Below are 144,179 nucleotides of genomic sequence, written 5' to 3'. Positions count from 1 at the left end.
AAATAGCACAGATAACTTCAACAAGGTTTTCCTATGGGTTTAGAAGGAAACAACAAGCATAAAAGCTAGACAAACCCAGGATGGCAATAAAATTAAAACTTTACAAGCAATTGGCACTGGTAAATTCAGCTCCCTCCCTAATTGTTTAAGTTAGCTTATAAAGGCAATCATTAAATCCCAACGTGATGAATACTAAGAGGGGGGAAGGAGTGAATTAGTATGCCAAAAATCTCTGCGCTTAAACACTTTACAAGACTGACAGTAAACTGGTAAAACAGTTTAGCAGACAAACCGGTTAGCACACATTCAAACCAAATAGCAAATAATGCATTCACCCATAGAAGCACAAACACCATAACACATGAGATTTTGACATGGAAACCCAAATGGGAAAAACCACGGTGAGATGGAACTCAGAAGTAACTATCTGTAGAATAGGAACTAGATCGGTTAAGGTCAGATTGATAAAGGTCTTACAATGTTCTTTACTAGAACAAATCCTGTTAGGAATCTCAATCTCTGTTAGGAGATAAGTCTGATTAGAGACTACCTTGCTAGAGGATTTTGGATCCACAGATGTGAACCACCTTGTTAGGGGATTTACAAAAAGGCTTTTGGGCCTACCCGGTTAAGAGCTACAGACATGTCAAAGATGTGAGTAATCAACAAGTGTTTGATCTAGCTAGTAGCATAGACTGCTTGGTTAGATCCTTGGTAGCTTGTTCCTAATGCACTCCAGCATTACTTCAGTCTTCTACACATTCATATTCTCTCCAACTCCTCAATCACCTTAAACCCTAGCAACAACATAAAATTTCGCTATATCCACATCAACCACCTAAAACCCTAGACATGATGTCCTTATAAAGGAATCTGATTTCATGTCGGTCCAATAGGATTACATAACAATTTCCTAGGTTCAATGAACCTGTACATACTTGGTACCATGACACAAAAAGGCATCGTTTAGGTGTCGGCACTGTAAACTCATCACAGAGTATTACCGGTTCATACAAAATGCCGGTTGCCGGTTTGACAAAAATGAAGACTGGTAAAAATATGTTATGTTACTTTAATCCCTCGTACCGCTTGGTATCCACGAACCACTTGGGGTCAACATGTTGCTTCAGACTGGGAAACACATTCTGCAAAACACCAATAGTCTAAAGACTATAATACAACATACCGGTTGGAACAAATATCTGTTGTGCTCAAACTCATACATATAAAGGGGATCTCAATGCAAGTGTGTGTCCATCAATGACAATCACAACATAAACATAAAAAATGCCAACAATTTCCCCCTTTGGCATTGATGGCAACACTTAGGAAAATAAAATTTTGACATCTAAGTATTTTACTACAAAATCATGCCATTAGCAAAATTGCTCCCCCTAAGCATATACACTATCCCTTTGGCAATACAATGTATAACAATTTTGCATAAAGAGCAGAAACATTGAGATATTCATAGCATATATCAAAATTTTGATAACCAGATACTTTTCTCAAATAGAATTCTTCTCCCCCTTTGCCAACAATGACAAAGTACAACTGATCAAATCCTATTTTCAAAATAATAAAAGTTTATGACAATAAGGAATAATACTTGTCAAAAATAGATTTAAAATCCTGCAAGAATTGTTTCATCGATAAAGACCAGGACTCAAGTAGGGAGGTGGCTACTTCCTTTTCTGTTTGCATCTGGGAGACCTGTTCTTCGATGGAATCAATTGTGCTCATCTCCTGTGTAACTATTAAGGCATCCAGGTTCAGATAACACTTCTGAAGAATTTGCAATTTTGGGAGTAGAACTAGTTGTAGCTCCTGCAAATCTCTAGACCGGGTGCTGATCTCTTGCTCCATTTTTGTTGACTGGATGTGAAACCGGTGAACGGTTTGTCCATAAGTTGTAAAGGAATCATAAGGTGGCTTGAATGTGCTCATGTAGGACTGCAAGTCCATTTGAAGCTTTTGCTTTTGAGCTAGCACATCATCATAAAAGAGATGGAGTTGGTAGATCTTGCTGAGTAGCAGATTCCCCTCATCCAGAGCGTCCCTTATATCCTTTTGTTCTTTCTTTAGTTCAGATCGGAGCTCATTCAACTTCTTCACCAGAGCTATATTAAGAGCTTTTTGATGCTCCTTTTTGACATTTGCCTCTGCTGCCTCTTCTAAGCTCTCCACCTGATCATCCACTACTGTGCATAGGAGCTTAAGTTTAGCTAGTGATGAATCGGTGTTGGGAAGATTTGTACCAAGTATCAAACCAGTAAGAGTGGCCACAACCGCTTCAATTACATCCTGCTCCTTCTTTCTTTGAATGATTTCAAGGCGCTCTTGAGAAACCTTGATGCTCTGCATTAGCTCCATTTCACTTGCAGACTAGAGATCGATAGGACTAGTGAGATCAGCCGGTTTGGCTTGACTCTCGGTTGCCTTCGGAGTTTCCATCTAGGTGCTCTTCTCCGCTTCTCCTGCCTTGTCCTCTTCCACTTTCTTCTTCTCCGCTTCTCTCCTCTTCTTCGCTTCCTTGTCCTCCTCAACCTTTTTCTTTTCTGCTTCCTTCTTCTTCTCCTGTTCCTTATCTTCCTCTTCTTTCTTCTTCCTCTTTGCTTCCTTCTTTTTCTCCCATTCCTTATCTTCCTCTTCCTTATTCTTCCTCTCTGCTTCCTTCTTCTTCTCCCGTTTCTTATCTTCCTCTTCCTTCTTCTTCTTTTCTTCTTCTTACTTCTTTTTCTCTTCTTCATCTTTCTTCTTCTTCTCCTCTTCATCCTTTTTCTTCTTCTCTTCTTCATCCTTTTTCTTCTTCTCTTCTTCTTTCTTTTTCTGCTTCTCTTCTTCATCCTTTTTCCTCTGCTCGGCCTCTTCCTTTGCCGCTTCCTGTCTGTCCTCGGGTTGCTTATCAACTTGTTTAGCCTGTTGCTCCTGTCCTGTTGTCTTAGATGGTGTTTCTTGAGTAACATCCTCTATGTCTAGAGCATCGACATCAATGGTGTGAATCGGTTCAACAACTGGATTTCCTTCATCATCAAATACGTCATCTAGTTTGGATATAACCGGTTCTTTTTCAACTTGTCGATTGGCTAGACGCGCTTTGTGAGACTAGACATCAGTTGTCATATAGTGATGAGTGTCTTTTTCGACATCATCAACTCTACCTTCTAACAGCCAGAGTCTTCTTCTTCTAGTGAAGAAGAGTCCTTTATTTTGGTCAACAACATCAAATAATTCAGAATTTGACAGGTCGGGAAAGTATTGTGCAAACAATTTCTCCCTACTTTCCTGTTCCTTTTCTATGGAAATGCGCCATCTATTATCTAATGACATATATAAAGAATCCAGTGTCTAAGATTTAATCTCTAAGGGCGACCGATCATTAACACACAAATATTGAATTATTTCCTTTTCAACCACTTCCTTTTCATCATCATTAAAGTCATCAAAACACTCAATTAAGTCATGTAGCACTTTTCTCCTAATATTCCTTATTGTTCTTTGACAATGTGTCAAAGGTTTATAGGAAGACATATCTATATTTACCGGTGCAGATGATGTCGGTTCATTCTTTATCTTTCTCTTTGCTTGATGTGTTTTATTTAGCTTTTCCTCAGACACAGTTTCTTTTGAGTCTGGAGAGGTATTCCTTGTTTTTCTCTTTCTCTTGAATGCTTTAGCTAGTGCTGCTTCTGGTTTCTTCTTGGTTCGTGACCGCTTGGTCACTTTTGGAGTTGTAGTAGTAACCGGTGTTGATGCTGCAGGCACTGCCTTTGCCTTCTTCACTGGAAGTTCTTTTCCTTTCTTTGCAGAGGGTTCCTCCACCGGTGTAACCTTTTCCAGATAGGTTCTGGTCCTCTTTGCCTTAGGATCAAGAGGTGAGGCAATAAGGGTAGAGGCATACCCTTCCAGCATATCGTACATCACCTCATAGCCCATTGTCTCCACTTCTTCCTGTCTAGGCTCAACAACCTCCATTATGCATTGATCCACCTTGATGGTGAAACAGATATCATCCTCATATTTCTTGACGATGTCACCAGATATTCTCATTCTTTGGCTCATTTTCTGTCTGAACTCATCAAAATACTTGTTCAGAACATCAAGGTAACGAGTTGCAATTGCTTCAATGCTTTCCTTGATTTTCTTGGTCATCGGTTGGTCACCAGACCACTGGACATCTCCTACTCCTGGAAAGTAGCCTTGGAAATAGAAGAACAACCCAATCAGTAGTTGCCCAAACTTGAACCTTAGTGCATTATCCTGTTTGATCGACTTCAAATTCAACAGGAGTTGTCTCTGCATACCGGTGCATAGATCAAATGATGCATCCTCCTTTATCATCCGGTAAGCAGCATTTACCGTTGCAGCAGATATAGAGTTAATTCTATTGGCTAAGAATGTCCGGTATCCAATCACCATACATTCATACTTCACCAAATCATCATTGATATAATTGATTGTCATGCCTCATGAGTTGCTCAATGCACCGGTGAGCTTGGACATTTCAGTTTTGCTTACCATCCTTAGGGCTCGCACTTCCCCTGTGTTGTAGAATCCAGTGAATGCATGAATTGCCAATGGCGTGATGTCATGTGTTCTCTCCAAGTACATCTTATCACTATGGACTCTGCTCAGAATGATCCTTATATGATCCTCTATGAAATCCTCCAGGAAGTAAACAACATTGTGGATCTTCTTCTTCTCCAAAATATTATACTTTGGCTTGATCTTCTTATCCTTTCCACTAAATAAACCTAATTGGGAGTGGATGGCTAGAGACCCTAGGTCTTCAATCTTGCAATCTATGTAGTCAGAAATTCCCTCTTCTACTATCACACCAACCAGGACTTGTGATAGGGCATTATACTTAGACTTTTGCTGAATAAAACTTGCAAACTCGACAGATGCACTAGAACTAGTATGAGATGATGAAGCCATGATAGAAATTTCAAGAACTCGAGAAATACCTTTTTGAAACACGTGATTTTAGGGCTTGCTGATTCTCCTTCACTTCACACTCCGTCGGTTGCTGAATCACCGCTTTGTGTTCTCCACTTGACCATTTGCAGTTTGAATTTGAATCTCCTTCACGGTTTCTCAATTTCTCAAAATCTTAGCTCAAATCGCCTTTTCGTCACTCTGCTCTTTGAAAAACTTTTCTTCACTCGAAAACTGATAGTGAGAAATGATTTGAAAAATCCTTTTAAGTATGTTTCTCACCTATCATCATTAATGCTCCTCCATTAGGGCGTAAACCCTAATTTGCCTTTTTACCATTTCCGGTCTTCTGCCAAATGACAGGTATCACATACCGGTTAAGGTCTTTTACCGGTGTAAACCGAGGGTTTGAAACATTTCGTTGTTTGCTCCCCCTGAGATTTTCTGAAGCTTAGTTTGCCTGTTCTGTGATTTCCACACTAGGTGCAAAAACTGGTTCCTCTTGTAACACCGTTGGTTTCTTCTTCCAGGTTTTGTTCATGTCCGCTTGAATAGTGTCAACATCAATGTTTCCTTTTGGAGTGACCGGTATATCATCAGATATGTCCTTTCTTGATCTACAGAATCTGACAATGTGACCCGGTTTGTTGCAATGATAGTAGACCAATCTAGGTGCTCTCCAGGGTCCATTGTTCATGTTTCCATTCTTCCTTCTGCATGTTGCAGCAGTGTGACCATGACCATGACATACCATACAGTTTTCTCTCCATCCGGTTGCTGCTTGATAGCCACCGCTTCTTTGCTGATGATTGAAGGCATTAAACCGGTTGTAAATTTGGTTCACAAAAGCTTCAGGACCAACTCCTTGGGTCCTCTGAGGACATCTTCCAGTGTTATTCATAATAGACCTACATTCAGATGCTCTATGCCCATACTTCTTGCATGCATAACAGTTACCATCAAATCTATAGGATCTAGGCTTATCATTTAGGAAATAAGGAAAATTATTGTAAGCCTTACTCCTACACACATTTGCAGTATGTCCTTCTTTTAGACAGTTAAAGCAAACATGTTTAAACTTTTGCTTACCTTTATCCTTTGATGGTGGTTGTTTCTTTGATGTTCCAGCATCTGTACCAGAGGTCTCACCTTCCTCATGACTAGAATAACCAAGTCCATTGGTATTCTTGACGGGTTTGGCAGATTCAAGCTTTTGCTCTAGCTTGACAGTGCTCTTGTTGAACTTAGCAAGTATTTCCTTTGGCTCAAAGAGTTCTTTGGAAATAGCAGCATTTGTTTCCAACAAGTTTTCATTCTCAAAGATGGCAATGTTCAGTTCTCCTTGCATGTCTTCCTTTTCCACTTTGCTTGCATGGAGTTGAGCAGTTAGGGCACTGATCTCTTGTTTCATCTTGGAGATCTCATGATCTCTTTCTCTCACCAGATCTTCAGCTTTCCTCTGGTTCTAAAGCTCTTGACACATTCAGATAGTCAATCCTTCCAATTCCTTTCTCAGGTTAGAGTTTGATTCATTCAACTTATTTACTTCTGCAATTAGGGCTTCCATGTCTGCTTCATCTGAAGAACTATTTTCAGATAGCTCCATCAGCTTTTCTCCATGTTCTCTCCTTTTTGCTTGAGATCCCATGTATTTGACCATAAGATCATCATAGGCTTCCTCATACTGAGTGAGCCGATGAGTAAGTTCCCTTATAGAGTATTCCCCCATATCTCTTTCCAGGTGGTTAAACTTATAGAAAGGTAGGCTTTGATACCAAATGATGAATACTAAGAGGGGAGTGAATTAGTATGCCAAAAATCTCTGCACTTAAACATGATAGTTCTGATACTTAATGTTAAGTACAGATGTCAAGCCAATAAGATGAGAGGGGGGGTGAATCATACAAACTTATTCTTCCATAAAAACCTTAGATTCAACCTCGATAACATATACTTCAGCAATATAACCAAAACTGTTAAACATGCAAACTCAAAAGCATATAAACATCATAACACTCATAACAACAGATTTAACGTGGAAATCCAAATAGGAAAAAACCACTATGGGATTTCAGACCCACTAAGAAATATACTCTTCTAGAGTATGCTCAGTTAAAAGAAAATCCTATTAAAGATTACAAACACATTGCTAAATGTGACCAGGTTAATGGATTTCCCTCAGATCTGTTAGGATCTTCACCTTGTTAGAAGTGACCTTGTTAAAGGATTTCAAACACTCAATCAGAATGTCACCTTGCTAGAGGGTTTTACAAATAAGACTGTTAAGTCCACTCGGTTAAGATATTTTCTGTCACTTTTCAAAATAACAATAATAAAAATCTATCTGCAACTTCACATCTAAAATGCTAAAGCAAATTCTTATTTGCTCAATACAATATAGACATAGAACTAATCTTGTCCATCTACTGGGCTCTGTACTCTATTATTCAAAATAGGTCTTCAAGCTTCTGTGCTCGGTAATCACTATGTAGCATCCCTGTGCATACACTTGCCTGCATGCATTGTTTATCAACAGTTCCTTATTTATAAACAATTCGCCAACCACTTAAACTCCTTGATCACATTTCCCATGATCAATCATAGCCATCAGATATTGAAACTTTGACCATGTTTAATGTATCCTTCGATCTGAAAATATTTTACCCCACCTTGGAACTTGCATACATTTCTTGGAACTTGTGCTAGGGTATTGCGGTTCAATCTGAGCTATAGATCTTCCTACTGATTTTCCTTTGCCATAGATTCTTTAACAAACTTCATTCACGGCATACCAATCATTTAGTCATAGCCAGCTCATCAACTTCCTTCATTAAATAATGCTTTTATTCATTCAATGCATTCTGTTATTACTCAATTGCAACTCGGTAAATACTAAACTTCACTCAGTAGACATTCTGCTTTCATTAACCGATAGCGATAACCTTAGGGTTTACTGACTAGGTTCTTTGCTCGGTAACATAGTATAGTATTAACCTTACAATCAATAACATATGTATGATGTCAAAACAATCTAAATATCATGATCTCATCATTGTCTAACTCGGTAATAGTTGCCCATTGAATAACTTATTTCTCCCCTTATTCATCATATTCTTTCTATCTCTTTTACCGACATCTTTATACTCATCAAATCATACTTCTCAAGATATGGCAACATCATACTGAATTAGAAAATCAATTTCTTGAGATCAATGACAAAATAATAATATTAAGACAGTAAACATCCTTGATCACTTATATCCATAATCATCAACAACCTTCTCAATATCCTTATTGAAATGCCAACAATGTCTCCTTGTCTGTTATAATGCCAACAATCTCCCCCTTTGGCATTGATGGCAAAAACAATTGATTTGATCTGATTGATTCAGATTGCTGTGAGATTCTGAAATGCTGTCCCCCTGTCATCAGAATTCTCCCCCATACATTAGTCTTCTCCTTTTCTCTTCAGTCTTCTCCTCTTTTCTTCAGTCTTCTCCCTTTTTCTTCAGTCTTCTCCCGCTTTGCCAACAATGCGAAAAAGTAAAGAACTAGAACATAATTTCTTCTTGTATGAAGTGATTTTCTGCTGTTGTGTGTCAATTTAGTCTCAGTCAGAGCATTTATGTCTTCAATTCCTATTCCCTGTAGTGTTTCCTGCACACCTTTAGAAAACATCCTAAAGTGTGTAAATCAGCATCAACTCCTAAAAGTTATTCTGTAGAGTCATCGAATTGATGCTTTCACCGAACTCGGTCAGTGAGCTGAAGATAGCGGTAGGACCCCTAACTTACTTCTAAGATACTCAAAATTGTCCCTTGGTAGTGGCTTGGTGAAGATATCTGCTATTTGTTCCTTTGTGCTAACATACTCCAACACCACTTTCTTCTCTTGAGCTTCTTCTCTAAGATAATGATATCTGATAAAGATGTGCTTTGTCTTAGAGTGCATAACATGATTCTTTGAAATGTTAATGGCACTAGTATTGTCACAGAATATAGTTACTCGCTTGATAACTTTCTCATTTATACCATCCAATAGTTGTTTGATCCATGCTATGTTGGTACAATTCAATGTTGTAGCAACGTATTCAGCTTCTGTTGTTGACAGTGAAACACATCCTTGTTTCTTGCTAAGCCAACTCACTAGTCTTTCTCCTAAAAAGAAATCTCCTCCACTTGTGCTTTTCCTGTCATCAAATGTTGCCTGCCCAATCAACATCAGTATAAAATTTTAAATCAAAGTCATTTCCTTTCTGATATACTAAGCCATAATCCTCAGTGCCTTTCAAGTATCTAAAAATTCTCTTGATTGCTGTCATGTGTGTTTCCTTAGGATCTGCAGAGAATCTTGCAACTATACCTACTACATGTGCTATGTCTGGCCTGTTGTGAACAACATATTACAACTTTTCAATCATGGATCGGTAAACTATCTCATCAACAGATGCAGATTCATCATTCTTTGATAGTTTACAGTTGGTAGTCATAGGAGTACTTACTTGTTTTGAATCCTCCATTCCAAATTTCTTCAATATTTCCTTTATGTACTTGGATTGAGTAATGAAAATCTCATTTTTCATTTGTAGTATCTGTAAACCTATTAAATACTTTATCTCACCGATTAATGACATCTCAAATTCTTTTCTCATTTCATTTCCAAAGTTCTTGCATAAATAGTCATTTCCACAAAAGATAGTATCATCAACAAATATGGCTGAGATCAGTATTCCATTTTCATCATTCTTCATGTACATGTTACTATTTTCACTTGTTCTTATAAAACCAATCTTCATTAGATAAGAGTGCAATCTTTCATACCATTCTCTAGGTGCTTATTTCAGACAATATAAGGCTTTGTTCAGTTTACATACCTGATCTTTATTCTTGTCTTCAACAAATCCTTCAGGTTGTTCAATAAAACCTTCTTCTTCTAATATACCATTCAGAAATGCAGATTTGACATCTATTTGATATACCTTGAAATTTTTGAAAGCAGCATATGCCAACAATGTTCTTACTCCTTCAAGTCTAGCCATAGGTGCAAAAGTTTCACCATAATCAATTCCTTTTTCTTGAGCATAACCTTTGCAAACTAATCTTGCTTTATTTCGAATGACCTCACCTTTTTCATTTAGCTTGTTTCTGAAAATCCACTTTGTACCGATTACATTTTTGTCCTTCAGTCTTGGGACCAGTGTCCATGTGTCATTCTTCTTGATTTGATCAATCTCTTCTGTCATAGCATTTATCCAATCTTCACTGTTAAATGCCTCTTTCACTATTCTCGGTTCAACTTCGGATATCAGACATGTGTTCTGTCTCAGTTTGTTCCTTGTCATTACTGGATCATCCTTGTCTCCTATAATCAAACTTGATGCATGATGTCTTCTGACGTACTTGGCTAATACAGGCTCGGTAGGCTCTGTATGATCTTCTTCATCACTTGGTAACTGAATATTTTCTTCATTTCCTTCTGCAGTTTTCTCGGTAGGACTTGTCGGTTGAACATAGACAAATTCATCACAATCTTCTGGTTCGTTGGAATTTCCTTCATCATTTCTTTCTTCAAATTCATCAATTTTCACATTTGCACTTTCTACTATTTTGTTAGATGATTTGATTAGACATTTAAATGCTTTGCTACTAGAAGAATAACCAAGAAATGTTCCTTCTTCACCTTTTTGATCAAACTTGCCATTTCTATCATCTTTGTGTACATAGCATCTACTTTCAAAGATTTTAAAATAACTTACATTAGGTTTCTTGTCATACCAGATTTCATATGGTGTCTTCAAAGTTCCTTTCTCCAGTTGTACTCGATTCAGGGTGTAGACTACTATGCTTATTGCTTCTCTCCAAAATGTTTGTGGCACTTTCTTTTCAATCATCAAGGTTCTGGCACAATCCACAATAGATTTGTTTCTTCTCTTAGTAATTCCATTTTGTTGTGGAGTTCTCAGTACAGAGACCTGTCTTTCTATACCATGATCATTGCAGAATAAGTTGAACTCATCAGATGTGAATTCTCCTCCTCTATCTGATCTAAGATATTTCAGTTGTCTTCCTGTTTCATTTTCAACTCTTTCCTTGTACCATTTAAACATTTGAAAAGCTTCTGATTTTTCTTTTAAAAACATATATGACATCATCCTTGAGTAATCATCCACAAATAATATGAAATATTTATCACCATAATAACTTTGAACTTTCATAGGACCACAAAGATCAGTGTGCACAAGATCTAAAATTCCCTTGGAAGTGTAAGACTTACTTGTAAAGCTTGATCTTGTCATTTTACCCATCTAGCATCCTCGGCCTATAGCATTCTCAGGTTTCTCAAGACTTGGTAGACCTCTGACTTGGTGCTTCTTACTTATTTTGATCAGATTATCAAAATTTACATGACAAAACCTTTTATGTCATAACCAGGTATCATCTATTTTTGCATACAGTCTTTTATTCCAAGTTGAGTCAAGGTGAAATGTGTTACCTTTTGTTTGTGTCCTGATAGCACCTAACTTTCCATGCTTGTCATGAACTTTGACAATTCTTTTTTGAAATTCTATTTGGTATCTTGTAATGTTTAGCTATGCTACAGTCAACAAATTATATTTCAAACCTTCAACCCAATAAACATCATTGCATCTTGCATTGTCAAGAAGTGTTATGGATCCTTTACCTTTTATCGGACATGGTGCATCATTACCAAATCTTACATAGCCTCCATCATAGTCTTCTTAGCATAACAAACTTGTCACCTGTCATGTGATGTGAGCATTAAATAGCTATGATCCAAGAATCATTAGTATTTATGTGAGATATTAGGGCTTTTTGTTCATACCTTTCTTCACCTGATCCATCTTTGATAGCCACATAAACTACTTCCTTTGTATCATTTTCAACTGATTTCTCATCATTGGATTCCTCATTATCTATTAAGCATGACTTTCTATCTCTTCTTCTGAAGTCTCGGTGTCCTCTGTAATGATTATCTTTCTATCTATCATCTCGGTAATCTCTCTTTTTAGTAGAATCTTTGTCAGGATAGTTAGAAGCCATATGTCCTATCTTATCAGAATTGAAACATTTCAAAGGTAGTTTTCCTTTATACTTACCTTTGCCTCTCGGTAACCTTCTAACTAATAGTGCTTCAAATTCTTCTTGCTTTCTGATTTCCTCATATAGTTTGTGTACTTCCTCCATGTTCTTGCAAAATCTTTCACTTGCTCCACTGTGATCCTCTTTAGTGTACTTACTCATTCTATCATTGTAATCATCAAATTCACCAATATGAAAAGTACTAAATATAGATTCAACTTTATGTACCGATGACCCATTGTTATCAAAGTTACTTAACTCAAATGCATGTAGCTTACCAATAGTAGCATCTAAAGAAACTGGCATATTGGGTACAAACCTCAATTCATTGATTGTAGAGACTCGGATTGCATAAGCCGGTAGAAGGGTTCTTAACAACTTACGTGTTATATCCTTTTCTTCAATAGTTCCACCTGCTCCTTTGATTTGATTGACAATCTCCTTTAGTCTTGTATTGTATTGGGTTATGTTCTCACCTTCATTCATTGTCATAGATTCAGGTTGTCCTCTTAGACTATCCACTTTTGCTCTTTGAACATGTTCATCTCCACCATACACAGATATGAGCTTGTCCCACATTGCCTTTGCATCATTGCAACCTTCTAGATCATTAAACTATGAATCGATCAATGCAAATGTTGTTTCAATCATTGCTTGAATATGTTCTTGCTTTGCCTTTATTTCTTCCATTGTCAATGGATAGGTGCTCGGTGTGATGAAATCATTCAGTAGATAATATACAGAATATTCTCCAACTCCTGATAGGTGCAGCTTCATCCTTTTCTGCCATGTAGAGAAACTTGACTTGTTCAGCTTCGGTAGATCCCTCTTATACATCTTTGGATCTTTGCCTCAAGTACCTTTAAACTTTTCTTCTGGAGTCCAAAGCTCTGATACTAATTGATAGTTTTGATACTTAATGTTAAGTATAGATGTCAAGCCAATAAGATGAGAGGGGGGGGGGGTGAATCATACAAACTTATTCTTCCATAAAAACATTAGATTCAACCTCGGTAACATATACTTCAACAATATAACCAAAACTATTAAACATGCAAACTCAAAAGCATATAAACATCATAACACTCATAACACCAGATTTAACGTGGAAACCCAAATAGGAAAAAACCACTATGGGATTTCAGACCCAGTAAGAAATATACTCTTCTAGAGTATGCTCAGTTAAAAGAAAATCCTATTAAAGATTACAAACACATTTCTAGATGTGACCCGGTTAAGGGATTTACCTCAGATCTGTTAGGATCTTCACCTTGTTAGAAGTGACCTTGTTAAAGGATTTCAAACACTCAATCAGAATGTCACCTTGCTAGAGGGTTTTACAAATAAGACTGTTAAGTCCACTCGGTTAAGAGATTTTCTGTCACTTTTTAAAATAACAGTAATAAAAATCTATCTGCAACTTCACATCTAAAATGCTAAAGAAAATTCTTATTTGCTAAATACAATATAGACATAGAACTAATCTTGTCCATTTGCTGGGCTCTGTACTCTGTTATTAAAAACGAGTCTTCAAGCTTCTGTGCTCAGTAATCACTATGTAGAATCCCTATGCATACACTTGCCCGCATGCATTGTTTATCAACAGTTCCTTATTTATAAACAATTCGCCAACCACTTAATCTCCTTGATCACATTTCCCATGATCAATCATAGCCATCAAATCTTCAAACTTTGACCAGGTTCAATGTATCCTTCGATCTGAAAATGTTTTACCCCACCTTGAAACTTGCATACATTTCTTGGAACTTGTGCTAGGGTATTGCGGTTCAATATGAGTTGTAGATCTTCCTGCCGATTTTCCTTTGCCATAGATTCTTTAACAAACTTCATTCACGACATACCAATCATTTAATCATAGCCAACTCATCAGCTTCCTTCATTAAATAATGCTTTTAATCATTCAATGAATTATGTTATTACTGGGTTGCAACTCGATAAATACTAAACTTCACTCAGTAGACATTCTGCCTTCATTAACTCATAACGATAACCTTAGGGTTTACCGACTAGGTTCCTTAGGGTTTACCGACTAGGTTCTTTGCTCGGTAACATAGTATAGTATTAACCTTACAATCAATAACATGTGTATGATGTCAAAACAATCTAAACATCATGATCTCATCATTGTCTAACTCGGTAATAGTTGCCTATTGAATAACCTATTTCTCCCCTTATTCATCATATTCTTTCTATGTCTTTTACCGACATCTTTATACTCATCAAATCATACTTCTCAAGATATGGCAACATCATACTGAATTAGAAAATCAATTTCTTGACATCAATGACAAAACAATAATATTAAGATAGTAAACATCCTTGATCAGTTATATCCATAATCATCAACAACCTTCTCAATATCCTTATTGAAATGCCAACAAAACACTTTACAAGACTGACAATAAACCAGTAAAACAGTTTAGTAGACAAACCGATTAGCACACATGCAAACCAAGTAGCAAATAATGCATTCACCCACAGAAGCACAAACACCATGACACATGAGATTTTGATGTGGAAACCCAAATGGGAAAAACCATGGTGAGATGGAACTCACAAGTAAGTATCTGCAGAATAGGAACCATACTGGTTAAGGTCAAACCGGTAAAGGTCTTACAATGTTCTTTACCAGAACAGATCTTGTTAGGAATCTCAATCTCTATTAGGAGATAAGTCTGATTAAAGACTACCTTGCTAGAGGATTTTGGATCCACAGATGTGAACCACCTTGTTAGAGGATTTACAAAAAGGCTTTTGGGCCTACCCGATTAAGGGCTACATACTTGTCAAAGATGTGAGTAATCAACAAGTGTTTGATCTAGCTAGTAGCACAGACTGCTTGGTTAGATCCTTGGTAGCTTGTTCCTAATGCACTCCAGCATTACTTCAATCTTCTACACATTCATATTCTCTCCAACTCCTCAATCACCCTAAACCCTAGCAACAACATAAACTTTTGTTATATCCACATCAACCACCTAAAACCCTAGACATGATGTCCTTATAAAGAAATCTGATTTCATGTTAGTCCAATAGGATTACATAACAATTTCCTAGGTTCAATGAACATGGACATACTTGTTACCATGACACAAAAAGGCACCGTTTAGGTGTCGGCACCGTCAAACAATCGGTGGATGGTAACTCATCACAAAATGCTAGTTGGTAACTCATCACAGAGTATTACCGGTTCATACAAAATGTCGGTTGCCGATTTGACAAAAATGAAGACTGGTAAAAATGTGTTATGCCACTTTAATCCCTTGTAACGCTTGTTATCCATGAACTTCTTGGGGTCAAGATGCCGCTTCAAACCAGGAAACACATTCTGCAAAACACCATTAGTCTAAAGACTATAATACAACATATAGGTTGGAACAAATACCGGTTGTGCTCAAACTCATACATATAAAGGAGATCTCAATGGAAGTGTGTGTCCATAATGCCAATCACAACATAAACATAAAAAATGCCAACACAACGTAATAGCTTCTAGATCTTGGAAAACAAAGCTGGTGCTACTAAAAAAAGGCTAGAAGGGGTTGAGAATACACTAAAAAATATTGGGGAGCAAGGTCATAAGATCTTAAAGGCCACCTCTATAAGCATTAAGGTTCTTATCAACAAGCTTGAAAGTGATCAAGGGGAAAAGGCTTTCAGGGATACCACTGAGGTAAAAGAAAGACACCCCTAAAGATAAGGAGACCGATCATGGAAGAAGAACTTGTGTAAGCACTAGAAAAAAACAAAGGCAAATTAGGGAGATTGAGGAAATTAAGCGGACTGCTAAGAACATGGAGCAATTGGAGGTGGAAGCTGTCGAGATCCTTAAGAACTTTACCTAGCCTTGGCCTTTTTTTTTTTTTTTTTTTGTAGGTCCTATCTGTTGGGTCTTTCTGTTGTTGGCTTTTTGTTTGTTGGTCAATTGTCTCTTCTATGTTTGTTGTCTCTTGCTTTTTCGTTATGCTTTAATGGCTATCTTTTTATCTAATGGTGTAAAGGGTTTTAGGGGCCCTTAAAACCCCGTTTTCCCTTAATCAAAAACTAATTATAATCTAAGTATACTAGAAATTAAAAATGATAGGACCACTCATAGATATTCACAATTAAATTTGACAAGAGTTCTTGATTGTTGTGGTCATCCACAATGGTATCAAATTTATGCTTAGGTCATCTCTATTAAACACAAATTTTTAACAATGAATCCATTTAATTAGAAATCTCTTTTGTTTAAAATGATATTCATAATCCTATGTAGATATTATAATGAATTCTCTTTCATTTAATTGTATTCAAGTTATACATACATAATAACTCACAATGTAATATGATAAAATAAACTTTTGCAATCTTGAATTAATATGTTTTCTTGTGCCATATTTTTGCTTGAAATCATTATTCCTTTGAAACCTAGAAATTTATAGGAAGACAAATCATATAGCTAGCTATAACACATACATATCTTACAAAAATAGATATAGACAAAAATATTTACAGTTATATCAATCCAATGCTATATAAATGATTTCATCAATAAAGACAATACAATTCTCAATAAATAATGGTGTAAATTAACAGTATCTTTAAAAATATACCATCTAGAACTATCTACCAACTAATTATAATCAAAATATCCTAGAAAATATAAATGATCAGACCACCCCTAGTTATTCACAATAGAATTAGTTAAGAGCACAATGGTATGAAACCTATCCTATAGGTCATCTCTATAATACAATAAAGTTTTAGAAATAATTCATTTAATTATGAATATATTTTATTCAAAATTGTATTCATAATCTAAGATAGATATTATAATGAAATATATTTTTTTTCATTTTTTTCAAATTATACATTCTTTATCATTCACCATGTCATATGAGAATATAAACTTTAGCGATCTTCAATTATTATGTTTCTTCTATCATATTTGCTTGATATTATTATTTCTTTTAAAGATAAAAACTTATGAAGACAAGTTAAATAGCTACCTATAACACATACATATTTTACTAAAATGGATATATTAGCTTCATATGAGTTGAGGACAAACCAAAATTGAAAAACAATAATGCTATAAGAAACCAAAAATAAAATGATATCTTTAAATTAAATTATACTTGGACCTTTTTAGTGAAATCCGTAATTAATTTTTTAAATATTTACATAATCATAAAAGGTGAAATTTTTTAATATAGTTCACTAGTGAATATCCAAATTAACTCATGATAGTGTCAGATTTAATTTTAACTCTATTGTCCTCTTAATTAATTTATTATGTGATTTCAATGTCCAAAATAGTTGATATTGTTATTGCATATCTTTCATTCTCAATATCATTGAATAATATTATACAAATGATGCATGAGTATCATGGATGGCCACATAGGAAGACAAAATTCTAGGTTCTTGAACAACAATTTGTAGTTTAAAAGACACAATTGACAAGGAAAAAATTAGAGTTGCATAGGAATTACAAAGGTTTTCTTTCAATTTTAAATAAGTGTGCAACCAGGAGAGGAAGAAGTAACACCATAGATTAAAATTAAAATAACGAAATTAGTGCATAGTAGAGGAAAGGAATAAAATTGGGACAAAGAGGATAAGTGTGTTGAAAGGAAGATGAGATAATAAGGCACACCATTGAGAAGAAGGAGAACATGAGAGTAGAAGGAGAGTGATGGGTATTAGGGAGAAAGTATAATAAAAATAAAAAATTAGAAATGAATAGAGGAAATGAAAAATTCTAAATAGAATTTTAAATTTAAGAGTTTCATTTGATTTAATCCCAATAAAATGTTGCTTGTTGTAGAAATGAGGTTTTTAGGAGGCTTTGGTTTCAAAATTATCTTAATGATGTTGGTTGAAAAAATATACTAAGAATGTATTTCCATAGTTGAATGTGGGAGCTTTCATTGAATAAGGTTATAGAAGAAAATACTTTCATTTGTAGGTTCAAATTATTTTCTAGAAAGTTGTCTGTCACATGTTTTTGTGCACATTTTTAGAAGTTTGTTGAAGTAAAATTAATATCCTTATGGGTTCTTTTATTTTTGAAAGTGTTCCTCTTACTTGAAAATGTTGAAAGATTTGTGTAGTGGCTACAAATATCATAACTCCATTTTAGAGGGATTTGTTCTTGATCTACACCATTTTGTATCAAAGCCAACTGATCATTGACACAGTGAAGATTGCAAAAGAGGAAGAGTTTTCATAAAACAAATAGAGGGAAAATTTAGATTTGTGGAATAAATTTGTAAAGTGAGCAAATTTTTATCCCACAGTAGAAGTTAAGGTTGGGTAGAAGGGGAGTGAAAAGAGAGTGTGTCTTCTAGGAACTAGTCTTCAAGATAGAGTAAAGGAAGTGTACGTTTCTTGCAAGGAGGACTTGTGATTGTAGAGAGACATGAGAGTCTCTAAGGAAGAAGATTAATTTCAAAGGAAGTATATGATGGGTCATGAGGAGATCCATGATCATCCCACTTTTTGAAGAAATGGAGAACATGAATTGGAAATTTTTAAAAATAAGAATGGAGGCCTTCAAAAATAATTATTTTTCTAATAGTGTTGTGATTGCCAAAAATGAAAAAGAAGTAGAAGATAATTAGTTTGCATAGAGACATGTATGTTGGATTGTATCAAAGAAATGAATAAAGGTGAGTAGATAAGTGCAAATCGAAAAATGAAGAAAGAAATTGCAGCCAATAATAATGAGATAGAAGTTGTACAGATAACATTTTCTCTTTCTAAATTTTGATGAAAATTCAAAATATAGTGGATACAAAGAGTTATTTAGCTGTATATTGGTATGGAGATATTGAATGTTTGTATGTCAAAGCAGTAGAGGATGTTGTAGGTGAAAGTTGGTGGAGGTGGTCAACTTGTGGTGGGTAAAAATGTACAAAAGAGGAGAGAATGGGAGAGAGTCTTTGGTGGATGAGGTTACACAATGGTGCAATTGATTCCACATAGATAAAGAGGATTAAAGAATATAATTGTTGGAGGAATATGACATATTCTTCAACAAGATGCTGGAAGAAGATGAAAAATTAATGGCTTCATGTGAAAATTATTTGCAATCTCAAAGGAGGATCCTATAACTCAACTCCACTTTTGTGAGCCTGTGCTTGTAAAAAAATTAGAATAGGCATGCTAGATATAAGAGTATCTTGGATGACCATATAAGAAGACATTGTGTGAAGTTTTTGAACAACCATTTGAATTTGAGAAGACACAGTTGGCAAGGATAAAATTAAAGCTGCACAGGAATTAAAAAGGGTTTCTTTTATCTTTAAATTAAGGTGCAATGGAGAGAGGAAAAAGTACTAAAAAAGATTAAAATAAAAATAATGAAGCAACTCAACAAGTATTAGAGGAAAGGAATAAAATAGAGATAAAGAGGATAATTATGCTGAAAAGATGAGATAATAGGGTGCACCAATGAGAAAAAGGCACATAGAAGAGTAGAAGGAGAGTAATGGATATTAGGGAGAAAGTATGCACAAAATTACAAATAAATAATGAACAAAGGAAATGAATAATTTTAAATAGATTTGCAGATTTAAGAATTTTATTTGATTTAATGTCATTAAAATATTGCTAGTATCTAGTAGAAATCCATATTTTCAAGAGGTTTTAGTTTAAAAACTAGCTTAGTGATGCTATAGGAAACATATCTTGAGCATGTATTCATATAGATGAATATGGGACCTTTCATTGTACAAGTGTATAGAAAAAAATGCTTTCATTTGCAAGTTAAAATTATTTTCGAAGAAGTGGTTTGTCATAAGTTTGTGCTCACACTTTTAGAAGTTTGATGAAGTAAAATTAATTTTGTTGTGGGTTCTTTTCATTTATTTGAAAGTGTTCATCTTATTTAAATATTTTAAGGATGTGTAGTGGCTATGAAAATCAACACTCCTTTATGGAGGTCTTTATTTTTAATATGCATCAACAAATAAAATGTTAGATGATAGCCCACAACTGGGGCAAAGAATAAGAAAGATTTAACACTTTATAATGAATTTCAGTTCGATCTATGCATGTCAATCTAGGGTCGTAGACTGATGAAAGGTGTCTGGGAAATACGCCAACAATCAACAATCAACAACAATCAACAATTTAAGAAGAAATAACAGTAACTTAAATAATTATAGAAATATTACATTCAACTCTAAAGTAACTAATCTAAAAATCACTAAATCAAAGAAAACAGGAACATCTAATTCAACGAATAGGCTAAGTACGAAATAGAAAATAACACTCTTAAATAATACATGAAATAAACACACCAAATAAAAACATCATCATGCTTTACCAAAGAGCGGGCCCTTACTCCCTGGCTTGCATGCTGGGTAGAAAGAAACCTTCCTTACACTGGTTTGATCATGAGAATTGCTCCTTTATTTCAAATAAGAAAATAATACTAAGTTCGTTTACATAACAATCTGCGTACACAATAATCTACATTGCTGAAATTATTATTGATTTGCTCAATGGCAATGTCTTTTATAATATGGTTCAGTTCAAACTGACTCCTATCTTTGGTCCATAACAACAAAATACTCGTCTTTACCATATGGAAGATGTGGAGCATGAGTCCAATTCACTCATTTATATGCCAAGACAAATTCTTTTTGAACAATACTTTAACACAATTACATTAACGTGGCTGGCGGCCACAAATGCAAAAGAATAATTTCAATGGTTACATAAGAAAGACAAAATTAGGAATAAACAGTTCTGTAACACACAATATATCCTTCAACAGCTGGTAGCAGGTCTGTTATATAATTAACTAGAAATACACTAATTTATGCCTAACCATGAAATTCATTTCATTTCAATACCCATGATGGCAATGAAGAGTCATAAGATAATAATCATATGGCTAGATAATATGCATCTGAATAAGGAATTGATGACACCCAATCCTTGTAATCCTTTCTGATGTGGTAATGAAAAAAATAGTTGATAGAAATGATATGCTAGTCAACCAATCACATACAATAGTTCTTGTCCAAAATGTGACAAAAGTTCTTGTAGAATAGGTGACAGGAAGATCTGCACCCTTAAATCTACATGCTATAAAGTATACCTTCCAAGGCATAGAACAACGCTTATTAGAAGAAAAAAAATCAATAATTAGTTTCCATACTTTACCTCAAAATGAAATTCAATATCGGTTATTAATATTTAACCATGTGCAACATAAATAATAAAATGGTGTGAAAATGCAACAAATGTGGTAGGTGAAAATGGGTATGAAGGTGCATGAAATAGGTTGACATATGACATAAAATTGGGCGTATTTGGCTCTCATCATTAGAGTTAAGTGCATAAAAATGGAGAACAAAACTAGTGGTCAACCTTGAAATTTATAGAAAAATATGTGAAAACTATCTAAAACAAATATATGTTCATTAAAATGTATATATAATAGATAAATATTACTATTTCATCAATTTATATTATGCATTATATTCCATAAAATTCTAAAATATAATGATTCACCATGTGTATGCATTTAAGATCTTTTAAATGATTTCACCACTTTATATTATTATTTCATCAATTTATATTTTGAATTATATGCATTTAAGATTCCTTAAATTTGAAGAATTTCTCCATAAAGAGAGAGATAGTTTTATATAAATTTAATTAAATTCATGATATATGATATTATTTTATATATTCATCTACTTTACAATTATTAAAATAGCATTAAGTTAGAAAATAAAATGTTGTACACAACTCATACAACTCAATCTTATTAATATTTAATATCCAATGTCAAAATAGAATTGTTGTTTTTATACTAACCTCTATGTTATATATTAGTGATAAAAATTATATATATATATATATATATATATATATACACACACACACACACATACATATAAATATATATACACATACATATACATATATATATATATACACATACATATACATATATATATATATATATATATATATATATATATATATATATATATATATACACACACACACATATGTATATAAATATACATATAGAGAGAGAGAGAGACATATATACTTATACATATACATATATATAGGGTTATGGACTTGTAAGGGGTTCTAGTTTTGAAGGTTAAATTATGGCCAGTAAGAATTAAAAATAGTTTATTTTAGAATTTTTATATATCTTGTCTTTTGCTTAAAAAAAATGATATATAGTGTGAAATACTTGATAAGAATCAAACTCATCCAAGAGATTCCAAAGTGATTGTAGAACATACTTTAATTGCCAATTTTGACATATTCTAATTTGCAAGCATTGATTAATTATGAGAGAGTCACCTTCAATGTGAATATTTGTAATATGAATCTCTTGAGCTAGCTAAATACCATTAAATTGATGGTATGATGAGTCAATAAGGATCCATACAACTACTAAGAGGGGGGGGTGTGAATCAGTAGATATAAAATTGACTATACTTACACCAAACTCAAAAACAACCTCCCAAGTCAAACTCTGAACTGACTAGCTCAAACACTAAACTATCAAATGCAATATCACTGTCAAGTATACCGGTTTGACTGGCATATCAAAATAATAGTAAAACAACTCTCAAACACTCAAAATCTTTAACCAAAACATCCAAATACTTTACTGACAAAAGTAAAAGCACATTTCAAATTACTGTCATTCATCTTATCATATCTAAGTGGATTTAGTAGATAAGAAAATTAACCATAGCAAACATAACCACAAAAACATTCACCACTTGACACAATGATTTTGACGTGGAAACTAAAATAAGAAAAACCACGGTGGGGGTGAATACCCACAAGTATTCAAAAGTCTTCTAAAGTTTGCCCTGTAAAGAGCCAAGCCTATTAAAGCTTTACAAAAAGTCATGTTCAGAACAAATCTTGTTAGGGACCACCCAGTTAAGGGATTGATTATAATGCCCTATTATAAGCAATATCCTATTAGGAGTAACCTCGATAGAGGATTTGAAATCCAAGCTAATGGATCACCTGGTTAGAGGATTTAGATAGCACCAAGATTGTTAAAGCTTATCCTGTTAAGGGATTTGACTGTTGTAATTATCAGAGAATAATAGGGGTTTGTTGATCTGGTAAATAGCACTAATTTGCTTGATTAGATCCTTTTTATGCTCCTATAATAAAATAACTCATTGACCTTATAAGAAAAACAATAGGTTAGTAAGACATCACAAACGTAAGATCTCATAGAGATTACAAACAAATCGGTTCAAGTATGAGCATTGGATTACATAGAAATCATTGTACATGATTCAAGACAACCTCGACTACTCCTTGATCAACACTTCATCAATCCCTATGACTCATCACGTGGTTTCCACTTCATAAAATGTACTCGCTCATTCCTAAGATAATTTACCGTTAGATTTACATGCCAAAAACCATTTGAAACTCTTCACATACAACAAGAATATGTCGAATAATCATTACCCGTCATCATTTGACCATAAACCAATACAACCAATTGACCAAGTTCCATCGGTTAGGGTTTCACACATCAACAAGTAGGGTTACCAGTTGATCTCACTGCTTCTCAAGTAATATCAGCCTCTTTCACTATCTCACCTACCATTTGCAAAACAATATCATTACAACAACATTAACGGTTATAATTGACATCAATGAAAACATAATAGTTCATCAATGCAATCTCAATGCAAATGCCAACAATCTCCCCCTTTGGCATTGATGGAAATACAAGTATCAATACCTTTGATTCTGATGATTATGTATAGGAATCCTGGTTTATATTTTACCATGTACTCTCCCTCAACTGAGTCACCATGCCTTTAGTTGGTACCTGGAAATAGATCTTCTCTCTATCAATCATACAATTCTTCTCCTCATAATGATATAGTTCTTCTCCCCTTTGACAATAATGCCAAAGTGAAAGCAAAACATGCAGTGTCATACTTCACTATTGTGCATCAACAATCTAGAACTTGATGCTCCCCCTGTGGAATAACTCCACTCTACACCAATCCTACTATAATATTCTTCAATTAGCTCCAGGACTGATGTATTCCACAACTGCTGAATTGACCTCATGTAGGGGCACAAACCCTAGCTGACCTATAAGATACTCAAAAGTAGTCTTAGGCAGAGGTTTAGTAAAGATATCTGCTAGTTGCTCCTTAGTAGATACATGCTCCAATAACACATCTTTACTCTGCACTTTCTCTCAAGAAATGATATTTCAACTCAGTATGCTTGGTTCTAGCATGAAACACCAGGTTCTTTGAAATATTTATTGTACTGGTGTTGTCACATAAAATATTTACTCGATCTGTAATCTTCATCTTGAATCCTTCCAAAATGTGGTTCATCTAGATTGCCTAGGTACAATTCATATACGTTGCAACATATTCAGCTTCAGTAGTGGACTGTGAAATACAACTCTTCTTCTTGCTGCTCCATGATACAAGTCTTTCTCCAAGAAAGAATGCACCACCAGTTGTGTTCTTCCTATCATCAACATTACCTGCCCAGTCTGCATCTGTATAAACCTTCAAATCATAGTTACCTGCATATGAATACCATAATCCATAGTCAATAGTACCTTTCAAATATCTGAATATCGTTTTAGATGCAGTCAACTGTGTTTCCTTCGGATTCTTCTGAAATATAGCAACTAAACCAACTAAATGAGCAATATCCAGTCTTTTGTGAACAACATAATGCAATTTCCATATCATTGATCTATACTCGTTTTCATCAACACATGTGGCATCCTCCTCCTTGGACAATTTACAAGCAGTAACCATTGGTGTCCCAACTGGTTTACATTCACTCATTTAGACTCTATGATAAAAATACCACTATTCATCTCCTGAATTGGCAAACCTATGAAGAATTTTATCTCTCCTACTAGAGACATTTCAAACTCACTTTTCATCTCATTTGTAAAGTCATCACTCATGCCATCATTGCCTCAAAATATGATATCACCTACAAACACTTCACTAACCAGTATCTTATCTCCTTCAGTCTTAAGATAAATATTGCTATCTTCACTACTCTTTGAAAACCTATCTTCATCAAGTGTGAATGTAGCCTTTCATACCATGCTCTTAGTCCTTTCTTCAAACCATATAGTTCCTTGTGCATTTTACACACCATATCCTTTGCATCAGTTAAAGTATAACCATCTGGTTGTTCAATGTATACTTCTTCTTCCAGTATTCCATTTAGAAATGTTGACTTCACATCCATCTGATATACTTTGAATTCCTTATATGCTACAAATGCAAGTAGAGTCCTAACACCTTCCAATCTAGTGACTGGTGCAAATGTCTCACCATAGTCTTCTCCTTCTTCCTATGCATAACCTTTGCATACTAATCTAGCCTTGTTTCTGACTATTACTCCATCTTCATTCAATTTATTCCTGAATACCCATTTAGTACCTATCACATTTTTGTTTACCAGTCTGGGTACTAGGGTCCGTGTATTGTTATTCTCAATCGGGTCAAGCTCCTCTTCCATAGCTTCAATCCAGTGACCATCTCCAAATGCTTCCTTAGCAGTTCTATGCTCAATAGTAGAGATAATACAAGAATTCTCTCTAATTCTTCTTTTGGTTAACACTCCACCACCTTTATCTCAAATAATCTGGTCAGGATTATGATTGAGTCTCACATACCTTGGAATGACATGACCATTATCTTCAGGATCTTCTTCCTCACTATCACCATCATCTTTTGAATCTACAAGTTCTGGTTGAACTAGTACTACAAAATTTACTTCATCCGCTTCTAGCTTCACCGGTTCTCGTTCCAAAACCAGAATGTAAGGTTCATCATCCTTCTTTTCCTTACAGGTTTCTCCTAAAACTTCAAGACACTCATCCACTCAAACATCAGCAATCTCAATGATTCTTTCTATCTGGTTGTTGTAATATTTGTAGGTCTTACTCTTGGTGTAGTAACCAAGATATATGCCTTCATCACTCTTAGCCTCAAACTTACTAACGTAGTCACCTCTTTTGATAAAATATTTACTACCAAAAATCTTAAAATAAGTAACATTAGGTGATCTACCATAACAGTATTCATAAGGAGTTTTATCCTTACCTCTCTTTACCAATATCGGGTTCATAGTGTAGATAGTTGTGCTGACAGCTTCTCTCCATATTTTTTTTACTACACCTCCTTGTATTATCATCATTCTAGTAGCTTCAACAACTGACTGGATGTTCCTCTCTACATTACAATTCTATTGTGGTGACCTTGGTGCATAAAGTTGCCTCTTAATTTCATTGTCTTCAAAATATCTAGTGAATTCCTCTGAAGTAAATTCACCTCCTTGATCAGTCCTCAAACACTTTATCTTCTTACCACTTTCCTTTTTAGCTAAGGCCCTGAATGCCTTGAAATTACTAAAGGCTTTTGTTTTGTCCTTTAAGAACATGACCCACATCATTCTTGAGAAATCATCAGTGAAGATCATAAAATATCTATCACCTTGAATACTTTTAGTCCTTATTGGTCCACAAATATTTGTATGAACCAAATCTAACAAATGTTCTACTGAGAAAGATTTTCTCTTAAAAGTTGAGGATGTCAACTTTCCTAACTGATATTCCTTGCACAAAGCATTCACTGATTTGTCCAACTGAGGCAAACCTCTTACTGACTAGGACTTACTAACTTTGACAATGTTATCAAAATTTATATGACAAAATCTTCAATGCCAAAGCCAACTATCATCTACTTTAGCAATTAAATAGTTGCTGACTTTAGGATTTAGGTGAAACAGATTACCTTTTGTTTTCTTGCAAGTTGCAATTAGTTTACCTTTGCTCCCATAGATTTTGAACATTCCATTCTTGAATTCCAATGGATAACCTTTGTCATTGAGTTAAGCTACAATCAAAAGATTGTGCTTTAATCCTTCAATCCAGTAGACATTATCTGCACTTCTCTTTCCATTAAGAGAAATGGTTCCCTTTCCTTTTACCATGTAGGGTGATTCATTCCCAAATCTCACACTCCTCCATCAAATTCCTTCAAAGTAAGAAATTTACTCCGATCACCGGTCATGTGGTGTGAACAACCACTATCTATGATCGAATCATCAGAACTCTCCATGAGAGAAACTAATTCCTTCTAGTTAGATGTCTCCTCTTTAATGGTAACAAAAACAATGTCTTCATTAGCATCTCCCTCAAATTCCTCATTAGAGATACCACCATCAACTACAATGAGACAATCCCTTTTGCCTTTTGCTTTGTACTTCTTGTACTTCTCACGCTTATGCTCATTGTCACCATTAGGACAGTTAGCTGCAATATGTCCAATCTTGTTACATGTAAAACACTTCAAAGGTAATTTACCTTTGTACTTACCGATACCTCTGGGTAACTGCTTTTCCAACAATGCTTCAAGCTCAATCAGATTGTCTTCATCATCAACTTCTCTGCTGGATCTAGCCTCATAACTATGACTAACATCTCTAATTTTCCTCATAGGAGGGTTGTAAACTGAATCTCTAAATGCAGATTCAGATTTCTGAGCACTACCATTATAACCATTTAATTTAAATGCAGTAAGCTTACCAATGATGGAACCAAGAGTTACCTTAGTTTTATCAATAGACTTTAGCTCCTGAATGACTGCAACTCAGATAGCGTAGACCGGTAGAAGGGTTCTCAACACCTTACTAACCACTTTGGTATCCTCCACTTTACCAATCTCACTCTCGATCTCACCACCTATCTCCTTGATCCTCTAACCATAATGTTGAATTTTTTCACCTTCTACCATCCGCATGTCATCAAATTTACCTCTCAGACTCTCTTCTTTGGTAATCTTTACATGCTCATCACCGCTATAGATTTCCCTAAGTTTCTTCCACACTTCATAAGCAGTCTCCAAACCATGGACATCAACATACTCTGAATCAGACAAAGAACTGCTAATGGCCTCCAATTTCTTGATTATTTTCTTGTTGCTCTTTCTTTTGATGATCAGACATAGTCCCAGTAGGTGCAACATATTGAGTAACAACATGTTCCCAGTATTGACTACCTAGACTCTTGATATAGATTTTCATTCTATCACTTCAAATTCTGTAGTTTTCCCTATTAAACTTCAAACCTTCTTTCCTCGCCATGTTCTTCTAGATCTTTACCTCAAGTTGTAAGGCTTAGACACTAGAGGACCTTAAATGCTCTGATACCAATTGATGGTATGACGAATCAATAAGGATCCAGACAAATACTAAGAGGGGGTGTGAATCTGTATATAGAAAACTGAGTATACTTTCACCAAACTCAAAAACAACCTCCCAAGTCAAACTTTGAATTGACTAGTTCAAACAGTTAACTATCAAATGCAATATCACTATCATGTATACTAGTTTGACTACCATATCAAAAATAACAGTAAAACAACTCTGAAACTCTCCAAATCTTTAACCAAAACATCCAAATACTTTACTGACAAAAGTAAAAGTACATTTCAGATTATTGCCGGTCATCTTATCATATCTAAGTGGATTTAGCAGTTAAGAAAATTAACCATAGCAAACATAACCACAAAAACATTCACCACTTGACACAATGATTTTGACGTGGAAACCCAAGTGGGAAAAACCACGGTGAGGATGAATACCCACAAGTATTCTTAACTCTTCTGAAATTCACCCTGTAAGGAGCCAAGCCTGTTAAAGCTTTACAAAAAGTCCTGTTAAGCACAAATCTTGCTAGGGATCACCCAGTCAAGGGATTGACTATAATGCCCTATTAGAAGAAATACCCTATTAGGAGTAACCTTGGTACATGATTTAAATCCATGCTAATGTATCACTTGGTTAGAGGATTTAGATAATACCCAACCTATTAAAGCCTACCCTATTAAGGGATTTGATTATTGTAATTGTTAGAGAACAACAGGGGCTTGTTGATCTGGTAAATAGCACTACTCTGCTTGCTCAAATCCTTTTCATGTTCCTATCTTCCTTCACCCATACTGCAGATACACCTTCTGGTTCGACAACCAATCACTGTTACAGTCAATCAAAATTGCCAACACTACAATAAAATAACTCATCGACCTTATAAAAAAAACATGTCGGTAACTCATCACAAACCTAATATCTCATAGAGATTACAAACAAATTGGTTCAAATATGACCATTGGTTTACATAGAAATCATTGCACATGATTCAAGACAACCTCAACCACTCCTTGATCATCGCTTTATTGATCTATGTAACTCATCACGTGATTTCCAGTTCATGCAATGTACTCGCTCATTCCCAAGATAAACGGTTATCTCTATGCGCCAAAAACCATTTGAAACTCTTTGCATACAACATGCATACATGGCATAATCATTACCATTCATCATTTGATCATAAACTAATACAACCGATTCACCAAGCTCCATCGGTTAGGGTTTGGCACAGCAACAAGTAGCGTTACCCATTGATCTCACTTCTTCTCAAGTAATATCGGTTTCCTTCACTAGCTCACCTACCGGTTGCAAAACAACATCATTACAACAACATTACCAGTTATAATTGACGTCAATGACAACATAATAGTTCATCAATGCAATCTCCATGCAAATGCCAACAAAAGTAGGGCCATTGATTTATAAAATTTGTTGGTTCCTATAGGAAGACTGGCTGATTTTATTGCCTCTACATAATCACAATGATTTATAATATAGACTCCTTCCCCTAAAACTACTAGATTGCACTTAGAGGCCCCATTAAAATTTAGTTTATGGAAGTCCTGAGCTGGAGGTTGCCATTTAATTTTACTTTTGTCCACTTTGGGCTTAAAACGAAGAAATAGACTATCATTAAAAGGCAAGAATATTCCCTTCTAATTGTTGAGAATATCATTATCCCAGGAAGAAAAGAGAACTAAAGTTTTAATGATTTTGAACACACACATTCACCTCCCCAACAATAGAGTAATCAATAATTGCATGCACTGATTGACATGATGAAGATACTTTTTTGAAAATTCATATGTTATTCTCCCACCAAATCGACCACACAACAACAGTAGTTATAATTTGCCAAATGCATGTAAAAAGGGAATATTTATATAACACGGACTAAGTAGAAAATAGATCCCAAATTGTGCAAGGCAATGGGGCATAGAACTTCAGCTTGTTCAAAGCAAAGGTCTAGCAACTGTGGGAAAATGGACAATGCAAAAAGAGGTGGTTAGGATATTCCAAATGATCACCACAAGGGACACAATTGATAGGATCTACAATCCCCAAATTTTCTAGTCTATCACTTGTGAGCACGCTTTTTTTTTTCAGCTGGAACCATTCAAAATTTCCATATTTTGGTAGGACTACATTGTTCCAACAAAGAGAGTAAGCACACTAAGAATGGAGGAAGGCATCTTTATTAAGGACAACTTTATAACCTTGTTTGATAGAATAGCAACCATTATTGGAAGGAGCCCAAATTAACCAATCACTCTTCCTTGTTATGAAGACAACTCTTTCATTCAACAAATGATGCAGTAACTCTTTTTGTGCTTGTGTAATTTAAGTATCTTTAAGGTCTTTCCAACAGGCCTACCCAAAATATCTCTTCATTGAGCTTACATAATCAATGATTCTGGTTATCCAAATCTAAGAGAGAATTGGAATAGCGGACTGAAGTTCCTAAATATTATTGAGTGGGGGTAAGAAGTTCCAATACTCAACCTAGAATTTGATATGTTCACCATTATTGACTTCCCAAGATAGATAGGAGGTGACTACTTCTCTACATGACAATATGAAGATCCACATGGCAGACCGGTCAAGATGTTTGGCAACTGTGAATATTCTTATTGGATTTGAATTGTCTAGATACTTAGCTTGCATAATTGCGCACCACTTTGAATGTAATTTAGCATACATTTGCCAAACTAGCTCCCCCAAAGGCTCTCTTATGTTTGGAAATGTCATGAAGGCCAACACCCCCTTTCAGCTTCTCTAATGCCATATTTTCCAATGAGATGAGAGGAATTTTATTAGCATTATTCATGTTATCCTTCCACACAAATCTTCTCATAAGTTTATTAATTTGATCAACTGCTACCTTTGGAGCCTTAAGAACTACACAGAAGTAATTGGGGATGGTGGCTAATACTATTTTAGCTAACAAAACTATGCCAGATAATGACAACCAGCGGGCCTTCCATGCCGTTATTTTTCTTTTATTGTCTCTAAAACCTTGGACCAAAATTACGTTTTGTTTACTCCCATGAAGAAACGAACGCCCAAATACATACAAGGTAAATCTCCCTCTTGGAAGCCTAAAGTCTGAACAATCTTTTATTTTATAGCTTCTTGGACATTGAATACATAGATCTTTGACTTATTAGCATTTATAATTTTCCCACAAGCCACTGAGTACTTTCCTAATACCCATTTTATTTTTTTTGGCTTCATTGACAGTGGAAGAGGCATACAATAATGTATCATTTGCAAAAAGATTATTGGTAATAGAATTGTCTGTTTGGAGAATATAAATTCCCTTTCATAGTTCTTGGATATACTTAGTATGAATTGCTCTGCTAAGAACCTCTGCCATAATGATGAAAAGGGAAGGAGAGAGTGGATCTCCTTGCATTACTCCTTTTGTAGCTCTAAAATAGCCTGAGGATGAATCATTAATGATGATAGAGAAATGAGAACCTAAGATACAAGGTGAAATCCACTTGCACCACAATTTATTGAAGCCAAATTTTGCCAAAATTGTCAATAAAAACCCTCAATTGACCCTATTGTAAGCCTTCATCATGTCAATTTTTACCACAAATAAAGGAATTTGATGCTCCTTAATGGAATGAAGAAACTCATGTGCAACTAGAGCACCTTCAGTAGTCTCACATCCATATACAAATCCCCCTTGCTCTTGTGATTTGATTTTGGGAAAAAAATGTTGTAACCTCAGGTATATTGCCTTAGTGAAAATTTTATAAATTGTGTTGAAAAGGGAGATGGGCCTAAAACTAGAAAAAGTCTTAGGATCCTTATTTTTTGGTAGAACAACATTATTATTAGTGTTAAATTCTTTGAGAATAGTCTCAAACTTTGTCAATTATTCTAAGGCTAAGAGGAGATCAAATCCCGAAACATCCCAACATCTTTGAAAGAAAAGAGCGGTGAACCCGTCTGGACCCGGGACTTTATCCGGGGAGAGAAAAGACAACATGTTTCACCTCATCAAGAGAAAAAATTTTCATCAAATTCTTGTTGTCTTGGGTGGAGACTATGCTTGGAATGGCTGAAAGAATTTAAATCTCATCCTGGTTTGGTTTAACAACAGAGTGATGCAAAAGAGCAAGCAAATTCTTAAAGAATTGAACACCTTCCTCACGAATATCTTTTACATTTGTTAATTGTGTCCCTCTTGTTGCTTCCTGAATTGAGAAAACTATGTTTGAAGCCCTTTTTTCTAGAGCAGAGGCATGGAAAATTTTTGTATTTCAATCACTTCCCTTCAACCAAAGCTCCCTCGATTTTTGGCGCCAATATATTTCCTTTGTTTTCTCCAATTCATGACATTGTAGCTGTAGGTTTTTTTGAGTTTCATAGATGGTGGGAGTCATCCATGCTGAATTATGTGCTCATGCACATCTTAAGGTTGTTTTACTACCTCTCCCTTTTGCACAAAAATATTTTTAAAAACCTCCAAATTCTACTATTTAATTTTGCACTTGACATACTGCATTTTTTTTATGGAATTGAAATATTTTAGTTCTATTATCAAAAGGGGTACACAACCACCATTTCTGGATCAAAGACATAAAATGTGTGTGTGTAAACCATATTTTCTCATTCTTAAAAGACAATCTCTACATATGAGGATTAGTGTCATCAACTACGAACAAGGAAATAGAAAAATGATCTAAGGTAGCAAAAGGAAGAATGTCTGAGGAAAATTCTAGAGAAAATTGAGACCAACTCAAGAAAATGATAAATCTAACTAAACATTCAATGATTTGTGAAAAATCTCTTCTCCTATTTGTCCATATGAAATTACCTTTCACTGCGACCACATCCCTTAGAGCACTATCTGAATAAAACTACTGAAATTATTTATCATCCTTTGAGTGGGGATTATTCCACCTTGCTTCTCATTTAGTGAAATAATTGCATTACAATCCCCAACAAGAGTAACTTTATCATTTCCTAGACCTTGAATGATATTTCTTAAGATATCCCATTATCTCTTCTTCTCCTACGTAGCCATTGGGCCATAAGCATTGAGCAACTTGAAGTGGAGATCAAAATAATCAATAGATAGCAATTGCTAGTTCGAGTCCAAGGATAATAAAGCTACTAACACTGTATTCGGGTTCCATAATGAGATTAGCCCACCTGAATCTCCTTGTGCTGGCTGAAAAGAAGACTTCCATTTGCCCAATTTCAACACCGATTTCTCATATGATTCCTTAGACAATTTGGCTTCCTAGAGCAAAGTCACATCAGCTTTGCAAGCATCTACTTGACCCTTGACCAGAGCTCTCTTGTCAAGGGCATTAAGATCCCTAACATTCCATGAAAGGATCTCATGATTAGTGATTTATTAGAATTTTTATTAGTTTAGATGCTAGATTCAAAATAATATATTTTTATTCTTATTGTATTTTTATATTTTAGGTGTAAATATTTAAAAATACTCCTCTAAGTTAAATTACAATTGATTTTAAGAGAAAAGTGCCCACTTTTGACCCAATCTTTAACCTACCATTCCATGCATAAATTATATGAGAGCATCACAAAAGAATTTTATAAATAGATAGTTGTGCATATTATAATGCCATAATGATTTTAATTTCCTAATGAAAGAAAATTTTGTAAATTTTTAAATGGGTTTAACAAGATGCTCATTACATATGTTCAATGCAGAGAAACATAATTTAACCATTAATTAAAATTTTATGAGAATGAGGAGAATAATAGTTACTAGTTTTTATTATGAATATATAAATATTTATACCTACACTTCAACAAAATATTTAGTAATTTAAAAATAAATTTACATTTAGTTTAATCTTGAGAACTAATTATATTATAATGATTTTTCTTATATAAAAAAATATTGCCATGACTTTAATTTATTTTTAATATTATTATTATTATCATTTTCTTGCATAAAAAATCTATTTGTATATATGGAACACACTATTATAGAACAATCTAATTCATATTTTGTAGATAATTATAATGATTCACCTCGAATAGTAGGTTTGGAGAAATAAATAAGGATTTGTCTTGTATATTCAACAAGCAATGCGCTACAAATAGGTGAAATCTTCTAATAAAGATCTAGCACATGTCCAATAAACTATCTCTTTCAAAAAAATTTTGAATAAGATATTATCTCTAAGATATGCTTGAAGTCACCTCTCATGTATTCTTGAGCATACAAACTTTGCATCCACCTAACAATAAATCTCTTTTATGTATAAGAAATTCCCCTTAAATCATCTCCCTATGGCTCTCATTATTTTTCAATTGGTATATATCTTTGTATTATTGTTGATAGTGAAACCCATAGCTCCTAAAAACCATGTGTAACCAAAAATAATATTACATCTAAAGAGAATGAGCTTGATAATTCTGGGTAACCTTGAGAGATTAGTTGATGTACAAAAATAATAAGGAATATGTCTATGTTTATTGATTAAATGAAACTATATTGAATTAGATAGATTACAATGAATGCTTATAAAAACATAAAGATAAAACTTTAGATGAACCTAAGCAATAAATTAAGTTTAAGCATTACAATTATCCTTATCCTATGCTACAAGACAACATGACCCATAATAATCTTAATTTAAATATAGAAAAAGAATTCCCAAGTTTATCTTAAGTGTAATAAATTAACAGGGGATCAAAGTAATTAAAAATTAATCAATAAATAAGGTTATTATCTAGATACTCCAAAAAAAACTCTTAACATCAACATAAGGAAAATCTAAAAACCTAATGATGAATGTATTGATAGATGCATGGAAGAATGAAATGAGTGGTATTAGATAAAATACCTGATGGGGTACCCATGTAAAAAAAAAATTAATCTCGCATAACTAAAGGAAAATAGAAATCCAAGTGTTAAAAAAATCTCTAAGGAGAGAAAAATGAAATAATTGTACGGGTGATAGAATGATAGATGAAGGAATCAATGTGAGCCCCAAGGATTGCTTCTATCACATAAGTGCAATATATTTGTCTTCTTGAGAAATAGAAAATAATAATATGAATCCCCTCACAAAGAATTAGCTCCTATTCCAATGACAAAATTCTAAATAAAGAGCACAATCCATTGACTACAAAAAAAAATTTCTCACGTTAGGAATAAATAGATACACTAGTGATTATAGAATCAATTTTTATAAATTGTAATAACTAGGAATCCAAATCCAAATGATGCATGTCTCTAAAAATTGCACAAATGTCAACATGCTAAAATAAGATGATGTCAATTTAGAAACCTTTGAATACTACTGTAGAACAAATTGTAAAGGCAATGAACATGGTGAGATAACAATGATGATGCAGATGTAGACAAAGGGGAAACTAATTTATTCCATACAATCTAACAAATCTTCAATTTGAAACTCCACAATTAGGAATTATATTTATGCAAATAATTAATGTCATGTAGTTTTTTTTTAAATAAAATGAATGTCATGTTACATTACATCAATAGGGGCCATGAGTTTGGTGATGCAAAGATAACTGAGGATAAAAGAAGATGAATATTGTGTCTTAATGTGAGGAGTAGGAATTTGGACATAAGTCTCTAATCCATCATAATGTGCAAGAGTTATGATAAAATCAATATTATTTAAAGTGCCATCATGAAAGGATAAACAATTTGCAACTATATATGAATGAAACAATTCAAAATAGGATCCTTTTGGAATCAAGGGATATGAAATTTCTAAATATTTTCATTGATGTTAAGTTTTTTTCATTGATATGCTACAAAATTTGTAACATTAACATTAATGTCAAAAGTTATTGTTTGATAGTTGTAGATATTGACATTATGGTCTTAGATGTTTAAGGTTGATGAGGATAATTGGAAATGATATTTTGTGTTCATGATGTGAGTTAGATTCTCTTTTTAGAGCACCTTGTTGTAGTTGTTAGGGTTCATTTTCTAGCCTATTTGTTAAACTATAAGCTCTGAGTGGACCTTAGTTCCTTTTATTTCAATACGACCTTGACTAGCTACTTTGGCTCATGGTTAGTAATTCACAATCTAAAATTGATTTTCTTTTCCTTTTTGAGTGGAAGAAAAGGGATTTGATAAATCCACAAAAATGTGTTTCATCTTTGAGCCCCTATATCCCATGGAAAGGGAGACAAACCCTTTTCTCAAGCCTAAAAGTGTACCTCCATAAGTGACCTTTGCATTAGAGACCTTATCAAGCTTATACACCTTCCAATGGTCTTCTATTAGTATATACAAAAGAAGCTCATTCTCATCATCTAGTATATCCCTAGAACTTTGTCCCCATCAATTGTTGAGAAACTAAAAGAAGATGGAGGAAAACGAAAATCTTCTTCCTCCTCCTAAAGAAAATCATCCTCCTCTTCACAATAGTTTTGCCTCTCACCCATCAAATATATTTTTAATTAAAGAAAAGCCTATAGTAAAATGGCTTATATTTATCCATCCTCCTTTGTGCTCCAAGAACAAGACCAAAGGTCCTAAGTCACTTCCTTATATTCTTCTGCTATGCCATCTAAAACAAAGACCGCTCCCAAGACAAATACCATGAGAATGATATCACCAACATTGGAGCTCTCTTCACTAAAAGCATAAAGAACATCTGGAACCACTATCTAGGAGAGAAAAAGAGACCTAGATAAGCCTTACGCCAAGAGTAAGCCCTCCAACTCATCTCCCTTTCCATCTTTATAATTTGATCCGCCCTCTCCACCATTTAATCCTTCCTCAAATCTACTACAATTTCTTATGATTCGTATTATTTCCATCATGATTGAAATTTTAGTTATTACATGGTTGACATATTCTTTATGTTAACATTTAATCATTTTCATTTACTTGACCTTTAAGAGGATAATTGTGATGTAATTTGTATAACAAGTTTATACAACTAAAATAAACAAACCATAATAACAAATTAAATATATTATTAGATGACACTTGTTTCTTGTTTATATTAAGCTAGACTTTCCTCTAAACCAAACTTGTAATGTATTTGTCTTACATTAATATTTTTATCTGAATCTACAATTAAATAGTATTTTCCATTTTTCATGTCAAAAAATTCTCTTTAAAATCTAATCCAAACATCAGATAAGGTAGTGAAAATAATATTATTTTTTAATAAATATGAGAACTATGAAATAAATTTACCCTATTTGAAGTAATCTTATCAGCAAAACAGTTCGTTATAGCAAATATCGATGAAACAACAAAAATAACAGTAAAGATTCATCTATCTTTTTGAGAACTCCAATGATTTGTTTTAATATTAAAAATATAGAAAATCAAACGATGTCTATTTACAAGGATAAGTTAAATACAATTTCGACTAATGAAAACTGCTACTTATTTCTTCTACTTTCATAAGCACCATCATGAGGAGCACCTTGAGCACAAATATTGGGGCTAGGATTTGTCTGAATAGGCACAGTATTTATAGTTAGAGAACACAGGCAACAAAAAGATGCCGTGGTCTGTCATTACTTCAGAAGCCTCTATAACATAAAACCCTAGAAACTCACAGAAGCTGATGTATTACTCGGAAACAGTTTCACACCGGCACCATACATTTCTATTCCTCCAAAGATATCACTTGATAGGGCTATTCGTGCTATGCCTACAGATGCACTAGATAAAAGTATGCATATAATAAGACTTAGGTAAAAACCAAATGATCCAGTGATACCCATAAGCCCTAGAACAGTCCTGAGGAAGGAATAGAGACAGCCTAACACGTTGGCAGCTACAAAAAATCTGCAATACATGAAATCCTTCAACGCGGAAACCCAATGTAGAATATAAAATCAAATGCAAATAAGTAAATAGATTGCTTGCCTGAAGGCTTGGCGATTGTCACTAGTTGATCGCACTGCATCTGTTGTCTTGTCTGTTAACATTACAATTAACGAAATCAGGAGAAGTACAAAAGCTATGATTCTTAAAATCAAAATCTGTACTCCGGAGCTCTTCATTTTTGTTCTCTAAAAAGCAATGAACCATATTCATTTCTTCTATAATTTAGCAAGACACCTCATATTCAGAAGAAACAACATGTATGATGTAAATCTCTTGGTGTCTAAACCAAAATGTTGAAGAAACAATTGAAAGATAGATATCTCTATAAAATAGTTATATTTCTCTTTCGCTATGATAAAATATACCTAAATCTTATGTTATACACATGAATAACTAAATGATGTGCAATCATGGAAACAAATAAGATTTAAGAAAGTTAATTAGAGGGTTTATATATGTGTCTTAATTCAATAGAAATAAGTTAATGATGTTTCTTGAATATTATCATAAGAGATGACAATAATATTATTCACAGCATCACAAATATCCCAAATATTAGATTCTTCAAGTAAATGTCTTATGTACATTTGGTAGGTATGCATCATATTAAGTTAAGTAATGTAAAAATATATCAACATTCAATAGAATGTCTTATAATGATTCATCTTCCTCCTTTCTCCAAGAACAAGACCAAGGGTCTTAAGTTTCTTCTTCAAAGTCTTCTCCAATACAATCCACATTAAAGACCCCACCCACAACAAACACCATCACAAGACTATCAATCACATTGGAGGCCTTTCCATTGAAATTGTTATCACCTAGAAATTCACCCTTGCTAAGTTGTAGAACCTAGCTTTCTGGTGAAACATGGAAACACTCCTAAGGCTATGGGTATCCTTTGAAAAATAGAGTGAATCTCTGGAAAAGGACGCCTCCTAGCTGGTTTACCACTAAAGCTACTAAACTCACAAGGAAAAATGAGAAGGATTAACTTAAAATGAAAGCTAGAAATAGAAAAAGTGAAGCGATTCACCAAACTAAAATAAGACAATGAAATTTAGAAAGTCAAACACTTGGTTTTAACTGTTAGAAATTAGATATACACACTTCAATCGTGTGTGCTTTTACAAAAATGCTTCACCAAAAGGCCTGAATACATAAGCCAGCTAAAGGAAGATTAACTTGACAATAAGAAAAAAAATTATACCACTTAAGCAAAATTAGTGACTTGTTCAAACACACTATTTGTAGAAAAGTAAAATCAAATGAGACAACAACTAAAAGGGAAGTAAAATAATTCCACTAAAAACTTCATCAAATCATCGAAAAAATACACTAAACTACAAAGAATAAAAAGACAAGTGACCAGTACCAGCAATAACCAAGGTGAAATCTGTATTCAATATCTCTTGAGTTGCAAAACATAACAAAATTGCACAAGGACTATCAAAAGTCACTAAAACATGAATTGTATAATCTCCAACTGAGTACAATGAAGTCCAAGAATGACTATATGAATCAATTTTACGACTTCTCTCCAAAACCCCATGAAAATAGGGCCTCCAACACCCTCAGGTCGGATATGCTCCAAAAGCCAAAAAACTAGGACCCTATTCATCTAAAAAAGAGCTCAAAATGGTTGAAAAAGTCAACCATGACTTCATCCAACTATAAAATCCACCAAAAAGTCTCTAAAAAGTTCTTTTAAAAGGTTAAAAGAACCATCTAAAACTTTGGCATATGTTTGTGATGCAGAGCCTTTTGGAGGTTTGAGTTCACAAGGCAACCTTTTGGGACACAACTCCCAAAATGATTGGTCAAACTGGGTAACAAACTCACAACAATCCCAGACCCTACATAAGACCCTAAGTATCAGTGAAATCATTCTACATATGATGGGCGACTCATCATACAATACCAAGCCTTAACCCTTCAAGGCTTCAACATATACTCTCAAGACAAACTTGCACATGACATGGTGGACATTAGGAAGTGATCAATATTTTTACACCCCAGAAGAGATTGGATTGATCACAACCTTCAATCTAGAGTTTGACACAATGAAGACCACACTTTGGCCTAGTAACCCGTTTGGACAACCCCAATATACACAATCAAAAGGATTATGGACATCACTTGCATACATGAAATGAAATGATTCAACAAGGTCTAAAATATGTCACAAATTCAAACTTTGATTTTTTGGATTGTCTGTGAGAACCAATGTTGTCCTACTAGCCCTAGAGCCCCCATTAGGCCACTTTTACAAAAGAACTACCCTACAAATTGGTCAAATGAGCAATCCACCAAATCCACCACTATTTGGGGTCAACCCTTCTTCAATTCGGCCCAGTCCTCAAAACTTCGTCAAAATGTTAACTTGTTACATGAGGATGCCAGGTTAAAAACTATTGGTTCTCTCTCCTTCCTTAACGACCATCTCTTAAACCTTGATAATATTATAATACACTATTAGCCTTGACATTCCCTAAAATATTTTAAGTTTTGGCTTTGGGAATGTCAAGTTATGGCTCCATTTGTTCAGAACCTTGGGTATAGAGGGTTTTCTAACCTGGTACGAGGAAATTATTTAGATCTCTCTCCCTAATACACTAAAACACTTCAAGACAATTGGAGATGGAATCCAAATCATTGTTCAAACATACCAAGTACATCTTAGGTTTGTACCATCCCTTACAAAAGTGAATCAAAAGACTATTACGCGTGTTTGCAGCAAAATCCAAGGAAAACAAAGATATTTTATATTGCCAATCCTTAAAAAATGTTTCAACAAACTTTGGCTCAATTTGGCAGAGGCTTATATATTCCTATATACAACCGACCAACCTTCTATAACCACCCTTTGAACCAAATAGCCATCGGTTTACAAATTTTGCAAAAGTTGCACATGCAACTTTGACAACATTGGACTCCAACCGATCAAACTCATCTAGACACATCAAAATTATAAAAAATACATAACATATGGCTCAAACATAGAAAATACATTGATTTCACCCATTTTTTCACACTTGGGTGTCCATTGACCACTAATTGACCAAGTAGGTCCTAATAGGTTACAGAGCACAAGATGCCAACAAGATGCCAACAAGATGATCAAAACATTATGAAATAGTCCACATAACCTTATTACATCATAGAAGCATAAAAAACTCAAAAGAAAAAGATAATGGTCTTCATGAGCCTTTTACGGGCTCCTGCACCATACTCCCGGGGGTAGAAAAGCTCAAAACCCTTGAGGAACCAAGTCTGCAATAGAAATGCCATGCTTCAAGATGTCTTCTTCACTCATCCAAGTGGCATCTTCAATAAGTAGGCCACTCCATTTGATAAGGTACTCCTTGTATGTCTTCTTTCTAGTCTTCTTGACCACCTTGGTGTCCAGTAATCTCTCCAACTTCAAGGGCTATCTAGGTGGTAGATCCTTAACCCACCCTTCAACTCCTTTGGTTGACAAACTTGCATTTGAAACTGCAACATTATCACTTTTATAAGGAAACAAATCTAAAACATTAAAGATTGGGGATATGGCCAAGCATTGAGGAAGTTCAATCTCATAAGAATTAGGACCAAATTTGTGTACAATCCGCAAGGACCAATATTTATCATGAGTAACTTTATTGACTACCCCTTTGTAAGCCCCTCTTTCTTCAATTGTGCCATCACCAAGTCCCCCACCTTATACTGTACATCTCTCTTTCTTTCATTTTCTTTCTCCTTGTACTTCTTTGTATTCATTTGGAGTGTTTCCCTTACTCTATCATGCATGTCCTTCATTGTCAATGGAAAGTCCTCTCCCTGAGCACTCCTTCTCTTTAAACCTTGTAGATCCCTTAGTTCTAGAATCCCTCTTGGGTGAAGCCCATATACCACCTCAAAAGGACTCCTCATTGTGATTCTATTAGTACAGTCATTGTAAGCAAACTTTGCTTGAGGGATGATCATATCCCATGCCTATCCATGCTTCTTTGTGAGACACCTAAGAAGATTCCCTAATGACCTATTCACCACCTCATTTTGGCCCACAAACAACTGAGTTTCCAATTTCTTCCACAAAGTACATGAAAAGTGACCCACAAACACGGAATCCTGGTCAATCACATTGTTGAGAGGAAAACCATGTATTCTAACAATCTCTTTGAAGAATAAGCTAGCGATATGTGGAGCATAATTAGTACATTTCCATGGCAAAAAGTGAGCCATCTTACTAAACCTATCCACCACAACAAAGATGCTATCAAAACCCCTTTGAGTCCTAGGAAGACCCAAAATAAAATCAATACTAATACTCTCCCATGGCCTATTAGGAATGGGGAGTGGTTGATATAGACCCACATTGGATGATGTTCCCTTTTCCCTTTGGCATATGATGCAACCTTCAATAAATTTTTTGACATCTAATTGTAACTCTGGCCAAAAGTAGAATCTCTTCACCTATTTTAGTGTTTTATCAAGCACAAAGTGGCCCCCCAAACTGCCACTATTCTTTTCTTTTGTGATGTTATCCCTCATGGAGAATTTAGGGACACACAATTGACTCCCCGTGAACAACAATATCTACTACAATAGAAACTCAAAGAAATCATAATGTTAAGAATCAGAAAACTAAGCACAAACCTCATATATCTCCATGAAATCTTTCTCATCCTTATACATTTTCTTGAGGGAATCAATCCCCACACTTTGGAATTCAATTTCTTGGACCATGCACACCCTCCTACTCAATGCATCTGCCACTTTATTGGCCTGGCCCTTCTTGTGATTGATGGTAAATGTGTAGGCTTGAAGATGTTCAACCCACTTCATATGCTTGTGATTAAGTTTTTCCTGTCCATTTAAAAAATTGAGAGCATGATTGTCAGTGTAAATAATAAATTCTTTAGGAAAAATATAATGTATCCATTTCTTCAAGGCTTGCACCATTGCATACAACTCTAAATAATATGTGGAGTATTTCCTTTTTGTATCATTGAGTTTTTCCCTAAATAAAGCCACATGTCTGCCCTCTTGACTCAAGGCAACCCTAATGACTAGATTACTAGCATCACGCTCCACTGTGAACAGCTTGTTAAAATCAAGAAAAACAAGGATGGGTTTTTGTGCTACCCTATTTTTCATATATTCAAAAGCTTCATTTTCTGCAATGAACCAAGAAAACTTACACTTTTGTCCTCCCTTGATGGTGTGTAATATAGGTGCACATATGTAATTGACAATTTTAATGAACTTCATATAAAATGTTTCCAAACCATGAGAGCTTCTTACATCACCTACTGTCCTTGGTGTTGGCCATGAAAAAATAGCCTCCACCTTTGTTGGATCCATCTTAAAATTACCTTGTGAGATCACAATGCCAAGGTAGGCAAGTGCCTCCTTCATGAAGACACTCTTCTCCATGTTGATCATCAATTTTTTATCATGCAAATTCTTCAAAACTAGGTTCAAGTGCTTCAAATTCTCCTCCTTTGTCTGCAAAACCAGGTTCAAGTGCTTCAAATGCTTCTCCTTTGTCCTGCTAAACACAAGTATATCATCAAGATAAACCACAACAAATTTACCAATGAAGTTTTTCAATACCTCATTCATGAGGCACATAAATTTTCTTGGGGCATTGGATAGCCCAAATGGCATCACCAACCACTCATAGAGATCTTCATTTTTCTTGAAGGCAGTCTTCCATTCATCTCGTTGCCTTATCCTGATTTGATGGTACCCACTCTTGAGATCAATCTTGGAGTAATAACAAGCCCCTCCCAAATAGTCCATTAGGTCTTCAATTCTAGGCATAGGGAACCTATATCTTATATTAATCCTATTTATTACACTAGAATTTGTACAAAGTTTCCACTTACCATCCTTTTTAGGTACTAGGATTGTTGGGACAACACATGGATTGAGACTCTTTTGTCACCAAATACTTATCCAATAACTATTGTACTTGCTTGGCAATCCCCTCATTCTGAGATGGGGTAATCTTGTACGCTAGTTTGTTTGGGAATGTAGACCCTGGTATGAAGTCATTCTGGTGTCTTGTGTCCCTAATAGGTGGCAATGTATTAGGAATCTCCTCCACCATGATACCCTTGTATTTTTCCAACAATTGTTGCACCTCCTTGGGAACTTCTTCCTCACCATGGCTATGCAAATCAGGACTGTCTTTGGGTTTTGAAATCAGAGCATACCTTTGGGTTCCTTCCTCCTTTAGGGTATCTAGAAACTCTTTCCCACTCACTATCATGACACTTGACCCAATGTATTTATCTACACTCTCATCCAGTAAACGATCTGTCTTGTATTTCTTTCCCTTTTTGGTTATGAGAAAGGAGTTTATCTTCCCATAATGTTTGGATTGTACATCATATTACCATGGTTTCCATAACGACAAATGGTAGGCATCCATGTCACATAATATTCTATCCTTATATTCCCCTATCCCAAACTCTACCCAAGAGTGTTCATCCACTAAGACTTGTTGCCCCTTATTCAACCATGACACCTTGTAGGGGATAGCATGAGGTAGTATTTTTAATTTCAATTTGTCTACCATCTCTATAGAAACCAAATTCTCAGTAGAACATGAATCAACAATTACCTTACATATCTTACCATAGGCCTTGCATGTGGTTCTGAACAATGTCTTTCTCTGAGTGAGTTCCTTTGTTTGAGGAACCTTCAACATGGTCCTCCTCCTCATCAAGATTTCTCCATCATGAACTGGGGCTGCACTTCCAATTGGGGAACTAAAAATTTGGCAATCATCTTCCTAGATCAACTAGTTCCTTCTCTCGCCTCCATGAGAGCTTGAGGCTTTCTCACGACACTTGTTCATGGTGTTCCCTACTTGGTTGTAATTGAAGCATCTCCCTGTGAAGACACTAGGACCTCTCCCTAGTCCTTGAAACCTATCCCTTCCATTGGGACTCCTTCCTCTAAAGCCTCCTCTTGAACCCGAGTCCACTCTAATCTTGTTGGCGAGGCTCACATTGGGATTTTTGAAACTGACCTCTTCCCCTTAAATTTCCATTTCCTCTAAAGTTCTTACCTCCTCTTCCCTTACCATATTGTTAACCTTTACTTCTCAACTTATCAACCACCCTAAAAGCCATTTGAAAGAATTCATCTACTATTTTAGGAGTCATCAAACTCATCTCATCTTGAATGTTGAATTTGAGTCCATTCAAGTACTTAGCAACCTTCTCCTTTTCATCTTCATGGAACCTTGATCTCAGAATCAATTTGTTGAACTCCTCTATGTAGGACGCCACATCCAAATCCTTTTGTTTCAATTTTTGCATTTTCCTATAAAGTTGCACCTCATAATCATCAGGCATGAATTGTGCCTCAATTTTCGACATCATCTTGTCCCAAGAGTGAATCATGCTCCTTCCCATCTTCACCCTTTCACCCTGAGTATAGTTCCACTAGGTCAAAGCAACACCCTTTAGTTTGGTCTTAGCAAACTTTCCTTTTCTTTCCTCAAGCACTTCCTTGTATTCAAAATAATTAGTCAAAGAGCCTATCCAATCCACAAGTTCTTTAGCATTCATCTTCCCACTATAGGTAGGGATCTCCATATTGGCCTTTGAAGAGTCTTTGTCTATTGTCTTTAGGGATTCAATGAATGGTTTCTGATCTACAAGTATCTCTACCTCTTGCCTTTGGGGTTCTTCTTCTTCCCCTTTCTTGTCTTCTCCATTAGAATCCTCATCAGCCTTTTCCCTTTCTTCATTGCCTTTAGTTCAGCCTTGTGTGCCTCCTTGACTATGATCTTTATCATTTCTTCCATCTCTTGGAACGTCTTATCCACTTTTGTGGTCATCCTCTTTGAAGGAATTATGTTATCCTCTCCTTCACTTTCTTCTACTGACATACACCACGGCTCACTTCCCTAGAATTAGATTGTAGAACCTTTTGTCTTTGATACCAATATGATACAGATCCTTGTGGAGGTTTGAGTTGACAATACAACCTTTTGGGATACAACTTAAAAATTGATAGGTCTAACTTGGGAACAAAATCACAATAGTGTTAGACCCTACACAAGACCCTAGTCAAGTTATGGCTCCATTTGTTCAAAACCCTAGGTTTAGAGGGTTTTCTAACCCAGTACGAGGAAATTATGTAGATCTATCTCCCTACTACACTAGAACACTTCAATCCAATTGGAGACAGAATCCAACTTATTTTTCTAATATACCAAGTACATCTTAGGTTTGTACCAATTTGCACAAAAGAGAATCAAAGGACTGTTACGCGTGTTTGCAGCAAAATCAAAGGAAAACATAGATTTTTTGTATTGCCAATCCTTCAAAAATGTTTCAAAAACCTTTTCCTTGGTTTCAAAGAGGCTATATATAGGCCCATATACAGTTGACCAACCAGCTATAACCACCCTTTGAACCAAATAGTCGTTGGTTTACAAATTTTGCAAAAGTTGCACATGCAACTTTTTGCAACTTTGACAAGATTGGACTCCAACTGATCAAACCCATCTAGACACATGAGAATTATAAAAAATAGGCCACATATGGATCAAACATAGAAAATACATTGATTTCACCCATTTTTGTAGACTTGGGTGTCCATTGACCACTAGTTGTCCAAGTAGGTCCTGATAGGTTACAAAGCACAAGATGACACCAAGGCCTTATATCATGATCAAAACATTAAGAAATAGTCCACATGACCTTATTACATAATAGAAACATAAAAAAAACAAAATAAAAAGATAATGGTCTTCATGAGCCTTCTAAGGGCTCCTACACCAATTCACCAACTGAGTCAATGACCCCTATATGCTCTCCCAATGAAAATTATCATTAAGATCATAAAGAGAATGTATACTATATATTTTGCATAAAAGATACATTATTGTAACTATTTACAGAATCATCATGAAAATCATGTATTTACATATTAGTATCAATGAAAAAATTACAAAAAAAAGTCAAGCTGACCATGCATGCTTGATGAAAATATAAGTCCCAAGGACTTAGTCCTAAACACCATGTATAGCACATTCTAAGAATTGGCATTGATGGCAACATATGAATGTGAAAAACAATCACTGCAAAGAGAGAAGATATCTCCAACAAAATCCCCCTAAGATCAAGAGTGTATGTGCAGGATCAGGAGGAGCCAGAAAGTGGCGATATCCTGACTAAAGACTTGATTGATAGGGTGATTGAAAAATATCTATAAATTTTAAACGGTATCACATTTTTTGAATCTGAAACATTTGTCACATCCTGTGTTGCGTATACTATAGGATTAAAAAATAAAAATAAAAATTTCATAAATTTTTTACCAAGTTATGGTGATCAAACATACGAGTAGAAAAAAAATATTACAAATGAGGAATGCACAGGCATTCAAGCACACTGCCTAGAGCTCAGTGCTCAAATGATATTTGCCCGGAAGGCTACAACCCTCAGGGAAGTCACACTGACTTACAAAATAATTACAATATATGAACTTAGACATAGAATCTACTATGCCTGGATGAGTTCTGGTTAAGCACAATTTAATTCGCTAGATCAACTTTTTTGATCTGCTCTATTTTGCCCTATATTTTGTCTCAGTCAGCTACCGAATCAAGAATGTGAACGTGAAACTGCACCAAAATGGATTCTCGATCACCTCTTGCTTGCAAACAATCACACCATTCACCCAAAATATTGTCCACACCAAACTTATATACTAGTAACTATAAAATAGGTTATACACCATGTCGACCTGAAGGTGTCACGTGTAGTTACATGTCAGCTTGACCAAATCCAAAAAGCTAAATGCAGATCACTAATATAATAATTAGATGATATGTATAAGTCGGCCCAATCACCCCAAACACGCTTCAATGCACCGCAATCACCGGAAATCATTTAGACCCGAAAATGCTCTTTTCTTCTTGAAATATAGGTTAACACGCTACCGGTTAACTCCTACTTCTAGATAAGATGAATCGTGACCACCGGATTGGATCTCCATGAAGAGTTGCCATCAATGCCACCCCTAAACCAAAAATGAGTCATCGGAAACAACCAGCAATCACCAAATGAGTGTAAATTGCCAACAATCTCCACCTTTGGCATTGATGCCAACACTCATGAAAAATGACTAAGTGTTGAGCACTGAACATTGGTTCAAAAGAATAAAAAGAATCTCTATGACTCCCCCTTAGAGAAATAATTCCACTAACCAATGTTGTACATTTTTCACTGTCTCTCTCCCCTTTTGTCAGCAATGCCAAAGATGGGGTGCTGCCAAAAAATTGTATACAAAGATACTTATAAATACTTAAAGATATCAACATAAGTAATCTTCAAAAGTCCTAGGTGATTATCCCACCCACTATTCAAGTTGTCTAAAACTATGATAAATGAATTAAATACAGTGACATTAATTTATAACTCTATAAAATCTGATGATACAGGTCATTCTATCTCCTTCATATAGTCCACCTTATTAGTTAATATGGTGTCCAACCGGGTGGCAATAAGGTTTTAGAGTTCACCTACTTTCCTCAAAATTTTCTCCTTGTTTGCTTGAAGGCTAGAGATCTTATCATGTAGGGCTATAATCTATCCTTGAAAACTTCTAGTTAATGTTGCATAAGGATCAAAGGACTAAGAAATGTTGGCAAGTTTACCCTTGAATTATCAAGATTAATAGAGATTTGAGGTAGGGTACCTACAACAGGAGGAGTGGTATTTTCCAAATTAGTTGTGCCTTTACCTTTATCAACCTCAGCAACCTTAGCCTATGTTGTTTCAATATCCTTCTTCTCTTCCTTTTCCCCTTTCTCTATTACACCAATGTCACCAGTTGGTGCAGTGACACCTTTTTGAATCACACGGGCTGCAGAGCTATCTACCATCAGAGGGGCATCTCCAGTCTCAGCATCAAGTGCAGTTTTGCCTTGGTCTTCTAATTGATCTTTTTTTTCAACCTTCTGACTTTTGAAAACACCTTTCTTATCTTCCGACTGAGATGGTTTAAATGCATCTTTGTATAGAGGGTCACTCTAAGTAATCTTTCTCCATATCTCCTCTATTTCTTTCCTCACCTCCTCTACATTCCCAATCATAAATCTATTAAGCCTATTTTTACTTCTAAATTCCTTTTTATTAGCTTCTTCAATTATCCTTCATAGCTTCACTTTATGAAACATAGGTGCAAAAAATTATTATTTCTCTCTTTAATCTCCCTATCAATCTTGCTTGTAGTCATCCTTCTAGCATCTATCAAACTGTACAAGTCTTTTGGAATGGTCTTCTCCAATTCAATCAATGCTTAACTAAAATTAAGTATAATGCAACCGCATCCTCAACTTTCCTCTTATCCCCTTCATAAAAATTTTCATGACAAAATGGAATATTTTTCAGATTGCCATCAACTATTATTTTGTCTATCAAGTAATCAGTTGTTAATGAGGGAACAGATTTAGATTTACCTTTTTTGTGCACCAGACTCAGGTTCAATCTTGACTTTCCTTTCTCTTAAGGGCCTTGTGATAGGAATGAGATATGATTTAGCCTTTTTTCTTTGTTTAGCTCCATACCGCTTCCTCACCACTCTAACAAATTCTCCATTTTTCTTTGCTTTTCGTGCTTCCTCCTCAAACCCAGTTTATGATGCTGCCAGAGATATAGAAACATAGGTTATTTTAGGCTTCTCCTTCTACTCCAACACACCTTTTTCAGATGGGCTAGTTTTTGTAGGTTGTGCCATTGAAGCAGGAGAAGACTTGGTCTCTTTAGGTGTTACCTTGGAGGGAACTAGATCACCCTTGGTTTTCTTGGTTTCCTCTTTGGTCTACTTTTGTGCATATTTCTCCCTTGATGTATTCACCTCCTCCTTGGTGATACCCTTCTAAGAAGCTACTTCCTCTACCATCTTAGTAACCTTTCTCTTCCAGGTAGGAGTAGTGAATTACATATGCAGACTGAGGTCCTTATCCTTGAAAGTCCCAAATCTCCCTTCCTTGGGATCCACTGGTTGACTTAGAAGGTGTTGGGAATATGCCTCAAGTGTAATAGAGCCAAATTCATACCCCATTGGCATGATCCATACTATATGGGGCTCCACTGCTTCCACTAGACATTGATCCTTGTCGACCATGAAGCAAATAGTTTGCTCATATTTCTCAGCAACCTCCTTAGGGATCCCTTCCCTAATCTTCATTTCTACTTGGAAGGTTTTAAAGTAACCCTAGAGGGTAGATATCCTCATGGTAGCATCATTGATACTCTATAATCCTTCTTTGATCTACATGGCTACTAGTCTATTGTAGGCCCATTGGACCTTTCCTTTGATATCGAGTATCTCATTCAGGAAGATAAAGGCCAAGAAAATGAGAAGTGTACCATATTTAAATGTATACTTCTTACCTTGCTTGATCTTCTTCAAATTACTAGCAATTCATTCAAGAGGGTAGTGCCCAAATCATAAATTTTATCATCCTTGAGAATCTGGTACGCAGAATAAATGGTAGTACCAGAGATAGATTTGTACCTGCTGGATTGGTAAACCTTGTAGTTGACTATCATTGATGAAAACTTCACATCATTCTCTAAAATATCATTGATAGTCATGGATCTGCTATCAAATTTTGATCCTGTGGTGGCTATGATTATGTCATTTGACACTCTTCAAACTGAGCACATCTCTAGTTTCGGTTAAGCCAGTTACAACACGGATCACGTGCTTGGTGATTTTGTATGGCCTATCAAGCCAAATGAGCTCATCATGCACTCGGATAAGAATATACCGGATCCATTCGACCTTATCAAATAATAGAAATTGCACGAACTATGAGAAACCCCTATCATGTAGCACCTTATACTCAGGTTTGAGATTTCCCAAACCATCAGCCAAATGCTTGTTGTATAAGTCTAACATATCTACATTTCCAAGCTCTTCAAGGTCACAATGAATGTAAGCCCTGATATCCTTGTTATGCAACACATCATAGGGTATCGATGAAAATGCACCTTCTGGATCATCCTCCACCAACTTGAAATGATGTTTCTTAAAAACTGGTTGGGCCCTATCCTTAATCTCAACTACCAATGGGGTCTCAACATCAGAAGCTAAAACCATTTTAAATGCTAGGGTTTGCGTAAATAAAAAATTTAAATAGATAAATACCTTGCTTCACAAACAGGCACTGAAATTCACTTAAGAGTTGCGAAAATCGCCAAATTGCTTTGCCCTCTCTTCTTTTCTCTATTCTCTTGTTCTTATTATAACAAATGTGACTTTAAAATGCACTTTTATCCTTCAAAAACCTAATTTTTCATTGTAATAAATGTAGCAACCGATTACCATGACTTTTATGAAATTGCATACTAGAGCACTAGCTCCTTCTGAAAGTTTTAGATATCATCTATATATGTGATTCAATCCTTCTGTAATCTTTCAAAAATAATTTTAGACCACCAAAGAGGGGGTTATTAGAATCTACATAAAAAAGTTCCCCCCTAAGGCATAAAGCCCTAGTTGTCGAATGAAGATCCCGCATCGAAATCGGGTGCAGACCCATTGTCGGATCTAGATTCATCCTTTCTTACCCATATCTTCTCATGCTTCTCCTTGATCTCTTCTAATTCCTATTTTCCCTTCTCATCTAAGTTACTCTTGTCTATCAGGGCACTGTTCTTTCTTCTGCATTACTTTGCAATGTGACCCTTTTTGTTACATGTTCAACTTGAACAACATTATTCTGCATAGGTCTTAAGTTCATCTGATTTGGTCTTGTCCTATACTGATTAGAGATATGTCCAAACATTCCACAAGCATAGCATCTTTTTTTTCTAAAAATTATTCATTACTTCTTTACACACATTTGACTTGTGACCAAAATTGTTGCATATGAAACACTGACTAGTAAACGTAAGAACATTATTAATGTTGTTCATTTCATTATTCATCCTACTTCTACATTGATTCAGCATATGACCAAACTTATTGCAAGTAAAGAATCTACCATTGAATTTATGAGCATTAGGTTATCTTACTGGAGGATTCTTGCTTTTCTTCTGATCAGGTTTTGCATTTCATTGTCTTAATCCGGAGGATTCACCTTTCTCAAATCCAAGTCCTTGCATGTCCTTTCCATGTCTCCGACTCGTCAACATCGCATCAAGCCTTGTTGAGCTATCTTTGAATTTGTCTTTGTACTCATTAGTAGTAGCAAGTTCATCCCTTAAATTAACAGCCTGTCTTTCAAGTTCTTGACCATTATTTCTATTGTGTCAGCTCAAGCTTCAATTGGTTATTTTCATATGTTATCCTGAAGCATTCATATGATCTTTTGTTCAATGATTGTGCGAAATTCTCTTCATTCTTCTTCCGGTCCTCAATCTCCTTAGTCAACTTCATCACAGTGGATTGCATCTCATTCTCCAAAGCAACATTCTCTCTCTCAAGCTTTTTAACTTTATCACCTTTATCTTAGTATTCCATGATCTAATATTCTTTCTCCTTCAACTTCTCCATCAATTCCTTCATCTTCTCTCTAAAGAAATTTTCTTGATCTTTCAGGTCATTAATGAGACCATCAACAGCATTCAGGTTCTTCTTCAAGGTACAAAAATCATTTCTAGTTATATCAAGATCCTCAAGTGCCACTGTGAGTTGTCTTTGAAAATCAAAATCTATTGAATCAATCTCCCAGATGTTCCTCAAGGGGTTAATCTTGAATTAGGGACCACTGAGAGGCGGGGTGAATCAGTGATCTGTTGGTTGACATATTTTCAAACTTAAAGTTTAACCACCAGAAATAAATGCTTAAAACTAAAATGCAGAAACAAATAGAAAACAACCATAAAATCATAAGACTAGTATTTTTATGTAGAGAGCCAATTGGGAAAAACCACGATGTGATTTGAACCCATAATATTATTCCACTATGCCCAGTAGAAAAACAATATTATAGATGGTGAATGCACAGGCATTCAGGAACACTACCTAGAGCTCACTCCTCAAATGATATTTTTCCAAAAGGCTACAACCCTCTGGGAAGTCTCATTGAATTACAAGATAATTACAATGATGAATTAAAATATATGAACTCAGATATAGAATCTACTATGCTTGGATGATTCCCGGTTAAGTATAACTTAACTGACTAGATCACCTTTTCTGTTCTGCTCTATTCTACCATATATTCTATCTTAGTCAGCTACCGGATCAAGAATGTGCATATGAAACTACACCAAAATGAACTCTTGATGACCTCTCACTCACATACAATCGCATCATTCACCAAAAAGATTGTCCACACCAAACTTATATATCGGTAACCGCAAAATAGGTTATACATCATGTCGACCTGAAGGTGTAACATGTAGTTACATGTCGGCTTGACTGGATCCAAAAAGATAAATGTGAATCACCAATATAATAATAAGATGATATGTCTAAGTTGGCCTAATCACCTCAAACACACTCCAATGCACCACAATCATTGAAAAGCATTTGGACCCAAAAATTCTTTGTTCTTCCTAAAGTACTAGTTAACACGCTACCGGTTAACTCTTAATTCTAGATAGGAAGAATCACGACTGCCAGATTGGATCTCTATGAAGATTTACCATCAATGAAAACCCTAAACCAAAAATCAGTCATCGAAAACCACTCAAAATCACTGGGTGAGTGTCAATTGCCAACATATATACCCCAATTTGTCTCTTAAATAGACAAATGTATCTACAGGCAAAGGCTTAATGAAATTATCAACAATTTGTTCCTTTGTAGATACATACTCTAGCTTCACTTTCTCTTCACTGACTTTCTCTCTGAAGTAATGATATTTGATTGACACATGCTTAGTCTTTGAATGCTGCACAAGATTCTTTGACACGTTAATAACACTAGAATTATCATAATATATAATAGTGGGCTCACCATAGACAATTCTGATACCCTTCAACACTTGTGTCATCCAAACTACCCAAGTGCAATTACCAGTAGCAGAAATGTACTTAGCTTCAATAGTAGATAAGGACACTAAATCTTATTTCTTACTAGCCCATGAAACCAACTTCTTAACAAAAAATAATTCTCCACTGATAGTGCTCTTCTGGTCGTGTACATCACTTGCCCAATCTGCATCAATGTAAGCACATAGCATAAAATTATCATTCCTTGGATTCCATAAACCATAGTCCACAATCCCCTTCAGATATCTAAATATCCTCTTCACAATAGTGACATGACTCTCTTTTAGATCAGCTTGATAGCTAGCAGCCATGCACACAACATGCATAATGTCGAGTCTAGTCTGAGTAAGATATAGCAGTCCACCAACCATAGATCTGTACATGCTCTGATTAGCTTTCAGAGACTCATCATTCTTAGATAATTTACATCCAATTACCATTGGAGTTCCAACCATTTTGGAGTCATCTAACTCAAACTTCTTGAGCAATGTATTCACATACTTAGTTTGAGATATAAAGATACCTTTCCCAGTTTGTGAAATCTGTGCAAACCTAAGAAAAAATCATCTCACCAGTCATAGACATCTCAAATTATTTCTACATATCATCAGCAAACTTCATACTCAAGTCATCATCACCTCTAAAGATAATATCATCAACAAATACTTCAATAATCAAGATATTATCATTCTCAATTTTAAAGTATATATTACTGTCAACAACACCTTTATTAAATCCCAACTTCAATAAATACTTATTTAGTCTAGCATACCATGCTCTATGGGCTTGATTCAATCCATAAAGAGATTTATTCAGTTTGCATACCATGTCCCCATCATCTAGCAATGAAAATCCATCAGGTTGCTCAATGTAGACTTCTTCCTCAAGATCACCATTTGATATACCTTGAAATATTTATAAGAAGTATATGCAAGCACCAGTCTAACAACTTCAAGTCTAGCCACCAGAGTAAAAGTCTCCTCATAATCAATTCCTTATTGCTGACAATATCCTTTGCAAACCAGTCTAGCTTTATTTCTGAGAACTTCATCAACTTCATTCAATTTGTTTTTGAATACCCATTTAGTACCAATAAAATTCTTATCCTTAGGTCTAGGCACAACTTCCCATGTATTGTTCTTTTCAATCTGATTTAATTCTTCTTCCATAGCTCTCATCCAATTTTCATGTTTACAAGCCTCAACAACATCTTTGGGTTCAACTTTAGAAATCAAACATACTTCTTCAGTAGCTAACCTTCTTCTACTCATCACACCTTCATTTTTATCATGAATAATCTATTTCTCATAATGATTCAATCTTACATACCTCAAAGTCTTCTGATTGTTCTGATTTTGAGGATCCCGTACCTCTTCACCGATAGCAACAACATCTTGATTAACTATCTAAATAGAGGATAAAAAAATATGTTGACCATCATCATATCCATATGCTCTGATATCTTTTCTAGGGTTCTCGTCCACCTTCACATTTGGACTTTCCACTATGTTTCTCAGTCTCTTGTTGTAGCACCGATAGGCTTTTCTCTTTGTAGAGTATCCCCAAAAAATTCCTTCATCACTTCTAGCATCCAAATTTCCTATATCCTCATCTCTCTTGATATAACATTTGCTTCTAAATACTCCGAAGTATCACATAATAGGAACATGACCAAACCACAACTCATAATGATTCTTACCAGTATCACCTTTAATATAAACTTTGTTAAATGTGTAAATAGTAGTGCTAATAGCTTATCTCTAATAGACCTTTGAAACATTTCTTTTAATTAGTATAGTCCTTGCAACATCCAAAATAGTTATGTTTTTTCCTTTCAACGACCCCATTCTATTGAGGGGTTCTAAGAGAATATAATTGTCTTCTAATTCGATGCTTCTAATAGAATAAATTAAATTCACGGGAACATAATTCTCCACCTCTATCAAATCTTAGACACTACACCTTCAATCTAGATCCAGTCTCCACCTTAGCTTTGAATATCTTGAATTTGTCCAATGCTTCTGATTTTTCCTTCAAAAAGACAACCCACATCATCCTGGAATAATCATAAATTAGCAACATAAAATATCTATCACCCTTCACACTTCTAACATTTGTAGGTCCACACAACTTAGTATGCACAAGATCTAGCAATCCATCAGATGTATACTGTTTACTCTTGAAATAAATTCTTGTTTGCTTACCCAAATGACATTCCTTACATAATGGATTAACATGCTTAACAATCTTAGGAAGAATTCTAACAGCTTGAGTAGAACTGATCTTAATCATTAAATCAAATTTTACATGAAACATTCTCCTATGCCACAACTAACTCTCATGAATCTATGCAATCAAACAACTTTTCTCACCAGCATTCAAATGAAAATGTTACCTTCAGTCTTAGTTCTAGATGCAATCTCTATACCAGAGGCATTTAGGATCTTGCATTTTCCATCCTTGAATTGTACAACATAACCTTTATCAACCATTTGTCCAACACTCAAAATATTATGCTTCAAACCTTCAACATACAAGAGATCATTAGTGTTATTCTTACCATCAAAAGAAAGAACCTCTTTGTTGGATCACATAGGATTTTTCATCTCTAAATATTACTATTCCACCATCATACCTTTCCATACTCACAAAGTTACTTTTATCACCGATCATATGATGTGAACAACCACTGTCAACCACCCATTCATCTTTCTCTTCAACTTTAGTATCTAAAGCTTTGTCCTCAATAGTATAGTTTGAGGAATCAACAGGTACTGGTTTATCTTCCTTAATAGCAATAAACACAACCTCATCTCCTTCTGATTTTTTATCTGTAACACCTTCATCAGCAACATAATAATAGTTCTTCTGATTCCTATTTTTTGGTTAGACTTGCAATCATACTTTTCCTGCTTCTTATTTCTATCATTTCTATTATGATTATCAAACTTCTCATGCTTTTCATACTTACCCAGTCTCTTCAGGTATCTTACTATCTAGAAGCAAAATGTCCTATTTTATTACAAGAGAAACAATTTAGGGGAAGTTTTCCATTATATTTACTGCCTCCTTAGGCAATCTTTGGGAAATCAATGCTTCAAGCTTATCCATCTTTTGATACTACTGCTCTCAATGTTGTCTCAGACTTTCCATGTGATTCTCCAAATTCTCTCATCTCAAAAGTAACAATCTTTCCAACCAACAGATCTCTCGTTACTATAGTCATACTCTAGATCCCATCAATAGTAAAAAACTTATGTTTATAAGCAGGAGGCAAAGAGCTCAGCACCTTAGAAACAATTTCATTTTCCTGAATGGTTCCACGAACACATCTGATACATAGCATAAGGTCATTCACCTTAGCCATGAAAGAGTGTATGTTCTCATCATCTCCCATCTTTAGCGTCTCATACTTTCCTTTCAAACTCTGTAACTTAGTAACTTTCACTTTTTAATCTCCTTCATATAGGATTTAAAGCTTTTTCCAGATCTCATGTACAGTCTAGAGTCCCATTACATTTGTCATCTTGGAATCAGTCAGGGAACTAAGCAATGTTTCCTTCACTCTAATATTATGTTTAGCTTCCTTGATCTCATCATGACTTGTCAGTCCATTTGGAGGAGCACAATAGGTATTCTTTGTGATCTTCTAGTAATCTTCACCAAGACATTTCAAGTGCACTTCCATCCGGTTCTTCAATATTGCATAGTTACTTTCATCAAACCTCAGACTATCCTTCTTAAATATAACACCTTGAGCTGCCATCCCGGATCTCCTCAAGCGGCTAAGCTTCTTCCGAAGGATCTAGCTCTGATACCAATTGTTGGTAGCAACAATGAGGGAAGACTGGGAGGGGGGGTGAATCAGTCTTCACCGGAATAAAAAAATCAACTACAAAATAGATATGATAAAACTGCAGCAATAATAAGAAGAAAATTTATAGCACAACACAACACCAATTTTTTTGATGTGGAAAACCCGGTTAAGGGAAAAACCACAATGGGAGCCTACCCACAGTAAGATGATACTCTGTAGTAGTATGTGAATATATTACAATGGGGAATGCACATGCATTCAAGCACACTACCTAGAGCTCACTGCTCAAAAGATAATGGACTGGAAGGAAACAACCCTCAGGGAATTGTCACTGACTTACAATAAGATTCAAACTACAATCCAAAAACAATGAACTACAATTATAGCATCCACAAATGAATGATGATAGTTCTAGTTAAGCACAAATGTCTTCCCCACAACACCAATCTCTCCTCAATCTCGACACCGAAGGATAAATCATTTGCTCACAAATAAACCTCTCGCTGACAATGTAGACACAACCTCAATACCAAAATTACATGACAATATCACCTATATATACAAATCATCAACCTTGAGAACAAGGTCGATAAAACCCTTAACTCACAATTACAAAATTACAACACATGATACAAAGATCGACCATCAGACCAACATAATGATTTATATGACATAACATGAACCTAAATCAAATTCCTAAATGCTCAACCCAACCGAAAATCACTCCAAGATCAACCGCAACACGCTACACCACCAAAGATACCACATAACATGAAGATCATCATCAGCTCATAGAAACCATCAAAAACTCACACAATGATCAATACAGAACACCAACAAAAATAGAACATGACTATGAAACACCAGAAAGCACGTTAGAATCATCAGAAATAATTGCACCAATACTACTTATCAAATATTCATCTGTCAATATCTGAAAGCTCAAGAAGACAACCAATCAACAACTGTCATGAAGAAAGATAACATGTGCAACACAAAATCACTATCCATCTAAAATGAAGATACACAAGACCATCTGAAAAAATATCTCAAAATCTCAACAAAAGATCTGATCACACCGGAATATACTGTAGGAAATATTGAACTCTACAAAAAAGTGATTAGCAAAACAAAACTCCAAAACCATATCATAAGATCTTCCCAAACATACCAGAGAAAATCATAGGAATATGTTGACATCAATGACAACAACATATCCTAGCAGCAACAATGCCCAACAATATCCAACAGTTTGCATAGCATTTTATCATAAAATGTCACAATAATTTGTCATAATCATGCTAATTTTGAGTGAATTGCTTCTTTCAATCTTTCATGCCAATTTAAAATCTTCATCAATTTTCTTCTAAATTGAGTCTTTTTTCTCATCATTTTCAACCACGCTTCTAGTATCCTTATGTTGCAAATTTCATCTTGCAACCACGTTGCTTTAACTTGCATTTGCACTTGTAGGTGAGATCCACACATCCAATTTGAAGGAGGAATAAGTACAATGGAGAATCACAGAGGATCCACTTTGTGATGGTTTGCATTTTGTTTTAGTGCTTTATCTTTATATCTCTATTGATTGAACTAGGAGTTGTTTTCATTTCATTTTAGTCTTTGTGGTTGGCTAATCTATTTCTTTGATGCTTATACATGATTTCCTATTTACATACAATCAAAATAGAACTACTACATAGAGAAACAAAAAAATAAACTCTACAACCAACAAACCACAAAATACACAAATGAGTGGCCTACTAACTGTGGGCATTATCATCTTGTGATTCAAAGCATAAAACTTTATCTTTATCACAAAAAGGCAATTTTTTGTTAGAATCTTTCCCAAAGCCCAGTACTATAGAATCCAGAGTAGTCTTGATAGCGGAGGTGAGTGGGTCCAATGCTATAGAAGGAGAATCCATATGCTCTTTCACTTAACCTTCCTTTGTTCTATCTCCATTGCATGTGGAGAGGCAAAATTCTTAATTGCGATTTCCTGGCTAAGACCTACCATGTCCTTAACTTTTTCTTTTCGGAGTCTCATGATTTTCCTTTAGTTTAACCATGTCTTTCCTCTCATCCCTCTGATTAATTTTTGTATTGAGTTCTTTAAGCTTCTCCCCCACAATCTCCCAATCACCACCAGTTTTTTTTTATTTCTCTATATTTCTCCACTACAATTCTTGTAAATAAAATTCATATTAGACATGAACATTAAATTTCTAATATTATTATAAATAAATCATAGAAAGAGAAATATAAATTTTACATATTTATAGTAAATTTTTAAATTGATAGAAAATAAAGATTTGTGAAAAACTATATATATATATGGTGGTCTCTTCTAAAATGATGATGTAAAGGAGATGACATAAGCGATATGGTGCTTTTTTCTAAAATGATGGACAGCGAGTAATTGATTTCTTTTCATGCTTCCAAAATTTGCCATTCATATTTGAAGGGTATTCTTAAAGGGGATCAAATTTTGGAAGCATGAAAAGAAATCAATTACTCGTTGTTGGCAATGGCTACGCAACGGACAAAATGGCCTGCCCATGCCATGCCTTCTCCATGGCCCTCATGCCACCAAGCCAATCATTCCCAGCCACTCCCTCTGTCTGCCAGATTACTTGCTTTGTGCAATATGTCCCGTCAACGTTTGGATCGAGAGACATTGGTAGTTGCAGGACATGTCACCGTAAATGTTGCATTTCGCTCTAAGAGTTTTTACTTTGGTATAACACTCGAAACCAGATGTAATTTTTTTATAATAATTTATATGTTTAAATTTTTAATTTATTTTAATAGAAACTATATTACAATATATAATTAATTGTAAGATATATATTATATATATATAAAATAATTAAATGATTTTAACATTAAGAAATAATTGGATACTTACTATTGATTTCGATGGTAATATATACCAAACTGCATTTTAAGGATATGGTCATATAGTTATTTCTTATGTTAAAATAATTTAACAATTTTTTATTTTAAATTTACTTATTTATTTTTTATATTAAAATCTATTAATTATTTTAAATGATTTTAACATAAGAAATAACTATATGATTTTAACGTATATGGTTAAAATGACTTAGTTATTTGTTACTTATGGTTAAAATCACTTAGTTATTTTAACGTATATGGTATAAGAAATAACTATATGGTTAAAATCACTTAGTTATTTGTTACTTACATATAAATTTTAATAATATTATTATAAATTTTTAATAATTTAAAAAGTAAATATATTTAGGAAAAATAAACTATTATTTACTTATATAAGTATTTAAATGTTTTTAAAATAATATTATTAAAATTTATATATAAATAATTTTTATTTTCTATGTTAAAATCACTTAGTTATTTGTTACTTATATATAATTAAATGATTTTAACATAAGAAAATAATTAACAAATAACTAATTGATTTTAACATATTTATTTTCTTATGTTAAAATCATTTAATTATATATAAGTAACAAATAACTAAGTGATTTTAACCATATAGTTTTTGATTAAGGAAAAAGCAGGTTTTGAAGGGGCCCCGAACCCTTTACAAATAGAACTTAAATAGCAAAGCTACCAGAAATAGAAAAGAACAGAAACCACAAAAAACCAGCAGAAACCGAAGAAAACCCAAAAAAGCACCAAAAAGCCAGTAGGCCTTCCAGCAATCAGATTTTTTCTAGGGCTTTAGCTAGGGTGTTGTTGATATCATACAGCTCTTTGATGTTGTCTTTGAAGTTGGGGGGATCCTTTGCTGATGCAGCCACAACTTTCTTGATATTGGCCCTGGTTCTCTTCGCAATACCGCTCACTGGATTAGCATCACCACTTCTAGTCTGGATGGTCTCTTCTTCTAGGTCAAGATCCACGACCAGTTTAGGAGTGCAGGTATGATCAACGACCTTGGTGATGTTCTCCAGGTTTTTAATGAGAGTAGAGAGGATACTTGGGATAACTCCCATCAGATTTTTCATTGCTTCATTTCCCTCTTCCAGTGATTTTACCTTATTCTCCATTTCTTGCTTCCAATTAATCTGCTCTCTATTTTCATCCTCCCTCTTTTCATCCGTTTTAATCCCTTTCTTATCCATGTTTTTCAGGGTCTCGTAGGTCCATTTATCAAAATCCATTCTGGCCTCAGAGAGCTTCTTGAGGTTATCCAAGATAAGCCCTTTACTAGTACTTTCCTTGTCCCTGCCATCCCTATCCTCACTCAAGTCCTTCTCAGAGTCTTTGTTCATTTCCTTCTCAGAATTCCCTCTGGTTTCCTCGTTATCCTTGGGTTTCGCTTCTTCCATCAGATGGTTGTTGTCTTTACCAGGGTGATCGCTAAGGGTAGGGCTTTCTTGACCAGGCTCATTATTGTCGCTTTCTTCCTCGTTACCCAGCTCCTCGTCTTTCCAACTATCTTTACCATTGGAGTCGTCCGTCTCCATTCCCCTGCTTTCCTTGACAATGTCCTCTGTTTGCAACCTAAGGACGCTTTTCCTTTTTTTGCTGGAGGATGCCTTCTCCTTGCTAGTTTCTCCCTCTTCCATCTTTCTCCTGCCCGAAGAGGCAAAAATCCTCTTATTCTCCAACAGGGCAAGGGTTTTGCAATGGTCATAGATGAGCAGTAGAAGCCCACAGTGGAGAATCAGGCTAGAAGGGTTAGTCTTGTGTTTGTTGAGGGACCTGGAGAGGGACCGAAAAAGGTAGTATGGCAAGGACACCTTTTTGTCATGTCTGAAATGGTTTAAGAGAATGAAGTGGTAGGTGTGGGCCCTAGAAAAATGGCCTTCAACAGTGATGTACTCCATAATTACGTTCAGAACCCAGCCCCACAACTTCTTGATGTTTGCAGCTTAGTAGTAGCCCCCAATAGCCTTGCCAACTTTAGCTCTCTCTTTCTCTTTTCGTGGGAACAGGTTAACCGCATTGTTGGAGACCTTAAGGTCTTGAAAGAAATTAAGCCCAGAGTGGGGCATTCCGATCATAGTGGAAATGAGCCCAGCGTCCAACTTAAACTTAACTCCATAAAGTTTAAAAGAGCCATTAGACCAGTTTTCGGAAATCTTGGAAACGGCTAAGTTAACCCTACCTTTGTCATAGTCCTCAAATTTCTCCATGAAGCTGGTAAGAGAGTCCTTCTCTAATTTCACCTAGACTTTAGGTATCACCTTTCCAGATCGATGTATTGTCTGGTTCTTCCTGCCTTAGGTCTCCTCCCATCTTCGGATATGGACTGTTTTCTCTGTTTCTCTGCAAGTTATCACCTTCTTTTTTGATGTTGCTCAACTTTTCGAACTAGGTAACCCACAAAGCGTGTGACACTTTATTAGAGATAATGGAGGATCTGTCGTAGCGCCAAGTAATGATGGCCTTTCCAGCAAGGTATAAATGATGCTTTTTACTTATCATGATTAAATTATCCTTCTCTCCCCGTATAACGGTCCTTTCTAATGAACTCTTTGATATTTAAATTGAGATCCTCCTCGTGCCAAATCATTTGGGAGTTAGAGTTAACTCTAGCATTCGCTAAGCAATCCACCATGCTATTTTGCTCTTTGAAGGCATGTTGAATAATGATTTCTTTGAAACTGGAAATGATCTCCCTAGCCTTCATGATGATTTTTTCAATAGACTAGGAAGGCTCTGATTCCCCCTTTAGGCACTTTATGATATTGAGTGAATCTCCCTCAAGCCATATTTGATCATAATTTAGACTTTTGGCAATAATTAAGGTATTCAAGGCTGTAGAGGCTTTAGCAAAATGGCTAGTTTGATTCCCCACGGGACCAGCCACCGCCTTAAGACAACTTCCAGCAAAATTCCTGACAATGCCCCCATATCCAGCTTTACCCAGGTTCCCTTTAGAGGCCCCATCAAAGTTGGCCTTGATCCATCCCTGTGGGGGAAACACCAGACTAGACCTTCTCTTCCAGTCTCCTTGCTAGTGGTAGTGGTAGAAAGGTTCCACCTATCTTTAAAATCATCCTTAGCAATAGGTCATTGATCAGTGCACTAGAGGCTTTCAAAGACACTCCTAAAGATTTTATCTGCAACCACTTCAGGAAAATCCCTTTTATCCCTAAAGATCTTGTTGTTGCGCTCTTTCTAGATATTCCAGATAACAATTGACAGAGTAAGTTTCTAGGTCTCCACAATTTTAGGATTAGAATTAGGGCAATGCCATTGAATCTAGGTGTCACCAAGATAGTTTGGGAAGACCCAACTCAGGTTTCATCTGGAAAGGATGATTTTTTAGATATCCTAGCTAAAAGTACATTGATTCAGAATATGGCAAGCTATCTCTTCTTCCATGCAACAAAGAGAACACCTGTTAGGAAAAATAATACCTCTTTTGTGAAGATTATCGAGGATTAATACCTTGTTTTGGATGAAAATCCAGAAGAAGATATTGACCTTAGGAACTAATTTCTTGTTCCAGACTTTAGCCCAGATGGGAATTTCTTCCACCGGGGCACTGTGAATAGCCACTGCAGAGGAAACAGAATATTTCCCATCCAGAGTTTCCCTCCATATCAATCTATCATCTTTGTTGTCTTTAGGGATTTTGGCAGAGAGAGCTATTTGAAGGAACTTGAGTCCCGAACATTGCTAGCTAAAGTCAATCCATTTCCCATTTCTCAGTAATCTCTTACCATTTATCCATACTTGCTTTTGAATCGGCCTTTCCAATCTTTAATGATTGGGATTTCCTCCAGAGGTTTATCCAGGATCCATTTATCTTCCCAAAATCTTATTCTCCTCCCATCTCCAAGGTTCCAAGTTCTGCCAGCAGCAGCCCAACTTTTAGGTGATTGCACATCATTCCATATGGCAGATCCTTCAACATTAAAAGAGTTGTCAAAGGATTCTTCCTCAGAAGGTTGCATATAGAGATATTTGTTTTTCCAGATAGAGTTCCATTGTCTTTCTTCCCCTTTGAATCTCCATATTTGTTTGGCTAGTAACATTAAAAGAGTTAACCATATAGTTATTTCTTATACCATATACATTAAAATGACTAAGTGATTTTAACCATAAGTAACAAATAACTAAGTCGTTTTAACCATATACATTAAAATCATGAAAGATATTGAAATCTTAGTGCACTGTAGAGGTTGGATAAATAAGAAATGTGTTGGGAGTAACTAGTAATGCCACTTGCAATTTACTTCTATTGTTTATTGGGAGAGAGCATCAAATTGCTTATGTCATTTCCTTTACGTCATACACCCTGCCATTTACTGATAAAAATGTATTTAAACACATGAAGTGCTTCAACAGTAAGTCAGGGTTACTAAATGACTTCCTATTACTTTTGTTTATAGTTTAAAAATACAAATGAAGTGGTAAAGCGGCAAAGCCTAGCTACTGCTTAATATCGAAAAGAAAATTAAAAGGTTGCTTGAATCATTTGAATGGAATTTTCCAATCACATTCTATGATCAATGAGAAAATTAGTCTCGAAAAGTTAGGTTCTATGTCTGGAAAACTTAAATTTTACATTTGTAGAATATTTTTGTAATATTGTTTATTCAATATTATTGGTGTATATTAGATTATTTATTAAAGAGAATTGAAAATATAATATGATTTTATATTTTAATATTCATAAATATGATTAAATATACATTCATATTGTTAGATGGATGTCATAAAATTTTAAACAATTGATATAAATCTTAAAAATTATATCAATTCAATATTATATAAATGATTTTATCAAAGAAAAATGTAGAACTCTCAACAAATAAAGGTATAAATTAATAGTCTCTTTAAAGATAAATATCCACCAATTAATTTTAATTCATGTATACACGCAAATATAGATGATGAGACCACTCTAAGATATTCACTCTTGATTATTATGGTCCTCCACAATTCTATCAAAATTATACTATAGTTCATCTCTATTTAACACTAAATTTTTAGAATGAATTCATTTAATTAAAAACCTTTTATTCAAAATAGCTTTCTTAATCCTATGTAGATATTTTAATAAATCTCATTTATTTAATTGTATTCAAATTATATTCTTAATAATTCACCATGTATAATGAGAAAATAAACTTTAGCAATATTAAATTATTATATTTTTGGTGCCAAATTTTCGTTTCAAATCATTATTCCTTTCAAACCTAAAAAAATTACATTAAGACAAAAAAAATAGGTCTTTTAGTAAAAGATAGATAGACACAAATATTTACAATTATATCAATTTGATGCTATATAAATGATTATATGAAAGAAAAATGTACAATTATAAACAAAGGGGTATAAATTAACAAGGTCTTAAAAAATATAACATCTACAAAAAACATTGATTCATCATAATCTAAATAAACTAGCAAATAAAGATGATGAGACAATAGATATTCACAATAGAATTAGGTAAGAGTTCTTGATTACTGTGATTCTCCCCCATGGTATCAAACTTATGCTATTGGTCATCTCTATAAAAATCTATTTTTTTAGAATGAATATATTTAATTACAACTCTTTTATTCAAAATGGTGCTATGTAGATACTATAATGAAATATATTATTTTAATTGTATTCAAATTACATATGCTTAATCATTCACCATGTAATATGAAAAAAAAAACATTAGCAATCTTCAATTATTATGTTTTCTTTTGCCATATTTTTTCTTTATATCATTATTCCTTTGAAAGCCAAAAAATTATATGAAGATTAAAGAAACTAAAAATATAATGTCCAAATCAAATTCTACTTGGACCGTGTTGGTGAAATCTATGACTCATTGTATAGATAGTTATAAAATCAGAAAAGATAACAATTTGAAGTATATTTGATCATTGGATATCCAAATTTAACTCATGGCAATGCTTGATTTACTTTTAGCTCTATTGTCTTCTTAATTTGTTTATTCTAAAATTTTATAGTCCCAAATAGTTTTTTCTCTTTTATTGAAAAGATGCATATATTAATTAAAGAAAAATAATAGACAAAATATAATGACAACTTGGTCTTTCCAAGGTAAAAAGGCTGAACGAGTCAACAAAGACTAAAAATTAAGAAATATAACAGTATCAAGATAGTTCAAAGCTATAGTTTTGATCATAAGAAGGACACAAGATGAGAAAATATTAATTTTCTCCAAGATTACAAAGCACCTAATCTTTTGTAATTTTTTGTGAAACTTCTTAAGTAGATGCCCATTATGATCCATAGCTACAACTGCCAGCTAGGACTATGTGTTGGATAATTGAATTTCAAGCTTTGAAATGATATTGTGCTTTTCTTTCAAGATTCTAGCAAGTATTGTTTGCTGCAAAATAATATCAAAAAGTAACCCATGAATAATCACTTACATTCAAAGAAAAGTGTTAGAAAAGATTGCTTTACATTGATTCCTCCAAATAAATTAAAGGATGCTTTGACAAAAAGATTCTAAGATTATATTTCATGAGTAGTTCAATCTTAGAAGGGTTGATCTCTAATTTAATTTTCTATTAAATAAGGATGAAATATGGGTCATCATTACTTGTCAATTTTTTTCAGTATGCTTGCAAGTCCAAAAGGTATATTAGATAGTCTCTAGAATATGATAGAAAGGGTATTTAGTGGAATGGTTGGGAAGAAAAGTGAGATATTCTCCCACAAAAATTTCATAATGAGTAATCTTCCATGCTAGTAATTTCTCTTTGGCCTTAGCTTTAGATTTCCACACCACAAAACTCAATTTAGACCATTTAGATTCATGCTAATTCAAGCTCCATTTTAAATTTAGCCTTGGTTGGATTTGAATATTAGGGAGGATTTTAAGGAAAACTATTTTGATGGAGAATTTGTCACTATTATATCTTAGACACCACCTCTAATCTTTAAAGAAGTTGCAAGAAATGGGACTATACAACTTTAGTTGCAAATCTTGAGAAATGAAATCTTGTACCTTGTGAGTATAATTGATAGGAGTTTTGTGAAATTTAAAGTCATTCTTAAGTTGCTGGTCAATTTTCTAAGTTAAGGATGTGAAGTCCCATGAATCCTTGAATTGCAGAATGCCTTTTTTGAATAGGAGCTTTCTATTCACATGAGGAAAACTGGCAAGAGTTTTCTTATAAGATTTTATTACACTATTCCACAAAATAGAAGAAGCAAAGAAACTCATGATGTGAATAATATCTTTCTCTTTGCATTCAATAAGGGAAGACACTCAATTCCAACCTTTCTATATGATTAAAAATTTACTAGAGGCTTGAGGTTTGAAGTATTTAGATAAAAGGATTTTCTTTCCATCCAACCTCTTTGGAAGAATTATTGGTTTTGGCTGTTAAAAAATTGGGTATGATAAGAGACTTCCAAGGATCTCCTCCATGAAGCAATCCACTTGAAAATGAAGTAGGTTCCTTGTTTGAGGGCATCAATCACTCTTAATCCTCCTTTTCTTTTTGGTTGAATGGAATATAACCATCAATAAATTAGTTACCCCTTCTTGTTATTCCATTCCCCCCTTAATGACCCTCTAAAAAATTTAGTTAGCTGATTATAGAAACTTCTTAAAGGTAGCCAACATGATGATACATAAACATGAGTTGCAATGAGAACATTGTTAGAAATTTGGATACATCCAACTATAGAGAATCTTTTTAGACCAGAATTGAAGCTTGCTTTTTAGTTTGTTAGTGAACCACTTACACATATCGTATAGGAAAATTCCCGTTCCAAAAGGAATTCCTAGGTAGATTGAAATTGCACCATTATTGTTGAATTTCCATCATGGGGGAAATAGGAGGTTGCTAATAAATTGAAGTCATCCATAATTTAATTTTATTATGAGTGAGTTTAGAATCAAAGGCGGAGCAATAAAGGTCCAAGACATTAATATGTTATTGAGTTCTTATTAAGACTTTTGAATGAATAATAAGCTATCATTAGCGAAGTGGAAATTGAGAGAAACTTTATTGTAAGGTACCAAAATGCAACACATGAGATTCTATTTCTTAGCATGATGTAAAATATATCTAAGTGCGTCAGCTATAGAACATAGAGGAATGGAGCTAAATGACAACCTTGTCATATAGAGAATTACAAATGAAAGGTTTGGGTGAGAGAACCATTAACATCTAGGCCAACCTTAGAATCAATAAAGAGAATTTTAACATGTGAAATAAGCTTTGGGCATAAACCTAGCAATTTAAGCATTTTGAATATGAATTTTTATCGAATATTATCATAAGATTTACCAAAGTTAAGTTTGACGAGGAGGAAATTTTTTCTTGTTTTTTGATTCCATTCAACTATTTCCGAAGCAAGAACTGGGTTGTCTTCCTCCTATAAATCCACTTTTCTTATGTCTTACAACTTCTCACATAATGTATTAATCATGTTAGCAATATCTTTGGCAATGATCTTATAAGATGTATTAAGGAGAGTAATTGGTCTCCAACCTAAAATGTTGCTTTCACTTTTCCCTTTAGGAATCAGTTTTATCAACTCTTGATTTATAGAAGAATCTAAGTAGCCCTTAGAAAAGGATTCTATATAGACCTTGTAAAATTCTTCCCTAATAAATGCCAATAAAAAGTTGGAAAACTATGCTAGAAGGCCATGAATACTAAGACTTTTTAAGTTAGCCATATCTTTAAGAACAACATCTAACTGTTCAAGAGTGACTAGCCAATCTAGGTAATGTTGTTGTTATAGATCAATCTTGGTAGGGATGCAAGTGCCAACTAAGTCCTCAATTATATCTTAAAGTTGATCTTGTTTATCTAGTTCAACCAACAATTGTTGATGATGCTGAAAGATAACAAATTTAATTTCATCAAAATTATAATGACCGTTCGCCTTTTGATCATGAATAAACCATATGCTTTCTTTAGAGTTCTCTCTTGAGATAGCTAAAAGAAATGGTTTCTTTGTCTCATTCTTTCATCCAATGTAGTCCAACCCTTAATTGAGATCCTTGACCTTGATAAAATTTGAATATTTTAACTTTGTATTCAATAGCTGCAACATGTTGTACATAAATCTTTGATGGTGTTGAAGTTATAAGAGTTTTGTTTCTTGAAAATTGACGTCTTAATATATTTTCCATTCTACATCTCTTCTTAGCCAATTCTTTTACTGAAGATTGAAGTTAATAAATACTACAAGTGATAGCATCATTCTACCATTGACTCCATCCCTTATTTTGGGTAGGTCTATGGGCATCATTCCAAATGGAAATTAAAGAGGCAACACAATAAGGTTGCTTAAAGTGTGAACTGTTAAAATTATAGGGTAGACTAGAGGGATGGGAGGAACAAAGAGAAAGGCTAATAGTTAATAAGATTGAGAGATGGTCTACGAGGGAGGAAACAACATCCACTTTAATATTAGACTTTGGGAAAAAGGGACATTAGAAAGAGAATCAATAATATAAAACTGATCCAAATGGATAATCTTTCTAAATTCACCATTTCTTGAGTTAGGCCATGTAAACCAATGGTGAAAATAACAACCCATTTTTCCAGCAATGGGGTTAGAAACTCCCATGGTATATCTAGTTAGGATCCCAGTATAAAATTCCTTTTGAGAGAGTTTTAGACAATTGGACCAACTTCTCCCTTGGTGATTTTCTACTATATTTAAATCAATTTGCCAAATTTACTCCACCATGGGAAGGTTATTGATGATCCAATCCCATAATTATATTTAAGATATGGAGTCATTAGGTGCATAAAGGGAGAAAAATACAATAGATCTTCCTTGGAAGAATAAGAGGAACCAAGCACAATTATTATGAGGATTAGGACTTGATGCAATAATAAATTTAGCTATCTAAGGAACAATTTGAATCACATCACCTCCATCTCCTTCACAATGGATATTAGTTTTAAACCTGCCATCTTTCCATAAATATTGAACGGAAACTTGGAGGCATGTATCACTAATTTTAACTTTTTGGAGAAAAATAACACCAGGCTTGTGAATTTGCAAAGGTTACCTAGCATGAAATTTGTTTGAGGGGATATATATAAACCCCTAACATTACATGATTTTATAGAAAAAAATAATTGCATATTAGGAAGGGAATCCATATCTTCATAAATAAAAAATTTAAACTTATTTTTCCATAAGGATTCTTGTTGCTACAATGGGATAATTTCTCTAGAGAGGTCCTCAATAGTGGATCTAAATATTTTCCTAAGAGGGCGTGGAGTAGGAGAATAGGCTCTAGAGATAGAAAGATGATTATAAATGTTTTATAGGTTTGATATTTCCTTTCCTTATTTTATCATCCTCCATCCTTCTTTATGGATAACATCCTTGTGCAAAGTTGGCTTGTCTATCGAAGAACTAGGTGTAGTGGATTGAGGAGGGGAATCGGGTGTATTTTCTATATGTGAGGAATGAAAGGCTGAGGAAATGGAAGAGGTTATAAGATGGGAAAGAGAAGGGGAAGGTGAGGGTTGAATGGGGGATGAAGAAGGGGGGTGACATTAAGAGAGGGGTAGTCAAGAGGGTGAGATATTGGTTTATTAGATGGAGTGTAAATTGAATAGGTGATGGTGTTATTTTTGGGTTTACGAATAAGACATTCTCTAATTTAGTCTCATCCTTTGCAGAAATTAAAAAAATCATTGCATTCTCTAAGATGGACACAAAGAGTAAGGTATTTTTCTGCATTGTTTTTGCATCATAGCACTCTACCTAGCTGGGCTACAAAATCTTTGAGAAAAGATACAAAAGCTAAATTTGAAAATGGAATCCTACTCAGATTGAGTAATGAGACTTGGAAACTCCCTGAAAATGGAAATCAAGGTCTTGTGCTTGTAAATAGCATATTTGGCCATGTATTGTCCAAGAGCCATAATGGAGGGTTTCTTGGGCATGTTTAGTTGAATGAATGTACATGAAATGCAGCCTTTTCCAAGGCCTCTAATGGATTCTATTAACAAACATTTTTTTCGTATGTTTTGGCCCATTTGCAAAAGTCTTCTTATGAAGGAACTCATCAAAAATAAAAATAATATCATTGTCTATGATCATCAATTACATCAAGAACTTTATCTTGAAGAAAACATTCTGAAACATTACCTCTATAAGATTCTTCTGACTGAGGAAGATTACTAGTCACATTTTTTTCTATTGAATCCAACTACTTAATCCCCTCTTCAACAGGTGATTTATGAAATTGTGTTATAGGGTGACCTTCTATTATGATATTTTACTTCTTCTTAGTAATCACTAAAATTGGTCCTGAGAAAAAGGTCAAAAAAATTCTTTTTGAATTGGAGATAGCAGGGGATTGAAAATAATATGGGTGTGAATAAGGTATTTCCTATGTTTTTTTTCTTCATTGACATGCTTCTCCATAGCCTCCTCCCACCCCTAGGGCAATCTCGGATTTTTATATCACTTATTGATGTAGGATTCAATCAATACCTACCCCCCACCCCCTACCCACCTTGGATCTCTATCATCTTGAAACATAAATCTATTTGTAGACTATTTGTGAGTTGGGCATTTCTTCAGCACTAGATGTGCCACCAGACTCCAACACACTACTCAAGCCATAAGAATTATTCATTACCTTCTCTTATTTGTATTTCAACTGTGTTTTATCATGTTTGGTGCAAATGGAATGAAAAATAATTGGAGGATTAGGGATTTGTTAAGTTTTTACTATAATCACTTGACCCTTACAGAATGATTCAGTACCTTTTTGTGTTTGTCCTATCATCGAAGAATGTGAATAGGGTTTCACATTTTTACTTGGAAATTGCATCTAGTTTGATATGGTGCAAAAATTTCATCCTAGGGATTCACAAAGCTCAAGTTATAGAAACTCATCTATAGTCCCCAATAGTAGATATTGCTATTACATATATCTTTCATTCTTAATTGTTGGACATTGGTATTTCTAGGATATTATGTTGTCATTGATGTCATAATATTCCTACTCTAGGGATTACACATTGGTTTATTGGGATTATGGTTTGGTGTATGGAGTATCTTTTTAATCACTAAATTCTTTTGTATTGGTTTTGGTGATCCAAGAATCTCAATTGATCATATCATATGATCTAGTTTTGTAGTTTGTTGTTCTAATCAGTGCTTTGCAGAGTTCAGTATTTCCTTGGTGTATTCTGGTGTGATCAGATCTTTTGCTGAGATTTTGGGATATTGTTTAGGATGGTCTTGTGTATCTTCAATTTAGATGGTTCATGATTTGGTCCTCCACAGGATATCTTTCTTCATGGTAGTTGTTGTTGTTTGAGTGTTTCTAAGTTTCAGACATTGACAGATGAAGATTTGGTAAGTGGTGTTGTTGCAATTGTATCCGATGATTCTAATGTTCTTGAAGGTGTTTCCTAATTATGTCCTATTTTATTTTATGACCACATTGATCGTTGTATGATTTATTGGTGATTTTGTTGAATTGTCGATGTTCTTCGTGTTATGCAATTTTCTAGGTAGTGTAGCGTGTTACGGTTGATCTTGGCGAGATTTTTGGTGGGGTTGCTTTTTTGGGAATTTTATTTATGACCATTTTATGTCTTGTTTATAATTATATTCATTAGGTTGTCAATCCTTGTATCGTCTGATGTAATTTTGTAATTGTCAGTTGAGGGTTTAGCCAACCTTGTTATCAAAGTTAATGAATTGTATAAATAGGTGATATTGTCATATAATTTAGGTATCAAGGTTGTGTTTGCATTAGCAGAGAGTGATGTATTTGTGAAAAAGTATTTATCTTTCAGTGTTATGATTGAGGAGAGATTGGTGTTGTAGAGAAGACAACTGTGTTTAACCAGAACTGTCATTAGGCATTTGGAGATGCTATTATTGCAGTTCATTTCTTCTAGATTGTAGTCTGAATCCTGTTGTAAGTTAGTTGAGACTTCCTTGAAGGTTTTAGCCTTCTAGGTCATTATATTTTGAGCAGTGAGCTCTAGGCAATGTGTCTGAATGCATGTGCATTCCCCATTGCAATATTTTCACATACTACTGTAGAGTATCATCTTATTGTGGGTAGGTTCCCACTGTGGTTTTTCTCTTAACTAGGTTTTCCATGTCAAAATATTGGTGTTGTGTATTGTGCTATCAATTTTATTATCTTTGTTATTGTTGTAGATTATCAGATCTATTTTTGTGGTTAACTTTATAGATCTGGTGAAGAAACTATAAAAGAAATCTAAGAGTGGAGATATGGAGAGGAACTTTGAATTCTTCTTTAGGTGGGAAACCCTATGTTGGCCCTGCAATCCAAGATGCTAGCAGTAAGGATGGATCACGTGAAGCTCCTGAGACTATAGATTCTCAGGAGGATGGCAAGTATCCAGTCATCAGGGACCCAGAAGGGGGTGACAAACCCTTGAATCCGAGTGGAGGGAGACATCATGTAAAGGAGATTTGTCAAGAGAGGGGACCAATCGGGTGTACATGTCTCACCCTTGGTCCTCTTTGTTTGGCATCAAACCATGCAGGAAGTCTTCTCTCCCCGAGGTATGCAATATTTCTGACCTGAGAAAGGGAAATTTTCTATTGAAGTCCTGGATGCAGTAATCCAGCACAATATTTCTTTGATGGCCCTTACTCTAGTCAGTAAATTTTTGGGTCCTAGACCTAATATTGATATTGTTAGGGAGTATGCTAGATAAAAATGGGTTCTTAAGGGACACGTGGAAATTATAGCTATGCCGAAATGGGCACTTTCCCTCAACTTTTCCTATGAAGAAGATCTAACTGATATTATTTATGGTGGTCCTTGCATGATTTGGAATACTACTTTGGCACTTTTGAAGTGCTCACCATTGTTGAATCTTAATGCTTCCTTCTTCTCTCAGGCACCTATTTGGGTTAGACTCCTGGGTCTGCTCCTGGAATTTTGTGTTGAATATGTCTTTAATGGTTTGGCATGTTCTTTTGGTGAACTCCTCTCTATTGATCCCACTACAGCTACCAAAAGACAACTTACCTATGTAAGAATTTGTGTGGGTGTCTCTTAAGGAACGAATATGCCTCTCTCCATTGAGATTAACTCTAGGCTTGGGAAATGGATCCAAGTACTAGAATATGAGAGTGTTCCATTTGTGTGCTTCTACTACAAAAAATTTGGACATATTACTAAGAAATGCCCCCTATAGGATGAAAAGGATAAAGCCAGAAAAGATAAGAGGTTGTAGTGGAAAGCTAAAAATACCAACAAGAAGGAAACAAAGATCCAGAATGTCATTGTTCCTGGTACCTTTTATCAAAAGGAAAATGATAATATGGCTTGTACTGAGGAATATAGAAGGATGATCTTGAAGGTGATCAGGCCAGATCGGACAAAGGAGAAAAGCCTAGCCCCAACTATGAGCAGCAGAAGGATGAAGATCTTGAGGAAGATGAAATCCATGTTGTTTTGCATGCTAAAAATGTGGAGGAGGACTCTAACCCTATTTTTAAGGACTCAAATAATGAGGAGCTTCATCCCAACTTTGAAGATGCCCAACAATGCAATATTCTTGGTGGAAACTCCTCTTCTGAATCCCAAAAGTCTGTTGAGTATGTTAAATCCATTTTTCCATTGACACCAACAACTTCTATTCTCAATATAAGCTCTAAATGGGCAGATAAATAAGGAAAACTTGAAGCTTTACAAAAAAACCTTCCCATAACCCTATGGATGATGAAATCTAGATCAATGATGTTACAGAGAAAAAGTTGGCAAGAAAAAAGGGTCCCAAATCTACACCCCAAACTACTCTTATGAAAACCAGGGGAGGACCAAAGATGATGTAGCCTCAAATCTAGCAATGCCAGGAAGGAGATCAAATACTCAAGTGAGTGAGCTAGAAGAAAATAAGAATATAGAAAATGGTACCCAATTGAACATTCATGAGGTATACTCTTTTGAATAAATATGAAGATGATTTCATGGAATATTTGTGGAGTCAATGGTCTACATAAACAGGAAATTCTTAGGAACTTAGTCAAGGATCGTAAACCTGCTATTGTTTTGATTCAAGAAACTAAAATGCCTAAGGATAAAGTGGAAAAAATCAGTATTTAAGAATTGTGGGGTTTTTGGGGATAGCTCGGATGGTGGCTCTGGAGGTATTGCTCTCTTTTGGAACCTTCAACACATCTAGGGGAATATTGTTTGGCTTGACAATAATATGATATTTTTTAGATTTTATCACATTAAAGAGGAGACTATTTGGCTTTTTTCTAATATCTATGCCCTGAATTCTAAACTTGGAAGAAGAAAATTTTAGAAAAAGTTAGATACTATCAGAACTCAATTCCACTCTAAAGGTTTATTGGTGATGGGAGACTTTAATACTCCCATAAAGGAGAATAAGAAATTTGGGGGGATTCCTTCTTATCTTAATAGGAGGATGGACTTGATGAACTTCATTGATAATCAGATACTTCATGATGTGGATATGCAGGGTGCTAATTATACTTGGACTAATAGAAGAATCGACTCTGATATTATATAGGTGAGACTTGAGAGGGCCCTTATCTCTAATGATTGGTTCAATCATTACACCTGTTCCTTAAATGGACTTTCTTGTATTGGCTCAGATAACTATCTAATTTATTTTGTAGCAGACCCCATCTCTGGGAGGATAAATTTACCCTTCAAATTGAAAAAATGTGGATGAGCCACCCCAATCTTGAGGAAGCTATCAAATATTGGTGAAACATTTAAGTGGAGCGATCTGGCAAGTTCTGGGTGGCCAAAAAGTTAAGGCATGTTAAGGAAAAGGTTAAGAGATGGAATGAGAAAGTTTTTGGTGACATTTTTGCCTCTAAATCTGCGATCCTGCTTGATCTTAAGCACATTCAAGCCAAAAGTCAAGCTAATGGGTATAGTGAGGTCTCCATCACTTCTGAGAAAGAGATATTATCTAAATATCATGTTATCATTAAAAAAGAAGAGATATTCTGGAGGCAGTGGTCTCGTTCTCTGTGGCTTAAGGAAGGTGATAAGAATACAAGATTCTTTCATATGACTGCCATGAAACACAAGGCGGCCAATAAAATATAAAAAAGTCCATAGTGGGGACTCTGTCCTTTGAGAAAGATGAAATAAAAAATGAAGATATTTCCTACTTCTCATCTCTATTGTTTGCGGATTGCAATCTGGATGAAAGCGCCCAAGACTTATTCCTTGTTTCTATCCCGAAGATGATTGGCAGATACAAGAATAAATTTCTCTCTGCTATCCCTTCTAATGTTGAGAATAAGCAAGTTGTCTTTTCCTTTGAAAGTAATAAAGCCCCTAGCCTAGATGGTTTCCCGATGTTCTTCTTTCTGTCATTTTGTCATATCATTAATCGGGATATTATGAAGGGTGTTAAATAATTCTCTGGATCTAAGCTACTTTTGAAAGAAATTAAAGCCAAATTTTTTGTCCTTATCCCTAAGACCCCGAGAGATGACTCTATGGATCTTTGCAGACCGATTAGTCTGTGCAATTCCTTTTACAAGATTATATCTAAGTTTCTCACCCTTAGATTTCTCTCCGTTCTTCCAGATATCATTTCTCTGTAATAGACCACATTCATTCCTAGTAGGTAGATTCTAGATTTCATCATATCGGTCCATGAGGATGTCCAATTCCTGGAAGTCTCCAAAAACCAAGGTTTCCTGATGAAACTTGACATGTCTAAGGCTTATGATCGGGTGGATTGGTGCTTTTTTCTCAAAATCCTCAAAGATTTTGGATTTGTTGAGAGAGTAATTCAGATGATCCCCCAGCTAATCTCTACTCCCTCATTGTCAATTATTATCAATGGTTCTCCTACCCCCTTCTTCAGGTCTACAAGGGGTCTCAAACAAGGGGATCCTATATCTCCTATTTTGTTTGTTATCTTGGCTGAAATTCAAGACAAATATCTCAGTAAACTTGTTTTTGAAGGTCAACTGAAAGGAGCCAGAACATCGTCGGCTAACAAGATCTTCTCCCATCAACAATTTGTTGATGACATGGTGTTGATGGGTGAATCTACTAGCAAGGAAGCCAAAACCCTAAAATCGGCTTTGGTTAACTGTTGCGAAGCCACATGTTAGTTGATGAATTGGATGAAAAGATCCCTCTTCTTCCTCAACACTCTTGAAGATAGGCAAGGAGGAATTGTTAGAATTTTGGATTGTGAGATCAGTTTGATCCCCTAAGACATTTTGGAGTAGCTTCGTAGATAGATTCCACAAAAAAATAGCTGACTAGAAAGGGGCCCTTCTGAGCCAAGCGGGGAAAATTCAATTATTAAAATCTTTCCTCCTGAGTTTTCTAGTGTATTATTTAAATCTATTTAAAATTCTGACCAAATTTGTTGATGCTATTTAAAAAATTCAAAATTCTTTCCTCTCGTCAGGGGTTGAGGAGAGGAAAAAGATATCTGTGATAGCCTAGAACAAAGTTTGTAGACCTAAAAAATTGTGTGGCCTTGGTCTGAGAAACATAAAAACCATTAATAAAGCTCTTCTTGCCAAACAAATCTGGAGATTGTTTAGAAAAACTAATGAATGGAATTCAATCTAGCAAGCCAGATATATGCAACCTTAGATATCTTTTACATATTTTTTAATTCCTATGATGCCCCTACTAGTTCTTCTATTTGGAACAATGTTCTCCAATCTAAAATGGTCACTAGATTAGGTAAAAGATGGACTAATGGTAATGGCAAAAAAGTCAATTTTTAGAAGGATTCTTGGTTGTTGGAGTCCCCCCTCTCCAATAGGGTTTGCTTTTCTCCCTTTATGTCTACGTGTAAGGCCAGATTTGGTACCAAGATGGCTGATTACTGGAGGGATAACCATTGGGTGAATCTGAGTTCCATGGACCCAACCCTCAACCCTATTATGGTTCTGCTTAATTTTGTTTTGATTTACCCTCTGCTTTAAGATAAAAACATTTGGGTGGGAACTTCCTTTGGTAGTTATTCAGTGGCCTCTTCTATTATTTTTATGTCCCAATCTCTTCAATATTCCCCTTGGTTGTATAAAGCCTGGATTAGTGGTCTCACTCACAAGATCAATATATTTTTTCCCATCCTTCTGCAAAATAAAATCCTCACCACTAATAAACTTTGCAAAAGAGGCGTCCATCTACCAATAGGTGCTACCTTTGACAAAATGAGGAAGAAAATGTTAACCATATAGCTATCCAATGTTCTTTCTCCTGTGCTATTTGGTTACAGATTTGGTAGCTTTGGAACCTAAATTGGGTCTTTCTTGCTTCTATTCAAGAATGTTTCACTACTTGGAGATGGCTTTCCTTGAAAAAATCTATCAAATTTCTATGGGACCTCACCCTACCTCATGTGGTTTGGGGAATCTAGAAAGAAAGGAACAACAAGATTTTCAGTGACAACTACTCCTCTCCTAAAGTGGTGTCTACCAAAATTAAGCGGGTCATTGTGGAAAATTTAAAAGATGATGGAAAGCCTCTTCTTTTCAGGAGCAATGATGACTCAGACCTCTTAAAAAAATGGAATGTTTCTTCTTCCATAGATAGAGATGACATGAAAAATAAAAGAGAAAGTAGTAATTGGTCCTTTCCTCCGACTGGTTGGATCAAAGCTAATTTTGATGGGATGACCAAGGGAAATGCGAGGACGGAAGGGTGTGGGGGATTGATAAGAAATGAGGTTGGCTATTGTATTGCGATGGTGGCACTCCCCATGGGATCACAAACTAACTACTTAGCCAAGGCCATGGCTTCTTACCATTCCCTTTCCCTTGTTAACTCAAAGGAATTTACTAAATTCTGGCTCAAGGGAGATTCTAACAACATTGTTTAATGCCTAAAGGGTCTATCCTCCCCTTCATGGACCATAAAAAATATCATATCTCAAGCTAAGGAGATAATTAAGTTCAAGCTCTATGTTGTATCTCACAATTATAGAGAAACCAACACTATTGCTGATTGGGCTACCAACATGGATGTATGTGCTGATCAGATGATGACCTAGAGAGGTAAGATGGATCTTCCTCATGAGGCCCATGCATTCCTCATTTATGATAGAGTGCATGGTTATGAGGGAGTGATAAGGAATATTGACAATGTACTTATCAATGAAAAAGGCCATAATAAGTCAGAAAGAGTGGCACTCGAATATTGAGCTGGATTTTAATGCAGACAAGAATTTACACACATTGTGGGTGCCTATTTCTGTTTTGAAGACCTCCCTACTCTACACTTTGGTCTCTATTTTTTCCATGTTCTGTATTGTCAAGGATAGGAATAATCTGGTTGTTGACACCATGGGAGGTAACAAGAATAGAATTGAATCACTCTCTTGTGATGAATTGAAAGATAAGCCGAAGGCATGGGCTATTCTAGAAACAACCAAGATGACAGGGTATATGGAGAGAATCTGTAGGGAAAAACTCTACCGATACCAGAATTTTCAAGAACAATTGGAAAGACGAAAAAATTACCATAGGAGGAAGAAAGGTTGAAATTGACAAAGGAATGATCATGGAAGTCATTGGCATGTCGATGGGGGGCAGTAAGAAGTTTACCAAAGTTGCTATCAAACAATTCCCGAAGGAGGAGTCCGAGAAAACCAAGTTGGTGAAATTTGGCAAGACTTACTACTCACCAAAAGTGACAAAGAAGGTATGGAGATGGATTTTGTTTGCTATCATGAAATATGTTACTCTTGATGGTAGATACTCTTGTGTCTGTGGTTATCACTTTGTGCTTCTGAATCATTTTTTTCAGAAATATTCAGTGTCTATACCCTTCTATTTGTTTATCTCCCTTAACACTAGCATTAACGATTTTAAGGATAATCCGGATAGTAACCTTCCCATGCATGAAGGGTTAATGTTTCTTTTATACAACCATGTCAAGTCCTCCTCTGTGCAGCATTGTATCACTGAGATTTCATATTCGAATGATGAGTCCGAGAACTTAGAAGATAGTGAAGATGAGGGGTTTGATACTGAGTGGGAAGATGATGGTGACATGATTACCTTTGCTAAAGGTTCTAGCAAGGGTAAGGACAAATATTTGGCTTTTGCGTCCGGAAAAAAGAAAGCTAGAAAAGGGGCTAAAGAAAAAAGTAAGGTTCAGGAGGAGGACAGTTGGCTTGAAGATGTTGAAGGGGTTGACGAGGGGTTTGAGACTGATAGTGATGATGTTACCCCACCACAAAAGAAGAAAAACAAGTGGAGCCCTATCATCACCGATATTATCCGAGATAAAAGGAATGATTTTCTAAATGTCCAACCCAATCCTTAGGTTCCAATAAAAGGACAGATGAGTTTGAAGAAGATGGGAAGATGACGAAGGAAGGTGATACTCTATCTCCCAATGATAAAACTACTGGTGTTAACGTAGAGACCCTAGATAATACTGCCCCTGAGATCAACATTGATAGTACAAACTCTCCTTTAACCATGTTGAATACCGTGAAGAGTGGGCTGATGGAATTCTGCAAGGTTATTGATTGGGTCTATTCGGAGATGGACAGTTTCAAGAAAAAGCAAGAGGATTCATCCAAGAAAGTGAATACCTTAGAAGTTTTTGGAACAACTAAGCTCAGTAACTAGCCCTACTACCTAAACGAATTGACAAAAGCCATCAGTGATGTGGAGGCTATGAATGGAGCATATGGCTCTCCATTTAAGGATGTGGATGCTAGATTCAATAATATGGAGAAGTGGGTTATCAATCATGAGAACACCCAAAAGAAAATTGGAGAACAAATCCAAAAAATTCTTAAAGCCTCTGGTGACAACTTTAGTGTGATGATCAACAAACTGGAACAGATCCATCAAGAAAAAAAACTATTCATACTACTGAGGATAAGGTTCTAACTCTTGAAGGGGGGACTACTAGTCATGGAAAAAGAACTCGAGCTAGTACTAAGAAGATGACCCAACATGCCAAGGAGTTGGAGGAACTAAGGAGCATTATTGCCTCTATGGTCCAGCTAGAGAAAGAAGCGATGGAGCTTATCATAAACGTTTCTTAGGGTTTGTTGCTCATGGCTGTCCCTTAGTTATTTATGTGTTGTCCCTTTGTCTCTTCTAGCCTCTTGATGACTTTCTATCTTTTCCAACTATCTCTTTTTAGTTTTTTTCTCTATCTAGTTGGTCTTTAATGTCTTATCTTTTGATTATCTTTCCGTAAAAGGGTTTCGAGGCCCCTTTAAAAAATGTTTTTCACTTAATTGAAAAATTTCTAGATCCGGTGAAAAATGATTCACCCCCCCCTCTTATTTTTCCTTCATTGTTGTTTCCAAAAATTGGTATCAGACCTAGATCCTCTGAAAGAAGCTTAACCACTTGAGGAGATCCAGGATGGCAATTGGAACTAAAGGTGTTATCTTCAAGGACAGTCCAAGATTTAATGGAAGTAACTATGATATTTGGAAGAACCAGATGGAAGTGCACTTGAGATGTCTTGGAGAAGATTATTGGAAGATCACAAAGAATTCCCATTCTGCTCCTCTAAATGGACCAGTTATTGTTGATGAGATCAAGGAAGTTGAACACAACATTAGAGCGAAAGAAGCATTTCTAAGTGCCCTGACTAATTCAGAGATCACAAATGTGATGAGAGTTCAAACCACACATGAGATCTGGGAGAAGCTTTAAACCCTATATTAAGGAGATAAACAAGTGAAATTTTCTAAGTTTCATACTTTTAAAGAGAAGTATGATGCTAAAGATGGGACAAGATGAGAACATAAATACCTTTATGTCTAAGGTGAATGATCTTGTCCTAGGTATCTGATGTGCCAGTGGAATCCTTGAGGAAGATGAAATTATTTCTAAGGTGTTGAGATCCTTGCCTCCTTATATACACAAGGTAACTTCTATTTATGAGATCTGAAGTGTGACTACAATAACAAGAGATATGTTGGTTGGAAAAATTGTTGCTTTTGACCTAAGCAAATTTGGTGAATCACATGGAAAGTCTAGGACAACATTTAGAGTATATGTAGATCTAGTAAGCAGAAGTATGATCCTGAAGAAAGTAAAATATCCAGATATGAAAGAGAAAGGAGAGACATGGAAGAGAATGAAAGAGTACTGGATGAGCTTGAAGCATTGATTTCCTGAAGATTGCCTAAAGGAGCTAGTAAGTATGATGGAAAATTACCCTTGAAATGTTTCTCTTGTAATAAGGTAGGACATTTTTCTTCTAGATGCCTGGAGAGAATGGATAAATATGATAGGCATGACAAATTTGATAAGAATGACATAAATGATAAATATGAGAAGCATGAGAAGTATCATAAGCCTTACAAGTCTAACCAAAAGTTGTATTTCTTGTCATTAAAGAGAGATGGACTGGTACTTGTTGATTCCACTAGTTGTACTATTGCGGAGAAAGCTTTAGCTACAAAAGTTGAGGAAAGAGATGAATGGATAATTGACAAAGGTTCTTCATATTATATGACTGATGATAGAATAAAATTTGTGATTATGGATAGGTATGATGGTGGAATAGTGAGATTTAGAGATGACAAATCCTATGTGATCTGTGGTAGAGGTTCTATTTATTTTTATAGAAAGAATAATACTAATGATGTCTTGTATGTTGAAGGTTTGAAGTGTTAGTCCCAACCATTGCTGAGAGGGGAGGGGTGAATCAACAAATTTAACTTTTAACTTAAATCCGCATTCATCTAAAATCCAATAATATACTTAATCATTGAAGTAAAATATGTGAGCATGAAAAGTTGACTGTGATACCAAGAAGTTATCTCATGGAAACCCAAAAGGGAGAAAACCATGGTGTGAGTAGGAACTCACAAAATTTCTACTCTTCTGATGTATGCCCTGTGAGGAGCCATCCATGTTAGGAGATTACAAAGACACTGTTAGGTGCCACCCAGTTAAGGGATTTTGATCAAGGTCAGTTACTGCCTTTACCCTATTAAAGGTAGCCTAGTTAGAACACTTAGAACATCAATTAAGATGTCACCCGGTTAAGGGATTTTACAATAAGGACCTATTAAAGGCCACCCAATTAAGGGATTTATGTTGCAGTTGTTAGAAAGCAATAAATGGATGATCTATTGAATTAGCTATTGATAGCTTGTTCAGATCTCAATATGCATCACACTAAATACACATCAGTTGTGTCTTTTCTTCACAACACCGGTTTCCTTCTTACACCTTTGGCTCTTCACTCAGTCGGTCACCTATCCCTTGGCACTGCACTCTACCAATCCTCAGACCTTTAGCTCTGCACTCTACTAGTCCCCTAGCCTTAGGCTCTACACTTTTCTAGTCCTCTGATATTTGGCTCTACACTCTATTGGTTCACTATCTCTCAAGTCTGCACTTAGTCAATCTACCTCAAACACACTCTACTATGATAACACCTTTTAGAACTTCCTTTCTCTCTGCTCTTCACTTTGGATCACCTTCAACAAAATCTCCTTGTTGCAAACTCCATGATCAAAAATTTCTAAATGTTCACTTCAAGAACACTTTATCACGATCAAAACTTTCTGAATCAATCAAACCGATCATGGATTTCAGAAAATTTCAAATTCAAAATCTCCCACTATCTTTGCACGCCTTACAATAATTTTGCCAAGTGTTCAACCAATTCTGCCACTACATCTCCCAAAGATAGAAACTTTTGACTCTTGTTTAGCCAAATAAGTGCAAACTAGAAAATGTGCATGTAATCATGCTTGACTGCATGATAACTCAAAGTTAACCTTACCAACATATGATTTGGCATAGACACAAGCTCGCCAACTTATCCTTTTCCACCACAACTAAATAACTGATCACCACTCTGATATTTATGGTGATCACATGTCTTCGTTCTGTCATACTAGTATACCAATATGCCACTGCACTTCTATATTACTGCATCATCCTTTGATTTCTAGTTTATTGCACTAGCACCAAGTATCTTCCCCTGTTTACCAATGAGTTACCGGTTTGTATAAACAAACATGTTCTATTGCCTGAGTCACCTTTTGTGACTTCACCATCATCAAAGTGATCGATCTTCCTGAATGATAGACCAGTTGGCTTAGTCTATCTTTCCTTTAGCTAATTAAACCTTTGATCATTCAATACCAAAGTTGTTTCCATGTATTGAAAGTCATCAATTTTTCTTACTGAAAAACAACACCACTCTACCTATACCACTTCACCGGTTAGTGTCTTCACTGGTAAGTGTTGGACATCAATGAAAAATCTTAGTACATATATCGGTCTTTGCATTGATCGGTTTTGTCAATTGCAACAATCCAAAATGAAGCATAATCTTTTGAGTGTTGAATAGATGGTTGACAAAGGTTATGATTTGCAATTTAAGAATGCTAAATGCAAGATCCTAAATGCCTCTAGTATAGAGATTTCATCTGGAACTAAGAATGAAGGTAATATTTTTCATTTCAATGTTGGTCAGAAAAGTTGCTTAATTGCTCAAATTGATGAAAGTTGGTTGTGGCATAGGAGAATGTGTCATGTTAATTTTGATTCAATGATTAATATCATTTCTATTCAAGCTATTAGATATTTACCTAAGATTATTAAGTCTGCTAATCCGGTATGTAAAGAATGTCAATTAGGTAAGCAAACAATAATTTATTTCAAGAGAAAGTAGCATACATCTAATATATTCCTAGATCTTGTGCATACTAACCTATGTGGACCTAAAAATGTTAGAGTTGTGTAGGGAGATAGATATTTTATGTTTCTAACTGATGATTATTCCAGGATGATATGGGTTGTCTTTTTAAAGGATAAATATGAAGCATTAGAAAAGTTCAAGATATTCAAAGAAAAGGTTGAGACTGAGTCAGGATTGAAGGTGAAATGTCTGAGATCTGATAGAGGTGGAGAATTTTGTTTCCGTGAGTTTGATTTTCTATGAGAAGCATGGGATTATAAGACAATTATTTGCTCATAGAACCCCTTAGTAGAATGGAGTTGTTGAAAGGAAGAACAAGACTATCTTGGATGTTGCAAGTGTTGGTATTTTGGTATGGTTTTGTCATTGATGTCAACACCTGCTGAAACACTAGCACTTTGGAGATCCAGCAACATTCACCGGCAAGCAAGTAACTATTGCACAGTTATTGGTATATGGTTCACCATAGGATATAATGTTCACTGGCACTTGGAATGATATGGAAGACACTTGGTAATGTTGAAGACATCATGTGGACACTTTGTTTTGAAGAATTAATCATTGGTATATTCATATTTGCATATTTGCTTTTACTAGCAAATAGGTCCAGGGTTACCTAGGGTTACACCAGCAGGTTTATCTTTTCTAGATCAGTATGGCGCACTATGAAGATGATTTATTATTGTTGTAAATGAATTAAGCCAACATGTTCAATCGATTATTGCAATGAATATTATATTATTTGTAAAATGTTTTTATTGTAATATCTTGTAGAGCCGACCTACTAAAATTGGTCTTAGGTTATGATATAAATGTAAGATCTTATTTGTAAGATCGAATGTGGAATGCGAAGAAGAATTGTTAGAAGGTATATAAGAGATTAAGCAGAGGTATACACGAAGACATCATTTGAAGGTGAAGCTAGGTTTTTGTAGAAGCATATCAGCAATACACCAGTACTGAATCCAGCATATGAATATGCTATTTTGTGTAGTACATTCTTATTGGATTTAACCATCCAACTGTAGTCAGTGTGACTCCCATTTTGTGATTGAGCAGTGAGCTCTAGTTGTTGGCCTTTCTGCATGTGTAGACCCCATTTATGTACACTTACTATCTGTAGTAGTATCATCTGATTGTGGGTAAGGTTTCTCACCGTGGTTTTTCCCCTTACAGGGTTTCCACGTACAAATATTGGTGTTATGTGTTGTGGATGACTTTATGTTTATGTTTCATGCATTAATCTTTACCGGTATAGAAATTTACTTTTAACACTGTCTACCGGCATACTTAACTGGTTTACCGGTATTAAGCATTAAGTTGGTTAAGTTGTTTTTGGTTTAAATTTATTAGACAATTGATTCACACCCCCCCCTCTCAATTATCTCTGGGACCTAACAATCTTGGATGTTGCGAGGACTATAATAATTGAAGGGAATGTTCTGAAGATCTATTGGAGAGAAGGTATTAATACTGCTATGGTTTGGTCATGTTCCTACTATGAGATATTTTAGAGTATTTGGTAGCTAATGCTATATTAAGAGATATGATGACATAGCAAAATTTTATGCAAGAAGTGATGAGGGAATTTTCTTGGGATATTCAACAAAGAGAAAAGCCTCCTAATGCTACAATAAGAAACTAAAAAAGATAGTGGAAAGTGCAAATGTGAAGGTGAATGAGAACCTTGGAAAAGAGATCAAAGCTTGTGGATATGATGATGGTCAGCACATTATTCTAAATTTAGACTGAAGAATCAAAGTAGAATGATCCAATAGAGACAGTAAATCCAGATGTTGATGCTACAAGTGGAGAGGTATAGGAACTGAAAAATCAGAACAATCCAAAGACTAAGGTATGTAAGCTTGAATCATTCTGAAAATCAGATTATTGGTGATAAAAATAAAGGTGTGATGACTAAAAGAAGGCTAGTTGCTGAAGAGGTATGTTTGATTTATAAAGTTGAACCTAAAGATGTTGTTGAGGTTTGCAAAGATGAAAAATGGAGGAGAGCTATGGAAGAACAATTAGATCAGATTGAAAAGAATAACACATGGGAGTTTGTGCCTAGACCTAAAAAATAAGAATGTTATTGGTACTAAATGGGTATTCAGGAATAAATTGAATGAAGGCTGTGAAGTTGTTAGAAATAAAGTAAGATTGGTATGCAAAGGATAATCACAGAAAGAAGGGATTGATTATGAAGAAACTTTTTCTCTAGTGGCCAGACTTGAATTTGTTAGATTGTTGCTTGCATGTCGTTCCTATAAAGATTTCAAGGTGTATCAAATGGATGTCAAATCTACCTTTTTGAATGGTGATCTTGAGGAAGAAGTATACATTGAGCAACTTGATGGATTTTCATTATCTGTTGATGGAGACATATTATGTAAACTGAAGAAAGCTCTTTATGGATTGAAACAAGGCCCTAGAGCTTGGTGTATGCTAGATTGGATAAGTATTTGTTGAAATTGGGATTTAATAAAGGGACTGCTGACAGTAATGTCTATTTTAAGATCTATAATGCTAACATATTGATTTATGAAGTCTTTGTTGATGATATTATCTTTGGTGGAGATGATGAGTTGAGCATGAATTTTGTCAGTGATATGCAAAAAGAATTTGAGATGTGTATGATAGGTGAGATTAATTTTTTCTTAGGTTTGCAAATTTCATAGGCTAGAAAAGGTATTTTTATATCTCAAACTAAATATGTGAAGGAATTTTTGATGAAGTTTGGATTAGATGACTCCAAACCGGTTGGAACTCCTATGGTGACTAGCTACAAAATGTCTAAGAATTATGAATCTCTAAAAGCTAATCAGAGTTTGTACAGATCTATGGCTGGTGGAATGCTATATCTTACTTAGACTAGATCATACATTATGCATGTTGTGTGCATGGTTGCTAGATATCAAGCTGATCTGAAAGAGAGTCGTGTTACTACTATGAAGAGAACATTCAGATACTTGAAGGAGACTGTGGATTATGGTTTGTGGTATTTGAAGAATGATGATTTCATGATATGTTCTTACACTGATGTTGATTGGGCTAGTGATGTTGATGACCGAAAGAGTACCTCCAATGGTGCTTTCATTTTGGGTAAAAAATTGGTTTCATGGGATAGTAAGAAACAAGATTCAGTATTCTCATCTACTACTGAAGCAGAGTACATTGTCATTGTTGGTGGTTGCAGTTAGGTAGTTTGGATGAAGCAAATATTGAAGAATATCAGAGTTATCTATGATGATCCTACTGTCATATACTATGATAATTCCAATTCTATTAACATATCAAATAATCCGGTGCACCATTCAAAGACTAAACATGTGTCAATCAAATATCATTAATTGAGAGAAAAATTTAGTGAAGAAGAAGTGAAGCTGGAATATGTGTCTACAAAGGAACAAATTATTGATATTTTCACTAAGTCTTTGCTTGTAGATACATTTGCCTATTTGAGAGACAAGTTAGGGGTATCCACACGTCCTAGTCAGAACTAGATGACTTGAGTTGCATCAATCTAGTGGACTTCACAGTCTTATTCCTTTTATCCATATTGTTGGTGTAATTGTCATTCTCTGTGAAGTGTACCTGTATCTACAAACACAATGCACTCAATAAATCATTACAAGCATGATTAGAAGATTTAGTAAAACCATAGCAAATCGACTTATTGCCTACTAGTAAATGCGAGTATGAAAAATGCTCTCAGATCTTATTATGCATATTCCAATGACTTTACTACACTTAGATGGAGGATTTGAATGATGAAAATGCATGATCTAGCAAGAATAGCATGATTAAGCTATATGAATTCATGATTGATCTAGAAAATGAACTAAGATTAAGATGCAATTAAGCTAAAATTGAGCATGATAACATTGCTAAGAATGATAAACTAGAAGCTAGATGCCTATAGCAACAATGCATAAGATGAAAATGAGATGGGATCCATATTGCTCCAAGATGAGGTCTATTTATAGGATTTCCAAGGATAGGGGCTAGGTGGCAAGAATCAATGGTCAAGATTGATCTGAAGATATCAATGGTTAAATTGGAGGAGGTTGGCAAAGGGGTTGGATTAAAGGGAGCATCTATCATTTCTATGGTGACAAGTGTCAAGAGGCTTCTAGAAGGGTTTGGATGAAAGGGAACACTTGGTGACAAGTGTCACCAAGGTTCTAGAAGAAGTTGGATGAAAGGGGACATGGTAGTAGGTAGAATGGGATAGGTTTAGGAGTGGCAGAAGTTAGGAGAATTTGAATTTAAAAATTCAAATAATGGGAAAAGGCTAATTAATCTCAACAACTCATGAATTTGATTTGTTTTAATTAATTAAAGGATTAGAAGAAATGATTTTGGATGGGGAAAATTAATTAATTTGAATTAATTAATCAAGAGGATTATTGAGATGAACCTATTTAATAAATCCTTAGATTTATTAATAAGTAGATGAAAGGGGAAATTTAATTAAATTGTTGATGAATTCAATTAAATTGGGGAGGGGAGATTAATTAAATAATTACTTATTCAATTAATTATCTTCAGACCATTTTTAGGTGTATACATTTTGCCCCTCTTTGAAGCGAGATGTGATGACACGTTGATTCAAAGAATAATCTCATTTTGATGATATTGGTTTGATAGGATGCCCCAAATCTTGATTGCTAAATTCTTGTATGATTATGCCCCCTTGGGAGATCAATTGAGATGATTGATCTTTGGAGTTTTATGAGAATGATATCCTGATAGATTTGATTTGATTTATGCAACTATGGTTGATGAAAATGCAAGTTCTTTTATTCGCTTGATTGCTTAGATTGGTAATACTGATAAATATTTGATTGATTAGATTGTTAAGATTGAGATTCAGTCTAGTTTCAAGAAGGATTCATCCTGTATAAGACAATGATGATCAAAACATCTGGTTTCAGGAAGGATTCATCTGTTTAAGACATGATTAGAACTTTTGGTTTAAGGAAGGATACATCTTATATAAGACATAAGAGAATTGATTAAGTTTGATTGATTGATTTGATTTGATAAGATTGATTAGATAAAGAACTGACAGTTTGTTGATATCAAGTTGCACAAATATTTGGATATGTTGATTGTTGATTCTGTTGAGAGAGATAGCATAGGATTTTCGCTAGGTCGACAATATCTGAAGAGATATGAGTTATTCACTTGATTGCGTATACACTTGTGATGATATCTTGATGATTCCTATGATAGATTTAACCTTGGATAAAAGGAGCTTTCAGGATCTCATGCAAGAATGAAATGCAAGCTAAAATGTAAATGAAATGCAAAGCTATGACCGAACCAATCACTAGATTATTGCATTTTTGTCATCATTGAGCTTTTGAAATGTGGGAAGTGAGTGCAAACATCGATGGTATACTTAAACCATGATGACCTAAGCACTTCTTTCCTAGATTTTGATATAGAAAGTTAGCACAAGCATCGAGGTATAATTGAACCGAGATGACTACAGTGTTGTTTGCGTAAAACATGCAATATTAATCATTTCAATATGTAAATCGGAAATGTCTTCAACAATATTCTGATGATCATGTCCTGAGACAAATTTGCACATATTAATAATTAATTTTTAGACAGCAGACAAGAAAAATATCATGTTTCTTCCTTGTTCCTCTAGTCAAAGACATCCTCGAGTCACTCAGAAATTATGATAGCGAAAAGCAATATAGAAAAGTTGAACAATCATGTTACAATTATTATCCAAAAAGATATTATCCACTAAAAAGTGTGTGATGTGCTTCGATTGACTTCGTGATAGCTTGATAGTTGATATTTGATACTTTGATCTCGTGTTCAACATTGGATGCATCTTAGTTTTCTCTTGATAAGAGTTGTTTAACTGTTTGTTCTACCTGTTTGATTAAGCTCAAAATGATCAAGAGTTTTGCCGCTAGCTAAGTGTAGGATTTTTCCCCAAGCTTAGAAACAAAGTCGTTATGATATATCTAATGATCCAAACCATGGCAGGAAGTCACATGGGATGTCTGCGATGTACCAAGGTTTTATGATGGTCATGGATAGCACTGATGGAAAATGCATGAATGCAAGCAGAAAGAAGCATGAACTAATAGACAGAAGAGCTAGCGGACAGATAGCGCCTATTTGCCAAGTTTTCACCATCTATTTTTATTGCACTTTTTTTTATATTTGATTTTTTCCTTACTTTTTTTTCAACTTTTTAGGATTTTTCTGCTTTTTCCCTTTTTTTCATTTTTCTGATTTTTCTCTTTTTTTATTTTTATTTTTTGATTGGTTTTTATTTTTCTGAATTTTTAGACATAGAATTTCTTCAGGTGCATGCTATTGATAGGTTCCTCAAGTTAATCGCCATCCTATGTTGATAGTTGATATGCTCCTGATCCAAATACTACTGTGACCACAAATGGACCTAACCAGTTTGGTTCAAATTTTCCTTTCTTTTCACGATTTGCCTGGTTGCATGGATTTTCCTTTAGCACTAGTTCTCCCACTTGAAAGATTCATGGTTTAACCTTATGATTATAGCTTCAACACATTCTTTGTTGATATACCTTTAGATTATCAAAGGCATTTTGTCTTTGTTCATGGATCAGTTCTAACTCTTGTAGTCTAGATACTCTTTGTTCTTCATCTAGGACGAGACCTTTTAGTGATACACGTAGAGAGGGTATCTCTACTTCGATTGGCAATATGGCTTCTGATCCATATACAAGAGAGAAAGGTGTGGCACCTGTTGGTGTGTGGATACTGGTATGGTAGGCCAAAGAGCAGGGTTTAGTTGGATATGCCAATCTCTTCCAGCATCGTTCACTGTCTTTTTAAGGATTTTCAGAATAGTTTTGTTAGATGCTTCTGCCTGCCCATTTCTCTGTGGATAATATGGTGTGGAGAATCTGTGCTGGATTTTGAACTTCTCATAGAGCTCTTGTACATCTTGATTCTTGAATGGTCACCCATTATCAGTGATAATGGTCATTGGTATTCCATAGCGATAGATGATGTAATTCAAGATAAATGCAGCAATTTGTTTTCCTATGATATTTATGAGAGGTACTACTTCAATCCATTTCGTAAAATATATTGTGGCTACAAGGATGAATTTGTGTCCATTAGATGAAGAATGATTTATCTTTCCTACTAGATCAAGACCCCATTGGCAAAAAGGCCAAGATGTTGCTAAAGCATGAAGTTCTTGTGTTGGTGCATGAATCAAGTTTCCATGGATTTGACATTGTTTGCATGTTCTTGCTATTTTAAAAGAATCTTGTTCCATAGTCAGCCAATAATAGCCCAAGCGTATGTGTTTCTTTGAAAGGGTAAGACCACTTGAATGAGTGCCACAAATGTCGTTATGGACTTCGTGTAAGGCCTTCTCAGATTCTTCTTGTTTGAGACATTGTAAGAGAGTACCGTCTAGACCTTGTTTAAATAGGGTATCTGTGACAAGAGTATAATGGGATGATTCATGAATAAAGTTTCTCTTTTGTTTTTTCAATAAGTCAGGAGATAGGATATTATCTTTTAGGTATGTGTAAGTTTGGCCATAGTGAGAGGAATCATGTCCAATAAGTTGACAGATGGTTTGGGAATCAAGACAATTAAAGGTGGGATGAAACAACTCTTCAACCAGGAATTCATAACGCTATTGATTTTCCTATGTCTGCAGGAGAGAAGCAAGTGTAGCCATGGCATCTACTGCTTTGTTGTCATTTCTTGGAATCTGTTCAAAAGTTATTTCTACAAAGTATTTCTTGAAATCATCAACCATTTTTTTGTAAGGCATTAGCTTTTCATCTTTTGTTTGTTAGTCATCATTGATTTGATTCGTCTTTTGTTTGTTAGTCATCATTGATTTGATTAATGACAAGCTGAGAGTCTCCAAAAACCTGAAGTTGTTTAAGATTCCATTCTACAACCATTTTCATACCTATTACCAATACTTCATACTCTGCTATATTGTTTGTGCACAGAAAGCTTAATTTGCATTCTTTTGGGATTGTATGACCTTCTGGTGTGATGAATACAATTCCTTCTCCTGATCCGTGTTGTGTTTCTTTATTGATGTCTACTCCTGGACTGATATTCGGGTTATGTATTGTAAGATATGGATCGAAATCCTGAATGTCTATATATAAACAGGTAAAATTGACTTGCCATCTTTTGAATGGTTTCGAGTATTTTTGTCTTGCTAGTTCTGATAGAGAAGTTGTTGGATGTAGATCAGTTGTACCAATGATAACTGCCTTTGTTGGTTCTATCAAAATAGATAACTTCTCTTGATAAAATTTGGGTAAAATGTAAAATGTCCCATCTTCTGGAGCCTCGAGGAGGTTTTCACCGTTAGATACATCCTTTGTTTTTACTTTTTTCTGATCTAATGTTGCCAATAAATGGTTTTCAACATTAGACCTGATATTGTTTTCTTGATTTTCACTTTTGCGACTAGGAGGTTTGACATCCATTTGACTTGAAGATACGTTAGTGGAATTCCTGGTGAAAGTTGTTGTGGGTTTGATTTCATCAAGATATAAGAATATGGCATGGTCATTAGGTAAGTTATCAATGGCAGTATGTCCTTCATTTTCCCAGTCCATAGGTTCAGGAAGGATTAAAGGATCCTCATGTTCAATAGTTTCAAAGATATTAGGGGTAATGATAGAGATTCTAGAGCTTTCAATATGTATGTCGATGTCTAGGATGATACTCTCATCAGAATGACCTCATATAAGAAACTCCTAATTGTCTTCGGTTAAGTCCATGCCAACTGAATGTGATTCTGATTCAAGTAGGCTAGTTCCTAACATTTGTTTTGCATATGTGTGAACTATATCGCCTTCTACATCTTCTTCTTCCCTTTCAATTTAAAGTTGCTCTAGTTTGTTTCTCCATGATAGAAAATATTCTTCAGTCCCTTGATCTCTTAGTTGTATTTGTTTTTCCATGTTTGAAAAAATTGATCCAAATGATTGTTCCTTGGATTGTGTGCTTGAAGCTGCTACCTCTCTATTATGTGAAACAATGACCTCTTGAGCTGATTTTAGATTATTACAACACTACAATGGATTTGAGTCTACTGATATTGTGATTTTTTGTCCATTTTATAGGAATTTTAGGCATTGATGACATGTTGATGTAATAGCTTGTATGTCCTGAATCTATGGTCTCCCCAAGATTATATTGTATGGTAGGTCCACGTCTAGAACTTGGCATGTTGTGTCCTTCTACAAAGGTCCCACTCTAATGGGTAGTATCACAATTCCCTTAAGGAAAGTTCTTCTTCATTATGTGCTTTAATTTTTATCTTTTTCAGGGGATCAACTACATCTTCTGAATAGCCTAGAGCATAGACAAGATTCATAGAGAAAATGTTCAAGCCAGCTCCCCCATCTATTAGGACATGTTTAACAAGCGTTCTATGAATGAGGACTTCAATTTGCAAGGGAGCACTATGGGGATTTTGCAAGGAATCAATGCTTGGATATGAAGGAGATGAGCTTTGAATAGGATCCTTTGAAATAGGTTTGATGGCAATTTTGGATATCCCTTGGGGAACTTCATCTTTGGATGTATTCTTTGGTGATGATGCTATGGAAGATTCTTGCAAGCTTTTAGGAGGTGTAGGAATAGATGCCTTTAGACCATCAGTTTTCTTATGGATGGATGGATCATTGTTAGACATGGGTGCACGATTTTGATCTTCTTTAGCCAAATCCTTTAGGGGTCTCTTTAAGAGGTGCCTAAAAGAGCCACCTTTCTTTTGAGATGTATTTAAATCCTTGTAAGGTTTTAACATAGTTGGATTTTGATGTTGAACTTGTTTGATTGCTCTGACATGTTGGCTTGTTACTTGTAATTTGCTTTGGTATTCTATGTTCATATGACCTTCAGCTATTTCAAATGTTTCTGTTTCCGTTTCAGGGCTTCAATTGTCTAAATGTTGTTTTGATAAGTGATCAACTATCAAGGTAGATATTCTAGAATTATATGACACAATAAAATGACTCAAGTGTTTAAAGGTTTGTAAGTTTTTCGATCTTCGGTTTAGGAGTGCAATGATGGTGATTTGATAAGAACCAATTCCAGTAGGAACGATATATCCTACGATCTGGAACAAGATTATCCTGACCAAACATTTCAGTTTCGTGATAAAGGATGATTGATCCTGATGAGAAACTATGTTTGAGTGATCAGTTTACCAAATAGGGTGATAATGCACTTTAGGATGTTTTAGATTTCAAACTTGTTGAGGGTGAGCACTTGAAAATCTTAAGGTGTATATTTTCTAAAGTCTGATTTTGACGGATGATAACTTGACCAAGTGAACCAAGATGACAATCTAAGCATAGATTGACAGAAAATGAGTGTTTATGTTTACTGCAAGTTGATCAGGGAGAAATGATAAATCTGAAATAGGCATGTAAGACACAGCTCTGGATTAACAAATGCAGAGTTTTGTACGACAAGATATGCAGTTTAGAATGACACAAGATATGAGTTTGTACGACAAAGCATAATTTTTCATGTAAAAAGAAGAGGCTCGTATGACACACTTTTCTTAACCATACGACAAAACAACTGACTCATACGACACAGAATGTTGTGTAGCACGATACAAAATTTTATGCAAATAGGTTGGTACAACAGAGATCTAACTCGTATGATAGATAACCAGACAGAGATAAAAAAATGTTTGTTTGGTTGAATTTTTGATAACTGAAGTTTAATGCTTTGCTTATTTCTTCTAGTCTTTTAGATGTCTAATTTGTCGATTTAGGGATGAATACACAACAAACACATGATGTGATAAATGACTTCAAGCATGCTAAACCCTAAGGAAGTTGGCTGAAATTGAATACCTTTGCTTGCTAACTTGGGTACACACCCAATAGCTAATCAGAATACGAACGCTGAGTCTCACGCAATGGATTCTCAATGGCATATTATCTGACTCCAAACACTAATGGGGCCATGATATGGCAAGTGTCTTGGGAGAGTTACTATCTCTCTTGCAAAAAGATTATCACCCTTTCAGAGGTGAATCAGGTAGCTTCTATTTTAAATGGCACTAGGAAGGGATCTGTTCAGCACGTCGGGGTATAAAACTCAATTAAGAGGTCTCCCTGCCTTGAAAACCAAGGTTTGATATACCTGAAGGTACAAAGGAGAGCTATTCCTAAGCACTGTCGTTGCTTTGATTTTAATCAAAAACACATTTATTTTATAGTGGGTTGGATCACTTGGTATTAGTCATTCCCACTTAGGTCATTTCCCTCTCACCGACCTTAATGGCTAAGAGTTATTACTCCTCGAGAGGGCAGGCCTTCTAAAGAAATACACTAATAAAAGAAAAATATGAGTCTACCTTTTTGATCATCTAAAAAAGGTGAGAGCATACTCGCCTATCATCAAAAGACAAATAAGACATGATTGTTCATTTCCTTTAGCAAAATTCAAGTGTGCATAGAAAACTTAATGATTACACAAAGTTTAGTCAAATTCATAGGCAACCTACAAAATAGATCCATTAGTAGTCATTTGTGTTTTGAATTATGTCTTTGACAAGCGTATCTTCATCAATTGTCCTGCAGAAAAGAGTTAGGCTGCCAAAAATCTCACAAACCAGTCAGGGTTAGTGTTAGAAAATTTTGGATTAAAATAAAAAAACCCTAACTTGCAGATTATCAAAAATCATAGATGCAAAAACTTGTACGACATGATTTATCAGATAGTACGACAAATATTTAGACCTTTGACACAAGCCAAAACTAGCTCGTATGACACAAAACTATGCTTAGTACGAGTAAAGAATTTGGAAGAAATAGAATCATATGACATAGCTTCAGACCTAGTACGAATAAAGATTTTGCAACATAAAATATCATATGACAAAGATTTATACCTAGTACAAGTGGGGATGAGGTGTCATCCTAGGCTGAAAGGAAGTTCATATGAGCTGAAAAGGCAACTCGTATGAATTTCTGAACCAGAGCCGGATAGAGATGAAGTTTGTTGAAGATTAAGAGGCCAAAAGTGATGATTCCACCCCCACGGTGGGCACCAAAATGTCGTGCTCTGTGAAGTGTACATGTATCTACAAACACAGTGCACTCAATAAATCATGACTTATTGCCTCCTAGTAAATGCTAGTATGAAAAATGCTCTCAGATCTGATTATGCATATTGCAGTGACTTGACTACACTTAGATGGAGGATTTGAATGATGAAAATGCATGATATAGCAAGAATAGCATGATTAAGCTATATGGATTCACGATTGATCTAGAAAAATGAACTAAGATTAAGATGCAATTAAGCTAAAATTAAGCATGATAACATTGCTAAGAATGATAAACTAGAAGCTAGATGCCTATAGAAACAATGCATAAGATGAAAATGAGATGGGATCCATATTGCTCCAAGATGAGGTCTATTTATAGGTTTTCCAAGGCTAGGGGTGAGGTGGCAATTATCAATGATCAAGATTGATCTGAAGATATCAATGGTTAAATTAGAGGAGGTTGACAAAGGGGGTGGATTAAAGGGAACATCTGTCATCTCTATGGTGACAAGTGTCAAGTAGCTTCTAGAAGGGTTTGGATGAAAGGGAACACTTAGTGACAAGGTTCTAGAAGAAGTTGGATGAAAGGAGACATGGCGGTAGGTAGAATGGGTTAGGTTTAAGAGTGGTAGAAGTTAGGAGAATTTGAATTTAAAAATTCAAATAATGGGAAAAAGCTAATTAATCTCAACAACTCATGAATTTGATTTGTTTTAATTAATTAAAGGATTAGAAGAAATGATTTTCGATGGGGAAAATTAATTTATTTGAATTAATTAATCAATAGGATTATTGAGATAAACCTATTTAATAAATCCTTAGATTTATTAATAAGTAGATGAAAGGGAAAATTTAATCAAATTGTTGATGAATTCAATTAAATTGGGGAGGGGAGATTAATTAAATAATTGCTTATTTGATTAATTATCTTCAGACCATTTTTAGGTGTATATAGTAATTAATTATTAATCTTGGATATTATTACACCTTACTTAAGTTTACTTAGGATAAGGCATCTCATAGTAGTTTGTGTATGATACACTTGGGTGTTTGTTCCACATTGGGATAGTGTGTGTAGGATAATTTCCACCTTTTTGGTCTTATCTTGTTGTTACATTCAACATTTAGTGGGTGATCCACCTCATGTGGGATATTATATAATTTCTCCTACCTACCCCTACTTATCCCTACCTACCCTTGTTTCTCATTGAGCCACATGTCATGTTTGTCTTCTCACATATCCATATACCCTTGCCTATTTAAGTAGGATCGTATTCATTGTATGTAACTTTTGATGATCCAGTTGATTAATATTTGCTCTTGATAGAATACAGTTTATTCCTATCAATATTTTGTCTCTCTATTATACTTTTCATTGAGCTCTTGATCTTGGAAAAATGCAACATGGTATCAAAACCATTCAAGCATTTTTGATTAGTCTTTAGAGGCTTCAATTTTGGGGGGGTATCATACAGTGATTTGGACATCACGGTTGAGTCCGGGAAGCCGTTTCCATAAATTTTGACTATAAATTCGGCCTATTTTAAAGAAAGTCAAATTTGGAGGAAAAATTTAGCCTATTTGGCTAGTACAGTACGAATTTTCAGAAAAAAAATAAAAAATAAAAATTATTATATTTTTGGGGGATAAATCCCCCCCGACCACCGTACTCTACTTGCAGGGTTGCAGGCCTGTACTGCTTGTGCTTAGTGCTCTGGTTGTCTGTACTCCCGCGTGTTGTCAGTCCTCCCACCACCATCCTCAACTGGTCGTGCTCCCACCAGCACCATCACCCGTCTGACCTCTGTCGTCGACCTGCATCATCGTCGACTTGCTTCTGTCAGTGTCATGTTCTCATCCCCACCCAACATGTTTTGTTCCACTGTCACCGCCTCTGGTAGCCAAGTCCCACCGCTGCTTCATCCCTCTCCACCCATGCACCTTCCAACGCCCATTGCTTCTCTCCACCGTGGTCCTCTCGCTGCCCATGCATTCTGTCCCCCACCGTGGTCCTCTTCCCATGAGTTTCGCTTTCAGGATTCCCGCCACCCATTCTCCTACCTACCACCATGCGGATCCAGTCAGCTTCCACATCGAGCCCATGTTACCTGCCAATCGGACTGACACAATAATGCACAATCACTTTTATGGATCGCCACATCATCTTTTCCGTACAGACACGCCATATTTCCGTACAAATGATGTCATCTTCCATACATCCTAGAAAGAGGGAGCGATGAACTTTTTGATGGTCTTATGACCATCAATTTTAAGCTTGCAGGTTGCTAATGTTAGCCTGCATCAACAATTTTTTAATTTTTTTTACACCCCTCTCATTGAGCTTTTCAGTTTTGTAGTTCAACTTTGGAAGGCCACATCTTGCTCATTTTTGCTAATTTTTTGGTGTAATATTTTTTGAAATGGGCTATAATTTTTTTTTCTTCTCAATGGTGGGGGAATTTTCCTATTTTTATGGACATGTTTTGTAGAATTTGCAGATCTTATTGACTGTACCTATCTAATCCCAGATTGTGCAACTTCAGAGGCTTCGTTTGGGGTCATATGAGCTCCTTTTCAGGTGCCATTTTTTTTAAAGTGCATAACTTTTTGTCTACTTTCATAATCTGGCATTAGTTTATAGTGATTTTGAGTAGAAATTGTACTTTTAGTATTTGGTCATTTTTCTTGGATCTTATTTTAGATCACTTGCAGTATTTGTTGGTGTCTCTTATAGCCTATTTGAGGCAGTTGTAAAATTTAAATTAGAAGTCCACCTTGCCTTGTTTTGCAAGTGGCCCATTGTATACACACTAAGTATATAGTTCCAAATCATCATTTTTGACCGGGTTTGATTGAGTAATTTTGGGGGGTGTATTATGTGATTGTGCCTCTCTATCTTGTGTTTTTTCATTTTGGTGCTATGGGTTCTCCTAAATTTCCAGTTTTAACTCCTAGTAATTATACATCATGGAAGATAAAGTCATGTAGTAAACTAATGGAAAAATGACTCATTCATTATGTAAATGGAACTATAACAACACCACTTGGTCCTAAGCCTGATCGTAATGCTCAAATGGAATGGTTCACTAAGAATTCTATAGCACTTGGCACTCTTATAAAGTATGTATCAAATGACCTTATTTTTCACACTGATAAGTGTACTACAATTAAAGAAGCTTGGGATATTTATGAGAAATTGTATGGTCAAGTTGATGAGATTAAAGGTTACAAGCTTGATAGTGAACTCACAACTTTGGATCCCAAGTATTTTGGTACAATCCAAGATTATGTCACAAAAGAAAATGAGCTAAGAGAAAAGCTAAAGGATTGTGGAATTGACAAAAAGGATGCTCAATTGGTTTATAACTTGTTGGACAAGCTTCCTTCAGAGTATGCACCTTTTGTATCTATCTTTCACACCCATAGGTTAGCTCAAGGTTCCTCTTACACTTCTCCCACATTTGATGCATTCATAGAGATGTTGATACTTGAGCAATCTAAGTTCACCAAGATGGGGATTCTGAAATATTAAAAGTCACAAGCTTTGGTGGCTAACAAAGGGAATCAAAGCAATCAAGAAAAAGGCAAGAATAAAAAACAACCTAAGTCAAAACCACAACAAGATGAAGCACAATCATCCTCTCCACAATAAGGTGATTCTACATTCTCATCTGAGAGGAAACATTATAAGGACAATCATTTTTGTTCATATTGCAAGAAGTCGGGACATTATGGACACCATTGTTATAAGAACGATATTGATGAGTTGAAGAATCTTCTTGAGAAGAAAAAAGTTAACCTACCTTCAAAAATTTCTACATCTGTTTCTTCTTCCAAGGAAAAGGATAAAGGAAAGGATCACTCTTTCGGAACATATAAAGGAAAGGGACAAGCTCTTTATGCTACTACAGGTCACAATTCAGGGAGATGGCTTCTAGATTCAAGGGCTTCTCATAATATGGCATCTTCGTAGTATATGTTCTCTTCATTTGAGCCTTGCCACATGCCACAAATTTTGATGGGCAATCGTAAATACATGAATGTGATTGGGAAAGTTTGTATTGCCATTGGGGATAACTCCTTCAATGATGTGTTGTGTGTACCCCACTTGATAAACAATCTTCTTTCCATCTATCAAATCACACATGGGGCAACTAAGAAAATAGTGGATTTCACACCTGGTTCAATTATCATTAGAGACTTGGAGACTAGAGCTATCATTGTGACTGGGGTGGTTGATTGTGCATCTCAGTTGTACTCTTTTTTACATTTTATTCATATTGATGAGGTTGATTCTTCCTATGTTGTTAATTCAGATTTTGAGGAGAACTTTGGGTACTTGAACTTGGGGATTCTCACATGTGACCCCATTCTTGAGCCTTGCATTTCATCTCCTCCTATTGATATCACATCACCTATTGCACTTGATGATGTGGATAGTGTGACCGTTTTGCTTTCTTGTGTTTCAGTGTAGTAGGATATTCCTTGTCTTCCACCTTGAGTTGATTGGGATGACTACTTGATAGGCATTACAGGTTTGTTTGTGGAGTCCTACATTGAAGATTTGGGAGACATCATTGATGATATTCATCTTCTCTTTGATGAAGATGATCCTTCTTTTATTGTTGTGAGGGAACACTCTGACCCTCCTATGCATTCTCTATATGATCCTTCTTTCGAGGTTGACATGATTGTGGATATTGTTTTACAGTAGTTGGAGGAGGTCTATTTCTCTTTTGAGGAGACATATGACTCTTCGGATATTGTTCTACATTCTTCTCCAGTAGATCTTGGAGTTCCTTTTTAAGCAGTATGGAGCATTTCACCACCTTTGGAGGGGGTAACCTTCAGTATCGGCATGGAAACACTTGAGCAGTTTTCATAGACTTCATTCATCATGAGTATTTTTCCTACATCTTCCCTTCATGATTGGGGAGACTTCATGGATACACCTTTGGTTTTGTTTCTTCTCAAGGGGAGGAACATTGTTCAAAGTTCATGGAGAATTTTCTTCATTCATCATTGAGCTTCTATAATTGGTTCAAATTCTACATTGAGCGGGGGCTACCTAGCTTCTCTTCTTCTCTCATATGGGGGGGAATTTTTCCTCACATGGGGTTTTTTCCTTAAAATGCTTCTACGAGAGTTCTCTTATATATTTTTCATTTCTCTTTTTGGGGGAGGGTTTTTTCCCATTGGGTTTTTCTCTCTTTTTCTGGTTTGTGAGAGATTTCATTGCATTGGTTTGCATGCATTTGCATTTGTACATAGGTACCTAACATGGCCTAGTAGCCGAGACCCATCTTGTATTGCTTAGTTGCATTGTAGACTTAAGTGCATTCCCCTAAGTTGCATTTAAGGCGAGTGTTGGTGTTATTAATTATTCATCTTAGATATTATTACACCTTACTTAAGTTTACTTAGGATAATGCATTTCATAGTAGTTTGGGTATGATACACTTGGGTGTTTTTTGCCACATTGGGATAGTTTGTGTACGAGAATTTACACCTTTTGTGGTCTTATCTTGTTGTTATATTCTACATTCGGTGGGTGATCCACCTCTTGTGGAATATTATATTATTTCTCCTACCTACCCCTACTTATCCCTACCTACCCTTATTTCTCATTGAGCCACGTGTCATGTTTGTGTGCCCACATATCCATATAGTCTTGCCTGTATAAGAAGGCTCTTATTCATTCTATATAACTTTTGATGATCCAGTTGATTAGTATTTGCTCTTGATAGAATACAGTTTATTCCTATCAATATTTTGTCTCTCTATTTTACTTTTCATTGAGCTCTTGATCTTGGAAAAGCCTCACACGTAATGATGAGTTGGTGTTGCTCCTCTGATGGATTAGTTTAGTTATATGTTTAAGGGAGAGAGATTCTTGATTTGCTTATCTATGAGGAAGAGCCTGGTTTTCTATTTTGTGATATTTGGCATTGCTATCAAAGGGGCAGAGAAACATGTGAAAATTGTTTTATCTTCTTGATCTTTGGGAAAGTCTATTGGAGATGTTTTCTTTCTTTGCATTGATTATTTTTCACATTCATATGTTTCCATCAATGCCAAAGGGAGAGATTGTTGGACATTGTTTGTTCTAGGATATGTTGTTGTCATTGATATCAACATATTCCTGCTTCGGGGATTACAAATTGGTTTATTGGGATTATGGTTTGGTGTATAGAGTATATTTAGTATCACTATATTCTTCTAGATAATGGTTTTGGTGATCTCAGAAGCTTAACTGATCATATCATATGATCCGGTTTTGTAGTTTGTTTTTCAGATTAGTGCTTTAGAGAGTTTAGTATTTACTTTGGTATATTCTGGTGTGATTAGATCTTGTGCTGATATTTTGGTATATTATTTGGGATGGTCTTGTGTATCTTCATTTCATATGGTTTGTGATTTGGTTCTCTACAGGTTACCTTTCTTTGTGATAGTTTTTGTTGTTGTTTAAGTATTTCTGAGTTTCTGATGTTGATAGATGAAGATCTGATAAGTGGTGTTGGTGTAGTTGTCTCTGATGATCCTAACGTGCTTATTGGTGTTTCCTAATTGTGTCCTATTTTTTTTTACGATCTGTATTGATCATTGTGTGAATTATTGGTGATGTTCTTTGTGTTATGCAATTTTCCTAGTGGTGTAGCATGTTGTGGTTGACCTTGGGCAAGATTTCTGGTGGGGTGGCATGTTTGGGAATTTTATTTAGGACCATGTTATGTCATGTATCTCATTATATTGGTCTGCTGGTTGATCCTTGTATTGTGTGATCTAGTTTTGTAATTGAGAGTTGAGGGTTTAGTTGACCTTGTTATCAAGGTTGATGAATTGTATAAATAGGTGATATTCTCATGTAATTTAGGTATAAACTTTGTGTATGCATTATCAGAGAGTGGTGTATGTCCAAACAATGATTCATCTTTTGATGTTGTGATTGAGGAGAGATTGGTGTTGTAGAGAAGACAACTACGCTTAACTGGAACCCTCATTAGGCATTTGGAGATGCTATTATTTTTGTTCATTTCTTCCAAATTATAGTCCAAACCTTGTTGTAAGTCAGTGAGACTTCCCCGAAGGTTGTAGCCTTCTAGGTCATTATCTTTTGAGCAGTGAGCTCTAGGCAGTGTGCTTGAATGCATGTGCATTCCCCATTGTAATATTTTCACATACTACTATATAGTATCATAATAATGTGGATAGGTTCCCATTGTGGTTTTCCATGTCAAAATCTTGGTGTTGTGTGTTGTACTATCAATTTGCTTATCTTTGTTATTGCTGTAGTTTATCAGATCTATTTTTGTGGTTAAGTTTGTAGATTTGGTGAAAAATGATTCACCCCCCCTTTCAGTTTTCCTTCATTGTTGTTGCCATCATCAATTTTATTACATAATATTGTAAAAATAATGTTAGATGTAAGTGGATAGAAATAGATGACAAAATTATGGTCAACCTTGAATTTTTTAGCAAAATGCATGTAAACTATATAAAACATGTATGTGTTAATTAAAATGTCTATATAATGAGCAAGTAGACTTTAATTGATAGGGTGCTCTGCAACCTGTATGGATCCAGGGAGGATGCTCTGTCACCTTCCTTAGATTTCGAATCAGACTGCCGGTGCCCGTTTGGGAGAGCATTGTGGTGTCCTTTTGTGTGATGTGTGTCCTCTTCCTCATGTTTTTTTTTTTTCACCTCATGTTTGTTTTGGTTGTGCTTTCATTTCTTCCATTATTTTCCCTTTGGCTTTGTTTTCCCTCGCGGAGTATGTGCAATGAAGATCCCTCATGGAGGAATGATGAGAACGGTATTATTAATAATGAAGGAGGTTTGGGTGATGAGTTCAACATTCCACAGAAGAAAGAGCATGAAAAAATCTCATACAAAGCAGTGGTCTTAGAGGATTTGACCACCATTTGCCCGCCCTCTGCTTGTTTTGATGAATCCTTGTGTAGGCCCAAGTGCATGGACACAGAGACCACCATGGGAGGACTCGCAACTGATGGAGATAGATGTGAACCTTGGGATGATAGAGCGGAAGATGACCTTGGAGGAGGAGGAAATGGTAAGTCTCGTCCTCTCGGGTTGAAAACCCTCTCCCTATTGCCTAATGAGAATATGGTTAAAGCTATTAGAGCCGACCAAGCTCGGTTAAGAAATATTGCAGTTTTATTTATTTGCATGGATAGAGAGTCGTTACCATCGAGGAAGTTTTTTGATGATTTGATTGCTAATGTGTGGTGTAAAAAACTGGAGATTCATGTTAATTTCTTCAGAATGATTCAAAAGGGATTGTTTGTAATTTTCTTTAGATCTCATAATATGCAAGATAGAGTCTTAAAAAAGAATTTTTGGATTGTTGAGCGGTCTCTATTTAGGGCTTTCCCTTGGTCCCCCAAAGGGAATGGAGAGCAAGTCATTTCTTGGTCCTCCCCTAATTGGGTTGAAATTGAAAATTTGTAGCTAGAATTCTGGCCCTTCATCTCTCATATTTTGAAGCCCCTAGGCTCCATCCTGCAAGTCGAGGGTTTGAGAAATACTCTCCCTCATTTGAATTCTCGGGAACTTGTTGCTCTAGACCCCTAAATTATGTTTCCCAACATAATTTTGATGCAAATTGAAGGGGGCATCTATAATTGGGAAGTCTCCTTGCTAGGGAATTTGGGGGCTTGTTTTTCAGTAAGAATAATGGACATTTAAGAAAAGATTTCCCTTCCTTGAAAAAATATCCTAATGCTAACTTCAATAGTGATGATAAATCTAAGTCAAGGACTAAGAATAGTAGAATGCCAAATGCTTCTACCTCCTCGAAAGAGGGGATTTATGTAGTCATGGATACTCATGTGGATTTAAGCCAAGAGACTGTTAAATTCAGCTGAGAATGCCCTATTGGTGATAGTAATGGTAATAAATTTGTTAGCCTCTCAAATCCCCTATTTGAGGATGAGTATGAGGTTGTGCAAGCCGCAGGCATAAATGATCCCTCTAAGAATCTTGGCGGGTGTCAATCAGTACATCTTGATCCTCCTTCCCCCAACCAAGAAGTGGTTGTGAATCCTGCTCTCCAGCCCAGGCTAAATGCCCAGCAGATTGCTCTTGCTAGTATTAAGGAGAAGGTTGATTATCTCAGAAGTGTTACCCTAGTCCCACCCGACTTGAGGGTGAGTAATCCCTTACCTAGTACCATGAATTCTATAGCGACCGGCTCAGTTGATAAACAGATTGTTCCCTTTGCCAATGATAATGAAAAGTTTATTGAAGTGGTTAGAAGAAAAAATGAGGAAGAAAAGAAAAACATCTGATAGACAATCTCTTTCCAATGAGAATAGCAAGAAATCTAATGAGGTTCCTAAATGTTTAAATAGGCTATACAAGAATCAGAAACCACCCTCTAAATAAATGTTTATGATGATGCACATACATAGCTGGAATGTTAGGGGCTTGGAGATGTCTGATAGAAAATATGTTGTCAGAAAATGGTGTAATAGCAATAAGGAAAAAGACATCACATGTCTTCAGGAAATCAAGGTAGTGGGGTTCTAGGCTTACACTATGTTGAGATTTTTGGGGGAGGAAGCCACAAGGTTTCACTCCAATCATGAGAGGGGAAAAGGGGGCACTACCATTATGGTTGGCCCCAAGTGGGCTGATAAGATCATTGCTAATGGAGTCTCCCCCTGTCAAAGAGCCTTGTGGGTTACCTTTAAGGAAAAATATTGTTTTTTTGGCATATGCAAAAACTATGCTGCTAACAACTACAGAGATAGAGCTAGACTCTGGGATTGGCTAACAACCAGATTACCTAATGCACACTAGAATTTTATGGGAGACTTTAACATGATTGAAAATGGGGATGAAAAAAGTGGAGGAATTAAATATTGTTGGAAAGGGAATGAACAATTCTTTTGGTCCAAATTCAAAAGAAGATTTAATTTGATTAACCCCATGGAGAGAATGAAAGGATCATCCGGTGGTATTTGGTTTAATTGGTGCAACAACCAAAGTGGTAAAAGGAGAATGTACTGTAGATTAGATAGATGCTATTTTGATGCTTCCTTCTTTTCTTTCCACCCCCAGAGAGCTCAAGCTCCCATCTATGTCTCTCCTACTAGCATCCCAGATCATTCTCCTATGTCTTTCTCTGTTAATCTGGACCTGGATCCCTCCTCGTTTGTTAGACCTAAAAGTGCTACTGACTTCAAACTGAATGTCTCCCTACTAAACGATGAGGATAATGTTGATGCTATCTTGATGGTCTCTCAAATGACTAAATACTATTCACCCCATCTTAGACCAAGGGAGCAGTGGGAAAAACTTACATCATGATGGAAGGATTTGTTTTAGATTATTGGAAAGAAGAATGCTATAGATAGGACCAAGGAGGAATCATTTCTTTAGACTAGGCTTAATGAAGTTGAGCAGGATTTACAGAATAAGGGAAATGACCTTAGGTTGGAAGGAGAGTTGTCATCAGCAAAGAACCTCTTAAGGAAGTTGCAGAACTTCAAGATTAAAGGGCAGAAGGTTAGAGCTTAGATGAACTAGATCAAAGGGGGAGATAAGGGGTCTAGTTATTTTTTCAATCTTATCAGAGCCAAGAATAAGAGAGAACTTATTGAAGATATCCAAGTCAACAATGATATCACTAATGATCCAGTAGCTATCAAAGAGGCTTTTTTCAGTTTTTATAGCAGTCTCTTCTCATCAAAGAATGGGGATAGTAATCAAAAGGCTTTAGAGAAATGTGCTTGGATAATACCTAAGAAAATATCTAGCGAAGATGCCAAGGTTGTGAGCCAAAAGATCTTGTTGGAGGAAATCAAAAGTTCGGTCAATTCACTAGCCAATGGTAAATCTCTAGGATTAGATGGTCTACCTACTGAATTTTACAAGAAGCACATAGAATGGATAAGTTTGGAACTTCAGATTCTATATGAGGATGCCTTTGCATAGGTGTCCCTTAGAGATATTATAAATAAGGGTGTTATCAAGATGCTTCCAAAAGGTGGTGATAAGACTCTGGTTAAAAATTGGAGACCTATCTCTCTACTGAATACCTCATATAAGATTATTGCAAAAATAGTGGCAAGGAGAATTGTTGGACTTCTAGACAAGTTCATCTCTACCACACAGACTGGATTTATAAAAGGTAGATACAATCTAGAAAATCCGGTCACCAATTGGGAGGCTATGCATTAGGAAAAAGCTGATAATCAGGAAGTTGCAATGGTGTTATTGGACTTTGAGAAAGCATATGATAGAACAGAATGGACATTTGTCAAGGGAATGCTTTGAGTATTTGGTTTCCCTCCATATTTTTATAAATGGAAAGATATTCTTTTTAAGGATTCTTACATAGTTATTGAGATTAATGGCGATAGGTCTGAAGCCATCCCATTAAGGAGATCTATAAGACAAGGGTGCCCTATTGCCCCAGCCCTATTTGTCATTGTTGCAGATGCTCTTTACTACATTCTAAGGGCCCTGTAACTTGGACCTTCTATCAAAGGGCTTACTCTTCCTAATGATGATGTTCTGATTAATGCTCAATTTGCTGACAACACTGCCTTATTCCTAACTGTGTCCGAGGATAATTTTGATAACGCCATGGGAAGAATGCAATTCTTTTGCTTGGCTTGTGGAGAGAAAATAGCTCCTCACAAATCCACTATCCTTGGATGGTCAACCAATCCTCCAAACTTGATCAAAGGTAAAGGATGGAAATGGGCAAGAATGAACCATATTGTAAGATACCTTGGTATTCCCTTTTCCATTAATCTGGCTACACAAGATATGTGGCAATGTTTGTATGCTAAGATTGAAAAGAAACACTTTAAATGGTAGACCCACATGCTTGAAAATATTGTGAGGGACTTTGTTTGGTCTAATGCGATGGGGCACAAGAAGAGACACTGTGTAAATTGGAATTGGTGTTGGAGACCTAAAAACATGGGAGGTCTAGGTATCAAGGATATTAGGGCTCATGGGATTGCCTTAGCATCCAAATGGATAGTTAAAGCCCTATATGGCAATGAAACTTGGAAGGTGCTAGTAAGAAACAATATTGAATGATTGATTATTAAAAAAGAGAAAACATGGAAGAATATCCCCCTATGTGATATTGTACTTGGGGAACATAACATGAAAGTGCTTGGTTCTAGTGTTTTTGCATCACTTTGGAAGGCATGGTCACAGGTAAGGAGGTTACTACCCTCTAAGGATGTAGTAGGAAGTTCTCCGGCATATGTTGTAGTGGATAGATCTATTTTGTGGGGTGTGAATCTCAACAACAAACACCTTGCTTTGACCCAAAGTTGTTCTGCTAAGATATGGAATGAGAAGGTATATCCCCGATTAGTAATATACTAATTGACAACCAACTTGGCTCTTCGATTGAGATAAAATCTAAATATGAGATTTTGGCTTCAAAAAAGAAAACTTATTCTCTCATAGGTAAGGCTACAAGGTGTTTCTTTCCTGGTAAGATCCTGGATACTAACTCTTTCTTGAAGGAGCTTAAGTGGTTGGATGGCTCCCCGTTTTTGGAAATTTCTACTAAGAAGATCTATATGATGTTAAAAGAGGATGACTCCATCTTCTCTAGAGTCAATCAAGGTTGAGGTTGTGAATGGCCTAAATCCAGATGGTTGTTTGTTTTTTATTTCTTTTGGCATCCTCTCATTGAACCTAAGAAATCCTATTTTAGATGGCTCCTCCTGCTTAGAAAACTTGTTGTTGGTTCCTTTTTGTCTGCTGAGGGTCTCATGTTTGTTAAATGTGATGTGTGTGATATGCAAGAGTCCTTTGATGATTTGTTTTTTGAGTGTGAATATGCCTGGGGTGTGTGGTCTATTTTTCTTGGTCCTTCTCTTGTTTGGAATCACAAGCTTGGCCTTTCTTGCAGTGAGGTCCTTGCTGGCTTTGTAGAGATTTGATTTTAAGATGAACCGGTTATGGTTTGTCCTGTCTTGTGAAGTGTTATGGTTTTTTGTGGAAGGAAAGAAATGGAGAGGTCTTTCAAAACAAGAAGAGGAGAGTTACTAAGTTTAACAATAAACTCACACACTTCTTTATCATCTCACAGGTTTCTATTGTTATGGAGATATCTAAAGACAGATTTATGACCCTAATTCATAAGGGTGTCCTACAAATCTATAAGGAGGATATCCAGTCTGTTCATTGTTTCAAAAAGCATATGGACATGTTGAGGACAAAGGAGATCGAGACCTTAACTGAGTACATGAGAAAGCTCAAGCTTGAAGACTCAAATGGACAATAGTGATTAGGATGGTTCATTTTGCTACTTACTATACAGCCAATGAGGCAATTTTGTAAAAATCTCTTATTTATGATGCAACATATGTAATAGACACTTAGTGGACTCTAGGCTACAACCTATCTTGGGTATATATGTATAAAGGGCTCTGTATAAAAGTGAAAGTATAAAAATTGCAAAATAGGTGTAAACTTGAATCGGATACTATATTGTGTATGGGTTGAACTATGTTAATATAAAAAAATGTCTATATAATAGATAAGTATTATAACTTCACTGCTTTATGATTTGCACTAATTTGTATTAAAAACTAACATACAATGATTCACAATATGTATGAATTTATGATTTGTTAAATTTTTAAAAAAATAACCATGTCCATTTAGGCGTGCATTTTTAGTCCTAATCGTTGAACATTTTTATTAGCTCACAATTTTTTATTTTTTAAATGATCTATGCATGTTTTATAGTAAAATTTAATGAAACCACCACTAAAATAATGAGCTATTTCCTATCTTTAGAACCATATAATATTTTTAATATTTTAAATAAATTATAATATATATTAATTTTTTATTTGAATAATTTATTCATATTTCTATAACACATATGTACTTATTTCTTTAATAGATTTTGGGATGCTTAAATTTGAAAAATATATAGTATTATTATCTTTGTCTATATATAAGTTTTATGTAAATGGTGTGACATTTGTGATTTATATTACCATTTTTCATATCTAGGGGAGAGGGGCCAGTACTTGTACAAGGTCCAATAGTTATTATACAAATTGTTCTTATAATATCTAGTCTTGCCACATATTTATACTATATATATTAAATAAATAATCCACATGTAAATAAAAAAATTACCAAATATTGGTCAAAATGGACCAATACTTTAACACAAGAGAACCTATAAATGTTATATAAAGTAAAGGCATAAATATATTTTTAACAAGTGAAATAAATAATTTTTTGTTTCAAATAAAATATCATAGCTATCAACTACATGTCATTTATTACAAAATATGTTCACTTAAACAATTACTCTTATCATAGTGAAAAAAAAAATTCTTATCTATACAACTATTGGGGTAGCAATGTATATGCACCAGACTATTTCATATTAATAATTTGTCTTATCAGAATTATAAAAGGTGAACACAATAAATACCTTTTTTTTCCCATAAAATGTGAGGGAATGTCTAAAGGTTTTAGTGTCCAACAATTGGTCCATTAGTATTCAATATAAGTTGTATTATATACCTCTATTTTGTCTGCTTGGATTCCTCAGACTCTTCACTTTATGTTTTAGATCATGTGGTTACAGGATCCTGATCTCTATGGTTATGTTGCTCAATTGTGTAGGTATAGTAGACCTTCTCATGGTACTACAATGTTTCAAGAATATTTTCCATGAGAAGTTTGTTGGTCATGCTAAATTGGACACCTTTACGAGGTCAATCAGATAAGGTGGGGTGAATATGGAGATTTTGGAGAAAGAGTAACGCCTTGAAGGTTTTGGAGGAATGGGAGCTTAGAGAGGATTTTTTTTGGAAACAGAAGGCTCGTATAGAGTGGCTTCAAGACGGTTATAGGAATACTGCATTCTTTTTCAACTTCGTTAATCTCAGGCATTATGGTAACTCTATTCCTCATTTGGTTAAAGATAGGGGATAAACTCTCTATTCTTTGCATGATATGTCTAATGAAGCTGTGTAGTATTTCACTTCTTTGTTTAGAGGGGATTCGTAGGGGAATTTAGTAGAGGAAGCTTAGGTTCTTTCTTTCATCCCATCTTTGGTTACTCTGGATATGCGGGATCATCTTATGGGTGACATTTCTTTGGAGGAACTTGAGGGGATTGTGTTTTAGATGAAGAAGGGTAAGGCCCTTATCCCAGATGGCTTCCCTATTGATTTTTTTCAAGAATTTGGGGACACTATTAAGCTGGCTCTTCTGGAAATGGTTCAAGAGTCTCAAAGGAGTAAACAAATATTGAGGGCTCTCAATTCTACCTTCCTCACTCTCATTCCCAAATGTGAGGGAGCAGATAGACTGAGTTGCTTCCATCCCATCTCCCTTTTTAATGTGGCTTTTAAAATTATCTCCAAGATGATAGCTGATACATTAAAGAAGTGGTTTATGGTGTTAATCTCTAAGGAACATAGTGGTTTTGTGGTAGGAAGACATATTTTGGATGGGGTTGTCATTGCAATGGAAACTATATATTCTATGACCATCTCCAAGGATAAGGCTATGTTTATTAAGTTGGACATGGCCAAACCTTATGACAAAGTCCGGTGGTCCTTCCTTTATAATATAATGGTGGCCTTTGGTTTTGGAGAAGAGTGGATTCAATGGGTTATGAGTTGCGTTGCGTCGGTCTCTTTCTCTGTCTTAATTAATTTGGAGCATTCCAAACTTTTTGGTGCCTCTCTTGGCCTACGACAGGGGCACCCTATCTTTGCTTACTTATTTATTCTTTTTGTGGAGGTTTTCAGTCATTTATTAAGAAGGCATGTTGGTTTGGGCATTATTCAGGGATGAAAGTGGGGAGATGATTACCCCCTCAGTCTCATTTGCAGTTTGTCGATGCCACTGCTTTGATGGGTATGGATACCATTCATGAGGTTGTCAATATGCATAGGGTTCAAGATATTTATCTAACGACCTTGGGGCAATTTATTAATGAAGATAAGTCTTCCATTTTTTTCTTTAACACTCTAGGAGGCTAGTCAATGGAGGATTGCTCATATTCTTCAATTTCAGATTGGGTCCCTTCCCCTGTCTTACCTTGGGATTCCTATATCTGGTGGTCGACTATCTAGGGAAACACGAAAGCCTATTCTTGACAAATTTTGGGTGAGAGTATCCCATTCGACCCACTGATGGTTATCCTTTGTAGGTAGAGTTCAGTTGCTTAAATTTGTAGTTTGGGCTTTACCCATTTACAGGTGTATGATTCAGGTTGCTCCATTGAGTTTTGTTAGGGAGTTGTATTCCCTAAAAAGATAGTTATTATGGGCTTGTATCCTGTTGTCATCTAAATGGAGCTTGGTCAAATGGGATATTGTGTGTTTTGATGAATACTAAGAGGGAGGGGTGAATTAGTATACCCAAAAAAATTGAACTCAAACTCTTAAACAGTTTAGCAGATAACCGGTATAACAGATTCACTAATAAACTGGTTAAGATAAATGCAAACAAAATATTAAATAAAGGATTCACCCACAAAATTACAATCACCATAATAGAAGATATTTGATGTGGAAACCCAAATGGGAAAAACCACGGTAAGCAGAAACTCACAAGTAATTATCTGCAGAATAGAAACCATACCAGTTAAGGTCATACAATGTTCTTCACCATAATAGATCCTATTAGGAATCTAGATCTCTATTAGGAGATGAGTCCTGTTAAAGACTACCTTGTGAGAGAATTTCAGATCCACAGTTGTGAACCACCTTGTTAGAGGATTTACAAAGGTTTTTCTGGGCCTACCCGGTTAAGAGTTTCAAACTTGTTGAAGATGTGAGTAATCAACAAGTGAGTGATCTAGATACTGCCACAGTATGCTTGGTTAGATCCTTGATAGCTCATTATTAATGCATTTTAGCTTACTTCAGTCTTCAATATCTCCACACTCTAACTCTTCACACAGACTTAATCTTCTCTACAATGATTGCACATATCCTTCTCATACATCATACATCTCTCATATATGAATACCCTAGACATGATGTCCTTGTAAAGGAAACTGATTTCAAGTCGGTCCAATAGGATTAAACTACAAGTTCCTAGGTTTAGTGCATCTAGACACATTTGGTAACACGACATAAAATCATCGCCAAAGTGTTGGTGGATGATAACTCATCACAGAAATACTGGTTGGTAACTCATCACAGAGTAATACTGGTTCATACAATATACCGATTACCGGTTGTCAAAAATGAAGACTGGAAAATGTTAACTACCACTTGGGTCCTTTGTAATCACTTGAGGTCTTCATACTGCTTGGGTTCTCCATACCGCTTGAGGTCTTCAGTCAATTTGTGACCAGTAAACATGTTCTACAAAACACCAATAGTCTAAAGACTATTATACATAATACACAATCCCGGTTGGAACAATTACCGGTTGAGCATAACTCATACATCAAGAAAGTGTGTGGCCATCATAAAGAAAGTGTGTGTCCATCAATGACAATCACAACATCATCAAAATGCCAACAATCTCCCCCTTGGCATTGATGGCAACACAGGAAAATTTTGACATCTAAATGTTCTACAACAAAAATATGTCAAAATCAAAACTACTCCCCCTAAGCATATACACTATCCTTTTTGCAGAAATTACAATGTATACTACTCCCTCAAAGTGGTAACATGAAAGTATTCATGAAATGGTAACATTCACCAAAATTTTAAATACTACTCCCCCTTTGCCAACAATGACAAAGTAATGCAGAATAACCCCTATTTCCTTATATATAAATAGAGTAAATGTTTATGACAATAAGGAATAAAACTTATCAAAAACAGATTTAAAATCCTGCATAAAAGTTTTCATGGCCAAAGTCCATGACTCAAGCAATGAGGCAGCAACCTCACTTTCTGTCTGCATCTAAAATACCAGTTCTTCCATAACATCAATGGTACTCATTTATTGAGTTACCGTGATAGCTTCAAGATTAAGAAAACACTTCTGAAGAATCTGCAGTCTGGGTAATAAGACCAGTTGAAGCTCCTACAAATCTTTAGTCAGGTTGCAGATTTCTGATTCCACCCTGGCAGTCTAAAGCTCATAGTGATGAATTGTTTGCCCATATGTGGTGAATGAATCATATGGCATCTTGAAGTTGCTTATATATGCCTATAACTTTGATTAGAGTTTATCTTTTTGGGAAAGTACATCATCACAAAATAGATGGGGTTGGCAAATTTTACTCAACAATAATTTTCCCTCATCCATAGCACCCCTGATATCCTTCTATTGCTTCAGAAGTTGTGACCGGAGCTCATTCAGTTTCTTGACTAAGGCATTGTTGAGTTCCTTTTCATGGTTCTTCTTGGCAATGGCTATAGCAACATCTTCCAAGAATTGTACCTAGTCCTCCACTATGGTACAAAGAAGTTTCAGCTTGGACAAAGAGGAATCGGTACTAGGGAGGTTAGTACCGGGAATCAGACTGGCAAGGGTGTCAAATGAAGTTTGTATGACATCCCTTTCCTTCTTCCTCCACAACTTTTCCAGTCTTTCTTGTGCCAGTTTGATGCCTTGTAGCAGCTCGAACTCATCTATTGATTGAAGGTCAATCGGACTAGTGGTGTCAACCAGTTTGGCTTGACCACAGGTTGCCTTGGGAGTCTCCGCTTGTTTGGTTTTCTCTGCTTCCTTCTCCTCTGCTGATCTTTCCTTTTCCTCTTCTTTCTTCTTTTGCTCCTCTTCTTGTTTCTTCTTCAATTCTTCCTTCTTCTTGTCTTCTTCCTGCTTTTTCTTTTCTTCCTCCTTTTTCTCCTCTTCTTTCCTCTTCTCCTCTTCTTTTCTCTTCTCCTCTTATTTTCTCTTCTCTTCTTCTTGTTTCCTCTTCTGTTCTTTTTGTTTCCTCTTATCCTCCTCTTTCTTTTCCTCTTCCTCTTTCCTCTTGTCTTCCTCTTTCTTTTCTTTTTTCGCTTGCTCTTTCTTCATTTGTTCTTTGTCCTGCTTCTCTTTTTCAGCTTTTTCCTTGTCCTGTGTCTCTTTCTCTGCTTTTTCTTTGTCCCATTTATCCTTCTCTATGTCCAGAGTGACATCCTCAACATCTAATGCATCCACATCAATGGGATCATTTTTCTCTGTCACTCTTTCCCCTTCACTATCAAATGCTTCATCCGATTTGCCTGATGTTAGATCAGGTGCTTGTTCAGCCTTCAGATTGGCCTCAGACACTTGGCGTAACCAGACAACAACCTTGGCATGTAAATGTGTGTCCTTATCCACTTCAGAGGCTTTACCTTCTATTAGCCTGAGTCTTCTTCTTCTCATGAAGAAGAGGCCTTTGTTTTTATCGATTATCTCAAATAATTCTGAGTTTGAGGCATTGGTAAAGTATTGTACAAAGACTTTTTCCCTTATTTCCTGTTCTTTTTCAATGGCAATGCGCCATTTATTGTCCAAAGAATTGTATAAAGAATCTGTTGTAACCGATCTAATTTCTGACGGCGACCGATCATTAACTCACAAATATTTGATAACTTCCTACTCTACTTCTTCTTTCTCATTATCAGTGAAATCATCAAAATACTCTTTTAAATCATCAAGCACTTTCCTCTTTATATTCTTTAAAGTCCTCTCACAATGTGTCATCGGTTTATAGGAGGAAACATCTATATTTACCAGTTCTGAAGTTGCAGGTGCATTACCGGTATATTTTTCCTTCTTGCTTGATTTCCTTGTCTTCTTCAGTTGGATTTCCGATTTAGTATCCTCTGACTTCGGTGAGCTAGTTCTGGTTTTATGCTTCCTCTCAAAGACTTTAGCAGGAATAACCTCTAGTTTTTTCTTAGTAGGTGATCACTTGGTCACTTTTGGACTGGCAAAGGTAATCGAGGCAGATATCGATGGCACTGCTTTGTCCTTTTTTTTATTTTGGTTCTTCAACCAGGGTTACCCTCTCTAAGTAGGTGTTGGTTCTCTTTTTCTTCACATCTAATGGTGAGGCAAGCAGGGTAGAGGCATACTGGATCAACATATCATACATCACTTCATACCCCATTGGTTCAACTGCTTCCTTTCTTAGTTCCACCACTTCCATTATGCATTCATCTACCTTTATTGTGAAGCAGATGTCAGCTTCATACTTTTTCACAATATCACCAGATATCCTCATTCTTTGGCTCATTTTCTGCTTGAATTCATCAAAATATTTATTAAGAGCCTCAGGATATCCAGTTCCCACTGCTTTAAGACTTTCCCTAATTTTCTTGGAGACCGGTTGGTCAGCGGACCATTTAACATCACCTACTCCAGGGAAATAGCCTTGAAAGTAGAAGAATAGGCCAACCCAAAGTTGTCCAAACCTAAACCTTAGAGCATTGTCCTGTTTGATGGACTTCAGGTTCAATAGCAGTTGCTTCTGAAAACAAGTACATAAGTCAAATCTAGTGCCTTCATTGATCATCTGGTAAGCAGCATTCACTGCAACAGTAGGGACATAGTTCATTCTGCTAGCATATAATATCTGGTAACCAATCACCATGCAAGCATACTTCACCAGATCATCTTTGATGGTGTTGACGGTCATCGCCTGTTGGTCGCTCAGAGAACTGGTGAGCTTAGTCATTTCATTCTTAGTGACCTTCCTTAGAGTTGGCACCTATCCAATGTTACAGAAACCAGTGACGACATGAATTTCTTTCAGTGTAATGTCATGTGTCCGGTTGAGATACATTTTATCACTGTGCACTCTGCTAATGATGATGCGAATGTGATCTTCTTTGAATTCTTCCAAAAAATACACTGCATTGTAGAGTTTCATCTTCTCTAGGATGCTATATTCAGGATTGAGTTTCTTGTCATCCCCACATAACAGACCTAGCTGGGAATGAATCACTAGGGATCCTAGGTCTTCTAATTTATAATCAGTATATCCTAAAATATCTTCCTCAACTATAACTCTGGTGGGTATCTATGATATGGCATTGTATTTCATCTTATTTTGAATAAATTCAGTTGAATCTAAAGGTGCACTAGAGTGCAATGTAGATGCCATGATAAGAAATAAGTTTGAGAAACACCTTCACAAATCAAAATTTAGGGTTTAGCAATGTCTCCCACAATACACCACTTTGGTTGTTGTATTACTGCTCAACGTTCTTCACTTGATAGATTGAAAAGGTCACTAGATTCCTCTGCAAGATTTTTGAATTCGCTTTGAATCGCTAGACGAATCGCTCTTTGTTTCTCTACTCTTGAAAATTCTTCGCTCAAAAATAGATAAGTGAAAATGATGAAAAAAATCTCTTTTAAACAATCTTTCACCTGCCATAATAAATGCATCACCGTTAGGGCACAGACCCTAATTTTGTATATATCGGTTAAGGTATTTACCAATATAAACTAGGGGTTCAAAATATTTCACCGATAGCTCCCCCTAAGATTTTTTGAAGCTCAGTTTGCCAGTTCAAAGACTTCCACACTAGGTGCAAAAACCGGTTCATCCTGTGACACTTCTTCAAGTTTCTTTTTCTAAGTTTTATTCATTCCCGCTTGAATGGTTTCAACATCAATATTTCCTTCTGGAGTGATCAATAAATCATATGATAAGTTCTTTCTCATTCTGTAGGTTCTGGAAGTGTGTCCCGATTTGTTGCAATGATAGCATACCATTCCAGGTGTTCTCCATGGTCCATTATTCATATTACCATTCTTCCTTCTGCATCTTGCAGCAGTGTGACTACTACCATGATAGATCAAATAGGTTGCTCTCCAACTAGAATCTGCTTGATAGCCACCTGACTGATGGTCATAGGTATTATACCGGTTGGGATTCCAGTTCACAGAGGGTTCTGGGATAACTCCTTGATTCCTTGGAGGGTATCTCCCAGTGTTGTGCAAAAAAAACCTACATTCAAATGCTCTATGCCCAAAATTTTTGCATGCATAGCAATTTCTATTGAATCTGTTGGATCTAGGCTTATTGTTTAGAAAATAAGGAAAAATATTGTAGGCCTTGCTTCTACACACATTAGCAGTATGTCCTTCCTTGAGACAATTGAAGCAAACAGGTTTAAACTTTTGCTTACCTTTATCCTTGGATGTTGGTTTCTTCTTTGATGCTTCAACTTTTGTTCCAAAGGTCTCACCTTCCTCATACCCAAAGAAACCAAGTCCAGTGGTATTCTTTACAAGTTTTGCCAATTCAAGATTTGACTCTAGCTTAGTAGTACTCTGATTGAATTTGGCAAGTATCTCCTTTGACTCATTAAGTTCCTTGGAAATAGAAGCATTGGATTCCTTCAAGGTTGCATTCTCAAAAATATCCATGTTTACTTCACCTTGCATTTCTTCTTTTTCCACTTCACGCTCTTGGAGATGAGCGATAAGGGCACTGATTTCTTTCTTCATCTTGGAGATCTCATGATCTTTGTCTTTTACTAGATCTTCAGCTTTCCTTCAGTTCTCAAGCTCTTCACACATTCTGATAGTCAGTCCTTCCAACTCATTTCTCAGGTTGGCTTTAGATTCATTCAGTTTTTCAACTTCTTCAACTAGGGCATCCATGTCAGCTTCATCAAAAGAGCTATTTTCAGTAATTTCCATCAGTTTCTCCACATGCTCTCTTCTTTTGGCCAAAGAGGCTTTATACTTGACTTTGAGTTCATCATAGGCTCTACCAATCTGAGTGAGATGATGAGTAAGTTCCCTCACAGTGTATTCCCCCATATCTCCTTCCAAGTGGTTAGACTTATAGAAAGGTTGGCCCTAATACCAATTGATGAATACTAAGAGGGGGGAGTGAATTAGTATACCAAAAAAAAATGAACTCAAACTCTTAAATAGTTTAGCAGATAACTGGTATATTAGATTCACTAATAAACTGGTTAAGATAAATGCAAACCAAATAGAAAATCAAGAATTCACCCACAAAACCACAATCACCGTAACACAAGATATTTGACGTGGAAACCCAAATGGGAAAAACCACGCTGAGCAAAAACTCACAAGTAACTATCTACAGAATAGAAACCATACTGGTTAAGGTCATACAATGTTCTTCACCAGAACAGATCTTGTTAGGAATCTAGATCTCTATTAGGAGATTAGTCCTATTAAAGACTACCTTGTGAGAGGATTTCAAATCCACTATTTTGAACCACCTTGTTGGAGGACTTACAAAGGCTTTTCTAGACCTACCTGGTTAAGGGTTTCAGACTTGTTGAAGATGTGAGTAATCAACAAGTGAGTGATCTAGATACTAGCATAGTATGCTTGGTTAGATCCTTGATAGCTCATTGTTAATGCATTTTAGAATTACTTCAGTCTTCAATATCTTCACACTCTAACTCTTCACATAGACTTAATCTTTGCTACAATGATCACACATATCCTTCTTATACATCATACATCTCTCATATATGCAAACCTAGACATGATGTCCTTATAAAGGAAACTAATTTCATGTCGGTCCAATAGCATTAAACTACAAGTTCCTAGGTTCAGTGCATCTAGACACATTTGGTAGCATAGTAGAAAATCACCACCAAAGTGTTGGTGGATGATAACTCATCACAAAAATACCGGTTGGTAACTCATCACAGAGCAATACCAGTTCATACAATATACCGATTACCGGTTGTCAAAAATGAAGACTGGAAAATGTTAACTACCGCTTGGGTCCTTTGTAACCACTTGAGGTTTTCATACCGCTTGGGTTCTCCATGTCGCTTGAGTTCTTCAGTCAATTTGTGACCGGTAAACATCTTCTGCAAAACATTGATAGTCTAAAGACTACTATACATAATACACAATACCGGTTGGAACAATTACTGGTTGAGCATAACTCATACATCAAGAAAGTGTGTGTCCATCATAAAGAAAGTGTGTGTCCATCAATGAAATCACATCATCAAAATGCCAACATGTTTCCCTAAGAAGTATGTGTTACTACTTATTATAGTTTCCATTAGTTTTATATCCAAAGTGATTCTATATACTCTAGTCGGTTACTACTACTGAAACATTCAGTCGATATGCATAGAATAGTCGATTATAGAAGAAAGTAGTCACAGAGCCCAGTATTCACTGAGCTGTCTACTGAGTAACATTCCATGTCTACCAAGCAGAAACAATGATACACCAAGTGAAATGTGTTACCAGATTCATTTAATCTAGACACACATGGGAAAATGTGTTACAAGATAGAGGAACATAGAACTGTTATCACATTGGAAATTGCACTTAAAGATTGTGTATGATTTTGAGGTCATCTAGCCAACGAAATATTTTGTATAGTTATTCATTCGATAAATCATGTTTGTAAGATCGAAGCAATGAACCTGATCACCAACATAAGAGATCTATTTATATAGCATGGATTGAGATTAGATAGAGAGATACATAGAGGTTTATGAAGCAAGACATGTGTGATACATAAGAAAGCACTGAATGTTATGACTATTACAAAGACACAGAGGTCACCGAGAAGGATTTCAGTGAACAGTCAAAGAACAGAGTAAACAAAAGGGTTTACTGAGTTATTCTATGGGTTACCAAGGTATGCTATAAGCAAGGTAATCTCATTTTGAGCACATAGAATCTGTTATAACGTTACAGATGTAAAGTTGCAGATATTTGTAGAGATTTTATTGTAATATTTTGAAGTTGTAAGAGAAACCTTTAACAGGGTAAAAGACTAACAAAGTCTATAAATTGTAAAGCCTTTAACCAGGTGCAACATTTAGTTTAAGTGTTGTAAAATCCTTTAGTAAGGTGGATCTAATGATCTTGATACTCCTAACAGGGTAAGCTATCAGAAATAGCTGAACATGTAGCTCTAACCAAGCAACCTTTATTATTGCAGTAGTGAAGTTGTGGGTGCCATCCCCATCGCAGTTTTTCTTTCTAACCAAGAGTTTCTATGTAACCAAAATATATGTGTTATGGAGTGAATCATGTATGATTTTTATTTATTTGTTTTAGCTTTATGTTATGTTATAGAATTTTATGGTTTATGCATAACAGTAAAGATATTGTTGATAAAAGGATTTGAGGTACTGATTCACCCCTCCCCTCTAAGTACATTAGCCTTCCATATTGGGCCTAACAATTGGTATTAGAGCTTGAATCTTGGAAAAAGGTTTAACAACCTAAAGAGAAAGATCTTATCAATGTAAGGCTATAAACAATCTCAGAGAATTGTGTATTTGCAAGAAGAGTTGGATCATGCTAATCAAGTGATTGCAAACATGCAAAGACAAATGCAAAAATAATTGAAAGTTAGAAGGAGATTGTCTGATGATTTGCAGGACTCTCAAGAGTTAGTGGAACAAATTGAAACATCATCTGAGAATAGTATATCTGAAGAGACTGAAGAGATGATTGAAGAACTAAAGGAGAAGAACAAAGCACTGATTGATCAGCTAAAAGAAATGAAAAGAGGACATGAACATTTCAGCTCATAGATGACTGAGAATCTTGTTGCATTAAGGACAGCTGAGGATAAAGTAAGAGATCTAGAAAGAGAAAAACAATAGCTTGAAGCATTAGTATATGAAAAGAATAATGAACTCACAAGGTTGACTGGGATTCAACAAAATCTGTCAGATCAATTGGGCTATGCACATCATGAAGCAAATCTGAAAGATGATGAGAATCAAGCACTGAAACTTGAAGTATCAAGGTTGACCAATGAACTTGAAACATAAAAGAAATCTAAGGAAACACTGAAAAAGAGTTATGAAGCATCAAAGATGTTGGATGAGCAAATGAATACAAGAAGACCCAACAAAGAAGCAGGACTCAGTTACAAAGGAAAAGACTCTACCGAGAAGGGAATTCATACACCCGAGAGAGGAGAATCATCAAAGCAAGCTGGAAATAAAAAGAATATCAAAGGAAAGAAGCCTATTTGTAACTACTGTGGAAAACAAGGTCACACTGCTAACATGTGCCAAATCAGAAAAGGTAAGCAACCAAATGCCACTAGGTCTAATGGTTATTGTCACAATTGCAACAAATATGGTTACACATCGAACCAATGTAGGACAAAGTCTACTAGCAATTATAAGAAGGCAAAATTCAAAGGGTTTTGTAAAAAATGCAATAGATATGGACATAGTACCGAGGAGTGTTGGTTTAAGCATAAAAACTATATGTGGTCTACACACCGAGCAAATACTAGAGACTACTGAACTCACACAGATCCTTACCGACAATATTCTGTAGTACCATGGGATTACAATACAAGGATATGGTGTGAATGTTGTGGAAGATATGGACATATAAGTGCCAACTGATTTATAAGGTTTAGAATGAACAATCGAAGATCATGGAAAAATCTTGGTATGGCATGTTTTCATTGTCACAAAGTTGGACACTTGGCTAGAGATTGCAAAGATTAACCTAGAGGAGACACTGAGGAAATAAAAGGCAAATTACAGATGATTTGGAAAAAGAAGGAAATTGTGTCAAATGAAGAAAGCACCTTACCTACCGAGTTAGGTGCACCTAATCCAAATTAAGCGATAAAGGTATGAAGGGACTACATTATCTCAAAGGTCAAATCTTAACAGTTCCTATTTTATCTTGTACTTAATTCAAAATCTGCATAATTAAAGATGCATTTGAAAATTTAAAATTTTATCAAAATCTTTTGGAAGCCTGTCAAGTCGGTAAATGCAAGAAGTCTAGTTACTCGGTAAAAGCGTAAAAAAGGGAAGTAGTGGTACCAAGTGCATTTAATGTTTTCTACCCTAACTGCACGAAGCCCGATAAGGTATAATGAATAATTAAAGCTATTGCACAATCATTTTTCACCCACCAAGTTTTCAAGAAAGCAGAGCAAAGTGAATCAAAGGCGATCAAACCTCCTCCAAAGCAAATTCAAAGGTATTTACATCAATCACATACATTATCAAGATAGTTTACCGATCATATCAAGTTCTTATTATTTGCTAAGTAGAAAGAGTCTGTCGTTTGAAAGTCTTCAAACCCTAAGGATCTTTTGTTAGTATTTATTTGAAATCTACAATGGCAACTAAGATCCAAAATCCTGTTGTTGTTGAGAACATCGAAAAGCCCTCACTAAAATACTCTTTAACTCCCAAAATTGCATCTGAACCGGATGACAAAACTACATTTTCACTCATTCCGGATAGAGTTTTATTAGTCAAGGATGTGAGATTCTTTACTAAATGTCGAGTTGAAGAACTAGGTCATGTTGAGATCAAAGACACATATGATGAATTGTGTACCAATGGTAAAATGGATAGAAAATATGAAGACATCAAAATCAAGGGATTGACCGAAGCCCTAACCTATCCCCGTGTCTTCAAACCCCAATGGGTCAAGTTTGTTCTGAGCAGAGTTCATGATGACTTCATGTGGCTAGAAGAGCAACCATTTAAGATCACCAAGGAAATCATTCATTTGATCACCGGTTACCCTATTTATGATCATGCCTGAGCTCAGAAAATGATATCATAGAAGGAATTGATCAGTTTAACCAGAGTAGAATCTGATTGCAGGGGACTGAAATTGAACAATGTCACTGATGTAGAGCTAAAGTTTGCCATTAGAGTAATAGGTTATTGTTTCTTCCAATCAGCAAGGGAATACAGTGTACCCTGTGCAGCAGTCGACTTAGCATATAAAATTATGAAGAAAGGCATGAAAATTGATTTATGTGAGGTATTGTTGAAAAACTTGTTTCAGAATCTCAATACCATAAGGAAGACAAAGAAAAACAATTGGGCTAATACACTAAAATTTGGATAACTTCTGGTAGGCATGTTTTTCTATTTTGAAAAATTCTTTCCATCAATCGGTAAAGTTGTTTGGGAACTACACCGACCAATCACCCATCAAATCAATGACTTCATCAAGAAGCTAGGTGATAATTTTAATGATATTATGGATGATTATTTCAGCAAGTTTCAGGAGAAGATGCATAACAGATATAGAATTCCACCCAAGTTAGTGGAGAAATACAAGGATGACATATGTTTTGAAGTGGACACTGATTACTGCTATGTTAATGATGTGGAACTAAGAACTCAATCCTTGCCACCTATGGGTTATGAGATTGATTTTGACATCACACAACAATAGATAGAGGCTTTTCTTACACTACCAAGGCATGCTACCGAGCTGAGGTATGGAACATATAAAGAAGTGAAGGAAAAAGTAAAAATGAGCATTGCAGTACGCAAAGCTACAAGGAAGGCAACAAAAATGATCAAGGCATTAACAGAGAAATTTGGAGAAGGTTGTTCCTCCACACCTGTCAAGGACACTATAGCCATCACCGAAGAGGAATCTGAAGCCCAAGAGGCAGCTATAACACTGAGCACCAAATTGCCAAAAGGGAAAGTTTTGAAAAGAAAGAAATAGGATACATCCAAAGTATCACTGACTCCTTTAGCAAAGCGACCTAACACAAGAGCATCTGTAGCATCACCGAGTAAGAAACCAAAGAATGTTACCACACCCAAGGTAAAAAAAACTTACAATAAATCTACTCGGAGACTCATTTTGACTAAAGAGTCTAGTGATACTGAATCCGAAGACAAAAACAAATTTCAGATTGTCAAGAGTACAAAGGTAAATGTACATAGTGTTGAAAATTTCTGTGCTAATCTAAAGCAATATGGTGGATTTGGATCATTCAAATATGTAAAATATGAATCCAGATCTGATGATGAAAAGAGACAAATAGAAGAAGCTATCATCTGCACACTATTGAAATTCCAACTGGTTCCATTGGAAGTATGTAAATCTCTTCCAAATGAATTATATTTGCATATTGACAATAGGTTGAAGTATGCAATGGACTTAGAGAAACAGATGAGAGAAAGAAGTCTGGTACATCTTTTCCCAGACATGTAGGTAGATGAGATCACCGAACATCTGAAAAACTGCCACACAAAATTCCTAGTCAACCAAAGAGCCTTGAAATTGATGAATGGACTTTACTTGGATGTAGAGAATGAGACCAAAGAAAAATGGCAGGAAATATTTCAAATCAAGAATGCTGGTGAGCAAGCTGAAGTTTAAATAGTTGATGTCACCGAGCAAGATCCCGATATCACCGAGCAAGACCCTGCTCACACCCTACAAGTAGATGAAGATATCATGGATACTGAGGCACCTGAATAGGAAATGATAGTAGGGAATGCTTATGCCGAACTTGTATCAAGTGAATTAGTTTTGGAACAAGTCCAACCCTATCCTCTAATCAATTAGCCTATTTCAACCGAGGCCCCTCAGTATACGGAACAAGGCACAGAAGGTCACAAGTCAATAGCAGGAGAAGGTACTTCTCAAGAACAGACCTCTCAAGCTCCCTCTAGCATTGAAAATGTTACAACCGAGACACCAAGATTAGAGACACCAGAGGACACTACAGAGGCTAAATAAACTGACCAAAGTGTTGCCTCTATTGAGCAACCTACCGAGGATCAACAAGCCTCACAAGCCATTGTTTTAGTCCAACCGATGAAAGGTAAAGAAAAGAAAATGAAAAAGCATAGTTTCAAATTAGATTTGTCAAAACCAATAGTGTTGCCCAATGTTGATATATCCAAATTAAAGGGGCAAGCACTCATTGAATTTGGTGAACTATGCAAAGCCAAAGCTGAACAGGAGAAGCAAATGGCTATTCAAAAGAAAAATAAAGTTCTTCAAAAGGTGAAAGCACTCTTAACCGATATGCTACCTGAAGCAACCGTGACAAAAGATGTCACCATCCACATTCAACTGGATGAACTCCTAACCAAGATAGACACATCTGGAGTAGATGCATCTGAATATTTGAACAAGTTAAAGGACAAGGAGCTCACTGCTAAAATGATTGAAGAGGTATAGAAAGCTATTACTATTGCCAAAGTTAAACTTGTCAAATTTATTGCTGAGTTGACCCCTCAACTCAAGCACATTCTTTATTTATTTCAGAAACTCTATACATTTTCTTTATTCATCAAAGATGTTGGTATTTTGGTATGGTTTTGTCATTGATGTCAACACTTGCTAAATACACCTACTTTGGAGATCCAGCAACATTCACTGGCAAACAGTAAACTGTGCAAACAGTTACCGGTATATGGTTAACCAATAGGATATAATGTTCACCGGTACCTGCAATGACATGGAAGACACTTGGTAATGTCGAAAACATCATGTGGACACTTTATTTTCAAGTAATAATCATTGGTATATTCTTATTTGCATATTTGCTTTTACCGACAAATAGGTCCAGGTTATCTAGGGATACACCGACAAGTTTATCTTTTCCAGATCAGCATGGCATGCTATGGAGATGATTTATTATTGTTGTAAATGCATTAAGCTGACATGTTCAATCGGTTATTGCATTGGATATTGTATTATTTGTAAAATGTTTTTATTGTAATATCTTGTACAGCCGACCTACTAAAATTGGTCTTAAGGTATGGTATAAATGTAAGATCTTATTTGTAAGATCAAGTGTGGAATGCGAAACAGATTTAAGGAAGGGTATATGCAAGATCAAGCAGGGATATACACGAAGACATCATTTGAAGGTGAAATTAGGTTTTCGTAGAAGCATATCAGCATTACACCGGTACTGAATCCAGCATATGAAGATGCTATTTTGTGCAATACATTCTTATTGGATTTAACTATCCAACTGTAGTCAGTGTGACTCCCATTTGTGATTGAGCAGTGAGCTCTAGGCTGTTGGGCTTTCTGCATGTGCAGACCCCTCTTTGTACACTTACTATCTGTAGTAGTATCATCTGATTGTGGGTAAGGTTTCTCACCATGGTTTTTCCCCTTACAGGGTTTCCACGTACAAATATTGGTGTCATGTGTTGTGGATGACTTTGTGCTTATGTTTCATGCATTAATTCTTACCGGTACAACAATTTTCTATTAATAGTGTCTACCGGCATACTTAACTGATTTACCAGTATTAAGCATTAAGTTGGCTAATAAGTTTTTGGTTTGAATTTATTTGACAATTGATTCACCCCCACCCCCTCTCAGTTGTCTCCGGGACCTACAATTGGTATCAGAGCTTAGTCCTCTTTTTGCAAAAGTTTAACAACTTGAGGAGATCCAATGTCTACTAATTATTTCAGAAAGGATAGTCCTAAACTTGATGGAACCAACTATGGGATATGGAAAATTAGAATGGAGACACATCTGAATTGCATTGGTAAAGACATCTGGGAAGTTACTATGAATGGTTATACTGTTCTTGTAGCTGGTCAGACTGCTCCCATTACTTTAGCTAAAGATGAAGAAAATGATTGCAAAGCAAGAGAAGCACTTTTGAGCACATTATCAAATCAACAAATCATGGGATTATCAGATAGATCCACTGCAAAAGCTATCTGGGATCATTTGGAAACACTGAATGAAGGGGATTCCACAGTCAAAATTGCAAAACTTGAAAGCTTTCGGGTCAAGTATGAACATCTGAAAATGGAAGAAGATGAAAGGATTTTTGCTTTTATGGAAAGAGTAAATGAAATTGTTTTGGGTATCAAATGTTGTGGAGGAACCTTGAGTGAAGATGAGATTGTTTCAAAAATCTTAAGAGGTTTTCCACCGGCATATAAAATGAAGGTTACTGCTATAAATGAATTGAGAACAATGCCTAATACATCAGTAACTAGGGATACATTGGTTGGAAAACTTTCAGCTTTTGAAATTGAGGAATTTGGTCCTGTTACTACTATAAAAACTGATTTGGCCTTCAAAGCATCAACATCATCTGCTCCATCCTTTGACAAATCAGACTAGAGAGCCTTTTATGCAAGAGAACTTGAAGAAACCAAGAAGGAGAATGAAGAGGTTGAAGAACTTGAAGCACTATTTGCAATAAAAATGCCAAAAGGTCCAATTGGAAGTAACTATGAAGGTAAAGCACCCTTTAAATGTTTCAACTACAATAAGATTGGTCATATGGCTTCAAGATGCCCTGATAGACATTCTAGACTAAGAGAAGAAGCTAGAAGGACATACAAACCTAATCCTAAATATCAGAGATACAGATTTAAGAAAAACAAAGATAATTCTTGTTACATTGCTGATGAAGGTGTGACTGATGATTCTAATGAGGATCCAACAAACAAGGGATGGGTCTTTGTTGCTATAACAGAAGATTAACCGGTACCTTTTGCTCAACCGGTAGAAAAAACCCTAGCAGCTAAAGTTGAATCAAAGGATGAATGGATTATTGACTCAGGATGCTCACATCACATGACTGGAGACAAAGGTAAATTCTTGAACTTTCAAGAATACAATGGAGGTTTAGTAAGATTTGGAGATGACAAAGCCTATTCAATCAAAGGTAAAGGTTCAATATCTCTTGATGGTAAACATAACACTGACAATGTCTACTATGTTGAAGGATTAAAACATAATCTTTTAAGTGTTAGTCAATTAGTTGAGAAAGGTTTTCAGTTACAATTTAAAAATGGAAAATGCAAAATCATGAATAGAACTAGTTTGGAAATTGCAATCGGTAATCAGACTAGAGGTAATATCTTTCATTTGAATAACAATGAAAAGGCATGCTTAATTGCACATATAGATGAAAGTTGGCTATGGCATAAAAGACTATGTCATGTAAATTTTGATTGCATGGTAAAAATTAGTACTTCTAAGGTAGTTAGAGATCTACCTAAAATTGTGAAACCTCATAATACAATTTGCAAGGAATGTCAATTTGGAAAATAGGTTAGAGCTAGTTTCAAAAGTACTCCAGAAAAATCCAATAATGCCCTTGATTTAATTCACACTGATTTATGTGGTCCAGCTAGAACTAAAAGCTTACAAGGTGATAGATATTTCATGCTAATTATTGATGATTATTCTAGAATGTGTTGGGTTACCTTTCTCAAAGAAAAATCAGAAGCACTTGGGAAGTTCAAGCTATTCAAAGCAATGGTTGAAAATGAAACCGGTAAGAAAATTAAATGTTTAAGATCAAATCAAGGAGGAGAATTCACATCTAGAGATTTTAATACATTCTGTGAAGTAAATGGAATCAAAAGATAATTATCAGCACCTCGAACACCACAACAAAATGGAGTTGTTGAAAGGAAAAACAGAACTATTTTGGATGCAGCAAGAAGTATGTTATCACAAGCAAATCTACCACATGTGTACTAGAGAGAGGCAATAAGCACTACTGTCTATACATTCAACAAAGTTAACATCAAAGGTGAAACCGGTAAGACCCCTCATGAGCTATGGTTTGGTAATACTCCTACTCTTAAGTATTTTAAAATTTTTGGAAGTAAATGTTATATTAGAAGAGATGAGTATATTGGCAAGTTTGATCCTAGGAGTGATGAAGGAATATTTCTTGGTTATTCATCTAAGAGTAAAGCATATAGATGTTTTAATAAAAGATTACAGAAAATTGTTGAGAGTACAAATGTAAAGATTGATGAACAATTCAGAGGAACTTCAAGGTATATAGACTCTGAACCGGTAACAGAAATTATGACAAATGAACCTAAAATAAATCCACTGGTATAGAATGATGATCTAGTTACTCCGGTATCATTAGAGGATTCCATAGTAATTGAAGAACAACAATAGACTAAGACACCCTTGTATGTAAGATTGAATCATTTTGAAGATCAGATAATTGGGAGCAAATTTAAAGGAGTCATGACAAGAGGAAGATTGGAAAATGAAGAGGTATGTCTTATTTCTCAAATTGAACCATTATCTATAAATGAGGCATGTGAAGATAAATTTTGGATTAAAGCTATGGAAGAAGAATTAGGACAAATTGAGAAAAACAATACGTAGACATTAGTTCCCCGGCCTAAAAATAAAAATGTAATTGAAACCAAATGGGTATTTAGAAACAAACTCAAGGAAGATGGTAAGGTTGTCAGAAATAAAGCAAGACTAGTGTGTAAGGGATATTCTCAAAAAGAAGGAGTTGATTACAATGAAACCTTTGCACTGGTAGCCAGAATTGAGGCATTTAGATTATTCTTGTCCTTTGTAGCTCACAAGGATTACAAAGTTTATCAAATGGATATTAAATGTGCATTTTTGAATGGAGATCTTGAAGAGGAAGTCTATATTGAACAACCTGATGGATTTTCTTTGACAGATGACAATGATATGGTTTGCAGATTAAGAAAAGCTCTGTATGGATTAAAACAAGCTCCAAGAGCTTGGTATGCAAGATTGGATAAGTATCTTTTAAAGATTGGTTTTACTAAAGGAAATACAGATAGCAATTTATATTACAGAGTAACTAATGATGACATCTTTATTATGGAAGTATTTGTTGATGATATAATCTTTTGAGGAGAAGATGGATTATGCAAAGAATTTTCTCTTGAAATGCAACATGAATTTGATATGTCTATGATCGGAGAAATAAAATTCTTTTTAGGATTGCAGATCTTATAGACTGATAAAGGCATATTTTTGAGTCAATCTAAGTACTTGAAAGAACTACTTAAGAAATTTGGGATGGAGAACTCTAAACCGGTAAGCACACCTATGACTACAAATGACAAATTATCTCAAAGGGATGAATCTACACCTGTTAATCCAACTAGATACAAATCTATGATAGGAGGTTTACTGTATTTGACACAAACTAGACCTGATATTATGAATGCAGTATGTACAGTTTCTAGATTTCAGAGTAATCCTAGGGAAAATCATGAATCAGGAGTAAAAAGGATTTTCCGGTACTTAAAAGGCATAGTAAATCTTGGATTATGGTATCCTAAAGATGAAAATTTTGATCTATATGCATACACAGATGCAAATTGGGTAGGAGATGTGGATGATAGAAAAAGCACCACTGGAGGAGCATTCTTTCTTGGAAAGAGATTAGTTTCTTGGTTAAGTAAGAAATAGAGTTGTACATCTTTATCAACAGCAGAATCAAAATATGTTATAGTAGCAACAAACTGTACACAGGTACTTTGGCTTAAGCAAATGTTGAAAGACATAAAGATAAAATGCAAGGAACCTATTACTATATATTGTGATAACACTGCAGCAATTGATATATCTAAGAATCTAGTAATACATTCTAAAACAAAACATGTTTCTATCAAACTAAATTTTCTAAGGGAAAAAGTTGAAGAAAAGGAGATAAAACTGGTTTATGTGAATACTAAAGAACATCTTGCAGATATTTTCACAAAACCTTTGCCTAAGGAAACTTTTGAGTATCTCAGAGATCAGCTCGGAGTCTTACCTCCACTAGTTGAGACTTAGATAGTTGATGATTGTCATCAACCGGCAGAATTAAATGGACAAATCTTTTATTCTGGTATTTGATGAGGAAGCTACTTCTCAGGGGGAGTAGTTGGTATATTGAATTGGTTGGTATTTTGTATGAACTTGACTTTTTGTGACTTTGGCATTTGATGTCAAGGGAGGAGAGATATATGGAAAAACATTGGGGACAGATATATGGAAAAATGCATTATCTTTTTGAGGAGAGATTGGTATGAGAGATTGGTATTGAAAATAAATCTTTGAATAAACACATGTTACTCCCAAGGGGAGAAATGGAGATTGTTGGTTTTTGTACTTGGCATTTCTGTTTTGGCACTTTGATGGTTTTTCCATCTTGTGTTGCCATCAATGCCAAAGGGGGAGATTGTTGGTATTTTGGTATGGTTTTGTCATTGATGTCAACACCTGCTAAATACACCTACTTTGGAGATCCAGCAACATTCATCGGCAAACAATTACTGGTATATGGTTAACCGGCAGGATATAATGTTCACTGGTACCTACAATGACATGGAAGACACTTGGTAATGTCAAAGACATCATGTGGACACTTTATTTTGAAGTACTAATCATTTACATATTCTTATTTCCATATTTTCTTTTACCAGCAAATAGGTCCAGGTTATCTAGGGATACACCAGCAGGTTTATCTTTTCCAGATCAGCATGGCACGCTATGGAGATGACTTATTATTGTTGTAAATGCATTAAGCCGACATGTTCAATCGGTTATTGCATTGGATATTGTATTATTTGTAAAAAAAATTTATTGTAATATCTTGTAGAGCCGACCTACTAAAATTGGTCTTAGGGTATGGTATAAATGTAAGATCTTATTTGTAAGATCAAGTGTGGAATGCGAAAAAGATTTAAGGAAGGGTATATGCGAGATCATGCAGGGATATACACGAAGACATCATTTGAAGGTGAAGTTAGGTTTTTGTAGAAGCATATCAGCATTACACCAATACTGAATCCAACATATGAAGATGCTATTTTATGCAGTACATTCTTATTGAATTTAACCATCCAACTGTAGTCAGTGTGACTCCCATTTGTGATTGAGCAGTGAGCTCTAGGCTGTTGGGCTTTCTGCATGTACAGACCCCTCTTTGTACACTTACTATCTGCAATAGTATCATCTGATTGTGCATAAGGTTTCCCACCATGGTTTTTCCCCTTACAGGGTTTCCACATACAAATATTGGTGTCATGTGTTGTGGATGACTTTGTGCTTATGTTTCATGCATTAATTCTTACCGGTACAACAATTTTCTGTTAACACTGTCTACCGACATACTTAACTGATTTACCAGTATTAAGCATTAAGTTGGTTAATAAGTTTTTGGTTTGAATTTATTTGACAACTGATTCACGCCCCCCCTCTCAGTTGTCTCTGGGACCTACAAAAGATATTAAAAATAAAACTGAAGTGATTGAGAAAGAGATCACCTATCTCTCAAATATGTTGACCACTGAGCCAAATTCCATTCAACATTTTTATGGAAAGTTACAAAAGCTCATGGCTCAACAATTGAAACTCAGGAATGAAGAGTAGAAGATAAGGATGGACATAATGACACTTCAAACATTATTCATTCCTCATCTTTCCTCCATCCAAGAACAGATCAACAATGCTACCTCCCTATCCACTCAACAAGAGGGAAGCACCTTAGATGGACTCATTTCACTGTTAGCTAACATTACAGCTCAGAATTCACTCATGGACAGTGTTAAGGATGCCCTCTCTTCCACTCTCACTAATGCTCGAACAAAGTACAAATCCATTTTTGACTAGTTGCCACCACCAAATGGTAACTAAGTTTTGATGTTTGTCAAAAAAGGGGGAGTGAGTATCGTATCAAAGTATATAGGGGAATGTAGTATACAAGGGGATTATACCGAGCATAACAGAGCATATGCACAATTAATTTTGACAAGAAGAGCAGTGAACTGACCAGTACACCAAGCAATGATCATCAAACATAACCAAGTACAGAATATTGACCACTGAGCATGCAAACTCAGAGTTTTGTATAGTATATTGATAAGGGGAGTATATCTGAATATACTATTTCATTGACAAAAGTATATGCTATCAGTTTTGTCAAAATTTTGTAAGTATATAGATTTTTGAGTTATGACTTTGAAAGTAGTTTTGTCAAACATCTCAACTAATGTCAAAAGGGGAGATTGTTACTACTTATTATAGTCACCATTAGTTTTATATCCAAAATCATTCTATATACTCTAGTCAGTTACTACTACCGAAACATTCAGTCGGTATGCATAGAATAGTCGGTTATAGAAGAAAGTAGTCACAGAGCCTAGTATTCACCGAGTTGTCTACTGAGTAATATTCCATGACTACCAAGAAGAAACAATGATACACTGAGTGGATATACACCGAGTGAAATGTGTTACTAGATTCATTGAATCTAGACACACATGGGAAAACTTGTTACAAGATTGAGGAACATAGAACCATTATCACATTGGAAATTGCACTTAAAGATTGTGTATGATTTTGAGGTCATCTAACCAATGCAATATTTTGTATAGTTATTCATTCGATAAATCATGTTTGTAAGATTGAAGCAATGAACCTGATCACCGACATAAGAGATCTATTTATACAACATGGATTGAGATCAAATAGAGAGATACATAGAGGTGTATGAAGCAAGACATGTGTGATACATAAGAAAGCATTGAATGTTATGACTGTTACAGAGACACAGAGGTCACCTTGAAGGATTTCAATGAATAGTCAAAGAACAGAGTAAACAGAAGGGTTTACTGAGTTATTCTATGGGTTACCGAGGTATGCTATAAGCAAGGTAATCTCATTTTGAGCACATAGAATCTGCTATAACATTACATATGTAAAGTTGCAGATATTTGTAGAGATTTTATTGTAATATTTTGAAGTTGTAAGAGAAACCTTTAACAGGGTAAAAGACTCTAACAAAGTCTATAAATTGTAAAGCCTTTAACCAGGTGTAGCATTTAGTTTAAGTATTGTAAAATCCTTTAGCAAGGTAAATCTAACGATCTTGATACTCCTAAAAGGGTAAGCTATCACAAGTAGCTGAACATGTAGCTCTAATTGAGAAATCTTTATTATTGCAGTAGTGAAGTTGTGGGTGCCATCCCCACCACAGTTTTTCTCTCTAACCAAGAGTTTCTGCATAACCAAAATATATGTGTTATGGAGTGAATCATGTATGATTGTTATTTATTTGTTTTAGCTTTATGTTATGTTACAACAGTTTGTGGTTTATGCATAATAGTTAAGATATTGTTGATAAAAGGATTTGAAGTACTTATTCACCCCTCCCCTCTCAGTACATTAGCTTTCCATATTGGGCCTAACAATATGGTGGTTTGGGTCTATGCCAATCAGTGTTGTCCGGTACAGCTTTGGCTGCTAAATCATATTGGTGGTGGTGTGTTGAGCAAGATCGAGGCTAGGATAGTATTTTGTCTTTTAAATATTTCCATAGTATTCCTCATAAAAAAATTCCCCGCTATCCTCTCACGAGGAAAGGTTCAACAATTTGGACAACTCTCAATAAGGGAGCCACTCTGGTTAAGGAGAATTTATTTTGGATATGCAAATAGGGGATTGAAATCTAGTTTTAGTTTGATTCTTGGGATGGCCATCCCCCTATTGTCTCCTAGTTTCCTAATTTGCAAAATTTGTGCCAGAGATTATGTGATGCGAGATGGTGGAGGTTAGTGATTTTAAATCTTTATGTTTTCAAGGATAATTAGTTATGGCTAGGTGGAAGACTCCTAAAGAGTGTCCTGTGAAGGATATGGCTAAGGATTGTGAGGATTTGTTTAATATTCTTTCTAGCAAGCATTGTTGTTCTCTCATGAAGGAGGATGTCCTCTCATGGGCTCCTAATCCAAAGGGCTATTATACCCATGCGTCTGGATACCGAATTCTTCTTTCTCAGAGGTTCAAGGAGATGGGATTTTAATGGCGGAAGTGGGTGTGGAAAAAGTTTTCTTGGCCAAAGTGTAATTGCTTCATCTGGACTCTGGGTTGGAATAGGTGCTTGACATGGGATAATATTCAAAAAAGGGGCTTCCAAGGCTCTTCTATGTGCATTCTTTGTGGATGTTAGGAGGAGGATTCTTCCAACCTATTTTTTCATTGTTCGTTTTCTTTACAACTCTGGCACTTTTGGTGGGGTGTTTGGAATCATTGTTTTATTCATGCTAACTCTCTCATGGACTTTTGGGCTAGGATTGGAATCCCTTACTCGGTTTCTACCTTTCTACAAGATGCTTGGTATGTTGGGCCTATCTTCTTACTATGCTAGGTATGGTTGGAGAGGAATAGAAGGATTTTCAGAGGTGAAAAGTTGCAAGTCCATCGGGTGTGGTTTAGAGTTTTAGGTATGCTTCATGAGACTATTGATGCTAAGCGGGGGGGGTGGTGCTTCTACTAGAGAAGTGGAATGTTGTTATGTTGGACAGGTTAGCTTTTCATGGGTGGTCGTTGAATTGTGCATGTTGTAGCAGAAGGTCACTGGTAAGGCAGATAGTTTAGAGGATGGGGAGATGGCAGCCCCCTCCTACCAACACTTTGAAGATTAATATTGATGATTCCTCAAAGGGTAATCTTGGGCCTACTGGTATTGGTGGTGTTGGGTAGGACTCTTATGGTTTGGTGGTGTTCATTTTTTAATCCATAAGGGTGATCAAACTATCCACCATATAGAAGGTTTGGCGATCTTTCACGCTTTGGAGTAGGCATAATGTCAGGGGTGGCGTAGAATTATATGCGAGTCATATTATCAAGTTTTGATTAACTTGCTTAATAGCTAGAAGATATCTGATGTTATTTGGCAACTAGTTGTAATGGTGGAGCAGATTTTACAGGTTTGTTCCTTGATGGAGATGATTTCCTTTGTTCATTTTCCTAGGGACTGGAACGGGGTTGTTGACTGTTTGGCTAAATGGGCCTCTGAGCACTTGGACCAATGCAAGATTCATAAATGGTCTCAGATCCCTTTTGAGTTGTGTATGGATCTAGAGACGGTGCTTGCTAAGGATATAGATGGCGATGGAGCTACTTGATGGGGATTTTTGCTAGGTGGGATTTTTGTGATTTCCTGGGTTCTTACCCTTTATTTGATTGTATTCCTTTCTTCTGATTAATAAAGTTTTTACCCCTTTTTATTTAAAAAGAAATTGTATTATATATAATAATATGTTATTTTTATAACAACAAATTATTTTCTATGTTCATCTATTGGTCCTTTGGTTTTGGATATAAAAGTTGAAGATAAGACACATTTATGATTACTAATAAGAATTTGGTCCTTTTAAGTTTCATATAGGTTATATTCTACATAAAAATATGATATTATATTAATTACAAATGATATATTTTTTATTCAACTACTAAGTATTTATAGATTAAGTTTTGGTCGAATCTTTAAAAAGTCATTTTTGGACACTTTGCACTAGACATATTATTTTGACATGTTGTATGATGAGTCACACCTTCAAACCTTAGTTGTAGATATTTAAGTGTCCATTTTACATTTCTAAAAAAAGGAGTTCTTACAATATTCCATGTGATGGCTACATGTTGACAAAGTTAGCCCTCATGACTACTAGTCCCTCTCCTCTATGTATTTAAAAATTTTTAAAAATATTCATTTAAAAAATTAAAAAAAGTACATAACTCATAGTACTTAGTTCTGGTAATATGTTATACCTATTACAAGAATAAAATTGGTGTGTTCATACTAACCACTATGTTATTTATAAATGATTAAAATTATACATTTTATGTATATATTTAATTTTAATTTATTATGATAATTGATTTATTAAATTATTTATTAGTTTAGAAGCTTCATGATCAATACAATACTCATTATTATCATATTTTTATATTTGAGTGTAAAAATATATAATTTCTCATCTAAGTTTAAAATTATTTCATGTAAGTGTCCACTTTTGTTCCAATTTTTATCCACCATTTTTGTGAACCTATCCCTACATAAATTCATAAATTATATAGGACCATAACAAAAGGATTATATAAATAGATAGATGTTCATATGATTAACCCATGAATATTTCAATATAGAGAATTTTTTTTATAAATATTTCAATCGGATTAACAAGATTCCTATAATAAATTTTTAATGAATGAAAATATTATTTAATAAAAACTTAAAATTGTATGAGCGTGAAGAGAATATTTGTTACTAGTTTTCATTATGAATTTTTAACTATTTATTCCTATAGTTCAACAAAATATTTAGTAATTTAAAAATATTTTTAAAATTTTGATTCTTATTTTAGTAAAATGGTGGTATAAATAAAGTCGAGAATCCACTATATAAAGTTGGTAATAAAAGAAGGAAAAAAAATGAAAACTTGACTGATTTATTTATCCATAACTAATGGACATTACATATTTAAAGGTTGTAAAATAGTTGCTAAAATGTTGCCAACACAACTGCATATCATAACTATTACATAGTAGACAATGTAGTAAACATATTAGGCCAACATTCCCCCTTATTAAAATGTTCATAGAAGTGTACCATCCAAACCATAAGTTTTACCCTAGCTAAGGGACCCCCTTTAAGGTTTATGAGAAAAATTGTTGATTGCATAGTTCACGAAAAAATGAAGGACAAGGATAACCAACTCCCCTCAGTCCTTGAATTTTTTTATGATCTTTTAACAATGGATTTTATGCATCATCTTAGTTATAAAAAATGTCAAGTTTGCTTGACCTTGATATTCAGAGGACTAAGTCAACCTGCACCCCTCAGTCCCAATAATTCTACCTAAACTTTTCATTGTAGGTTCTCCTCTATTTTCCCTTCTCAGAACTAAGTTTACAAGTCTTCGTGATATCTTGAACATTTTTTATTGTTGTTCTATGTCAATTTTTTATTTTTTTCCTAGATCTAGCATTGCAATTCAAACCTAATTCAAATTCAATTTCAACTCAAACAAGAAGGATTAATTTGATTTGAATTTAGGCTCCTTTAGAATAAGATAAATCAAATATAATTCCCTCAATGTTTGGTGGTCTTAAACAAAATTAGTTTTTTTATCAATCCAAGTGGTGAATTCCTAGTTGTTTACAACACCATACAATGTTTTCATTATTAAAACACAACAATATCAACTTCAACCAATGATGAACCCATATACCTTCAAAAATAAAAGATAACATTATTTATCTTATAACTCTAAAAACAAAAAAATACTCATACCATATCTAGTACCTCAAATTTATATTTCATTTAGTCAATCAATATTTGTATTATCTAAACAAAATAGTCTTGGAAATAAAGGAACACACACAAGGGGGGAGAGGGCGAGATAGGGTTTCGAAGGTCGAAGACTTTGGCGAAGGGGATGAGGATAATGATGTAGATGATGTGGGAGAGGGCCTTTACTCTCTGGCCTTTACTCGATGCTCTATTCTACATGAAGGGTCGAGGGTCTCATAGGGAATGGTTGTTACTGAGAAGGATGTTGACCCAATTGATGATGTTGTTCAGCTTCCTCCAATGATGAAGAATGGTGTTTCCTGCATGTGGGTGGAGCTATTTTTGGTCAGGGTTGCTGAGAATTCTTATGGCTCTCACAACTTTTGTTGAGGAGGGTTTATTTGGCCATCTCTTTCTTTGTTGTTTGGCGGCCTTTTAGGGGTTTTTCTTCCATGGAGTGTAGTGTGTTGGTCATTTTGAGTAATTGATCATGTGTTACAATGATGTTTTGTCATTGATGTCAAAACTAGCTGCTTTGGTTGTTTACCAGTATCCTTTTAGTCTTGGTATGTTGTTTGGTTTCTATTTGGTTAGATCATGATGATCCAATATACTCCAGTATGCTTTGGCTTATGGAATTGGCTTAGATCTACTATTCATGCTACTCAGATACATGTTCAGTTAGCTGGTTTTGATTTGGTGATTGGATGCTATCTTATATGCTCGTAAGCTTGGTTTGTTGATCTGGTGAGGGTTTCACTAGTAGAGCTTTGTTGAAGATATTTAAATGATATTATCCATAAGTGGTGTTGGTGTGGATTCTAGTAGAGATTGAGGATGCCAATGGTGATCGTGTTTGAGACTTGGCTGATTGTGATCATTTCTTTAACATGTGTGGACCTAAATTGGGTTCGGTTCTATCTAGGTTTTGGACAAGCTTAATGTAACGTTTTGTTTGGTATTCTCGATATGTTTCCAAGATGTCTTATGGGTTGGATATTATTTTTTTGGTCTCAGGCCAACATATTTTATAATTATGTAATTGGTTTATTGTCTAGTGGATGACCTAATTGTTTATGGTAGAGGGTTTGTATATATATGATGTAAAATCTCATTGTAGATCATATAGGGATGGTATGCAAGAGAATAATATAATAATCATTCATGAAGAGGATTCTGTCGATCATAGGTGATCGAGTTGAGTTTATGTAAGAGGATTAAGTCCTCTGGTATTGAGCTTAATCAGAACCGTACTCAGGCATTGGAGATGCTATCATTGCAGTTCATTCTTCCTTCCGGATTGTAGTCTAGATTTTTATGTAGTTAGCGAGAATCCTTTGGTAATGAGAAGTGTTCTCTAGGTTGTTGGCCTTCTTCCAAGTGTAGGCCCCTATATTTGTAATCACATATTTACTGCAGAAGTATTATCTAACTGTGGGTAGGCTTCCTATTGTGGTTTTTCCCTTTACTGGGTTTTCCACATACAAACCTTGGTATCATGTGGATGGTATTTATTCTCTAATTATTGCTTATGCTTAATTGGTATATCTGCTATTTTGGTAATTGTTTTATGTATTCTGGTATTTATCTTATGTGTTTTGGTATTAAATTTTTAATTTCTTAAGGTTCTTGTAATCTGGTGACAACTGATTCAGCCCCCCCCTCCCTCTTAGTTGTCTTCCGGTTATTTGAAAGGTCTAACAATTTGTATCAGAGCTTTGGTCCTCTCTAAAGAATCTTAACCGCTTGAGAAAGATCCTATGGCATCTAACAGTTCAAGTTCATCTAGTTCAGCATAAGCTATCTCTCAGAGAAATTCCCAAGCTTGATGGAACAAATTATAGAGTGTGGAAGATTCAGACAGATACTCATCTGAGATGTCTTGGTAAGGAAATTTGGGAGATCACAGAGAATGGAGTAACACCTTTCAATCCACCATCTGCCAATCCTCCTGTGGAAAAATTAGATAAGGAGCTTGAGAATGATTGTAGAGATAGAGAAGCCCTCTTGTGTGCACTTTCTGATCAACAAATAATGGGATTGATTGACAAATCATCAGCTAAAGCTATATGGGACAATTTGGAGACTCTAAATGAAGGTGACCGTACTGTTAAGATTTCAAAAATTGATGGTTATTGTGTGAGATATGAAAATTTGAAGATGGAAGAAGATGAAAGGATTACTGCATTCATGGAAAGGGTAAATGAAATTGTCATGGGAATTCAATGTTGTGGTGGATCTCTAAGTGAAGATGAAATAGTTTGTAAAGTTTTGAGAGCTTTACCGCCATCTTATAAGATGAAGGCTACTACAATTAATGAATTGAGAACAATAGCTAAGACCTCCATCAAGAGGGATACCTTGGTTGGGAAATTATCTTCTTTTGAGCTTGAAGAAATCGGACCTTCTGGAGATGTGAAGTCTAAACCTTCTTTTTACGCATTTACATCATCAATCGACAAGAAAGATTGGAAAGATTTGTATGCAAAGGAATTGGATGATATGAAAAGGGTAGATAAAGAATTTGAGCAACTTGAAGCCCTATTTTCTAGAAGAGTACCTAAAGGACTAGTAGGAAGTAAGTATGAAGGAAAATCACCCTTTAAATATTTTGCATGTAATAAGATAGGTCATTTTGCATCTAGATGTCCTGAAAAGAATTCAAGATTTGAGGAAAGAGCTAGAATATCTTTTAAGCCTAACCATGTATATCAAAACAAGTATAAGTATAGGAAAAACAAAGGTAAATCGTTACTTTGTGGATGAGGAGGGTGTGACTGATTCTGATGATGAACCGACACAAGACTCTTCTAGTGGTTCTGGAAATGGAAAGGATTGAGTATTCCTGGCTATCAAGGAAGATGATCTGGCACTAGAAGAGAATGTATTTGAAGAAAAGGCCCTTGCTGCTAAAATTGAAGATAAGGATGAATGGGTAATTGACAGTGGATGTTCACATCATATGACTGGATATAAAGGAATTTTTTATCTTTGCAAGAATTTTATGGTGGTTTGGTTAGATTTGGAGATGAAAAAGCATGTATGATCAAAGGAAGAGGAACTATATCATTAGATGGTAAGAACAATATCGATAATGATTATTATGTTGAAGGTTTAAGGCATAATATTTTGAGTGTAGGACAATTGGTGGATAAGGGATTTCAATTACAATTCAAGGATGGAAAATGCAAAATCATTAATAGATCTGGATTGGAGATTGCAACCAGTACTCAGATAGAAGGTAATATATTTCATTTGAATTCTGGTGAGAAGACATGTTTGATTGCACAAATTGATGAGACTTGGATTTGGCATAAAAGGCTATGCCATGTGAATTTTAATTGCATGGTAAAGATCAATTCAACTAAGGTAGTTAGAGATATACCTAAGATTGTGAAGCCCTATAATCCGGTTTGTAAAGAATGTCAAATGGTAAAATAGGTCAGAACCTCTTTTAAGAGTATACAAGAAAAATAAAACAATGTTCTCGATCTTATTCATACTGATTTGTGTGGCCCTACTAGAATTAAAAAATTTCAAGGTGATAGATATTTTATGTTAATCATTGATGATTATTATAGAATGATGTGGATTAATTTTCTAAGGGAAATATCTGAGGATTTTGAAAGGCTTAAAATCTTTAAAGTTAAAGTTGAAACTGAGACAAGATTGACTATTAAGTGCTTAAGGTTAGATCATGGTGGATAATTCACATCCGGTGAGTTTGATAACTCTTGTGAGAAGCATCGCATAAGGAGACAATTTTATGCTCCCTGGAAAACTTAGCAAAATGGAGTTGTGGAAAGAAAGAACAAAACTATCTTGGATGCTACTAGACCCCTGATGATGGAATCTAATATACCTCATATCTACTGGAGAGAAACAGTAAGCACAACAGTTTATACATTCAATAGAGTTCATATCAAAGGAGAAATCGGTAAGACACCCTATGAATTATGGTTTGACAATACACCTATAGTTAAGTATTTCAGAATCTTTGGTAGAAAATGTTATATCAATAGAGATGATTTCATTGGCAAGTTTGATCCTAGATGTGATGAAGGAATATTTCT

Source organism: Cryptomeria japonica, chromosome 8 (assembly GCF_030272615.1).
Source record: "Cryptomeria japonica chromosome 8, Sugi_1.0, whole genome shotgun sequence".
Classification (NCBI taxonomy): Eukaryota; Viridiplantae; Streptophyta; class Pinopsida; order Cupressales; family Cupressaceae; genus Cryptomeria; species Cryptomeria japonica.
This window is presented reverse-complemented; position numbering follows the sequence as displayed.